Below are 144179 nucleotides of genomic sequence, written 5' to 3' on the forward strand. Positions count from 1 at the left end.
ACGGAAAAGTATGTCTGAGAAACATAGACCTAAAAAAGTGAAGGTAATTGTGATTTTCTAGTCGTTCTTTTTCTCGTTCTTGTTGCTTTCTACCCCATTTTATAAGGCGATCTGTTGTCCCTACAACGCATTTGTGAATGCGATTTCTAAAAGACGAACAAATCTTCCAGCTGCGTGTAACTATGCAGAAAGTATTTGTTGCCACCATTTCATCGTGCTTTGAAATCATAAATATCGGCGTACTAGGTACTTTCACCTGGACGTTTCATATAGTGGCAAATTTCGTTTGATTGTTTACATTCTCTCAGGTTTTCTTAGACAGGTATTTACAGCGACAGTCTAAAGCATACATCCGCAGATTTATTTTTGCGGTCCTCCTTTCTTCCTCGTAGATATTAAATTCAAGTAACAAAGGAAACGCACAAGAGTAATTGCATGGCTATTCGTTACAAATCACTTATACTGTTACTTTTCCTTGTATTTTAATATTATTGTGTCTCCTTCAAAGTGGGTTTATATTAAAGCCAGGCGGCTTTATCCATTTTCTATGACCTTCTTGCAATTTATGCGTGAAGTATGCAGCTCTTCTGAACTTGTACAGCCTCTGAAATACCACAACATTTACACAATTGTTAGACGTCGCGGATGTGGAGCGTCTTTATGGGAATAAATGCTGTAACGTTATCGCCGCTCTCTGAATAAGCACAAGTATTAGAGAATCAAGTTACCTAATTAGGTTTCGTTATTAAACAGTCTGTACTTGAAACATGGCATTCCTTGAAAAGATACTCAGCTAACTTGCCTAAGCTAGGTAATAACTCGGAAAATAAGGTATGCGAGCGGGCTAGTTGGTATGAATCAATGACGTTTGACGGCAGGTGCTTGGACAAAACACAGCAAAGGACAGTACTTCTCTCCGTTTGTCGCCTCTTTCACCGTCCTTTGTCCAAGTTGGCGATGTCAAACGTCCGAAAATAGACTTGCCAATAAAATCAGTAAAGGGTAACAGCTACAAAATACAGGTAATGTAGGGTAGCGTTTTCCATGAATCCAACCGCAAAAAGAGCCATTCAATTTGCATCAAGGAAGTTAGTCTCTGTTAGATGAACCGGAGCAGAAACATATTCGGGTTACTTATAATGAAGTCGGTAAAGCGTAATATACCAACTCTCTAAGGGCGAATGACTTATGGCGATGGCGAACCCATGAAACTGGGAGCACGACCCTACATGTATTCTGCATAACGTATGACTCGCAGTCTCGGATCACACCTAATTTTGGTTCAATGAAGATGTCACCAATTGCGTTTTGGAGGAAAATAACTGCCAGGTGTATCTGTGAAAGGCACAGGAAACAGTCGACTTTGATTTCTTTTCAGAAAGCACAATTCCATCGGTTTTCGTGCCTACGGCTAAGTGCGTATTCCATATTCATGCTGGCAATCCAGATCCATCGGGTGGTGGTCTGGTGGCCAGACACATGTGCACAAACATATGCAGAAACACTCACACTCACACAGACACACAGATATATCTGTGTGTGTGCGCGCGCGTGTGCGTGTGCGTGCGTGCGTGTGTGTGTGTGTTTGTGGGTAGGTTTGTGCACATGTTTCTGGCAGAAAAACCACCAGACGGCTCTGGATTGATCGCATGAACACGGCACACACACACACACACACACACACGTGCGTGTTTGTACCTAGAATTAGGCTTTACGGTTTTCTTAAAATTAGGCGCTTGGAGCGACGTGAAGTTCACCAATGTACATAAGTCGTTTGGCCAGGGGGACACTAGGTGAAGTGATAACAATCGCTCTGAGCTGGCCATTCAACTAAAATTGTATAACCAACTTTTTAGTGACTGGTGCAAGCGGTCTGGTTTGTACGAAAAAGTTAGAGGCCGTTTTGATTCTTCACAGCTCCACTTCACAGAATTATTCTAGCATGCCGGTGTTTCGAGATATCCGGCTGCAAATTTTTATTTTCTTTCGCATGATTGCGCATGCAAGACGGTGTGGATCCGTGCAAAGCTCCTTCCTAATGTGAAGCGGCTCTTGCATGCTCCGTTTTGTCTTAAACGCTGCGGAGGCATACGAAAAGATAACTCTTTTACCTTTCAATATCGGATAGCGTAATCGAGGAGTGACTGCGTTATGCGAACTAAGTAGTACTCATTAACATGTTAACGGCGATGACGGAAGGTAGTTTTCGGCATGTTTTTGTACGACTGAAGATGGCACCAGCCCATTATCTTGTCAACGCGTTAGCTTCGCTACCATCTACTAGTCTGCCTCAGACATACTGGCGCTCTGGAAGAACAATCAAGGAAAGCCATGTTGGGATCCACTGGTGCTAGCATAGCTGCTTCCACCGGGAGGACACCTTCTACCGTAAAAAGAATAGACGTGCTTATTGCAGCGGCTGAGATGAATGGCAATGCCTCATTAGTGATGAGGCTGTACGCGGTTGGCCACCCAGACCTTGCACTTCCAACTAAGCCAACCTCCATGGTGGACTGAGCGCACTACACGCTCAGTCCATCATCAGAAACAGTGCAAGAAGATAATTGTCCACGAAGACTTCGAAATTGACGTTCTCGAGTACGTAACGTTGATGCCAGAAATCAGTATGCGACAAATTGCCGGTGATTGCGGGCGCAGCTTCGGAACAGTCGCAAATGGGCTAAAGAAGCATAGGGTCCATCCGTACCATCTTTGCCTTCACCCGGACCTAAATGAGGCACGCTTTGAAAGGTGGCTTGGCGTCTGTAATTGGGACTTGGTCAAAATTGATGAAGAAAAAGAGCTCCTACAGAGAGCGATTTGGACATATGAGGCTCTGTTTTGCCGAAATGGCATCGCGAATGTTCACAACCCCCATTAATGGTCGCAAAATATGCATACTGCCAGCAGCAACACCAGCATCAAGTTCACTGCAGTGTGAATGTGTGGTGTGGCATATTCGCCGGCAGGATTATTCGGCATTACTTTTCTTCAGAATCATCCACGGAAAGAACTAGACGCAAGAGATACTCAGCATTGTCGTTCACAACATTGTGTCCCATCTACCCCTGAATGACCTGCGCCAAGTGTAGTTCTAGCATGACGGACCGCCACCACAGTTCTCCACCTTTGTAAAGGGATGGTTAGACAGTAACCTTCCACGACAGCGGACTGCGCGCGCAGGAGCAATGTTTTCGCCGCCGAGATCCCTTAACCTTTCTCCGCTCGGCTTTCTTATTGTCAAAGGAATTATTCTAGCAATTATTCGCCATAGCATGAAATCTTTCTTCAACTGCGAGGCTTTTCTTTCGAGGAACCCGTATGGATTTCCTTTGTAGCAATTGCTGCGAACGGGTGGATGTCTGATTTTCCCTTAATTACTTATCTCCACATTGCGTGTTTCCGCAGAACAATTACGTCAAAGTCTTGTCTTGCCTTTGCTTCGAGTTGTTGTCAAATCCGACTTCGCTCTACCATCTGCTAGCCGCCTGGTTAGCTCAGATGGTAGAACGGCTTCCCCAGAAAGGCGGGGGTCTCGGGTTCGAGTCCCGGACCAGGATGAATTCTTCAACGGCGAGGCTTTCCTTCCGACTAACCCGTATGGGTTCTCTTTGTTGCACTTGCTACGAACGGGTGGATGTCTGATTTTCCCTTTATTAATTGCTTCTTCACCTTGCGTATTTCCGCAGAACTATTACGTCAAACTCTTGCCTGTGCTTCGAGTTGTCAAATTCGACTTCGCTCTACCATATGCTAGGCGCCTGGTTAGCTCAGATGGTATAACGGCTACCTCGGAATGGCGGTGGTCCCTAGTTCGAGTCCCGGACCAGGACGATTTTTTCTTCAACTGCGAGGCTTTTTTATCCAGGAACCCCTATGGGTCTCATTTGTAACAATTGCTACGAACGGGTGGATATCTGATTTTCAACTCATTAAGCAATTATATAGACACTCGTGGTCCATTTTCGCTCTAGCCGTAATGCTCCGTATCAAGTCCAGGGGCGATAAGACCACTCACGTGTGTCGCATGCTGCATGTGCGAGTGGAAAGACGCGAGGCAAACCGACTATCGTGACTCAATCTGGTGCGCGCGGATGGAAGGAAACGTAGAACCAACCCGCCGTTTTCCACCCCGCGAAAGGTGGTGCGGCGATAGCATGGAGACTCGCCTTGGTTGCTTAGTGGCTATGGTGTTGTACTACTAAGCACGAGGCCGTGGGATAGATGTGAACGAAGGGCGAAAACACCCGTGTGCTTAGATTTAGGTGCACGTTAAAGAACCCCAAGTGGTACAAACTTCTGGAGTCCTCCGCTACAGCGTGCCTCATCATCAGAAAGTTGTTTTGGCACGTAAAAACCCATAATTTAATTATAATTGGCTGCGTTGTGCTTACGCAGCAACTCTGCATTTAGCGACAGGGCGCAGAGGGAACTGACAATCGCGGCTGAATCTAGCGCGCCTTACCTGGAGGAAAGTGGGGTTGGAGTGCTGGAGCGATGGGAGGCGGCTTGGACTCTAGCAACACGTGCGCACTTTGCACTCCCGCGCGCGTTCGCGCACACGGCGTCTCGAAAGGGATTTGCAGACGGCTCATACTTTTATGCGCGCTGTGTTCTCGCTGCTTTCCCGTTGAAGCAATAGACCGCCCGAAGGTCACTTCGCTCGCTGCTGCTGCCGCACTTGCTCCCGCCAGCGTTTTGACAGCGAGAGCCCGCGCACATCGAGATTGTGATGCGTTGATGTTTCCTTGTGCTACGGTGACACGATGCTTGTTAACTCGGTTAGTAGGCAAATGTTTCCAAGTTTATACGGCCGATAAATATGCTACGTTTACTTCGTATTTCTTTAGAGCTACGTTAAAGATCTAGTTCATGCAACAGAGCCCACTGACGTTAATGACATGAAGAACAGGATAATAGCTGCCTGTGTGGGCATCGGTCCAGAAGTACTGCGCAGAGCTATCGCGTCAACGCGAGAGTGGTTTATGCATTGCGCTTTTATGGAATGTAGGCATTTTGAACATTTTTAAAGCATATACAACTTGATGGGTGTCGTTTTTCTATGACCAGTGACATTTGTGCATTTGCACACCTGTTTTAATATAGAGGAAAGAAACTTTTTTCATCACGGCTAAAGCTATCTGTTTTTGTTGCTGTTTTAAAAAAGCTAGAATATCTAGAAATTAAGTTCACTTGAATCACCCAGACCAGGAAAATTCCCGCTCGTCTGGTCACCACTACGCATGTTCATTGCGCTCCAGCTTTTCCGCTGTGTTCCTTATGTCGACATGGCAGCTGCTGCCATCGTTCCAGGCTGCGTGGTTGCACGTTTTGCCAGTGGTTCCATATTCTTCAATTTTTTTTTTATTTTGCCAGCTGAGAGCGCAAGGGAAACAGTTATCATCTTTCGATGTGGCTCCGCCCCCTTTTCAGACCAACGCCGCACAGAAGAGCCGCGTCACATTGAGGAGGAGCTTTACGCCGATGCTGACTGTCCTGAATGCGTAATCATGGGAGCAGAAATTAAAATTTGCAGTCGGATATCTTAAAACGCGAGCATGCTATAAGAATTCTACGAAGTGGAACTGTGTAGTATTACGACTACCTCCAACTTTTCTATATAAGCATGCCCGCCTACTGCAGTCACTAAAAAGTTCATTATTCATTTTTATTGAAGCGGCCAGTAGACAGCGATATTTATCATCTCACTTTGTGTCCCTCTTGCGGCATAACTTATTTGCACAGGTGAACACCTACTCCCAACGCCTAATTTTAAGAAAACTGCAAAACTTATTATTGATTAACCTGTATAGGCACACACGCAGACGCTAATATACCTGAGCCTTAGGTTGACTTAAATTGCTCTAGCTGCATTTGCATGCAATCATTACGCGTCGAAATCTGTGCTATTATGCCTACCAGACATAATGGACAAGAAGACCAGTGCACCATGTGTTCGGTTTGCTGATAGGTAAGATGGACAAAGACATTAGACAAGGAGAAGTGCATTTTGACTTACTGTAGTCACGTCTGCAGTTCCTCAGGCATTCTTCGCATGTAGGATAACTGTTTCGCATCTTTGCCCCAGGACAGACTCCTAGTAATTCCGCTCTGCAAGTTTTGGTTTTGGGATCATAATACCAAGTTTTGTTCTGTGCTGCGCAATTTCCGCCTTTTGGTTTCTTTGAGCATCCTCCTTTGCCTCGCCGTACAAAGCCTAGAAGTAGATAATGATACAATAGATAAGAACCAGGTACTTTGGCTAGACAGTGTTCTTGAAACAAACTGCCTCGAAAAAAAAAAAATTAAATTATGGGGTTTTACGTGCCAAAACCACTTTCTGATTATGAGGCACGCCGTAGTGGAGGACTCCGGAAATTTCGACCACCTGGGGTTCTTTAACGTGCACCTAAATCTAAGAAAACGGGTGTTTTCACATTTCGCCCCCATCGAAATGCGGCCGCCGTGGCCGGGATTCGATCCCGCGACCTTGTGCTCAGCAGCCTAACACCATAGCCACTGAGCAACCACGGTGGGTAAACTGCCTCGAAGGTAACGTAGATAAATAAAGTATGGGATTCATTGCAGGTTTCTTTGATGAGCTTGCATGCAAGTATATTTTGATATTTATATGTGCAATGAAGCTTTCTCACGCTGTTTAGACAACCTAGAAATAAAATACTTCCTTGAACAAGCTAATCTGAACCTTATTTTGACCATGAATGTAGTGCACTTAAAAAAATACGGAGAAAAGTCTTGCCCATTGAAGCCGAATGATATCTTATTGTGTGCTATTTAACGGGTCTTTTGATGAACTTTGAGCGAAATTAAAAAAAAAAAATGGAGGAGTGGTAAACCTAAGGCTTCTGAGAGCAGCGACATGTTAATCCAAGTTGTCTTGCGTTAGCATACTATATCGAAGTTCGGTGAGTTGACTGCATATAGTTACGTTTAAATATGTGGCGTTATGGATATGTATATTAGGGCACATATGTCGTACGTGGCAAAATGCAGCGCACTCTCAGAAAAACTGAAGGAAGTCTATTATATTACGGCAATTGTTACAGAGTTTTTTTAAGGGCTTTGAACGGGCTTTTTTTGGAGCGGAGGGAGGCGCGGAGGTGGGGGGGAGGGGCCACGCCTTCCTCCGCTCCAAAAAAAAAAAAAAAAGTGACGGTGTCTTGCGCGTCTGAATAGCAGCTCTCTCAAGTGTGTTTTCCGAAGAATCTAAGCCCGCAAGTGCGTCCTAATACACGCTGAAGAGTGTGTTTGCAACCACGTTGATTGCCTTACTATCTCTTCATATGGCACCATGGCAGATTTCGATCGTTACACAGAAAGTGCTGATGAAGGTTGGATACTGTGGCCTATCACAATTCCTACCTCGATGGTGGTTCTCATCGAGCTTTCCCGCGTACTTCTATTGCACGAATGCAGCTGAAGTTACTTTATCACCTGACATAGTGGCACAAGTCCTGCATAGGCCTGTCCGATTGAGCGAGAGTGAATGGACCCTTCTTACTCGTTTAGCCACTTTACCAGGATTAGTGTTGTCTGCGTAGTCTTGAAATGGTATTGCGACGTTTAGCGAAGCAGGCTTAACGTTTAAAAATACCAAGGCAGGTCGCTATGTAAGTACAACTATCTCTTCATATGGCACCATGGCAGATTTCGATCGTTACACAGAAAGTGCTGATGAAGGTTGGATACTGTGGCCTATCACAATTCCTACCTCGATGGTGGTTCTCATCGAGCTTTCCCGCGTACTTCTATTGCACGAATGCAGCTGAAGTTACTTTATCACCTGACATAGTGGCACAAGTCCTGCATAGGTCTGTCCGATTGAGCGAGAGTGAATGGACCCTTCTTACTCGTTTACCCACTTTACCAGGATTAGTGTTGTCTGCGTAGTCTTGAAATGGGATTGCGACGTTTAGCGAAGCAGGCTTAACGTTTAAAAATACCAAGGCAGGTCGCTATGTAAGTACAACGTAAGGATGGTGCCAAATGTCATCGCTACAACAAAAATTGACGAAACAAGCCGCGTAGTGACAAATTGTTCCGTTCCATTGCAAAAAAAAAAAAAATCTGCATCTTTTGAGCCCTGCTTTCGCAGAAAACACGCACTCGACTTTACTTCGAATTGGCGTTGCTTCAGGCAGCATAGGCGAGTATTTACGCTTTCCACGCTGGCTGATCAATGCTGGGATGTGTCGAATCAGTTTTATAAATATTTTTTGGTATCCCTATAACATCCGAGCCCATGATCAAGCACATGCTTGTCGCACGATTTAAGAATATCTTGTAGGAGGTGCCATCTTCTGCTGCAGTACCTACAACCATGTTCTTGTAGGTGTCATGGTAGTATATGATTGTTCCTGAATCTGTTGTTCCAAAATCATTCTAGAGGATACACTTGATATCGGATCACGAAAGGTTGCACACGCTGCACACGGCATGACATTTCACAGCTGCGAATTGTGCTCGGTGAATTTTGCATAGCTTACCTTCTACCAAAATTAAGGTGACGAGGAAGAAGGCCAGAAGAACGCAGAAACGACGCTCCATGTGTAGGTTTTCGTGCTCAAACGTGCTTAAACTATAGCAATTGCTTTTCGCCTATCAACTTCGTTTTCTGCAAGATTCATTCCTCTCTGCAGCGTTGCCTTATATTATGCGCTAAATATAAAGAACAATTGATATTCATGAAGCTTGCTTTGTGAAAATACTACATCTTGTCGTAGTCACGATGAATGCGATAATGGTAACGGCCGCCCTCCAACAGTACTTTGCTTTTCTGATTGTCTGCACTTCTGACGCTGAGGTAGACTGTTAGTTTTGCGAAAACACGCAGTAAGGCGGAGACAGAAAAGGCAAGAACCTCAAGGTCAAAATGTGAGAATCAGTTTCTCGAGTCCACAGTAACAATTGAGTTTATCCACAAAATAAAAATACAATGCTTAGGATATAAGTAAAAGAGAGGGAGACAGAGAATACAAAAAAACTGAAGTTCAAAATTACACAATCCACTCCTAATATTTGTGGTAGCAAAGAAGTCTTCTCATAAAATAAAAAAGTGCTTAAGATGTTTGCTGTGCGTCCCATATCAATAGAAGAAACTTCACAAATAGGTGACCTGCCCTTTGAAACTGATAAGTGACAAAACCGGTAGTCTCCACCTACATGGATAAATATAGGCGACCTACACCGACAGTTCCTTCTATTGGAAATAGGCGAAACTACCCCTTCACCCACGTTCGCTGGAAAAACAGTTAGAGACATACAGGTACAGGCCGGGATGTGATACACAAGCACCCAGCTTTCCAAATGTTGGCTTCGTCGCCTACATCGACGAGTTGACGGTGTTCAACTGGAGCTCTTTCTTCGCTATGATGACAACCGCTGTTGAAACGCTGCGCCCGTTGAATCAAGAGAGCTCGCACGAATGTTACGAAACAGACATATTTGCCTGCTACTGCCCCAAATAGAAACAGCCCCCCCCCCCCCCCCCCCCACATAGGACGCGCAGTATACTAACATTTATAATCGCATCAAAACATTTTTCTTTACTACTAGGTTGGTCGAAACTGCATGATATATCAAGACCATCTTCCCTGATTTTATATTCAAAACTGCGACACGGTAGTGCCTTTTCTGTGGCGGCTCTAGATGGCGCAGCGTGTCCAGAGAGAAGTGCAAGAAAGCATCCTGGTGGCATACACGCCTAATGCAAGACACCGTTTGGGACGTTGAAATACGGTGCACCAATACAGTTTACCTCAAGGCGAATCGCCTTAGCGTCTACGTTTATCCTCCCCCCCCCCCCCTCCCATAATGGGTTCTGCATGATTTCATTCTCTTGACGCCTAACTCAATAAAAGAAGATCGACGAACCTGCTTTCCACAGTGAATGCTTCCAAGAAATTATGCCTAAGTATAGGTGGATTATTGCCCTAACAAAGGTCCGTAACCAAACTGCCACGTACAGCCGCAACAGTGTATATCTGAACAATGTTGATATCAAATCTTACCCTTTATTTTTCCAGTTTTCCGGACTCGTCTTCATTGAGCAATAATTATGGTGAATTCAATGTTCAATATTTTCCGAATACCTGCGATTTTCTGGAATGAATATAGTAGCAATAATAATCTCAATAGCTCACTATCGGTACCAATGAAGCAGCAGATACTGCGCATCGCAGCAGAACACGGTAAAAAACTTCATAATAAGGCATCGATCTTCTTAGATATTTCCAAGAAAGCTATCTCCTCTTTTCTTTACGTGTGCAAGCTTGCAGCGACTGCAGTTGTGTTCCTAGTCACAAAAAAAAAATTAATGTACGTCGTGAGCAGGGCTCATTGTTAGACAAGTAAAGTACTTTAGCTAGCGCGCAGGCGAGCGTCCTAGAGAAGTTAACTTGCTCTTCAAGGCAGAGGATAACGCACTTTGTTTCTTAGTACTTTTCGCTTTATTGAATAGCCTTCACTACTGTAATCATTGCGTATTGGTGGCAGAGAAGACAGAAACTTCCAAACGTACAAGACCTTCGCCGCTAACACCCTTGTTCGTTGCCTCGCCCACCCGTGTTGCCCCACCCCTCCCCTTTAGACAAACCCTATTACTTATATACGTGTACAGGGCCGAGGAAGGCATATGTCACCTTGAAAAAGACAAATCCACGTGCGAAAACTTTGGCACCGGATTTCACATTGTTATCGTTTTTCTCAAACGCTACATAAGCTACGCAATGCATCCATGTAGTATTTCGATAGCGATATTAAAATGCTATTTTTCTGTACAGGTACATATCCCTTATTGCGAAGAAATTCGCTAAGTAGACAAACTATTCGTTTAAAGCCCAAACTTTTGCTACCCTAATGAGCGCCGTTCTGGTGTCGCGAATAAGCTGTTCATTTTTACACATATACGCAAATTTGAGTAGCCGCTGAGAAACCACGAAATAAGATGCAAGTACGCACCTTTCCTTAGATTTTTTCTAGTATTCACGTCCCAATATGAAACTATTTTAGGCAGCAGTATTAGGTGTACACGCTGCTTCGTCACAGAATTGTTGGTGCAGCATCCTTTGTAGCAGTCCTAGTCCTAATATCTTGTCACTCTGGACCTCTCATCCATATAATGACGTTCAAAACGATATACTGGAGGTCAAATGCCATGATGGCAGCACTCGGAGAAGCATTCACTGATCACTATTTCTACGCGTCTTTTCTATATGTGCTTTCAAAAGCTGCTCATTTTTCTATATCCACAAGATTCAATTCCTTCGACAGGCGAGCTCAGTTTTGTTCAAACCTTACCTCGAATCAGCGCCACAATATATATTAGTTGATAAGAAATAATTACATACGGCTAACTCTCCTGCAGGACGAAAAAAATAATCGACCAACGGCTTTCTGACTTGCTCAAAATAGCACACCTATCCAGAAAAATTTTAATAAATTACATGCATTTCCTGCTTGCCACCTGCAGCGGTGCGCTTTGAACGTTAGTGTCTGTCCACGTTGCAAGTAGCTGGTCATGCAGCTTGCGACATAAGGCAAGCATCTGTCTGTGCAAGACAACGGCAACTCAACATCACGTGGTGATTCCATGAACGCAATGGCGGTGAAAATAGATTGACTACGTTGGCGCAATGCTAACATCACAGCCACAATACTCGCTGTACGACAGTGACGACGACGATGATAGTGCGATGGCTGACTTAAAGTAATCCTACAAACAAATGTTAGAACTGATTTAGCAGCAACTTACAGGAACTTTTGCTGGCACAGCTAGCAAGATGTAAGCTGTTTGCAGGAGAAGGCCCCCGAATACGGTACCGCGTGCGCAACGTCTAAGTGCTAGACATGATAACTAAGAATTTCTACACCCTGTGTAACAAAAATCGCATAAAGTCTCAAAGCCTTTGTTTGACCACAGCAAGTGATACAAGGAAATAGTGGCCTTGATCGACTCCGATTGAACTGTCCATCTTCCAGGAACGTGTTGCACTTCTTCATTATATCTCCTTTAAACATTTAGGCTTCATTGAAGATTGGTCACGTAGTGTTTCGTATAATACCCGCGTCCTGTATTTCTTTACCTTGCCCGTTAAAAGTTGCATTGGTTGCGTTGTTATTAACGATAACAGTGTGAACAATAAAAAAAACATAGAGCGCGTCTTCATGGACATGTTGTTGTTGCGGTGTAGGAATGGCTTCAGACGCCACATGTTTACTATGAGAATGAGTGCCTGCTGTGACATTTGTTATACTATATTGAGAAACTTGAATATATTGTGATCACTTGTCTATAAGCTTCTTCAGAACAGTTCCCACTGGCTAAAGCTAAAGTCAGTTCTCTGTGGTTCAACAAGCGTGCAGTTTAGCAGTCGCGAAATGCTTTGCTTTTTAATCAACTAGTATTAACTTGCCGCATTGTTTTTGAGTAATTTCCGCCTTGGCGTATAAGGTCAATAACTGTTACAGTTTCACTATATGTTACAGTTTTTGCCGTCATACTCGCCACCTTGGTCGTCCGGATTGAGAAGCGTATGTGCGATGCGCATGCAGTGTATAAGCCATCGGGCTCGCTTGTCCCCTCGCGATGTATGGAAAGTGACGTAATAGTTGCGAGGGAGAAATCATGCATGCGATGGCGAATATCAGGACGCACGGCTTTATGCATGCCGTCCAGCGGCCTGTAGCAAAATGCGGGTTCAGCCTGGCCCAGGCAATTGCAACGCCTGATCGCCTGTCACAGTGTACAGCGTCTTTAGGCGTAAACCAATCAATAAAAATTAAATATATTCGCGAATTTTAACTTGCCAAAACCACAATCCCATTGCGAGGCATCCTGTAGAGGGGCCACTGGATTAATTCTGACCACCAGCGGATATGTAACTTGCACTCAATCTACGGAACGAGGGTGTTTTACCAGTCTCTTACATGATGTCATATATATCGCTCACTTACCACCACAGGCAGGGCCAGAAAATACCACCATGCATGACTGGATTTGGGCGGCGTCTCAGCGCTAATAAGACTAGAGAAGTGTTCTGAACCCAAAGAATAGGAGACACAAGGAACCGACCGAAAAAGTCGCTTAGTTACAACTGGAGTCTGCATACTATTGCTCTTTCAAAATTAATCCCCTTCAGGCACCTCAGCGTTCGTAACAACTTTATCAGTCTGCTTTTCATTCAATTTCTAGAGAATGAACTGTGCATGTGTACCTCGATAAATGTTCTGCTATTCCATTCGTACATCAAGGCCGCACCAGTATTATAGTTAAATATAAAACGTTTAGCTTGTTCTTCATTTTTTTTTAATTTTAGGATCACATGATCTCATTATATTTAGCTAAGTGTTCACCTTTTTTTTTTTTATTTGGCGGACTTCTATGCTTCTTGAAATATATCTTTACGCTTTTCAAAAGTGTACTGGTACTTGCACTCTTGTATGCGGCATAAATGTGTAAAAAGTCATTCAATTGGTGTTCCTGCAGTTGCCTGCTATATAGCTTTCGGGCTGAAACGTCTGTGTCTAGCTGCAATGATTTCACATATGTTTCCGAGCTCGTTTCCACCGGTTGCATGATGTGTTATGAAAGGGTTTCATTCATTTGAATTCAGGGTACACAAACATACAAAACACACGTTCACACAGGAAGAGTTCACCTTTTTCTGTTAAAGTTTTATATATCTCCACTTCTTTTCTGCGTCTTGGCGTGAGTGTCCACATCTCTGAAATTTTTGGGCGCGCATTTGCAGTGTAATTTACGGAATTATTTACGGTAGCAATGCATCCACAGGAGTAAAAATAGTTTCTACAATTACTGTTTATTCAATTGCAGAAAAGTATGTGGTAAGTAAGTAAGAAGAAAGGAAGTGGGAAAATTATCAACGTGGGATGGCGTCGGTTATCCTGCGTGAACAGCAAAACTCATGTTGTTTCCCAGTGTATAACTATGTTTCGGGCGCGGAAGAAACACACCTAAGACGAAAGGGAGAAGCGATCATCCACTGGTTTTCTTCTGTTGAATTCCGCTCTTCGACTCCACGGGGCACGTCTGCTTGATCTTGGTACCTTCTGCACAGTACAAGCAAAAGCAAACGAATGTATGGTCAAAGCAATAAACACGCGAAAAAAAATGCTAAACCTTGGTTGATGTGGAGGCTACATCTTTCGAAAGGATTACCTGTCTGGGTCAGTAATTATTTAGAAATTTAAAAGCAACTCTAAGAAGAAGGGGTTGTATTAAACCTGACATTCCGAAGCCAACTCGGCCCGTTCCTCTAGATCTGCACAGCGCGACAGCCAGCAAAGGCCGGCGGTCTCTGTCGTGCCTTTCCATGCTTTGTCTGGTCTAGCACTTTGTACATCATGGATTACCAACTAACCCGGTCTCACGCCTTCATTCCGAGGGGCTGACGTTGGATGGTGGCCGAGTGCAACTTTTAAAATTATTTCATAAATGTGACAGGGGGGACAGACAATTTCATTGGGGTAGTTTCAGTGATTTGACTGGCCAGACATTGACCCATTCCCACTAAAAAAAGTCGCAGTTTTTCCCCCAGGTCGGAGCATCGATGGCGCTAGCGTATTAGTGGATAGCTAGCTATACGAAGTAAAGATAGTAGTTTTATCGCCCGCATACTAACTAAATTAACAAGCATGGCGTAACGCGCGCACTACCAAACATGAACACGTCTCACTCGATTAGCGCTGAATTTCGCTGTCAGAACGCTGCGCTGAGGAAACACGGGAGCAGCAGCGAGCGAATTCACCTTCGTGCAGCTGCTCGCATCAACGCGAACTAAATCGCGAGAACTCAGCGCAGCGCGGCCTCTGTACCCATCGCAGATGGCTTTCAAGATACAGCAGCCTGGCAGGGTGCACATGGCTACCCGGGCCGCCAAGAGTAGAACGCGCCCCCCACTTTCAGCCTCCCCACCAAATCATTCCGCATGACGGAAGGTGGCGCTCTTCACCACTTTCGTCCGTTACGTGGGCGAGATAGAGCCGCGATGGCCGGCTCACTCTCGCGCGATTTCACTTGCACACAGAGCACACGGCGCGTGGGGGCGATTTTATTGTCGTGGTACTTTATACGGAATGTCACCGTGACGTCGACGCCTGCGACTAAAATGCGCCAGTAGTAAACATATAACAGTTGTCGCAATAAAAATAAAACTTGAATTTCGCTTCGGTTCTGGCAAAGTGAGTTCTTCAGCATTTTCCCAAGAGAGTAATCAGTAATCAGTACTCATTTCAGTAATCATCGCCAACCGGAATTGCTTCAGTTTTGCTCCGACTCTGGCACCAAGTCCCTGAAGAAAACTAGCAAAATAACACGCTGCCGGGCTCCTAATAATCATTCATTCATAACTCAAGGGTTCCGATAGAACATTACATAAACATTCACTATTAAAGGAGCCGGGCAAAACATACTTCTAAAATATGTTGCCATCGCGTCTATGCGCTATTGGCAGTAGATAATGCAGTGGAACCATGGAATATGCTACTAGTAACCGAGCGCAAGAAAAAAAGGAAAATGACATCTAATGATTTCTCAGTGCTGATTTTAGTATTCTTTTTTTCAGATAACTGTAGAGCCAATTTCTCTGACAAAAAGAGCCCTATTCTCGTGGCCTCCTATGGAACTCGTAGAGATGTGTCCCATGTTGTCCGTATATCATTGGCGTCATCTTTTTACAGGGCCACATATCAACATGTAAAGTCATCAGACCTGACATAGTGTCGTATATCACGTATCATAACGTTTCAGTTCACAGAAAACTACATGTATTCAGCGCTTTACTGTACTAGCGTCACATATGACGTAGGTAACTCGTCGATACCTTACAAACTCACTATCTTCTTGGCGCCTCCGCAACGCTGGCGCGGCTGTATGTAAACTACAAGGCATGCACGCCTGACTTGCTGCGGGGAATTCCAGTTGCGTGAGTAAGCGTCGTTTGGTTTAAACGAGGACTGTACCTGTCTTGGTACACGTAGTGGATCGCATGCAGTAAGCGTTACCCAAAATGATGCTATATAAGTTTTTCCGCGGGTTTTATGTATTTTATGCTCTAGCGTGACTAATAAGCTTCCAGATGTGGATGTATGTGTTCGTCTTTATGTGTTCGGCCCGTGTTCAGTGAAATCTCTAGCATTTACTTTGAAAATACCTATTGCGTGGGCGCTTGAATGTCTGAGCACACGCCGGCTCCTGGTATAGCTCATGCCTGGTCAGTACAGTTCCCATAGTTTAGGAACTCTATCTACCTAAGGGATATACGATGTGATGAACTGCCTTCTGTGTGATCTGTTCTAATTCTACCTGAATCTTTTATTGTCTTGCTTAGTAACTAATGTTCACAAATATTCCTTAGCTGCCTAGATTGGAAAACACAAGGATTATACTGTCAGTTCGGTCTATCAGTTCTTCTGATCAAAATATCTGCGAAATAAGTCAATTTGTGGAGACATCTTGTGATCCGGTAGACTATTCCGAAGATCTTTTCCCCTATTCCTTTTCATTGCATTGAAGAAGTCAGAAAGACAGAACGAGCAATCCCCGGAATCATTCTTAAGGCGTCTAAATCATAATAAAAATGACTTGTAATGATTGAGGTTTTCATTGGCAAGATTTTGCTTTCTCATGCTTGCGCAGCTTTATTTCAGTTTCACGTTGAAGTCTTTTTTGCCTACAGCAAAAAGTGATACCCATTAGAGACGTTATATTGCAAATATTTTGCAAATGCCAGCCTCATTTTCAAGCTTGTGATCGCTGAAGCTGGCTTTGATTTAGCTCAGGGGCACATTGCATGCGGCAATAACAGCGATTCTTGTTTTTAACTGAAGCACACCATTTCCAAAGATATGTAATTTTTCTTAAACCCTTTATTCGCGTAAATCAAAGTACACAATATTCTTACACTCTTTCAAATGTCATGTATACTGGTACATTATTCTGTCCATTTTGTGTCTAAGATGATGATTGATGTCTAACTTGAATATATTGCTGGGCTAAAGCAAGCACATATTCCTTTAGTTTCGCATTTACTGGCATAATTATGGGGACCATTTTTACATTACAGCACTCTTGTCGCCTGTTTACATGCCTTAAGTAAAACTCAAGAACTTTAGAAGGCATTACATGCCTTCTAAACATATTTCGCAGTGTATGAAAAAATTATGATCCATCTTACAAATCCGCATAGTTGGGCAGGCTGCAACCATTTGGAACATCGTTTTGGTTTCTACCCTTATATTGTAGCTCAAGCATGATCTACCTAAATCGAATCATGCTACAAAGCTCAATGTGGGTGGCTTTAAATGCACCTATGCCTTTCAAAGCAAAATGTTTTGGAATGTTCAGAAGCACACAATAGTATTCCGTTTATAATTACCGCCACAGATGTAGCTACCTATAACTGGATAGTGAAAGAGCCACTATTAAGTAAAAAATTGAGATTCACAATAAATTAAGCACCTCAAATTTATTGTAATTGGGCAGCCTACCGGTCTGGAAGCTCCGCTTAAATCAACATTTGACGCTTCAGGACTATGTGCATATTCCACCCTTACTGCATTGTGGAATCTCCGGCAGCCGTTCCAGCTGCCCGACCGACGCTCTCATTTCATTTCCTTTCCATTCCGGTTGCTTAAAACTGACAAATAATTACAAGTCCTCAGTTCCCGCTCCGCAACACTGGTTGCTACCAAATTAGACACACGGGCGCTTAAACACCGCGAGGGCGTCTTGTGGGAGGACGTTAATATTACCGCCTACAACGTTTATTCCGTGCGAACGCAATGAAGTTTTTGAAGATATCCAAATGAGTGCCCGTATTTCGCAGATAGAGTTGCTCAGCTTTGCCTCTGCGTCACCATACAAGTATACATAAAATTAAATATTTGATGCAACGGTAGCGTGTAAGCGACTCTTCACTATACATAATTCAAGCGCGGAAAATGCCAAAAGAAAGCACGGATGTGAGGAGATAGCGCAATTGGACTTGTGACTACTTTGAATGTTCTCTTTTATATAGACGTGCATTAACATTGCGTTGCGGTAAAGGCCCTTGAGTTAGATGCCAAAAAAAAAATAAAGAGCCATATTTGGCCCCTATTAAATGGTCCGATTAAAGTGTCATCGGCGAGCTTCCCATTGCATTTTGGTGACATAATAAACAATGGTATGAATATGTTTTGACATACAGGGTGTCGCAGCAAAATTTAGCCATAATATAAAAATATGCCGATGCACTCCAAGACGACGCGACGAAATGCATGACTATTGTAGGGAGTAAGTGCCACTATTTTTTGTATTGTGCTTAACTGCATAATTAGTTGAGATTATAGTTAACCAACTTCGGAAGCAACAAATTTAGTTAAAAAATTCCGGTTAGCAAGTCGTAGAGCGGTTTGCAAAACGTCCAATTAAAGAAGTTCCAGCTTTCTATCTACTAAGTATTAGTGTTGTTCCGCGTGCTGCAGATGCCCACGAATTACAAAAAAAAAGAATGGCACGTGACATGCCCACTTGCATGCCGTGATTGCAGCGCTCCCAAACGTTCTGCGTACAAAGGAATACATATCACTTAGCCGGGTGTTCTGCCACTGCATCTGCTTATCGTTTTCATTATCCACCGTGTGGAAAGCACATCGCTGGCGTAAACCGCAATGTCAAGGCCTGCGTCTCTGACCTGTCGCCTTATAAGCGGCAACACACCGTGCTTCATGCAATGTTCGTTTGTGCGCGGAACGCTTGGGAGCACTGCAATGAGGTTACACAAGCGGGCATGTCACGTGGCATGTTTTTTTATTTCGCGGACATCTTCAGTGATCGTAAGAACACTAATACCTAATCGATAGAAAGTTACAAACTGCTTAATGGGACGTTTTGCAAACCGTTCTGTAACTACCTAATTGGAATTTCTTGCTTAAATTTGTTGCTTCAGGAGTTGGTTAATTAATCTTGAATTACTTAGCAATCAAGCAGAATAGAAAAAACCGTGTAACTTACTCCATACAATAGTTAGCAACGTGCATTTAGTCGCGTCGTCTTATAGTGCATCGACATATTTTTAAACTCTCGCTAAAATTAACTGGGACACCCTGTATAAGCTCTCTTGCAATGTTTCACTTGAAGGAGCAGTTTAGAAGGGTAGGAGAAACGGATTATATTTTTTTAGTCAATCTATTTCAACATTTCCTTTGTGTGACCTAATGCGACAGTTTGCGTAAATGCGAGAAGAGACTTGACGGTTTCCAAGACAATCGAATTCACTTACTTGTGGTGTTGCCGCATCTATTCAGACATTCCTGGCATGTTGGATAGTTATTGAATTTTCTGGGACAGCCTTCCTTTACTAACAGACAGCTTTTCTGTTCTTGATCAAAACGCCACCAAGGAGTTCTTGTACAATTCCCTAGTTTTGGCTTCATCGAACATCCTCCTTGGCCTTTTCCTAGAAGAGGACGCGAGCAGCCAGTTGCATTTTTACTGTACACTCCCTTCATCCTTGAATTAGAAAGGAACAGCGCCAACGAAGACGGTCACAAGTGGGGAGAACGACACAGGACAAGCGCCGATCACAAGCCCCACTTGTGATCGTCTTCGTTGGTGCTCTTCCTTTCTAATTCAAGTATGCACCATCTAGCCCAATTGAATGTTGTCCTGAACTCCCTTCATCCCTTCATGCCAAGTGTCACTTTTTTGGTGCAATGAGTATTTTTAAAGCAAGTCAGTGAAAGTAACGTTATTGTGCGAACAAACAACAGTTTATCATGAGCCTTATTAAGACGCTTTCAAGTAGCTGTCGGCACTGCTTCAGTGCTGTGGTACAAACTGGGGAAAGTTTCCTTAGGCAACTACAATACACGGAATACTAGCGTCCATATATATTGAAAGGTTTTCTTTCTGATATCAGAAATAAATTATTCAAACATTGATGCGCTAAATCATTGCTACAATTTCGCATATTACAGCTACGAACGTATTTACGTATATTTCGATATTGCGAAGACAGTCCTCAGAGGTGTTTTTGCCATAGGGAAGTCCCGTGAATATATTGAGAAAAATAGGGACAAGGCGGAACACCTAAACGCTCTGATTAAACGTTTTTCGTTGTTCTGAGAGAAAGTGTTGCTTACACTGATATTTCCTAGTGCAGTGGGAGCGATTGGATGCTACATTGTTAGGTGGAAAATAATGGAATGCCACATAATAACAACTTGATGTGCACCACGAAGCATAATATCCGATGCGTAGAAATATCTGGTACGTCTTAGCGGAGAATGAAACGGACTTGCGCCAGTATGACGCAATCAAAAGAATGTAATTCGCTGTTCTGTAATACATGTCTGTAAAGGTAGTCATAGAAGGACAGGTATAATGATGTTCCAGCCTACTACTACAAGAAGACACCTGCCTTCCGGAATGTCCCTTATTGCATAAGGAAATCCGAAGTGCAAGTCCAGCTTTGGTCTGTCGTTTTCTAATTAGGCATACACTGACTGGTACAGCTCTCCGCATTGCTTCTTGCTAAAAGGCTAAGTTTATACCTTTAGGGTACTATAATCTATGACTATAAAATTTGCTTGGACGACGACTACTATTACTTGAAAAATTAGGTGGAGAAATCTATGTGTTGAAAATTATACGTTGTCGAACCAAATACCTCACCTAACCCCTACGAGCGGTTAAATACATTGCTTGTGTGCTAAAAAGCCCTGGTAGGAAGGCTTCGGCTGGTCTGCTGGTGCCTAGTGAAAGTTCTGCAGGCTCTACGGAGTTAGTTTTTCCTTCTCTTATATCAGGTGAACACTCTAAATGGTAGTTTTGAGCCTTCAATCTCTCTAGGCTTAGACTACCGGCTTATCCTTCTGAGAACCTTTCCCTATTCACAACATAATTTAGAAGAGAACTTTCGCATTGAGAACATCTTTCAGCTTCTCGACGTCTATAAGAAGCTTTCCCACAACAAGAGGAAGCAGTCAGCTTGCAGCCTGGAGTAGTTCTATGCTGGTCGCGGTACTTAATTGGCAAGCAGGAGATGTCATGCACCCACAGTTATCTAGCCATCTGCTAGATTACCCATAGTCAGGCTTCCTTTGCTTTTCGGCTCATTGTCTGTATTTATTGTACATATCCCCGATTTTAACAAGTGAGTAGGTTTTCGTAAAACACAAACGGCATATACTTTTCAATCAACGCTGCGGTAAGTCGTGCACAACAATATTTAATTTTCTTTTCGACTTTTCGATGTCTACTCATTTTTAAGTTGAAGCAATACAATCTGTTGAACAATCCTATGTTTGCTGCATGTGTCTTATGTAACGCCGCGAAATGAACCCGTGACGTCGACCTCGTAAATATAAAGCCGTAGCCAATAAGCTAACACGGCGGTCAAGAATTTAAAGAACATGTAGCCCCTACGAGGAATTACAGGCTGAATAATAATTTTTTTTCTATGTTCAAACAAAAGAAAGTGCGCGAACCTTTATTCTAAGAACGAAACAGAAAAACACAAGAATTTCTGAGTAAGTCTGGATAGTACCTATTGAGATAAACTAACGGCTTTGAAGTATCTCGGCGTCACTTTTGTCTGAAGAAAACCAGTAACAGCGCTGAACAACGGGACGTGGTTAAGACTGACAAAGCGCTTCGTCAGTAGCAATCACGTCCCGTTGTTCACTGCTGTTTCTGGTTTTGTTCAGACATGTACCAAGTAGCCCAGTTTAGCGCATTATTGCAGTCAATTTTTTATCTAAGTTGAATTGGGCGCGCACATTAACAGTAAGTGCAATAAAGGGCACGTGAATTCTTTTCTGTGTATATTTTGGGCTCACTCAGTAGGGATTTCGTTCACACACACCTAGTCTATTCTATTCAATCCTGGGGAGCCACACATTCTCGCTACCAAAAACCACTTATCCAAATACAAAACGCCCAATAGGCGTCATAACATACTCTAAGGGTACAGATGAGAGTAAATCTGCCTGCTTGTGGAATGTTTAGCGAAAACGATTACTCGAACTTACCTGGGGCCTAATGAGGACTTTATTCCGAATAATCTTAAAGCTAATCACTGTTAGAGCGTCTTGTATAATTTCTTGCAATTTTTATAAAATGTCTTTACCCTGTATGTTGCTGCAAATGAACAATGAGCGTTTTCTTAAACAGTCCAGTCACTAGGCCGGGATGGCTATAGAGTCCCGCATTATTTTTAATGCGATTACCATTGTTTGCCTACTTCAGTTGTTTTGAGCGTGTCTATCTCCCTAGCCTCCTACGCCGACCGATTGGCACAAGTTCTCAACAGCTTGAGCCACTGGGTATGTGCTCTTGGTCGTGGTGCTATCGCTGTCTATGAATTGTCGTCATTAGATCTTCATTATCCGACTCGACATGACATCGTCGAGACGGCTTCTACACAGACACAGTAGTCGAAGTTGTCTTACAGTTTGTACCACAAGGTAAGTGCTTATGGTTGTGATGCTGGTCCTAATCATTGTATCATCGTCATCACAGCTTTGTCATCGTAATCTCGCCATGTCGTCATCATTACGCTATCGTCATCATACAGTGGTTATGTACTTGTTGTCACACTGCCGTCGTGATGCCGTCATGGCCGTTCCATAGCGTGAGCTCAGGTTGGTCATCTGACTTTCTTCATGTGGTCGGTGCGACGCCAGCGTCGCCATAAAGGCTTCGTAATGCAGTCGTCGACATGGTATTGTCATCTTACGCTCGTAGTCATGCCACTGTCCTCATGCTGTTGTCCTACCATTGTCGCCAAACAGTCGTCGTCCTGGTTTCCTTGTCTACCGTCGTCATGATGCCGTCATGGACGCTCCATCGAAATCTTTCTAACCTGGTCATCCTACTCTGGTGATGTGGTCGTCGTTGCTATTGCCATGACAAAGTCGTCATCACCCTTTTTTTCTTGTCTACATCACTGTACCGCCTTCGTCGTTTTTTCTGCATCCATCCTTCGTCATTATTGTTTAATTACCTTGTTTTCGCCGTCGTAATCCACTCGTCGTCATCATGTCATTGTCAGACCGACACTATTGTGCATCCGTTCTGATACCGTCGTTGTCATGACACCGTTGTCAATCAACCTTTGTCATCCGATTCTCGTCACGCCATCGGCACCATTCAGGCTTCTCATTACAGTCGTAGTGATGCTGTTGTCGTCACGCACTCGTCGCCATAGGCGACCTTGGCAAGTGAATGCCATGGTAAAGTTGGACGATAGGGTAGTATGTCACATGTAGCCGAAACAACGGAAGTCTCAGAATGAGCTGCGTAGATGTTAACTAAACTTGACTTTGGAAATATCGTGCATTGCTACTTCGCTGCAACGCCAGTCGCATTACCATCGACAGTTATCGTGAAATGAGTGCTGCCGCAATTCCTTTTCTTTATCGGATGACAGTTACGTCAACATCGTAGGGCGACAATTATTTCACCAGTGTCATTGCAGAAAAAATTCCCATGGGGAGCATGGTCGCATGACTAGCTGCTACGATTGGCTGACATGAAACACTTTCCTAGAAACTGTTATCTCGATGAAAGATCCTAAATGCAACAAGCGGTAAAGTTCGAAAGACAAGTTAGAAAAGAAGACAAAATACCCGTCTTGGTTCATTTCCTCACACGGAGCGCCACTTGCACAATAATGTTTTCATTTTATCGACGGAAGATTAGTATTTCCCGAATCTGCTCATATTGTCTGCAAGGAAGTCTGAACGTAACTATCCAATATTTACTCCATCTATTGCGGTTCTGCCATGCTAGAACTATAACCGACAATTTATTTGTATTGCTGCACAGCTAATTATTATTTACAGCACGAACAAATCAAACGTGGACACAAAAGAGAGACGTAACACGAGCGCTGGCTCATGACCCAAAGTTATTGATTAAAGAGAACCATATAAATAGAAGGACTCCGGTATACGTACACGCGCGCACCATTGATTCGCTCAACCAAAAGCGAAACAAGACGGAGGAGCGTTACCACAAGACAGTGAGATATTTTACTAGGTGGATAAATCTCAGAAAACGTGTTTCCTACTTGTGTAGCGCGAGTGACGCCTGGCTGAGGCACTTGTCACCACCTTTATTGATTAGGCAGACCTCTGAAATGGAGCGTGCCTTTTCATTTTTATTTGCATACTTCAATTTAACACTTCTGGCACGTTGTGACATCCCCTACGTGGGGATGACAATGCTAGCTTTCTCGTAGGTTATGAAATGTGGCGTACAACAACACCTCAAACAAACACGTCTCACTGCCTGTTCTCTGTACTATACAGACAAACAGCAGTGGTGCGGGTAAGCTAACGTTTAACATGAACTCACGGCTCTCGTATTCCACTAAACGATGAAGAAATTAACCATTCGTCGTCAACATCGTTGCTAATTATTTTCAATCAAAGCAACCAGCATACAAAGCTTGGACCACAGTTATTGCCAGTATGTGGGATGCGCATGTTTTCATTTCTCTTTTATTGAATTTCTTTAACCGTGTACGGTTCTCTTTAAAGCGAAGCCTTGCGGCATGCTGCTGCGTGCTGCTGCTATCCTGCAAATACCTCATACTAAGAAAAATGTATTACATGCCCGATGGTGTAATTGTAGTTCGGTACACTTGCCAAGCTGCCCGTCTTTGCTTAGTGGCTTTGGTGTTGCGCTGTTAAGCACGAAGTCGCCGGATTCAATACCGGCCACGGCAGCCGCATTTCGATGGGGGCGAAATGCGAAAACATCCGTGTACTTTGATTTATGTGCTCGTTATAGAACCGCAGGTGGCCGAAATTTCTGGAGTCCTCCACTACGGCGTGCCTCATAATCTAAAAGTGGTTTTAGTACGTTAAACTCTATAAATAAAAAAACATTTGTTAGTATAGCGATCACCGCAGCTGATGATCATGCATTAGGTCACAATCGCACGTACACTTCTATCGTGCCAACGCCAACGCGCGCTCAAACAATGCAAACAAGGCTGCGCATGAACAGCATGTAATGTTGATGATATGGTTGGGCGAGGGCCTTCGCTACGACCTTACATTTACACTCATTTCAAAACTCTTTATGTATTTAAGCTTTGCTACATCCACATTCTAAGAAGATATGTTGTATCTGCGGCAATTTCTTTCTTTAACATTTCTAAGAAGACTGAATTTAGTTTGTGTCCATGTCCCTTCGCGCTGCAATCTAAGATCCTGTTATTTCTTTACGCTTTCACGGTAACAGTGGCATATGTCTTCGGTTCGCATGATGTCTTAAGCAGTTGCACCTTCCGCATTAGCCTTACCAAAACCACTGTGCTTAATCGTACAATCATTAACTTAGGCACGGGTACAAATTATTAGCCGCGTGTTTTGTGTGAAATACACTGTAGATATAAAGAACAGCGTTGTGAAGGCGGAAGATGGCATCTATTTGCACGTATATCATGTAAAAAGGTTTGTAGCTGTATTATATCGGTGCGCTTACCTTCCACGAGAATTGTGTTTACGACGAAGAAGGCCAGGAAAGCAAAGTGTAAATGCCTCATCGCAAATCTTTTGTGATTCGAGCAGGGATGATTCTGCTGTTGCCGTGCTTTCTCGAAGTGGTTGCCTAGGAGCTGTATTGCATTTCACAGTTCACAATACGGTCTATTTATCTTTACATGACATTTAAAGTGCACACAGCCTTAAACACGAAGAAAGATATAAGTGTTGTCATCTGAATATTTTTTATTTCGCTACAAGTGTTTAGACTTGTCAAAGCTATAAGGCATTGGTCTCCCCTACCTTGGATAAAGCGCTTGGCCTTAGTTGCACTTCGCCTCCATAGTATGTTTCAAATGCGAATATCTAATTTGGCGGAACCACTTTGCAAGGTAATAACCCATGCAAAAGGGAGATATAGCATATGCACTTAACTTTTTGCATAATTTAACGTTCGATACGGTATTATGCGCTTTTGACCGGTAAATTAATCTATTTTGCTAACAATATGATAGATAAGTTATTTAGTAGCTGTCATAAAGTGTATCCAGTGTTTCGAATCTGCAAGAATTCATGTAACTATGCGTTTCTACTTTCACTGTAAACATGCCCGGCATCGTAGTTGCTACGCCTTGTTAGCAAGCTTATCGGTGTTGCATATTTAGACAAAGGTTACCAACGTAGAGAGAATCGCCGTATCATTCTATTGAAAACACATCTAAATATTTCATTTATACGCATATGTTATAGTTTTAGTACTAATTTCTTTCTCAAATTATATTCTCGCGAGTTGGCAATCGCGCCCACTTTCAAGAGTTCAGAGAGATAATGAGGAGAATGTGATGACATAAAGATATCACATTGATCTGGTGAATGTGTTCAAACAATTTGGGCGGTTAGGTTTATTAAAATCTAAATCATCAGCACGGATTTGATTGTGTTCGTTTGTGCATTTGTGGAACTAACAAAGGTACTGTAGTTTTGACTCTATTTTGTAAATGTGACTATAGCGCACTTCTGGAGGACTAGTAGAGGCTTAAGTAGCAGATCTATAGGTCAACCATGTACGACACTTTAGCAATATTTTAGTAGAAGCAAATGGTGTGCACGTGTTTAGCATACATTTAGAAACATCCTAATATGCTTACCAGAGGAAGGCGGTAAATAAAAACGTCTCGTAGAATGCCATGGTAAACCATAGCATTCGCAGGATAACGTGCCCATTTTGCTATTCCCCTGACACGCCGGTGGAAACAATATTGTATAAAATAAATAAAACCAAGAAATCAAGTGAACATTTTCCACTCTAGGTTTGTTTGTTCCGGTGGTTGCCTAAAAATATTGTTTATACCCAGCACCTAAATTATATTCATCTATGTAGGTTTAATTATCTGATAAATTATGTATGTGTGATTTATCTATATATGTTAATTATTTATGTATGATGTAAGTTATCTATGTATGTTTGTATCTATGTATTTATTTAATTAACCTTTTTCCCGCCTACCTGGCTCACTGGGCATTGCGTGGTCGAATGGGTAGCCCATCGGGCTCCCATGCCAGGAGCCGGAACGCGGTAAAGGGTTCGAACTCTACCGTTGTACCAAATTGGGTGTCGTAGTTTGTGGCAAAGTGTATATGTGTATTGATGCGGGACTGGGTAGGTGCTGCTGCGAGAAGAAAGTGTGAAGCCGAATTCGGTGCTGTGTTTTGTGCCACTCGGCCTCTGTTAGTCTTCAATGAACATGTTTGATCTCTAACTTTGTCGCTGTGTCGGTGCTAGCATGTGTGTGTGATCTTCTATTGATTTATTTGACGCCAACTTAGGTAGCTGTTTATGTGCCACTGTGAATGACTCTAAAGCTTCTCCGAATTCAAGTGGAATTGGAGCCACATCTCAAGAGTTCCACAAGGACACTAAAACGACGCATTAGCAGGCTGCGCAACGAATGCGTTGGGTATGCACCGCTTTCCATGAACGATTTTCACGCGAGCGCTTTAGCCATCTGCCCCATGAATGCACTTGGGATCTGCCACTTTTAAACGAACTTCCCGCCAGCTCGGCTCCCTGAGTATGTGCCACAGAGTGTGCGCATTATCGAGGAAGGAATTCTCCGCGCTCGCAGCTACTCGCGTGCCACATTTCTCGCCACACGCAGACTTCTAGGCAGTGTCATTATGGATGGCTTAGCAGGTCCAAAAATGAAGCGCGAGCGAGGATCGCGGTTGCCGCATGGCGCGTTTCTCAGCGTTCGGACGCACCGGTGCTCCATGCATTTTGGGTTCTATATGCAAGCTCTGCAGCAGTGGCACCTGATGGCATCCGCTGAATCCTGAAGTGTCAGCTGCATCGTGATGGCGCCCCGGCCATTTTCGATGCAAGCAAAAATGGCAGGGGCCCAGGATACATTTTTGGGGCCGTTACGCATATCATATTTAAAAGACCTGGTGGAATAATTCCCAAAATTACTACTGCGCTTGACGCGGTCTCATACAAAATGTGTGAGTCATCCATGCATCTTGGGTTGATTTCCATGAAGCTAGGCTTTCATGATTTAAAGCAAAGTGAACTGTTTTCTTATGCACGGCATGTCGTGGCCTCACCCTAACGCTTTGTTCGCTGACGAGTAACGCTTGAATTAGGGGCTTGGCCGACGCGGGAGTGAGCACTCCACGGTGACCTTGCAAATACAAAATTGGGTCCGGTACAGCATCAACGGCGCAACACAAGGAATCCAGGACCTCAAACTATATTTAGAACGACCGTTTGAATCTCGAGTATACTGTAAACAATGCAATAATGTATAATGTAAACAATATCATTTCATTAGAAACGTTCTAGTAATCTTGCCTTCTTAGCTATGAGAAAGTGGAGGGAAATAAAGGCCCACCATATTCAACAGTAGCAAATAAGTGATTATGAGCGCATCGTCCCGACACGAAAAGGGGCACACGAGGCGAAAAAATCGTCAATTGGGTCTTTCATGAAAGCTTTCAGAGAGGCGACGAACTGCTAGGTCATGAATTTAAGTGAAAAAAAAAAATATGTGTATGAAGGATGACCAGACCTTGGTACCACGGTAGCTTACACTCGGTAAGCGCAAGCTGCCATGCCATAAAGAGCTCCACCATCCAACATGTCGCAGCAAAAGTACTAAGTGTCAAACTTAATGAAAAAATACAACACACCTTATATACACAAATGACTTAAAGTGAATAGGAGTGCACTGAAGTCCGTGATTAGCGAACACAATAATTGCATGAAAAGTATACAATAAACTTTATAAGCACAATGAAAAGTTTTGTTTATCAACCCTCGTAAATCATTCCTACATACAACATATTCTTCTAAGCTTAGCATTCCGTATTATTTACTGATAGTTAAGCTTTAAAACACAGCATGTTAACGAAGCAGTTAAATATACAACGCTGGTGCCAGAAGTTATACATACAGCTAGATCTGAGATAACGAGCCGTTAATGACGGTTGAGCACAGAGTTCTTGCCAGATAATAGTTTTCGCTGAGAATATAAATACGACGTTGCGTTTCCAGCTTACCTATATACGTTCTTTTCTAACACTCTCTATGCTGTAACCTTTTCATATAGGTTTCGCCACACTAGAATGATGAAAATGTGGATATATACAGACCACATGAAAGCATAAATTTGATGATTTATTATAATATTAGTGTCTGTTTATTGCGGAAAATTCCAAATCGAAACACGAGGCAGTCGAAGCCATAATGTTCTGAACTTCTGAGGCGGACTTCCTTCGTCAGAGTTCCTTTTTCTGCGGATGTTTTATTTCCTGAAATCAGATAATATTGAAGCAGACGCAGTAGGAATTTCAGTCTGTCGTATTTTGGGACGTTCTGTTCTCTGACGTCCTGCTGGCTGTAGTGTGACGTCTTGTAGTCGGAAGTTCTGTAGTTCTTGATCAATATTTATTTAAAAATTTACAGAGATCTCTTTAAGGCTATGTAAATTTGTTAGTGGAAGTAAAAAAAGAACATATTATCCATACGTATTCATATATCCATTGATATCCAAAAAAAACCTTAGATATCCATATTAAATAAGAAATTCAGAAAGAGACAATGGGGACCGGGGATAGTGTTAGGGTTGATACGGCTAATTTCGACAGTTGTATCTCGCTCTTTACACTTTTGAGGGCGCATATAATTCGTGTGTTTAATGCAAAATAGCTACACAAACTTTCGCGGGTGAGGGTTCATTCTAACAGCATACTGGTTTCTCACAGCAGCGCTGTGCCAGAATAATGAGACGCGAGCGAAACTGCTTTTCACGCAACTTTGTGGAACAACCCAGAACTTCTGTTTGGCTTTGCAAATGCTTATGCAATATTTCAAGGAAAATGAGTAATGGGTCAGCGTAACGGCACATGTAAGTTCACAGGCCTCTGTGCCACATCTTACCAAATAAAACAATACGGATACGCAGCCATTCCTGCACATGGTGCGATTTCGATCAGCGGCAGATTTTGAGGAGGCCGGTAGTGCGTTGCTGGTGCCTCGTCGTCGCGGCACAATTATAACAATTGACCACGTCGATTTTAATACCGGTGTTGGTGCTATCAGCATTGCCGGCTTCAGAGAAACGCGATTGAATACCACGCAAGATAAAAGTAAAGTGTACACCACCAATGTGAAACTGAAATACAATTTTAAAGCGCCGCGACGGAAAGCGTTTTTGTAGCAGCGTCAAAACTTATGTAGCTGCGACAGAAAGTGGCACATTTCTAACGCCACAACAGAAAATGTGTAGTCGTGACAGAGAGCTCCTGCTGCGACGTCACAATCGCTGTCGTGATAGAAAGCTGTTGCCGCGACTTGAGAACTCTTGTTGTCGCGACAGAACGTTTCTGTTGCGACTTCAGAACTCTTGGTCTTTGTGACAGAATGTTTCGGTTGCGACATCAGAATTTCTGTCGTAACGTCAGAAATGTCTGTCGCAACAACAGAAACGTGGCAGGAATTTCTGTAGTTGCGACAGGAATTCCTGCTGTCTTTTTCAACTGGGGATAGCAATAGAAAGCTTAAGACCTGAAATATAGTTCATTCTACTTGAGAACTGGTTGGACATACTGGAAAGCCTTAAATGTAGCGAACGATAACAGCGTTGTATATGCAAAAAGAATCTCTATTATAGGTACTTTGCGTTCTGCTTTGTAAACTCGTCCGTTAGCGTCCGCGAACGTTCCAGGCGAAAGTTTAAAAGCCACTTTCATTCATTCAGGCAAGCGGTCAGACGACACTCTATCATTTCTCCATAAGGTTATTGCTCGTCACGTTAGTCAGGCAATATCACAGAGTTTTCAAGCCCTAAGAAAATGAAAGCCAATCAGTTAGTACATTTTTTTTCATAACTAAATATTTATGATCACATTGAAGGTACCCTTGTTATTGAGCCTGAGAGAAGACCACAATCATATTTCAAGAATACTGCTTGTTTCTATTGGGTATTGAATATTCAAAATTAACATTGCATCAATTGTGTGTGTGCCTACATTCTTAAGCAAGTTCCCGGTTAAACAGCGACTGCAGCGAACAGTCCACAGCATAGCGAATGAAGACAAAACATTGAAGCACAAAATTCGCCTGGCGAAACAGTTTTTGTTTTCGCGTTGCTCCCATGCTCCGTAATCTTACCCCTTTTAGCCTTTCTGCCGCACATGACAGCTGTTGAAAGCGCTAGTTCTATAATGCTACTCATTTAAATACATCTTTGCTATCACCAACTACATAAGCGTTTGCGACAGTTACACGAACTATATGCATAGCACACACGATCGCGGGCGTTGAACAATCGACATAAAACGATAGCCTCGGAGACACAAATGTATGTACAAATAGCTGTGTGACCTCTCTGTGTCACTGTAGTCAACTGATCCTGTGGTTAGAGTGTCTGGTTGTTGCGGGATATACCTGCGTTCGCTTCCCAGGTGCTTGGACTTAACCTTCGTTTCACGTTCGCTTTCGAGAAGAGTGCACTGGTTTTCGGATTTAGAAACACGGGGTAGCGACCACATCCCAACCTATTTGAAGATCGAAAGTTTGACTAGCTCCAAGTCCTCCAGAAACGTCCAGTGCACCGATTGGCCTAAATACAACATAATAATGGAAGACTGTTGTCGTGACGGCATCTCCTATAACCTACAGGGCGCCATAAAGGATGCCATACAAACAACCACGCATTCGCTTTCGAGGAGTTCTTCCCGCACCAATTTCGACATCGAACTAGCAAAACTTCGAGCAAGTCGCCGTCGTGCGGAGCGAAGATATAGACGCACGAAGTCCAATCATGACTTGAGATTGGCTAGACGAACACAAAAGAAAATACAGCGTCACATGAACAAGCTGGCTTCACGACAATGGGCATCCTTTTGCGAGTCCCTGGATCCGCGAAAGCCTTTGTCGCTTATATGGAGGACTGTTCGTGGCCTTCATACAACCTTTGGTCAGCGCCACCCGTTTAAATCTCTGGCACTTTATCTACAATGTAGAGATATTGATGTCGCTCAATCTTTCTGCAGAAAGATTGCTGGCGAGGCAAATTCCGATGAAACGGGTACAGGAACGCTCGACCACCCACTGTTCTCACGCGATCCCCGCATGGAATGCCCCTTTTCTATGGAAGAACTAGAAGCTGCACTGGCTTCGTGCAGGCGTTCTTCAGCGCCAGGACCTGACGGCATTACATACCGTGCCCTGTGTAACCTAGGAGATCAAGCTCGGAAGGCACTCTTGCTCCTCTACAACGACTCCTGGCATACGGGTACGGTTCCACAAGAGTGGAAGTCAACTCGCCTCATTCCACTTCTCAAAGCTGGCAAGTCGCCTTTGGACATTTCCTCATACCGCCCGATCGCACTTGCCAGCTGTGTCGGAAAAACAATGGAAAGAATGATTTTAACACGTCTAGAATGGTACTTAGAGTACTATGAAATCTATCCACATGTCATGGCCGGATTCAGACGGGGCCGTTCGTCAACAGACAGCGTTGTTGACTTGATAACATTTGTGCAACACCAAAAGGCCTGTAAGCGACTATCTGCTGCTCTGTTTCTAGACGTTCAAGGAGCTTATGATAATGTCACCCATGAAGCCATCCTTAGCACGTTAGAAGCCGTCGGACTGGGTGGTAAGGTGTATATGTGGGTGCGCAACAACTTACAGAGGAGACCATTCTACGTGCACACAGAAAATGGCCCGACGTCCGAGCATGACGGTAGCCGAGGAGTCCCTCAAGGAGGAGTGCTTAGCCCGACGCTTTTCAATCTCACCCTCAGTGGATTAGTTTACAACCTGCCAAGCACCGTACGACTTTCCATCTATGCGGACGACATCTGCATTTGGGCATCAGGTGTGACACGACTTCAGCTTCGTGCTCGGCTTCAGAAGGCAGCCACAATGACATCTTGCTACCTTCGTGAACAAGGACTTGAAATTTCATGCGGAAAGTGCGCAATGGTGGCATTCACGAGGAAGCCAATGTCTGGTTACGGCGTATCTATTAACGGACAACCTATACCATACAGCAAATGTCACAGATTATTGGGAGTCGTAATTGACAGAGACCTGTCTTGGACTCCGCATGTCAATTACGTGAAAAAGCGGCTAACTGCTATCTGTCACCTGTTCAGGTTCCTCGCAGGAAAAAGTTGGGGAGTATCTATACACGCTATGTTACAGCTGTACACGGCGTTGTTCGTTGGATTCCTGCGATAGAGCCTGCCTGCAATATTCAACACCTGCAAGACTAACCTGCGTACGATTCAGAGTATTCAAGCCCAAGCCATTAAGATATGTCTTGGCTTACCACGCAGTGCATCAACGGCTGAAACCATTGCCCTTGCGCAGGATTACCCAATCACGACGCACATTACCGTTGAGACAATGCGTATGCCTCTCAGGCATTACGCTAGGACCCCTTCCCATCACTTGGCGAGCCTCACTGCTGAAAGGCCCTGCTCGACATTTAGTGGCATTGTCAGTGCACATCGTGCGTCGTTTACTTCAGGGTACGCACCTGCGGCCAAGCCAGCATTTCCTCCGTGGTGTTTGAGCCGTCCACAAGTACGTATCATGATCCCGGGACTACAGAAGAAGACAGATCTACCGGCCCCTGCTCTAAAACAGCTGAGCTTACTTCTTCTGAATGAAAAGTACAGCAACCACGTGCACATCTATACCGATGGATCGACTACGTCGTGCAGTTCTTCTGGTGCCGTGGTTATACCAACGCGAGGAATGACACTGCGGTTCAAGACATCGCATGTCACGACCTCAACGGCGGCAGAACTAACGGCCCTGCGTCGAGCACTGGAATTCATTGATTCTGAAAGACCTAGAAAATGGGCTGTGTTCTGCGATTCTAAACCGGCATTACAGTGCACGCAGTCAGTTCTCCGACACGGATGTCATGACCAATTGACATACGAAGTCGTGAAACTTTACCATGATGTCCAACAAAAAGGTCACGAGGTCGTTTTTCAATGGGTACCTGGTCATTGTGGCATCAGTGGCAATGATTCTGCCGATAACGCTGCTCGCACAGCACATCAAGAAGAACACAGTGTTCCAATTCCGCTTTCGAGGACTGACGCTGCAAGGCAGCTTAGACACCTGGCACGCAGTCTCACACTGACCGATTGGAACTCGCCAAACTTACGACTTACGCGACTGCATCGACTAAACCCCTCCCTGCAACTCCAACCTCCACTCGGACTTCCTCGACGCGAAGCTACGCTTCCCTGTCGCCTTTGGTTAGGAGTTGCCTTCACAAAGGCATACTCTGCATTAATTGGAGTGACTGACAGTGGAGCATGCGAGGTCTGTGGCACGGAAGAAAACATCGACCACCTGCTGTGCCATTGTCCACGATACACCTCTGAGAGACAAGAACTTGCGAAAGCTTTTCAAAAACTGGACAATCAGCCGCTTTCTGTGCAAGTGCTGCTGGAACACCGCCCCCATCGCCCGTCGGCCCATGAAGCAGTGAAGGCGCTTTTGTGTTTCTTAAGGACGACGGGTTTGTGCGACCATCTGTGAGTTTTAATGCATTTTCTGTAAGACCACACGCGTCAGCGAACTCGCCGCGATTTCCTTCTTTCCTTCCCTCCTCTCTCTCCTTGTGATCTTTGTTTTCCCCTTTCCCATTCCCCCGGTGTAGGGTAGCCAACCGGACGTTATTCTGGTTAACCTCCCTGCCTTCTACTTTTCTCTTCCCTCCTCCTCCAGTGTGTCCATGTTTGTGCAATGTGCTTTACCATGTTTGTGTGATGAGCGTTACCATTTCCCATAATGTGGTTCTAAGAACTATGTATGAAACCGCTCGCAAATCGTCTCTGGGAGGCACCTGTCTATAAAATAAATAATTGTTTAATGAAGAATGCCGCTTCGGGCGCATAATCCGGAGCCGCATAATGAGTAGCCGGTTAGTAAGCCGGAAAAGATTAGATCTGAAATACAGCATAGCTATTTGGCGTTAGGCGTCCATTTTCCAAGTGGCCCTTCTCTGCAACAAATAGGGCCGTTTAAATTCTGGGCTCATGTACAAGAGCCGCATAAAATAGGCCGCATGCGCAGTAGGCCGCCTGGAGTGAGCCATTTATAAGCATTGAAATTTTTATCTACATTTAAAGTTATTCGCGTTGTTTTAAGCCGGCATTGACTAACAGTGTATAGTGCGTTTTACAGAATAAATGCATCAAAAATATTGCATGATAATATGCCGACCTAAAGGAAAGCTTTAGATCGGGGCCAACTGGGTTGCGACCTATTAAAATGCACGTAAAAAGCTTTATGAGAAAACTCCATCGCCAATTTGACCAATATTTCTCGTGTTTGAGTGAGCAAAGTATTTCTAGTGACTTGCGGAAGAAGAGTTCTAAAGTAGGGCAAGGAATATTTTGCACAATTTACTGAAAATCAGTATTTTGTAAAAAAAATACAAACACGATGTTTACAAAACCACAACTGATTTATTCTCTAAGTTGAAAGTGCTTGAGAATATATAGCGGACAATGTTCATATAATAGTTTATAGCGTATGAGAGTTTACTGTAGTGGTAAGAAGGGTTTCACGAAAGCCTACTTACATATTAAGTGTATTTTTCAATGGGACGTATAATAAAACAATTTTGGCTCTTTACGACTATCGTTAATTGCAGCTTGCACAATTGTGATATCATTTTTCAATAATGAATTACAAAGATGCAAGCTTGATAATTTTGTCTTGTTAAACTTACTGATTTCTAACATATTTTTGTATAAAAATTCAGAAACTAGGACCATAAATCAAGCAGTAAATAGCATACACCTTAGGTGAAAGCGTTCATCCCCTTTTGTCATACTAGCGACCTTTGCAATATCAAAACTACCACAAATACATGCACTATTTAACAAAGAGCGACAATTATTGTTTTCTGTATAGGACACACCTTTCTCTTTCGACATATCTGAACAGGCTAATAAAGACCACGCATATATCCTACAGATATTCTCTGCTCAGCTGTCATTTGTAAGAGTGGAGAAATTGTCAAGTTCCCTAAAACACATTCAGCGCTATGTAACGTGCTGCCACCATGCGTTCTTAGCATACGTGACGCCCCCTTACATAATTCCCTATGGGTCTGTAAGATATATCAAATGAATAAATAAATAAAATCTAGCGAAAAATTGTAATAACCACAGTCCCTTTGTAATTGAGTGTAGTGCATATTGGCCGCATTTTTCAAAACAAAAGATTTTCGTTTCGATTCGATGGTTTTCAAGGCTTTGCTAGATGCGTATCATATTTTCAAACGTACCTTTGTGCACCTTCGGCCAGTATAAATGCCAACACCTCATCAGTGTTCCCATACAGCGTAGTAAGCGTGGACTACCTGAAATTGCGACATTTTTGTTGCGCCAAATGCTGCTGATGCCTTTTCGTACTGTTATTTCATGCATGCAGCACGGCGTAGCCAGCCGTTTAGGGAAGACGAAGTATGGTGCTACTTCGCACAATGCAAGTTGTTGTGCGCGTAGATTTGTTTGCTGGCATGCATTCCATGCACCCATGTCTCTCAGATCCATACTCAACAAAACTAGGATTTTCTTGAGCTTGCACGCGTTCCCACCTGTTCATTTTTTTTCCCCTCTGAAGTTGCGTGCAGTATATGTAAACAAATGCGCGCCCACATGTGTGCACGGCGCAACGATTTAGCAAGATGTACGCTTTAGCCGAACCTTTACTTGAAGTTACTTTTTTGCACACCATATCGGTACAACAATAGCAACGCTAACGATTGTGCCGGGCACTGCGTGATGCATGGGTCGGTGCCCGAACACGCTCAGCATCGCGCCTGGTTGCAGCCTCAGCTTTTTTACGAGTATGCCAAACTTGGCGAGCAGGTGCAAATCATCGCTGTGGCTGTCTGGCGTTAAGTGTTCTCAGACAAAAAAATAAGCGTCAGATGAGTGCCAGTCCTTCCAGCCTACATTCATCTCCCAAGCTTTCCGCTTGACGGGCTCTTTCGGGAACCTCAAGTACAATGCGGGCCACTGTTGGCTCCGTTAGCCCTGGCACCCCGCAGTGCTACATAGGCGCCGAGGTGGCATTGTTTCAGCCGCTGCAAGTTGAAAAATTCCAACGGCAGGCTGAACAAAGTAGAAGTTTCGCACATGCGCGCACAGCTGGAATACCTATTCTTCGCCGAAACATACACGCTCGCTCGGCAAGCATGCAGGTTGTGACGTCAGGGCTCGCGAGCATGCAAGTGTTGCTCGACTGTTACGGCGTTCGAGTGTAATATGAAACGTTCAGTGAGAAATTACGTGCTCACTCGAATGCGCTAAAGTTTCGCCAACGTGTTCTTGAACGCGCAAGAATTACCTCGCCAAAAACAGATTATGATCGAAAATTGGGTGGCATGCTCTCTCTAAGCACCGGCTAAGCCTCGCCAACATAAAATTATTCGGCCGTTGTAGATTTCCTGGCCTCCTTTGGTCTTGCCGCCCTGGCGCCTGATAAGCAGATATTCTTTGTGATTCAATCTGAAAGCATGACTTCTGCTATGGGCTTCTGCTGCTATCTCGGTGAATAGCTCACACACAAGGCTGCACTCAAATGGAATTGGCCAACACATGTAACCCCACCTGTAGTACTCCTACACGCATGTCATGCGCCTGCTCTTTTCTCTATAGAAAATCTGACCTAAATATTTGCATTGCAACAAATGCACGCATTCACGTGAATTAGTTATTGTAGCAAACCTTTTTTTCCGGAGTGCACTCATCTACACGGTTTCTTGCCTGTTAACTCAAGCTGACCTTGGAGACAGTGTCAAAGCAAACTAGGCTGGTCCTGGAGATGGTCGAGTGAGTCGCGTTTTGCCGACTTGTCGAGCGGTCACGTATTCTTGAAGGTCCAATGCTCTGTGTAGAAAATGTATAGTTGTTCATCATGTATACCTGTAAACCCGCGTCACGAAAGCATCTCTTCATATAGATTTCAGTGCGAGGGTTCGGTCAGTATAATAATTAATTTTTCCACAAAGAATCCCTCAGCTTTATCATAAGAGATATTTTCACAACAATGCTACCACTGTTGTCGCAATGAGCGCTGTTCTAGGCACTTACCTTATTCACTCACGGCAACATGCTTACCGTAGAATTGTATTCATAACGTCATTGATATACGTGCTTGCAAGCCACCGCAAGTCCCCCGGATTGAGCACTAGATACTACGTTATGTGGAAACATTAGCCGAGGGAGTCACTGTTGCGCCAGCACCAAATAACAGCAGCAATCTAGGTTATATCCTAGCATATAATTTCCCACTCATTCAACGATTCTCTAAAACTAAAGGGTGAAAAACTATGTACATAGGCTACATCTTTTATTTACTCATTGGAGAATTCTCTTGAGTTGTTCGCATTTTCAACCTTAAAACACAATTTGTCCGCAGTTGTCACCATATATTTCCTGAGGCATCTGCACCTTCTCGCTTGAGAGTATCACCATAGCGACTCCATCCGTGCCTTCCCGTAAGCCACACCGCTTCCTAGAAATGATATCTACATGTGGCCTACAGTGAGTCATTCAAATCTCCATGCACTTCCCGCTCGCGCAGAGCTGGGCACAGAAGGTATTTGGGAAGGAAGAGCGAACGCAATTGGGGCAGGGAAACCGGCTGAGGGCGCAAGCCCGACCACCATATTGCGGGCTGCGGCTCTGCGTCGGACACCTAGTGTTGGAGGTAGCGTAATTTCAAATTTAGAAGCGGCGTTAAAGCTAGCGGCAGCACAAAGTGTTCCGTCGCCGCTGTTGCCACTCTTCAGCACGCCAGCGTTCTGCTAGCGAGTGTCCGCTTTCATCGCGTGAGATCTGTTCGTGTTTGCCTGTGCGCGTGTGACATGTTTGTAAGTAGGAAGAGAATAAATTATGCGATTTATGCGGCTTAGAAAATTACTAGAGTACGGTAGCTAGCGGGGCGAATTGTCACATCTTCATGACTATTACACACAGCGCGCACTAGAAAACACGGATGAAGAATAGGCAAACACGAACGATTACTCACGTCGAAAATTTATTGCGTTTAAACTAAACCCTTTTAAACACATCTAATCGTTAAAATTATCGGACTTCTTGCTTTATCACTGCATTGATCGCTTCGCATTTGATTTGGGGACGGTTGGTGCGCGGGTGTACGCATGTGTTAGTTTTCCTATATATATGTGCTTAAACGGAATAAATTTTAGTCGTGAGTCAGCGCTCATGTTTGTCTATTCTTCGTCCGTGTTTTTAATGCGCGCTGTGTGTAATAGTAATATAGAAAAATACCAGCCTTTTTTCTTATGTATTTCTGATGATTCTGAATTATCATCAGTGATTTCTGTTTTCAGCGAAAGTGTAGTTTGTTTTCTCTTATAGAACACATTCGTTCTGCTCCTACGCAATCGGAATGAAAATTTTGTTGCCTTAGTTTTTCGTCGGAGGCATTAGTAAGCTCGGTTTTGATTTTAGGATCAAGTTGTTTGATCAGGTCTATATATGCACAGATAGAAACACACAACGCTGTGGGTGTCTGTGCTTCTATACTTTTTTTTTCGGTCAAAATTCGTGCGTTCTTTATTTTGTACGATAGACAGTTGATGAAGTGGTCGAGCCATGTTACTAAATACACATCCTAAAGCTTTTATATAACGCTGTAATGCAGTGATTTGGGCTTGCTGGTATGACATCGTGTGGCCTATAGCGCGTGAAAAGACAGGGACGAAAGGAAGACGTGACACAGACAGCCTGCGTGTATCACGTCATCCTTTCGTCCCGGTCTTTTCACGCGCTCTAAGCCGCACGATTTTATTTAATGACTTTTCTGCTTTAAATAATCTGCTCTCCGCCTTCCGCAATGCTGGATATGTCGGCGTTTGAAGCATTCTTACTTTTTGAGGAAATACTTAATAATAATTCCTCTAACGTACTCAAGGTGTTTTCCACATTGATTAAGTAACAGGGGCAATAAAACACAAAGGTAGTAAAAAAATGGGAATTGAGGGTGCTCAGTTCTCTGTCGGCTATGTAAGTGAGTGCGAACGGTGTACTAAGCGAACGAATTGAAGCCGTGTGCGCTGCCGCTGTTACTGCTAAAGGTGATCCGCCAGATCATCGCTTACTAGCGCGATAAAGCATCAAACTGTGTCGAATGAACAAAGTAGCTTTACAGTTGCGTCTCACTCCGCATTAGTGTATTGGCATCCAATTCAGACACGGTCTCCGTGCCGATATCTCACGTAGCGCCGTCGGGCATTGTCGTTTCAATAATGTGTTCTTTACTGGATTTTTATACGTATTTGGTCAAGCTGTCGGGCTTCTTCGGTGCGCTAGAGGTAAGCAGTGACATCAAGACGTCTTTGAAACTGACATTGGGTAACACAGTCATAACAGTTGCCGCGAGTAAACAGCCTCAATGGCGCTATATGTGTGTAGTTTTTATCTTTTATTGCACTATGAAGTCCAGGCAATGTTCATGTATGCTAGCACGGCGGAAATTCAACTGTGACATGCAATGCTAGCACGTCGGCGAGGTTCTTGCTTCAGCACTCCGCAAGAGGATTCGCCCGGCTATAATTTGCGGTTTTCTGGCGCTGATTTGTCTGGTGCGACTGCGAGAATTCTACCTTCGAATGTGAGCGTAATACCATGGCCGATCTTGTCTTTCGCGTGGTAGCTTAAATGCGATCGCCTGTTTGTGTTTCAAGAGAGCCATAAGGGAAGCTATGACCTGCGTCCCCATAACGTGGAATTTTCACTGAGCTACTTCATGTTGCTTTGGTCGCCTTCTGAAATCATACTTTTTGTTCTAGGATGAAAATGCTCATCGGGCACAGCTTGGATGAATATTGAACCGCAGGAGATTACAGCTTTGAATTTTATAGAACAGCCTCCTTGTGCCCTCCACAAGCAGATATATGAAGAAACATGAAACTATTAACTTGCTAACTCTGTTGTTTTTGACTGAGCCTTGATAATGTTCAGCGGTGGTGAAGTGCAGTATATTATGGAGCATAAGAATTTCTGACTGCCACTTTATATATTCGGCTTCACCAGTGCTACTCGCATTATCGAGACGCTTATTATTATCCCAGAATCCAATTTCTCTAAATCTAGAGATGCTACCATTTGTGCACATTGTAGAAGCGTATCTTTATTGCCACAAGTTAATGTTCCAGCACTTTAAGGCATTGCCGCTGATTTGGAAGTTGTTTTCTTCCTATCCTGCCGATTACACTTAGAATGTTTCCATTTCTTGGTCTCCTTGAATACGTGCATTTACTAACTTATTGCAAGTCTATAAATAGACTTGTGTAGTTTTTTTTTATTTTAACTAGTTTTGTAGGTAACTAAATAAATTCACAGAGTGCACATGCCGGATGATGATCCAGACTTTGTAAATGCAGTCATATTGTTTACTTTTATTATTCCCGGTAAATTTTATCTCCAGGCCGATTCTTTGACACGAGGCAAGGGGCCTTCTTTGCTCCCGTCTGTTTTCTTGACATTTAGGCACGAATGATGCAGGCCTTCCTAATTTGTTGAGGCTCTGAAAATTTGACGGGTGACAATCAGTTGCGGAGAAAGGCATATAAATACTTTAGCGTTCTAATTACACTTTAGATACAATTCAAGTTATGCTCACGAATAGGGCTTTCAGACAACAAATTTGAAGTTTTCTCAAATCCCTCTCAATCAAAAAATAAAATAAAGCTGGACCAATTTGCGGAGGTACCTGTGAATTACAACACCAATAGTAAATCAGCTCCACTTGAACTATAAACGCTGTCAGCTGCATAGAAAAATCGTTTATACTACGGTCGGTTGAATGCTATAAATTGCTTCCAGTACGAGTCGTTCCACATGGAACGTGCTCCAGAACGAAGACGTGTAAGAAATTCTAATCATCTGAGTGCATATGTGTTACTGGCAGTCTTCGGAAACAGGAAGCAAGTAACGTGCGCTGAGATGTTTGCCTGAACAGCAAAGGCAAAAGTCACACGAGTGACTGCGGAGCACAGTTAAGTCAAAGCCAAAGACTGTAATCCAAAGACTCGCTCCTGCTAAGACTAACCCTGTAATCCCTGTCTGTTTTGGTTCATCCACAAACTATAGAATCAGTGCTTTAGTAAGTATTCTGAGCATCTCACAATGAAAACTTATCACGAAATCTTCCCAACTCAGTGTCTGAATATTCTGCTGATTAAGAAAGAAAGCGTAATATTTGGCACGCTGCAAATGAAAGTTTTATATCTTAAGCATACTTGTGTCGGAAGAGCTTTATTCCCTGCGGCATCAAGACAGGAAGAAATGTAGTAAATAATGCACAAGTATCGATGATCATAAGTAAAATATAAATACACATGATTCTTACAAAATAACTGGAAATCTTAGAAGCAGTGATTTGTCAACATTGACTGCTGCACCTGATTAGCATTCGCCTGATGTTGGCGGAAGTCCCGCCAGTCTACCACTATATGCGGGCTGGCGGCAACATTGGAGGAGGATTAGGCCAGCTTTGCCTACAACAAGGCAATGCTGGACCTGGTTGCATATTTGTTAAATGCAATTATTGTGCAAGCGTTAGTAGCAGCTTTTTTCTGCATTCTGTTACGTTCTCGAAACATTTTGTATGTCATTGGATAGTAAATTCCGTAACAGCGCAAGAGACTTGGCGAACAGGTGGAAATTGACAGTGCTTCGGCCGTTCCCGTCTGCCTCTCCTGACTCTTGCTTTATTACTTGAGTTACATTCTAAATGTACCAACAAAAGTTAAATTTCTGTTGCTGCCTGGAAGGTTTTGTGACATTGAAATTTCAACATTGTACTGGATCTGCGACAATTTACGTATTAGATGACAACTTCAGTTATCTCAAGGTTGCTCTACTTGCAAATAACGTGGCTGACCAACCCACGCCATTAACCACGGTGATAAAAAGCAGCTTTGTTTTAAAATTAACTGAGGTCATACCGACTTACATGCTCATTAGACTAAATTATAAGCGATGTGTTCATTTGTTTCACTAAAATCCTATGTTAATCGATTAGATGTATGGTGTGCGAAGTTAAAATAAATGTATAGATTGTTTAACTGTATCTCATCAATGTAGGAGACCAAATAGAAAATTTACTTTCGTTGATACACTATTGATGTATAACCTAATACGTGAAGATGCCAGGTCAGCAAGTTACGTCTGAGTGGCTATGGTGCTATAGAAGCAATAATATTATCAGGATTGCAATGGCACCAATATTGTCTCAAAAAACAAACCAAATTTAAATCCTGATGAAGCAGATCGTGTATTGATTTCTGGATAGGTGTGTCAAGTCACCAATTTCTGTTATGCTATATATGTCGTCACTCCAGTATTGTTTATCTCAGTATATTAAGAACCACCCCAGATCACCAAAGCAAAGCTACTGGATCAGCAGTTTTGCTTACACCGGCCCAGCTTGATGCTATACTGTCATGGGTTTTGCAGGGAAGCCATACAGCAGCCATATCAAAGAATTAGGAATGAAACGAAGAAAGAATCGCAGTAAAAAGAAGCTCGTGGCCATTGCCTCATCGTCAAGACGCATGTAACGCGTAATAAATGTGCGACTGCATTTTTTTTAATTAGGTGGACAGCTACCCAAATTTGCCACGCTTCTGAAAAAAGAAAGAAACTGACGTAACCCACATATTAGCGTCATAAAGGAAGCGGTACAGGAAAAATAGTTTTCTTGTAGACAAGAACAATCAACAGTAACAGACTTGTGAGGGTGTGCATTTTCACTTACTCAGGTTAGGAGCACATCTCTTTAGGCACGCTTCGCATGTCGTATAACTATTCATATTCTTCTGCTTATGACATATTCCTAACAATACAGCTTCGCATGTTCCTTTTGTCTGGTCATAAGACCATGTCTTAGGGCCTGCACAATTTCCAGGTTTTGGCCTTTTCGAGCAACCTCCTATACCTCGCCCTGGAAGCACACAAAGAACAGACTTTTGATTTCTGAATGAAGTTTGCGCTTTGCCCAATATAGGTTCCTCATGTAGTATAAGTCCATGGATGGGATAGGATACTCTCTTAAAATTATCCTAAACATAGAAGAAATATGGCTTAACGCAGATCATATTACGCTAAACAATATTAAGTGCCTAAAGAGTAGCATTTTTATAATAAATGTTCCCCATATGCAATAAGCAATAAAGGAAGGTAAAATTGGATTTCGCAAGAAAATCTGAAGCTTAGTTTGTCAGGACAATGAAAGTGCTAGGCATAGAAGCATCTGGTACGATATAACACATTGGGTGCAAGCGCATCCTGCATAATTGAGCGTTTTTAGGGTACGATATGTTGACAGTGATAGCAAGCATTTCATGAAGTGTGACCATTCATGCTGTATATTTGATTTTAAGGAGTGCAAAACAGAAAGCTGATCGCTATTTCAGGCACATCTATAAGTTAACATGAAGGATTACAGTCAAAACGTGAAACATATTGGACATTTTCATGTACACTACTTCCGTCACGATTCCATGACGCGGCCTTGACAGCGCTATGTCTTCGGCCATTTGCTGTCTGTTCTTTCCTATAGCAATTTCTTTTCGCGAACTTCGTGAGCACGCCTATTTAATCGCATGTTCTAATGTTTCTTTATATTTGTCCTTATGCTTTGATAACATGATCATCTCTCGATTATGCAATCCTTGATGCACTGAAATATTTAGACGTCGGTGGCCGGCTATATGCATCAATTCTTAGCTACCTGAGTGACCGCACCGTGTATATGTCGACAAATTATGGGGACGCCGGCCAGTATAATATCTATCGAGGTGTTTCACAACGAGGAGTTCTGAGACCAACTCTTTTCAATATTACATTGATTGGCCTTGCATCTGAACTCCCTAACACGGGTTAGATTAGCACATATGCGGATGACATATGCATAAGGGCCTCTGAAGCCACCCGTCCCCAAATGCGTGCCTGGCTTCAACGTGCAGTGACAATCACAGCTAAACCTCTGCGGCATCAGTGCCTCCAGCTTTCGATAGAAAAATGACCCGTGATTGCATTGACGCGGAAACGTATGACCAGCTATCCCATAACCGTTAAAGGAACAGCAATACCTGCAGTAACACACCGTAGATTCCTTGGCTTAATCATAGGCCGGGGACTATCTTGGTCAAGACACATCGCCGCTCTGAGGTCAAAGCTGAAGTCTGTTGTTCACGACTTTCACCTCGTTGCACGAACAAGATGGGGCCCCTCGGAGTGATCACAACTTCAAGTGTAACAAGTCCTATTCGTAGGGTATATACGGTGCAACATTCCGGCGTTCTCAAGCATGCGACATAGCTGTGTGCGCACGCTGGAGAGCATTCAGTTTCAAGCATTGCGCACATGTTTGGGCCTCCCACGATGCACGTCAACCAATGGAACGATAGCAGACGCTCGTGCTTGTCATATTTGTGTATACTTGCTCTGCGAGCCTCTTCGAATGTAGCTTCGCATGTTCAACCGACACGAGGCACCTTCCTCTGTCATCTCTCCCTGCCACCCAACCAGGTTCCAGCTTTTCAAGGACTCTATTGCATCATCCGAATATTCTGCCGTCAAGATTTTCTGATGGCCTGTATTCAGACACTACCCCCATGGGTTCTGGCTAAACCTTTCGTAAAACTGCGGATTCTTGGAATAATATAACAAAATGTCATCCGTTGCACCCATTGACCTCACGCAACTTACCCTGTTTCATATTTCTGCCGAATACGCAGATACTGCACACACGTATACCGATGGCTCTGTCACGCCATATGCCTTAATTGCAACCTTCGTAATCCCACATTTTATCTTCGCTCGGCGCTTTAAAATAGACCATAGTTCAACATAAAGTGCCGCAGAACATGTTGCTATCCAGGAGTCACTTGGATCTCTCTCCGAGGAGCCTCCTCACGCATGGACGATATTCTACGATTCTAAGCCCGCTCTTAAAAGAATTGACTGTGTCCTCAGACGGGGACCGTATTAAGCAATTACTGTACCATTACAGGGCATCTCGACAATCCATGTAGAAATTGCCTCAATGTTACCTTTTAGTAGATATCTTCACACTGTGGCGTACAGCGAACTAACAGGCAGACGTTGAAGCGAAAATTGCTTTAAATAATGCTTCTGAGGTACGAATGGCGCTCCCACGAATAGACACAACCACCCTACTTCATTGCGTAACACGCAACCGTATGTTGCAACACTGAACCCAACCAGATCGACGATACAAATGAGTAGATAAATGGCAACAAGAAATGAAATTTCGTATGCTTCACTAGCTCAGAAGTAGCCAAACAAGCATTCTACACCGGATTCGCTATGGTCTCGCATTGAGCAATGGTTATAAACATCGGATGGGTTGCAGTGATACTAGCCCAAACTGTGAATACTGTCAGGTACCAGAAACACTTGAACATATATTTTACGTGCGTCCCACCTACGCGCAAGAACGATAGCAACTGGTCTTTTCCATTGCAAACGTCGATAACAGGCCGCTGTCACACGGGTTTCTTTTAGGTCTATGGCCTAATGCAAACGTTGCCCTGGTAACAAGTGCCGCTATATCCTTTCTCCAAGCCACTGGGCTAGACGCAGGGCTTTATAGATTCTACAGCGATGTGAACTTCTATATACGCATCTATTCCTCAAATCATCAACATCGTCATTCATCAGCCCTTTTATTTACCATCCCTTTTCCCTAGTGTAGAGTATCAGGCCAAAGCAAGTCATAGCTCAGGCGTACCTCTCTGCCTTTCGGTCAATAAATCTCTATCTATATCTCTCTGCTTGCATTACTTTATATTGCACTTGCATTATTTCATTCGCGAATTTCTCTAATAAATACAAATTCCGAACCAAAACGCTTCACACAAAGCCGCAAAAAGCGTATATTTATGGGCAGAGCTACGGCAACGTAGACATCCGTGCATCATAATTTGTAATAGTCACACCTGGATCACACCTGTGCACTGTATCGTATACAGCACAGGCATTTCAAACGAATGTAGAATGTATACACCATTGCCTAGTTTTATGCTTCCTAAACGATGCCTCTACTACCTATAATAAACTAGATATGGCTCATGTATTCACCCTTCAGTTTACTGAACGCAAACTTTTGAGTTTACAGTACTCACTCAGGTGTCATGGGGCTCATAAGGCAAGTTCGCTCCACACATCTATACTCCGTTACACAGGCTCACGTAGCTCTACCTTATTCGTGTGTGATTCTGGAACCGCAACTCCGAGTGGCAGTTTCTTAGAGTCACTCAGAATCCAACCTAGGTAGGTAAAATAGGTGTGGTGCCACTGACTAGTGAATTGATGCCTCTGTTACTACAGATAATGCAAAGAGCATTGTACTATGCCGACATCATCTGCTGTGCTTTGTAACCACCATGTACAAAGCTACAGATTTTAAAGGATGATTCTCACTCTGAAAATGATGTGTTTTGGTTTCGTATATTGCCTACGAGGAAATATTGTCTCTTGTGCTACTTATAATGTTATCTATATGAATTGCATGAACATAAAATATTACATGCATTGTGCGATAAATACCAGCGATGCATTTTCGCTATGTGTGAGACACACAATTGAGGTACCCCCCCCCCCCCCCCCCCTAGCGACACACAACTTATACAGCGGATGAATTACAGGTGTTAACTATGGCGTGAAATAGCCGCCAGAACTTACCTTCCACAAAATTAAGGCCAGCGAGCAAGCAGATAAGAAAGACGTAGAGGCAGATTTTCATTGCGCGTTTTAAAATCCAAGGCGGCGTTCAATGCGACAAAGCAAGATCTGCATTCTCTACTTGCTTTCCTGCAAACGGCACCACAGTTTGCATATTTTGCCATCTGTTCCTCATAGAAATTTAACAATTAAAACATGAATGTATTTTTATGAGCTATACCACTGTTTGCTTACTTTCTTTCTATTCTTCGTGCATCAATAATAAATAAAATGTAAATGTATTTTTGCAAGCGCCTATGCTTCCCAGCTGGTGTTGGAGATTTCAATGCGATGATGTATATGATTGCGCATGTGGTAGCTAGCAAACATTTCTCACTTTTTCTTGCACTTTGTTTATTTGCGCTTCTTTTTTTTCTAAGGATCAGAAAGAATAACCTTCACAAGGGCCTTACAAGAGCAAACACAGAAAGACTAAAGAATTGCGCAAGCTTGGGAGGTAAACATGAACAGAAAATCAGGTTTTCATTGGAGATTGAGGAAGGAAGAGGCCGGGATTTGAGATTATAAAAAAAATATTTCGGGGAGATGGCACCTACACATAGGAAGAAAACTGTCGTGCATACCATGATGCAACAGTTGGCAATAAAATAGCTTGCGCAATTATGGCCCATGAGAAGCATACGTGCTTGAGTCATTCACATTCATTGTAAGTGAAGTTGGCGTTCTAAAACGGTCGTATCACAAATCGATCCGGAATCAACGAAGGCTAATTCCGACGGGAGCAATTGCCTCAAGAAACAAAGACAGTAACACAAAGTTAGTTATAGTGTCTTGCTTAGCTGGGGATCCATAGAGGTAGTGGTAATTATTATGTACTGGAGAAAAACGAACAGTAGGCACTGCTTCGAGGAAGACGACGACGACCAGTTTAGTTGAAGCCGTGTGCCTGGATCGCCTGAGCTGTGTGACCTCTCGCTGCGAGCTGTGTAACCCTATGAAAGCTTCATTAGTTACTCCCGGAGATCTCTGGATAATTTGGTGGAGGTTCTGGGCCCTTTACAGACCTGGAACTCTGCATCCGAACGCTCCCTCCCGTTTGTACCATGCCCGAAGAAGCTGGTAGCATGACCCTCCCCAGGCATCGCTTATCGTCTGGTCCGGTCGTCGACCTGCTCCGGTTCTCCATCTCCGGCCAACGAGATCCTCTTGTCTTCAGCGGCACGAATAATCACGTCGTGGGGGACTGGCTCTCGTCATACGACCACGTGAGTGCTCATAACAAATGGTATATGACACAGCTAAACTGACTAACGCCATCATCTATATTCCTAGAGTCGCTAATCTCTGGTTCTGGCATCATGAATCGTCCCTTTCCTCCTGGACTACATTTACGCGTTCTTTCAAAGTCCTTGGTCGCCCTGCTGGATGCAAGCTTCACGCGGAACAATGCTTGCAGTCGCGCTAAGCAAAAGTGAAAACTCCACCGACTACATTGAAGATGTAGTTAACCTTTGGCGGCACACTAATCCCGCTATCCCCGAAGCTGAAAAGATACAGAATGTCCTAAAAGGCATAGAGGATGACGCTTCGCAAATGCTCTTGGTGCAAAATCCTCAAACGCTTGACGACGTCATTACGCAGTGCCAAAGCTACGACAAGCTCCGCAAACGACGCCTTACTACGTGCCGTGCTGTCGCGCCGGACTACGTGATTTCGGCTCTGCTGGACAGTTCCAGGGCTGCTCCCGTCCACTTCTCGTTCCTCGATCAAACGAAACAATTCGTTTGCGCCAACTGTCACTTCTGCCTGTTGCCTAGTCGTCTGAGTCCTTTTTGTCTCCGGAAATACGACGGGTCATAAACTAATAAGTCAGCCACTCACAACCTCTCGCGAATATGCCACCTCCAGCGCCTGTTCCACTCACGTACGTTGCCGTACTCGCCTGTCCAACCCCTCCGCCTGCAGATGCGCACTAGAAGCCCACAAGCGGCTTCTATGCATCGCGTTCGGCAGCTGTGAGCTACATGTCCTGAAGCGGCTTCCGCACCTCCATGACCCCTACGCACGGCTGAGCTTTGGGCACCCCAGTCTGGGCCCCCTGTTTACAATCCATGGCCTAACCAACACAACCGGTCCATCTGCTTAGCGTGCCGATACTGCGGGACCACAAGAGAATGTTCCGCACTCCCCGTCCGGCTTTGATCCCACAGCACTGCTCTCCTCTTCCCCGAAGCTTCAGCACTCGTTGGCCACCACGTCCCCATCGACGTTCACTGTCCTTCATTATCCGCCGCGCTTCTGCTGAAGAGGAAAATTAGGAGGCGCAGTTCCGGAGGCAAGAACTGCGATTTCATCTAACTCCTCAAGTCCTCGTTTAATGTTTGCGAACGTCAACCAAGTCTACGACGAAGGTATCGTCGTCCCCACGCTTGTGGACATGGCTGCCGCAGTTTTCAGTGATTGCCAACCAGCTTCGCCATACGCTCCTAAAAGTTGCGACGCCATTTTCGGCTGTTTCCTACCTACAAGTGTGGAGCCAAATGGCCTTTAGGAACAGGCATCGTCTGTGTCGCCATTTACGACAATTTCTACCAGATTCAGTTTGTTATTCCTCGCTACTCTCATGGCCTCATTCTAGGATGGGACTTCCTCTAATGTCATCACACACCTATTGAGTGTGCCTGTGCAGACCTAGCACTGACTCCATTTTGCGGCAGTACTTCTGAAGGTTTGTGTCTATGTTTTGGTCTGGTGTTCGTCGCCACCGCCACCAATATTCCTCCTTTCCCTTCTGTCTTTGTGCCCATTTCACGTGCTGCCCATTTAGTGCTGCATGCAATATTATATGAGTAGCGGGGTGCCAAAGGTGGAACGTAGAATGGTTTAGGGCTTAGGTACCCATAGGGAGCCACATCGAGTAAAGGCAGCATAAGCTCGTCTGTACACTATCGCGGACTGCCAGTCTTCCGCGCGAACACTTCCTTTGGTATACTCCGGCAAATGCGGGCCCTAGCAACCACTTTTTTTCAGCTTCGATCGCCGCAACGCCTGGAGGTCCTGCACCATTTGTTTCATCATAACCCCAGTTGCACCCTTGAGGCCTCCGTTCGCTTGCAGTATCTTTATTTTCGCATGCTACGCAAATCCCAACGCAGGCATGGTGAAGAACCAGCGAATATTCCCGTTGTATGTGCGGGGCATATTTTCTTTGCGTAGCTTCATTTTCCAACGCGTACCTGCACGGCGATTGTGTGCTTCGCGCCCCTTCCGCGATGACGACGGCGCTGTCGCCAGCTTGTATTGTTTTGTCAACAGATTGATATATTGGCTACCTACTGCGCAGCAGCAGTTGTCACGCGGTTTTCGTTGTGCCTGCGAATTCTCAGAGCACCGTCCAAGAATCTGAAGGAAACGTAAAGCATTGCTATCAGGTGCGAAGTGGTTCTTGTGCACCAATTTTGTATGGCATGTCGTATAATCGCCGCAATAGCTGAAAACAAAAATATAAATGCAGTACCTTCACTATATCAAAGATTTTTCCTGATAAGCTATCAAAACCTTACATAAGAGTATGCATATATTTTGTTGACTGGTATCATAGATAACAAGGCGCGGGAGTGTAGCTAATGCTCTGTCGTTTATGCGAATGTCAGTACACATAGCAGAAGAGCACTTGAAGCTGAAAACGTTGCTTGTATAATGCAGACAATTCTAGAAAGTGTTGCTGCATTTGTCTGGATGTACTTCTCTCGTGTGATGTGCTAAAGCAGGAAAGAGAATATGTACATTTAAGTATCGTTAAAATGCTAGGAATTTTCCTCTGATATCGGTTGAGTCAATCATAGAGCTTCATAGGTTAACAATGGCCTTCCTTTTTGCAATAACAAATAGAAATATTAAAGATGTTATTTCTTTTTGACCCGGTATCGCGAAATGAGAATTTCGAAATTATAAAAAAGTGATTTTTAAGATAACTTGTTTCAGCAACCGCAACCGGCAGCAAATTTTCTTTTTCAATTCCACACGTGTGTCTCAGATACCCCTTCCCTAGCTTCACTTCATTCCCTCCCTTCGGATATACCGTATAAATGCCTTTTTGAAAGTAGTGCATTGTCTAATGTTGAGGAACGGTCAGGTTATGGTTCATTGGCTCAAATATTTCTAAGGTAAGTTGTGTTTAGGTATATGTCAGATTTCTCAGTTTTACAACCTGTTTTCATTATTAAATTAAGATCGCTGTTTCTAGCAACCACGCAAAAACAAAAGCAACCTTCTTTTTCGTTTTCTGTGCTGTTGAAACTATTTTCTGTGATCGTTGGTACATCTACGATTGTGTCAAAAGGGCACATACACTTGCAATTCTGTGAAAACCATTGTTAATGAATGCGAGGACAAAATACGAAGATAGGTAGATTACTTTGATGGCGACTTTGAAGCGAAGACGATGTATTGACAAAATAAACGTCATCATGGCGACAATGGTAGGCAGAACAAGTCGGCGCTACGTCAGGAACGGCATACAGACGATCATAGCACGAAAGTGACGATGGTGTATAAAAGATAGCCAAAGCCTTCACGATCATGAGAACGTCGCCATGACAGCGATGAGAAGATTTAGGTGATACCTCCCCTAAAAGAAAGAAAAAGAAGAAAAGTATTTAAAAGTGAGTTCCGTTCCACTCAGCGAAAAAGGATGACCGGCGAATTTAATGGCGAACTGCATTTCCGCCGGTGGTCGGCCCAGTATTGCACTACCTTCGTGATCGGCTCATGTATGAGGAGTGTTTAACGCCTGCTCAAGCTCTGCCCCGAGTCGGCCTGGTATTGCACTATCTTTGGGATTTTGTGGCTGCACACAGAGAGGATCCTCGGGGAACTAGCCCTTAAGGGCTTGGTTGTAAAAAAAATATACTTCATGTGGTATATGTGACTCATACGAATTAAGCAACACACGAGCCGCAACAGCAGAACTACGCACGCTCCTGTGTAATTCAATGATTCGATAGAATACACTATGATACCTTTGAGTTCTCCGGGGCGATGGTATTACTATTCAATTTATAATAACTATATTTAGTGCGACGTTGGTCCAGGAATGTAGCACGTGCTACTCCTCTTTTGTGAAACAGTAATTGTGATCAAAGATGTCCAAAGCCGATGAGATGCTTAGAAAAAAGAAATACATAGAGACGATTTCTTCGAAATTTACTTACGAATTAAATATTCTGGAAAGCTAACGAAAATGTTCGTGGGCAGTTTATATTCACGTCGCTTTTGAGGTCCACGTGTTCTCTAGAAAACTGACAAACGTGGATGTAGTAGTTACGGAAACACGAAGGCAAAACAAAACACGTTAACAATAGCAATAATAGCAATAATATGTGCCATTTCAGAAAAACAAGAACAAGAAGGCGTAAAATACTGGTCTTGTTTAATTTACCCAGAGGCGATGAATTAAACTCCCCTTCTTTGAACAAGTGCCTGGTGTTCCCATGGTTCCAACACGCTGGGATTTCTATGCAGCTACCCAGTGCACGAAACATAAAATCGCAATCAATCTCCGTGGCACGGCAGTCGGAACGCGCATAAGACGTGTTGTCTTATTTCGTGTATTAATTACAGTTGTATTATAATCAAGTTAAAATTATTCTTAATTGTCTATTTTATGACCAAAGAATTTGTGTGAAAAATGTGTTACACACTTGTTTCATCCTCTTCTGTGTATATAATCCTTTGTATTCTGCTCACCCTGCTTGGACTTCTTGTCCGCAGTATATTATAAACAAACAAACAAACAAACAAACAAACAAATAAATGAATAAATAAATAAATAAATAAATAAAATGCGTTTCCATTAGTATTCTACTGGCTAGGCTAATTGGCACACTATTTTTCAGGCCAATGCTTTTCAAAAGCAGGATATGATTTTTTGGGTCATTGTTAGAATTTTGCGAGATCTTTTAGTGCAACCGCAGTGCAAAAATAGCGCGTTAGGCAGCGTGTTAGGCAGTGTTAGACAGCATTTTCAGTGCTGTAATCATGCCTCTATCGTGTAGTGCTGCCATCCCATTTTCTTTGCTAAGCCACATCTTTTCCATCAACTTTTCCTTCCTGGTTAGGCGAAGAAAAACATTCTTTATAACTAGTCATAGGTTTAACCGCACACCTGCGATTAAGATTGGCCTGAAAACAGCTCTCTAGCGGGTTCACTTCTTGATTGGGCTAGCTCACTAGGTTTCGCTTAAAAAAGAGTACGCCGCAATATTAAATAATATACCACTAAAAACAACAGAGACAAGTGCGAGTTTACTGTTTCTTTGGGATAAAGATAAGAGACGTCGGGAAATACGGTCTTTATTCAAGACGCATCGGAAGGAACAGCATAGAAAAGAGGAAGGGGAAGCACAAAGAAAAACAATAGAAAGGATGGAAGTGGGCAGGTATGAAATGTTAAAACATCTGTAGATCATGTAGAGAAGCTAGTGACTAAGACAAAATTCTTTAATTGTTCGCTTGTAAAGCACTTTCGTGTATGCGAGGAGGTGAAACACACCACCGTTAGTCAGAGAGCAGTCAAAATGCAATTCCAGGCTGCGTGGACCGAGCCGTGCTTAGGTACGCCGTAGTGGAGGAATCCTGAAATTTTGACCACCTGGGGTTATTTAACGTGCACCTAAACCTAAGTACACTGGTGTTTTTGAATTTCGCCCCCATCGAAATGCGGCCGCCGTGGCCGGGATTCGATCCCACGGCCTCGTGCTGAGCAGCCCAACACCAGAGCCACTGAGGGTACTTTCGATAAGCAGTGCTTTCATAACAACATATAAAATGCTCATTGGCATAATTTTTTAGTGAGTAATCGTGCAGAAAGTATATTCAAGAAATATTTAACCCCATACGGCGCGGCTTGATGTTGTAGACTTCACGCTGCATTTTCTCAAACTAGGTAGGCGCGTGTTGCGCTTTTCGATAACCGGATAACCGTAATAATTCGGTCAAAAGCGTTAACCGCCAAACCAATGAAACGTTGTGCCCATAACATTGCATTCTACTTTGAAAATCATCATTCCGTTCCTGTAGTTATATGAAACAGAAGTAGATTTAACAAGTAAATTAAAAAATACAAGGCAAACAAAAGATCAAACTGTTGCAGAGTTCCTAAGCTTTAAAATTTGCTTGAAGGTGCACTTCGTGGACGAATTCCAGCCATGTGGGGCACGCCTGTGACGATGATGTACCGTCAGGCAGGTCGTCATAATCCTGTGCACTACATTATATTTATATTCAAAGTCAAAAACGGATGTATGTTCTCAAGATTTTTTTAGGTTTTCACAAAATTTGCTGCATATAACTAAAGCCATTCCTGTGTGATAACAATGCCAAAGCCTGCAATTTATTACATATTCAGGCTTAGTTTCCGAGAAGTGCACTTCAAACTGTAACGAAAGTTCTAGATGGTTTATATAAATTGTGAGCCCATTTGAACCTAAACTCCATCTTACATGTGGTGTATTCAGACTACTATAAATGATTTCCGATATGCTTTATTATTGGTTTATTACCAGGAATAGGTCCCTTGTAATTGGCACATATGTTAGCAGGATGCGAAAAAGAGAATATTCGAATCATGATTCCTGTTTTTTTTTTTATTATTGTTCCAGTTTTCTTGCAAACGTAGGTGAAGTACGTAGCTGTGGCAAGCGTTTCCTTCAGAAGTCCACGTTTAGGATTTTTTCGGACAGGCCTTCTTTATCCATTTCACCTTTTCCGCGCCCTTTTTATCTTCTAAAAGAAAAAAGAAACGTTGAATCACAAACATCCTTCGGCAGACAATTACAATGTTATCATGTCCTGCCTAATTCGACGCAAGTTTCGCAGGTATGGGGCATACACTAAGTGAAGACAACTTTGCGAATGATGCGATAAGACTATTTGTTGCGCTTGCGTAAACAGTTTGATATGCATGACAGCTTACTTGTGGTGGTACGCATGAATTTAATTTGCTTCGCTAGTGGTAAAATTATTTGACCGCTAGCTGCATATTACTCCATACGATGGTGTTGTGACCCTGAAAAAAACCGCATTGTCGTTTCATGCAGCTGCTTGTATTATTTTGATATTGCCTGTCGGTGTGCCTGTTTATATTCGGCGTCTTGTTCCTTTTTATTGTTGCATTGTGAATACCTAGAGCGCCATTTTATCTTGTGCGACTTCAGTACCTTGTACTGCTCCTGATCAGCATTTACTTCCTGAAGCAGGCAGAATTCAACAAAGGTGGTCCATGAGCGTTGCGTTAGTGTTACGTCGTTGAAGAACCGGTGGTGTCTTTGTTCTGCCAGTAAAAAAAAACTGCTAAAATCACGGTACTGTTTACTATTATGTACCTTGTATTGGCACCCAACAACTTCATTTCTTTAGCATGCGCCATGCTGATGATAAATGCTTCCAGGGCTCCTGTTCTGTAAAAATCCACAAGCCGGCGGAATGTTCCCGCGGACAAAGGATCCCTACCAATACATGTTTTCTTCTTGTTCTTCCAACTTCCACATTCCTGTTGAAGTTATTTGTTGTATTAGATGCCTCCGTTTTTTATTGAGGAGTACTTCTGCCCTTGCTCCGTCGCGATAAAATGTTCAATACCTTGTAGAAAATGGCTCCCTTTTTCGTGCTGTTATTATGCACGAATAAAACGCTTACAATGGTACCCATTACAAGACGCAGCCTCAACGAGATTTTGATGACAGGCCTTGCTTTTGATCTCTAAGCGCACTGACACAAAACCTATATTCACTGTTTTCTTTTTTTTTTTGCTGCAATCGCCCATGCAATCGCATAATATTTAATTTGAATAATGATTAACCAAACCAGGTTTCATTTTATCACAATAAAGTACCATTTGGTTTCGTTTAAAAATTAACTTGACTATGTAGATCAACAAAATACAACGCCGCATTCGCTTTTGCAACAATGTGCAGAATTACTCGCGAGTTATGTACTCGCAATTAAAATCCGTCACTGGAGCAGCCTACTTACTTTGAGACTTACTAAAAAAAACCTTTGTTTTCTAAGTTAAGTGCCTAGCAGGAACATGATATAGAAAAATATAAATATACCATGACCAAATGTAGAGTGCGTGAACAATAAAAGACTAATGACAATATTGTTTCGAAACCTTTTTAATGACAATAATCTATTCTGAAACTAATGAACTGCAATGTATTACCTAGCATTGGAAGGAGTACACAAAATTCGAAGTTTTCCATCTGACCGCAAAATTCGTGGAATATGCCTTGGTTCAGAGTCGTTGACGAATTTTCTCCTAAGGGCTCGATATAAACTGTAAATCGCGTGGTCTTGAGGAGTGTTGTCTAAATAGTAAAATTGGAACTTTCCTGATGCACCTCATACTTATACATGGGTGATAAATTACGGAATACAAAGGGAACTTAAGGCGCCTCCGGTTACTGTGTACACGGCTTTGTTGTTTTATTAGCGCGAAGTTTTGTTTCAAAATTATCACATGGTTTTGCCTGGGCTTGTAGATTTGTCGGTCACCGATTTGGCTATCGCCAATTATGTTCCTCCTGACTATTAAATAAAGAATGTGCGTCTCATGCCGCGATTCGAGTCTCACCCATCTAGTGGAGCAAACCGATGCTATAACCAATAGGCCACAATACTTTTCTCCTGCCACCACCAACTACTTCTTTTTTAAATGATCGCGGCGAGTTGATGATTACAATTTACACACCATGGCAACATACCCACGACGGGTAATCTACCAAGAAGCGTGTCCGTCTGCTGATCATGATGATGATATCAATAGTGTAGCACGTAACCACAACGGATGTCTGGCCAAGAAATGGGAGGGAGGTATTGTGCTCCCGCCAACTAAACCCTTCATCACTGCATGTTGATGATTGTTTTCCATATTATGGCACATACTCTAAACGGGAGAACAACCAAGACGTATGTCGGCCTGTATAATTTGATGACGATTCTCACACTATGGCACACACCCAGAACGATCGACTGGCCTTGATGTGGTCGCTACATATTTGCCAACAGCTAGCTCTTTGCGATTTTCACCAAGTGTTGATGCTCATTATGATTTAAATACTATGAAGCACATCCACAGCCAAAAGAGTGTCCTGATATTGATTAGGATAATGATTTACATACCTTGCGACGCACCCATAAGAAGGGAACGGTCAAAAGGCCTATATCCGCGTGTTGATTATCGACCGTTTATTATCGATAATTGACCTATCCCACAGCCTGGGATGAAACAGTAATCGGGTGGTACATATCGTGCCAATGCCAGCAAGGCGTTTGAGATGATCGCCGGGTGTTTAGGGGGAGCCTATTCAGCTTAGCTATGGGCCAAACCCACAACGGGTAATCGGTGAAAGAGTGGCAGTACATTTAAAATAAGAAAGAATGATGAAAGTCACGCCAATATAAGTTACAATATTTTCCGTGTTGGATAGTATGGGTGAACTAAAAAACATGCGCACGCAAGTTTACGCCATATACAGAAGAATCAAATGGGCAGATTTCTAGCATTTGATTAAACTCTTCAAGAAAGCTTTGCTTCGCGTAGACTTTGACATGTGCTTTCAACCTGATCGCGAAAGGACACGACGTCGTGTTTCAGTGGCTGCCTGGTCATCGCGGTATCTCCGGCAACGACCTCGCTGACGAAGCTGCTAGAAAAGCTCACGAGGGAGCAACCCTTGTTTCAATACCTTTATCGCGGACCGACGCAGCCCAACACTTAGGTAAGCTAGCGCACTCTTTGACATTGGAGAAGTGGCGCACACCTGATTCGCTCACCATCGCTTGCATTCCCTCGATCCCTCTATGCAACTGCGGCTGTTACCAGGTCTTCCGCGAAATGAGGAAACAGTGCTGTGCCGCTTACGTTTGGGCGTCGCATTCACAAATGCTTATGCATTTCTGATTGGAATGGCTGATAGCGCCGAGTGCAATGCCTGCGGTGTCGAGGAAACCATAGAACACCTACTGTGCTACTGCCCATCTTATGAAAATGAAAGGCAAGACCTCTGCACAGCTCTCAATCAGCTAGATGGAAAGCCGTTCACCTTGAACAAGATCTCGGGATCATGGCCTCGCATATCACAGCTACAAAAGGCCACAAAAGCGCTGCTGCGATATTTGAAAGCGACCGGATTGAGTCAGCGTCTGTGATCCGGACTGAGTGACCGACTGATATCTCCAGTGGACTTTCTCTTTTCCTTTTTTTTAATCTTTCCGTCCCCCTTTCCCTTTCCCCAGTGTAGGGTAGCCAACCGGGCTCAGTCCTGGTTAACCTCCCTACCTTTCATTTATCATTTTCTTTCTCTCTCAACCTGCATAACTTCATTTTGTGTGTGTGTTATTGGCACGCGCAGGTTCTTCTTTTTCCATCGAGACCAATGTTCGCTTGTATGTAATTACATCGCTCTCGACCAAGACATGCGTGCTGTAAAGGTGCTCATACATGCCGCAAAGCCGGAAGTTTGGTGGCCGTAGGGAGCCAAAGAAAAAGCACTTACTCATAGACAAGGATATATAATTTTGCGGCACTTTTAAGACAAAGACAAGTTTCAAGAATGAACGGGTACTTACTTAGGCATCGCTGCATACACAACTTGCAAGTTGAAAACGCGGCAGATTTGCTTTTACATACTGGAAATTGGAATGACTCGCACGTTTGTGTTTGTGGGTTAAACCACCACCTGAGAAGAGAACGAGAACCAGCGCAGTTCGTCTGTTGCGGCCGAAATGAGCATCTCGAAGGTCGTAATCTCCAACCTGAAACAAAGAACATGCAGATTTAAAACTTCCTTATTCTTACACAAATATATCTGGAGTTTTTCAACTAGTTTCATCATAACATAATATGACAGATGTTATTGGGAAGGTTGAGATTCGGTGTTGCACATTCACAAATGTGAGCCTGCAGGCGTGATCACTTCACTAGAGTGTACTCTACGGTTATGTATGAACTCATGTAAATAAAAAAACATGTAGGTATCTTCATTCTTAGTGCATTTCCCCCTGTATTTCTTCTAGTCAGTCGTAATGTCTTTGAGCATTTCTCCTTGTGTAGTAAATATTTTTTGACAGCATATCTATTTCATCAGGTTTCGACATATGCATTTCAGAGGCAATGGGCAATGCGATAAATATAATAATGAGAAATAGAAACATTTAGAGAAGGTTCTGCGATGGCACTTAAGAAAAGTAGAATGAAATAAAAGATTACACAATATAAACATGAAACATTCAGAAAAAAAATGTAGTATTATGCAAAAACTAAGCAACGAATGAGTTAGTTACAGCGTTTTCGAAGAGACGAGGATCTAATTTACTGATACACAAAAAGGTCATGTTCTAAAAACGTGTATCTATCATGTTGATTTTTCTGTTTGAATCTATTTTTCTGAAAGGGATGGCTACGAAGCTAGGATGGAAATACCTGTTGCAAAATGCAGGGAGAGGAGGCGAGGGTGGCAATATTATGAAGGATAAGAAAGGAAATAGGCAGTGCCCAATCTTCATTAGTCATATCATAATAAGCCAACAAACATTGATACTAAGGCCAGCATAGGCAAATTATCTGCACTCCTTAATTTAATTAACGACGTGATCAATGAGTGGAAATAAAATTGAGTGAAATGAACTCACCGCAGGTGGAATAATCCTTCTGACGTGTAGGATGCTCTTAATAACTGAGCTACCGCGGCTTTGTTTTCCCATCCAATTTCTAGCGTATTAAGGTTTATCTACTAGAACAAATCTTGGAATTATTAGCGATCACCGCCACTCATGGCCGTGGCAGACGATGTGGAACTACCTTTTTGCCGCTGGCGTGATTTCTACGTGACATTTTTGGCTGTAGGTAACTGATCCATAAGGCCACACATGCTATCTGAAGGCATGAAAGGTGCCGGATTCGAGAGCCTCGCTATGTAAGAAACTAGAAGAAAGAATACCGAGTTATACCGATCTTTATTACTCATTTTGTCATTCCATTTATTATCAAAAGCCAACAATCAAAGACACGGAATGCATAGGAGAAATTACCGGCAGTTTTGATTAAAAGGAACTTATAAATAATTGGAAATGACCTGCGGCCAGTTGCTTTCTATTCATCCACTCTCACTTCCACTTAGTTATTTAAATTAAAAACTACAAGTAGTTTCGATTGCGCACTCCTTAGTTTCTTATGACTGTGCATATATATATATATATATATATATATATATGCACACGCTCAGAGATGTATCTAGGCGTGCACAATATTTTACAAGGAAGCTGTAGAACGGCAGGGAATTTCCGTCGTCCGTGAACTAGCTCCATGGCGCTCCTCGGCGTAACCGCGGGAAAGCGCTGGCGCCACCGCTCACGCGTTCGTCGTCATAATCTCCTTTCACAGCTGGCTTCGTTGCCGTTGATTGCTTAAAGGGGTATAGGCCATTCGTTGGCAAATGGAAACTATATTTATCAGCAGTATCATCGTAATCAAAAGTCATCATTAGCAACGGCTAGATTATCGTCGTCGTCTTCTACACCTAGCTTGTTTGCGCCCTCGGTGCAACCGCTCGCACGCTCGTGCCTTTGCTCGCACGTTCGTCGTTGTCGTCTTCTTCCACAGCTTGCTCCGTTGCCGCTCATTAGTTCAGCGTAGAGTGAGTGAGTTAAATAACTTTATTTCGAGATTAAAACGATTCGCGTCCGGCGAGTTAGTGGGCTTGGGCCCCCGCCAAGGTTACGGCCAAGAGTTCTTGCCTCCCGGCGGCTTCTTTGGCCCGCTGGACGGCCCATAGTTGGTCTGCCGGGCTCAAGCTGAGCAGCGCGGCCCGCCATCGCGCGCGGAGGTTGTCGATGGAGGCTTCCCTCTCATTGTCCTGTATTAGTTCCTGGCATTGCCATAGTACGTGTTCTAGTGTGGCTCTGGTGCCACGCTACTTGCATCTATCTGTTGCATATATGTCTGAATAAATAGCGTGCAGTAGTATCGGACTCACGCACGATTTGCTTTGTAGTTGTCGTCGCTGGACAGCTTGCGATCTACTGGGTTGTAGATGGGGTGGTGGATAAGTGCATCTTTGCATCTTGTAATGGTTTTTGATGTCGTTGAACTTGGTCATTCTGTCTTGCCATTCTCATACCTCGAAGGGCTCGGTCGAGGGGTCTACATTCGTAGCAGCTCGGAAAGTGAGTACTCGAGCTACACTGTGTGGCGCCGCGTTAGGGTTGTCCTCTCCCATTGAGTCGGAGGTGTGGGCTGGTATCCACAGGATTTGGACGCATCTGTCTTCACTTGTTTTCTTTTTCTGCGTATGTTTAGCCCCTCGGCTGAGATCTGGCCTTATCCGAAGTTGCGTACTGCCGTCTGGGAATCGCGGGTTATATAGTACGCGTTGGTTTTTGCTAGGGCTAACGCTACAGCCGCTTCTTCAGTCGTTTCGATGCGTGTCGAGTTTATAGTCAAGGTTTTGCAGCATTGTGTGTTGTGGTTGAGTACTGGTGGGACAAAGCTGCGCTTGTGTTTGTAACTTGCTGCGTGTACAAAGACCGCGTCCATGTTTCTTCCGTAGTTCTTCGCCAGGTTCTTTACCCTGCTTTTTCTCCTGCCTTCGTGGTGTACAGGATGCATATTCTTGGCTAATGGAGGTACCGTGAGTTTGGCCCTTATTTCCTTGGGTATGTCCCGTTTGTCTCCTTGTTGTGTGTGGTAGCGGATCCCTAAATTATCTAAGATGTGTCTGCCCGCAGTCGTCTTGGAGAGGCGTCTATACGTTGCGTTTCTATTAGCTCCTCTAGCGTGTTATGCCGTCCCAGCTCTAGGAGTTTCGCCGTGTCAGAGCTTAGCTGAGTCCAATCGCTTCTTTATATAACTTTCTAATAAGGCATTTTCTTCTCAGGCCTTCTTTTCAGCGGTGTACCATCAGTGGCATGGTGCCACATACGTAATCTGGCTTATAATGAACGCCTTGATGATTCTCAAGACGCTTGATTCTTTCATTCCCTCGTGCATGTTGGTGATTCCCTTGATCAATCGCATCGTCTGAGAAACTTTGGCTTTGATTTTCCGAATGGTTTCTGCGTTGGTGCTCTTGGCTTCTATTATCATTCCCAACACCCTTATCTTCTCGACCTTGAGTATGGGTTATCGATTTTGGGTCATGGGTTGTATGTCTATGCAGGTTTGTGTGTTGTGGTTCTTGGGAGGTCTCCCCTTTAGAGTTGGTCTGTACAGCAACTGCTTGGACTTTTCGGCCGAGCATGTAATACCGGTGCCTTCTAGGTATTTATCGAATGTATCAACTGCTTCTTTTAGTCTCTCTTCAATCGGTCCATCGCTGCCATCGTTTATCCATAGCGTGATGTCGTCTGCATAGATTGTGTGCTTGAGTCCTTCGATTCTTTTTAATTTTCTAGGAAGATCAATCGGAGCCAGGTTAAAGAGCATAGACAATATAACCGATCCCTGCGGTATGCGTGTGCACTACAAACAGGCACTTTTTCGGACGTCAGATCTCAAGCCGTGATTTTTGCATTCTTGTCCGTTCAGAAGATACGTATATAGTTGTAAGTCCGCTCGCCCAAGCCGAGGTTGCTGATTTGGTGCAGTATGCTTAGCTGTGCCACATCTCTGAATACCTTCTTGAGATCTAGGCCGAGGATGGCTCGAGTCGATCTCCCTGGTACGTCTATAACTCGTTGCTTCAGCTGCAGCATGATGTCTTGTGTAGACAGGTTTCTTCGGAATCATATCATCGTGTTTGAGAGGAAGTCATTGCGTTTTGTGTAGTTGGTGAGCCTCGCGAGGAAGGCATGCTTCATTAGTTTGCCCACGCAGGAAGTAACGATATGGGTCTAAGATTGCCGAGTTGTAGTTGTTAGCCAGGCATTGATATAAGGATGACTTGTGCCGTCTTCCGTTGCTGCGGTATCTTTCGTTGTTTCCAGCACTCGTTGATATATTCTGTTAGTTTGCCAATGGACGCGTCGTCTAGGTTTCTGAGTGTCTTGTTAATAAGGACGTCTGGGCCCAGTGCCGATTTGGTGCAGAGTTTGTGCAGGACAGCTGTTATTTCTGCCTCGCTAAACTGTTGATCGAGATCCGAGTTCTGTTTCCCCTCGTATTCGGGAGGAATACAGGTTGATGCCTCCCATATGTATGAGTTCGACCTCTTTTAAGAATTCGTGCTCGGTTCTTTTACACGCGTATAGGAACTTGTGTATGTTTTGTCTGTGCACCGTTTTTGTTTCCTCAGGGTTAAGGATATATTTGAGCAACCTCCACGTCTTGCTCGTGCTCAATTGCTCATCCATCTCCATACATAGTTCCTCCCATTGTCGCCTTTGGTATTGTTGTGCATATTGTTCTATTTATTTGTTTAGTAAGGCTATGTTTTTACTTAATGTGATGTTATGGTTCTTCGGTTTCCATCGTTTCTGCAGCCCTGGTTTGGCCTCCCACATGTGCAAAAGCCTGCTGCCTATCGCTTCTAGCTAAGCTCTTGCGGGATCACCTGCGTTGATTTGGAGATATCTTCCTTTAGATTGGCTCTCCACTGATCAATGTCTGTAATGGTTTGTATGTTCCTTTCTTCCCTTATTTTCCTGAATTTCACCCAGTCAATTCACCAAATCAATCAAGTGGAAAGCTTCTACGAAGACGTGGAATCGGCGATGGGTAAAGTTAAAACAAAATACACTATACTGATGGGTCACCTCATTGCCAGGGTACGCAACAAGCAGGCTGGAGATAAATCAGTGGGGGAATATGGCATATGCTATGGAATAGCAGGGGTGAATTATTAGTAGAGTTTGCAGAACAGAATAATATGCGGATAATGAATACCTTCTTCTGCAAGCGGGATAGCCGATAGTGGACGTGGAGGAGCCCGAATGGCGAGACTAGCAATGAAATATGCTTTATACTCTGCGCTAACCCTGGCATCATACAAGATGTGGACGTGCTCGGCAAGGTGCGCTGCAGTGACCATAGGATGGTAAGAAATTGAATTAGGCTAGACTTGAGGAGGGAACGGAAGAAACTGGTACATAAGCAGCCGATGAATGAGTTAACGGTAAGAGGGAAAATAAAGGAATTCCGGATCAAGCTACAGAACAGGTATTCGGCCTTAACTCAGGAAGAGGACCTTAGTGTTGAAGATATGAACGACAGCCGTATGCGCATCATTAAAGAATGTGGAATAGAAGTCGGTGGTAACTCCCTTAGACAGGATGCTAGTAAGCTATCGCAGGAGACGAAAGATCTGATCAAGAAACGCCAATGTGTGAAAGCCTCTATCCCCACAGCTAGAATAGAACTGGCAGAATTTTCCAAGTTAATCAGCAAGCGTAAGGCAGCTGACACAAGGAAGTATAATATGGATAGAATCGAACAAGCTCTTAGGGACGGAGGAAGCCCAAAAGCAGTGAAGAAGAAACTAGGAATAGGCAAGAATCAGATGTATGCGTTAAGAAACAAAACCGGCAATATCATTACTAATATGGATAAGATCGTTCAAGTGGCTGAGGAGTTCTATAGAGATTTATACAGTACCAGTAGCACCCATGATGATAATGGAAGAGAGAATAGTCTAGAGGAATTTGAAATCCCACAAGTAACATCGGAAGAAGTAAAGAAAGCATTGGGAGCTGTGCGAAGGGGGAAGGCAGCTGGGGAGTATCAGGTAACAGCAGATTTGTTGAAGGATGGTGGGAAGATTGTTCTAGATAACTGGCCACCCTGTATGCGCAATGCATCATGACTTCGAGCGTACCGGAATCTTGGAAGAACGCTAACATAATCCTAATCCATAAGATAGGGGACGTTAAAGACTTGAAAAATTATAGTCCGAGCAGCTTACTGTGCATTGCCTACAAAGTATTCACTAAGGTAATTGCAAACAAATCAAGAACACCTTAGAATTCCGTCAACCAAAGGACCAGACAGGATTCCGTAAAGGATACTCAACAATAGACCATATTCACACTATGAATCAGGTGATAGACGAATGTGCGGAATATAACCAACCCTTATATATAGCTTTCATTGATTACGAGAAAGCGTTTAATTCAGTCGAAACCTCAGCAGTCATGGAGGTATTACGGAATCAGGGTGTAGACGAGCCGTATGTAAAAATACTGAAAGATATCTATATCGGCTTCACAGCCACCGTAGTCCTCCATAAGGAAAGCAACAAAATCCCAATAAAGAAAGGCGTCAGGCAGGGAGATACGATCTCTCTAATGCTATTCACAGCGTGTTTACAGGAGGTATTCAGAGACCTGCATTCGGAAGAATGGGGGCTAAGAGATAATGGAGAATACCTTAGTAACTTGCAATTCGCTGATGATATTGTCTTGCTTAGTAACTCAGAGAACCAACTGCAATGCATGCTCACTGACCTGGAGAGGCAAAGCAGATTGATGGTTCTAAAAATTTATCTGCCGAAAAATAAAGTAAAGTTTAACAGTCTCGGAAGAGAACAGCAGTTTACATTAGGTAGCAAGGCATTGGAATTGATAAGGGAATATATTTACTTAGGACAGGTTGTGACCGCGGATCCGGATCATGAGACGGAAATAATCAAAGAATAAGAATGGGCTAGGGTGCGTTTGGCAGACATTCCCATATCATGAACAGCATGTTGCCATTATCCCTCAAGAGAAAAGTGTATAATAGCTGTGTCTGACCAGTACTCACCTATGGGGCAGAATCCTGTAGGCTTACGAAAAGGGTTCTACTTAAATTGAGGACGACGCAATGAGCTATGGAAAGAAGAATGATGTGTGTAACGTTATAGGATAAGAAAAGAGCAGATTGGGTGAGGGAACAAACGCGAGTTAATGACATCTTAGTTGAAACCAAGAAAAAGAAATGGGCATGGGCAGGACATGTAATGAGGAGGAAGATAACCGATGGTCATTAAGGGTTACGGACTGGATTCCAAGGGAAGGGAAGCGTATCAGGGGGCGGCAGAAAGTTAGGTGGGCGGATGAGATTAAGAAGTTTGCAGGGACAACATAGCCAAAATTAGTACATGACCGGGGTAGTTGGAGAAGTATGGGAGGGGCCTTTGCCCTACAGTGGGCGTAACCAGGATGATGATGATGATGATGATGATGACCCCCGCGTTTGTCGGGGCCACCATTGAGCTGGATTCCGTTTATGAACTGGTCGCTCCCCAGTCTTCCTATGCGTTTAGCCATCTTATTGATTGTATATTTTTATCGAACGTGAGACGTGGTGTGCAGTTGTCACAGACGCTGTTGTCGTGCCTTGTGGGTGTTGCTAGGTCCGTGACGAGGGTAAGACCTTCCTGTTGGGAGTCAAGGCATAGATGTTTGTCTTTGGTGTGGACATACTTGTACCTCCATGTGGTGTGGGCGGCGTTAAAGCCTCCTATTATCACCTTCCGATCACCGGCTTTGTTGAGCGTGTGTTTGAATAGTGTTAGTAATATGTGTATCTTGAAATTTGCACTGCTGTATATGTTTAGAACAAATATGGTAACATTTGTCTTGCTTGATGGTATAATTTCAAGTAGTATGTTGTCTATATCTCTGACTCGTGTGTCATGTTGTACAACCGTATAATCTCTTCTGACTGGGGTGGTAACGGCATTGGTTTCTCCTACATCATTGCCTATAGTATAGTACCCTGATTGTCTGGCGAGACATATCGTTTCTTGTAGAATTATAACATCTGGCTTTTCTTAATTGTTTAGGTATTGATACAGATTCACCTTCTTATTTCGGGAACTTCTGCAATTATATTGCCATATGGTATATCTATTTTGCTTTGCTTGGCCGTGGTTATGCTGTGATGTTAGATGCCGTCGGGTATAGTATCGACGGCTTGAGCAGTATGGAATACTTGGGTGTTGCCTGGACTGTTTCAATTTCTTTTGCAGGGGTTACAGCTTCCATTCTTTCTTCTAACCTCGTTATCCTTGCGTTTATATTCTCAAGATGTTGCTCTTCGGGTTGTAGTTGTTCTGCGACTATGCCGACCATGGCCGCCTTAATTGATTCTTCCATCCGGCTCTTGCGCTCTTCTATATTTTCTCAAGTTTGGGTTGAAACTTTTCTAGACGTTCCATTCTGATGCTTGCGGTTTTAGTTTTCTTGGGTTTGCTCCTGTTGTTTTCAGTAATCTCTGCCGTCTTGCGCTTAAACTGAAGAGTATTGCTGTTTTCTTCCACGTCCATATTCTCGCTCACCGTCGTGTTTGTTGTGTCTTCGCTCGGTTTTCGTTTTTCAACTTGGTGTTTGTGAACTTCTTCCTTTAACCTCTTATTCTCTTCAATCAATACTATTCATTTGTTGTTTCATTGTGGTAACGACTTGTTTAAGCTGTGCCAGCTCTTCCTCTAATTTATTATTACCTACAGCCTCCACCTCGGAACGCTTCCCCTTGACCACACTTGCACAGCTCACCGTTGGTGTTGCCGTGGTGCCTTTAGCACTCTGGGGTTCCTTGGCCTTGGACCTGGCCCTGCTTCTGGACCTAAATCTGCTCGACCTGGCTCCTGACCTCGATCTGCCTCTCCTGCTGGACCTGGACCTGCTAGGCCCTTCTTTCGAAGGTTTTGAAGGGGGTTCCGGTCAATTCTTCAAGATGCTTAGGTCTTGTGGCTCATCTCGCGTCGTATAGTTTTCTTTTCTTTGTCTCTTTCTTGTTTAATCCTTTCCTAGCGGCGTTCTTCGCCAAGAAGGGGATCTTGTATCTTTCCTAGCGTTCTCCATCTGTTGTAGCATGATCCGTCTTGCATAGCTGACACTTAGCCTTGCATTCATGGTTTTCCGGAGGGTCCGCCGACCCGCGTCTTCGGCAAATCTTGTCGTCTGGGTTGGTACACACGTCTACTCTCTGTGGCAATCATGCACATTGGTAGCACATGTCCAGTTGTTTCTTTTATACACACCGCAACAAGGCCGCACCGTATCTCACGTAGCTTGGGACCGTGTATCCGTCGAACAGTAAAATCACGTTTGTTGTGTTGCCCATTCACTTGGCGGCGATTGCTGCAGCATTTTTTGGAGTTATTACTTTTCTCATGATGTCTTGTGCGCTGTCTTCCAGTCCTATGCGTAGAAGTTAATTTGTGTTCTGTCGTCGTAATGGGGAGGCCGCATTAATTTTTTTATATACAACGATATCAACCATTGCTTAAGGCGGTAAAAGCCATTTATTGTCTTACGCCATGAATGCATCTAATAGCAGAAATGATACGAGAATGTATTGCATACCTGTCGTCACGATGCCTACCGACGAGGTGTGCTCAACAACTTCGCCGGTCAACCACCTCCACAAAATGGAATTGCTTATCACTTTTTTTACTTGAGAATGGCTTTTATTTTACATTGCTTGCTATACTATATTAGTTAAAATGAAAGAATTCGGCGTAGCAATCTTGCACTGCCTCTAATTTATTCATTTCTGTAGTGTGGGAAGAGTCCCACACCGTTATTGCGTATTATATTTACGAGCGTACGTAAGAAATGTAGAGCTGTTAGCTTCGCCGAGATGGTGCAATTGTAAATTTTCTTAGAAAACGCCGGAGAATTCGAATCATGAGTAGTTTGTTTGAATTTGTTGTTTCCAACCAAAAATGTTGACGCCTACTTCGCTGTCGCTATCACTTTCACGTTTGCGCCTGAACCGTGACTTTTTTGTACGTCTCTTCACCGGTGCTGTGAGGGTTCACATTGAAGCCAGATCAGAAAGGTACGCAACTCCTTTGTTTGAATCACAAGAAACAGTGACATGAATTCTGTTCATTCGCAGGAGTACAACTGCTTTTAGACGCGATTGTTTCTGTGGGCACTTACCCTTATTGTGTTGCTGCTTTGCACCAGCAGTGCCATTCGCACCGGCTTGCTCGGGATGGTGTTCTCCTGTTTGGGTGTTAAAGAAAAAGCGTGTTTCCTTTAGCATTTGTGATATACAAGTAGCATCAGGGGGCGCGAGAAGCAGGCATTAATTATAAATCCACGTATTATTCAGGGTTTTCCTGTTTTTTGTTTCTGAAGTACACAGCACGCTTATCAAGTAAGATATTTTGAGTGCACTTTTTTAACGCGTTCCTAAAAAAAACATGGTTGGTCGTTTTGTTAAGCTATATTTTATTTTTTTCGCTGAAATATTGACAGGTGCACAATGCCAGTTCCCGTAAAATAAAAGCTAAACGGCCGTAGTAACTGAGCAATGGGTGCTGCAATACGAAGTAAATCGAAGCTTCCTTCGCATATTATCCCGTAATTTCACCTATATTAGTCGGTCGGGTTCTCGCAAAATAGATTCTTTCTCCCGGTTTAAAAGAAAAGATGTGTGTCGAGATGTTTTAATTAGTAGGCCACAGTCACTTTTTGTACGGGCATAAAAAAAACAGCAACAGTAGATTGTGGAAGCAATCAGACGTATACTTTTCATGCACAAACACCAACTAGTTCATAGAGATGATGGCTGCTTGTTGACGATTATGATTCCCACACACGGAACATACCCACAACAGGGGATTGCCTAAGGAGCGTGTCAACCAGCTTTTTTTCCCTTTTTTCTTGTTTCTTAAAATATTTTTTTGTCAAGACTGAAGAGGGTTCTACTTGGCGACAAGCCGATCAGCGACAAACCGATTGACTGACTCAGGTCAAACCATGAAATAATAGGCAAATAAAGGTTCACTTTGAAACGAAAAAGAGTGGATTTGCTTGTTTATTTTTTGTACCTGTTGTTTCTATTTGTGATTTTTTTCCATTGTTGCTGCTAAGTCGAGACAGTGGAGATAGCCTTCCTATCTCATTGATTACAATTGATTGCCACGGAGCTTGCTGAATTCCTGTTGCTTTATTGTGCTTCGAGATAGCGGTAGAGTATATATGTGCTGACTAAAAGAATAAAGACAGTTGATTGTTAGTCAGCATTGTGGTCGGCGTCCCTTTCTTCTTCCTGTCGTCTTGCGCTGTTTGTATGCTGGTAATCATCCAAGTACTCCGCGTCGCAGCAAAGAAGTCCATAAACTGTCATTGATAAGCTAAACGCGAGTTATTATATTCAATTCCTCAGTTCGCTCGTAATTTCACTGCTGATTTGGAAACATTTTACTGCGAATATTGTGTACGTGGTCGGCAACAAGGAAGGTTCGAGAGGAACATTGATGGGGGTTACCACGTCACCGTCACTTTTTTTTGCGGAAGAAGCACGAATAAGAAACTGTTATTTAGGATGTTTCAACCTACAAACATTTATGCAAAGCTTGACAATACTAAGCCTGTGTATATGAAGTATAACCATCACCGAAGCACGAAATGACATACTAGCGCGTACTATAGGGGGCACACGAAGTACGTGACAGTGGTTTAGCACGCCTCGTAGCTATTGCTGTACTCCAAGTTGATCTTCAGCAACATTATTGGAATATGTTTATACAACCACCACGAGCTGTTGCTATCCTAGATGTCATTGTGAGCGAGGGCCTTGCTTTATGTTTCTGCCACAAATAAAGCTGGCGAAACGCCACTAGCGCAAGTCGTACGAAGCTGGATCATACGGTCTAACTACACCCGCCATAAAAACATATTCGAATTAAATGTAAATATGATATGAAGTATGTTCGAATAGGTGTTTATTAATCGGAAGTAGGCAAATTTAGTATCATATATCTTCAATAAAGCTGAATAATTTCTAGGAGGCGATTTACCTGAACACAATTTTTGAAAACTTGATGATCCACTATTTTTTCCAACTTAAGCTCAGAATTCCAACATCTTCTCCATCCTACCACTGATGTCTCTAGTGATACAAATGGGGAGCCTTCCATAACTAATGTACGAAGTGGTGACGCCCTGGGCTGTGTTCTTTCTTTATATTGGCTGAAGTATGGCGGTATACAGAGGCACTTGGAAGGAGCTCTTACCATTAGTTCCTTGTGGCTTAGGCGACTCGGTAGGATTCTCCTTGGCAGGATCGGCCGCAGGATTGGCCGCAAGATTGGGCCCGTTTTGAGGCATCGCATTTAAAGAGCCGCCATCTTCCCCCTCATTTTGTTCTTCTTCGTCTATAATGAAGACAAGACCACATGTTGTACCTGCTGTTTGTTATTCTGAAGAGCAAGATGCCAGCCCCTCAGGCAAAAACGCGTGGTCTAAGCTGAAGGATTCTCTACTTATCGCACTTCTTGTGCCTAAAGCCAGTGATGGAAAATAGTCATTATTGAAGCTTTGTAAATTTTCAAATAAAGTAAAATATATTTATCTTCACGTATTATCGATAGCCTATTACAATTCGTTGTATTTTAGGTATTTACTAGCATTTTTTGCTCGGACAAACTTCACCTGCTGTTATTGTGATAGCGTACGGTAAGGACCCCCAGGTTGCCCAAATGTGCTGAATCCCCCACTACGGCAAGCTTCATAATGCCATCGTAGCTTAGACGCGCAAAACCCATGAAATGATTTTTTATGTTCAGTAGTGGAACGTTGTCGACGGACGCGTGTTAAATTCCACTTGCGACGGCTGCTTCAGTCGTCGACGGGCGCCCTCAAGGGACATTGGATGTAATAATTAGGCTGGGTGTGGTCCGCGCCACTCTCTTGCATATCCCAAAAGATCCTTCATCCAGTTTCACTACTGATCAGGAACTGTTGATTTCGACCCAAGTATTCTGAATTTATTCCTGAGGTCCTAAAGAAAAAGGTGCTTTAACAGAACGACTTTATTTATTGCTTGTGTACATTGCATCTTTGGCTGCGAAGAATCGACAAAACAATTTTCACCTGTTGGGGCTTACTTTGTTGCCAAGAAATGATAATCATATATATCGCGTGCTTTGCTTGTCTTCAAAAGGAGTGCCATCTTTGTACGTGCGCATATAGCGTTCTTCACAGGAAAGCCGGGAGAAAAATGCTTTCAGGAAAGTAAGGGTAAGCAACAGAGATGCCTTATTTCACTTGGGTAAATCGTGCGCCTAAGAGTGTGTAAATATTTGGTTATAAATATTATTAGAGCACATGACTTGTGTATATCACGCTTCAAAATAAATATATCTACTGAAATAGTGTGTGAACTCTTTGTTGCGTCATTCCATACAAACTGTCTCGAGGACGCCAATTAAATGGGCAGCAAAACTTACGCAAAGAAAAAAGACATTCGTCTGCACTTTCATTAAAACTTGTGAGCTCTCCTGCATCATATGTAAATCTGAAAGTGTTGTTCGCGCAAACTACAGCTCCACGAAAAACAGCTTGATAATTTTGCATTTTTTGTAAAGCGTTATTTTTTATAAAAATACAAGTAATGAATATATATTGCTTTGCCGCTATATGAAAAATGAAGGAATAGCTCAGGAACAATCAGTACAATTATATGTTTAATGTCTCTCTTCAATGCACAAAGAAAAATAAATTATCAGTTTTTATTCAAGCAGCATGGTTTTTGGCAAACTTATTATTTACGCTTTCGTTCGTGCCATGAAAAAAACTTTGAGGAAAGCTTCAGCCGGCGTAAAGCTCTTCTTTTCATCAGGAGGAATATTTCAAAATGTCATGTCATGTTTTTCGGAACGCCTCAATTATTGCATGACACGGCAAATAACCTAAAGCACAGGCTCATACAGTTGGCATGCACTGAAGACATCAAATTCTCAAGGATCCAAAGCTGTATGACGCTTAAGTAACACTACCAAATCAATCGTAATTTTAAATTGGACCAGGAAGATATAACCAGGAAAAGTTCGAAAACAGGTTAAACAAAACCAATGCTTACAGCAAAAATGACACTAATTATTGACTGAAATTTCAATCACGGTGATGCTATGGTAAAGGAATATAAATATATCGAGATGTTAGGTTCATAATGTTTGCGTTCTTTACTTTACCTATAAAGCCTATAAGCTTGCAGAGATACAAATATCGTCGAATAGCTTTACTAATCCAGCGATAACGACACCAAAGTCTAGGTGTAAATTTTTCGTTCCTTTTTTGTAGCTGTTTTATTAAACGAGTCCTCTAGCTAACATTTTTATCTACGTCATTCCACTACATAAGAAAAAGAAATGAAGAGCCCTGGCCGATGAGATAAATTTTAAAGAGCTCAAACATTTATTTATTCACACCTAATTCAAGAGAGTTTCCCCGTACGCATGTCTGCGACTGTAACATTTATTGAAAAATTTGTAGCTTCATGCTACATACAAAATAATGGTGAAACCTTACCCTCCTCGGCAATTACGCAGTAGATGAAGCAGGCAAGGAGAGCATATTGGAAAAATCTCATTCTCGTCAGCCTTGGACCCGGAATAAGCTGTTTCAAAGACGAGTGGTTTCTTAGAACTTTATACTTATCGCGAACCACGCTTCAAACACGCGCATTTATCTGCGTGCAATATGTTACAGTTATCTGCCAGCTCAACCTAAGGAGCGCCGGTGACAGGTGAATAACTCCATTCATGCAGACATCTGAAGGTCCTTGAAGAGGGTGCAAGCGTAAGTATTCTCAGAAAACACTGATGGATGCGACGGTACACGTAGTGCACTGGCTTTCTGGTTATGGCTTTCTGTACAAAGTTTTTTTTTTTGTGGTGCGCATGATGCAAGTGTCAGTGTTATGGCACCCCAATAACCTATCAGACGACCTTCAGTTCAAAGGCAAAAGTGGAGGCCCGAAGTGCCTGTACTATATTTATTACCACAAGCGCCCTACGACAATGATGCTGACGGGGATATGTACCTTAACGCGCAAGCCTTTCTGGTAGCATAGGCACGTAGGCACGTAGAGATTTCATCATGGATTTATGTTAAAGCTAAAGCATATTACATGATGGATATCCTTCCTTTACAACAAGTACTAGAATTCGAATTTAAGCCAAGCGTTCAATTTTGTTGACAGTATATTGTTTCTTCTAAAGGCCTTTATCATGTCTTTATTATGAGTACCTCCAGTCTGGAAAATGTGTCATTCTGCAGGAGGACAATACAGCACACAGTTTCATGGTGGCGTACGAAGTTTGTTATGCAAGAGTGAAGCCTAGATTTATAAGTCTATAGGAGTGACCATGTTGCCATGGGTTTCTAAAAGGGCTTTGTTCAATCCACGTAGGTATGACGTGATATCCCTTTTTTTTTTTGCGAAGCGTTGTCGCAAGAATTCGGCGATTTTCTGTGTTGTAAAATCGAACATACTCAAGATCTTCAGTTTTTCCTGCTTCCAGCGAACATTGATAGCATCACAGAGAGCATATAATGCAACAGTTTCAGTTTCTTGGAGGGTTACGCGAATAGGAGGACATTCCTTACACAAACAATAGCGACATACAGGTCAGCAAAAAATTATTGATTATTCTATGGAATTGTTCACTTTACGGCTTATGCGGAAATCGCTCATTAAAGTGTCGAATAGTAATTTCATGTCTGCTAGCAAGAATCCAGATTAGTCATAATCTTAACACAGCCGTTCCAAAAGTTATCTGAATCTGGTTCCAATCGCCCCAAGCAGCTGTAGCGATGTACCTGGAACCAAAGGTATGTCTCCGCATTTCAGGAACATCCTACAGTATTAAACCGAAAATTGTAGTCCTAGATTACGGACCTTACATTTGCAAGTCTAGATTGATAGATATTTTATTAGAGCCCAACTAATCAAATAGCAAAACTAAATAATCTTATATCAAAATTCAGGCAGAACACACGTAACGATGAATGCAGGCGGTAATGTCAATAACAAAGAAGCAAAATAGCTGTACATCATATTGCGAGCTTCTATTTCTCACTTTCCTTCGGAGACGATGCTCTATTTTCTTTTGACACATAGGCTAGCTTCTGGAATGTGGAGCCCTGTAACGTAAAACAATTCCAATATGTTTTTATTCATATCTCCTGAAATCAAATTTGCGTAATCGCCAACGCAAGCATCGGGTGGTAACTCGCAGGGTTGTCTGAAGAGACCAATCAAACGCTATCCTCATTTATAGGAGGTCACTTAAGTTTCCTTCAAAAACGTATACGATTGCCTACGCTGAGCAGCTTGTCTTATCTAATTAGCTGACAACAGGCTAGGCGCACGCTCAAGCGGAGAGAGATTCAATGGAGCCGAGCCAGTGCACTGAGAATCGATAACCGTATAACTGGATAACTGCCAGCGTTTGCCATTGGTCCGCTTTCTCTTAATTAGCTTGAGGTGGCTGGTTGCAAATTGCTGCGGCATGAAGCGGAAGGCTAAGAATGCGGCTGAAACGGATCCTCAGCAAAGAACAATTGGTAGAGTTAGGTTGTAAACGTGCCGAAAGTGCTCGAAAACGTTACACGGCCACGCAGAAAGTTTTATTGTACACAAATAAACGCATGTTCTTCGGCAGGTGCCAGTAGCCAGTGCTTGAGCGATCAGCAGCAGCCATCATTTTTCCCTTTCGCAACGGGGCAGCCTGTGGCTATTGACAACAAAAATTCAGCTGCATTCATGCATCTTTAACGCGTACACGTCACTGTGACGCGGTGAGTTTTCGCGGTTGCCTTTCACGTCGCCTGACAGGCAGGTGAAGTGGATGCAGGCCTATAACTTCGGCCAGTAGCCGAGGTCTCATGAAAAAAGGCGCCGAATCCGAAATAACTATTCTTCTTTCGTTAGGTCCAATCTTTCATTATCAGTGTTCACGTCATATCAAATGGGAGCTATCGCGGTTTTCATGATGTTGCGCGACAGACAAGCGAATTGGGAGTGGTCCAAAAAGTTTTTGACCAAATGCGGAGGGCTGATTGCAGAATTGGAATAAAAAAGTTTGAAATAGGTTTAGGTTATAGCACCCCTGATGTAAAAAACTTACGAATGGAAGCACACGGGCTGGATAAATGGCTGTAACTTTCGCATGAAACGAAGTGAAAACAAATTGTTTTAGCTAAACGATGGTGTTGTGCACAGCACCCACACGATATCTTGATGTGGGACTTCACCGCAGCTCACCCACATCACAATGTATCCACTCCTCTTATAATCCAAGCATTAAGTCCTTGGAATTTCTAAAGCCGGAAGCACCGCCCACATGAAATGTTGCTAGCCACCTTCCTCTAGCAAAAAAAAAAAAAAAGTCCGTATTTAAAAAATTTGGCCCATTTTTTAGAAAAATAAATGGTCAATAATAATACCTTACTACTGCTGCGATTTTGGATGCTACGAATGAAAAGCTTTGCGTCATTTTACCAAATTAGAGAGGCAGTGCCAAGATGTGCTTGCGGTTTTCTTGACGGTCGTATTAAAACATTTTTGCTCTACCTTACGCTGAAGCAGCTATTGATCGACGCAATGATCATTTTGCAGTTTCGTCGCGGATACAAATTTTCGCCTCGTTAAGCAGCTTCGTGTGTTATCTAAAACTGGTGCAGCGCAACATAGAAAGGAAGAAACAAGCCGAGCCGGTCAGATAAAGGAACATAGCGCTGACTTCCAACTGGTCCTTTATCTGGCCGGCTCGGCTTGTTCCTTCTTTTCTATGTTGCGCTGTACCCGCTTTTGAATGCAATACCTACTCGCGCAATCCTCAACCCTAGTGAACTAGTGTGGTAATTCCTTGTCAGATCTGCAGGAATGTGCGGTGGCCCTTTTTGTCGTGAGCCACGCCCTACGTCTTAAAATTGATTAAAATGATAGCGTGAAGACGCTCCTTATCAAATGATGAAGAAGAGGTATGATAAATTTGTTGCTCATGGGCCTACACTTGTTTGACGGCAAAATTATTTTGTTTTCGGCTATATCCTCCTTGAAAAAAAGGTTGTAGCTACTGTATAGGAAAGTTTTTATTTTGTTGAGTTGCCATATACGTCTGTGTTTAAGTGAATCATATTCCATCTTTTTACTGTTGCACTGTTTTCCCTGGCATTACATTTCAGTTTATCAATTAAATTTCGTGAACGGCGTGGCATTGAAACTTTCTTTGATATCCAATTATTACAACTAATGAACTAAGGCATTTTGCTTCGCAGACCTACTTCTTTCGCGATCGATTTGACTAGGATATTATTAGTGCCTCCTACTCAATAATTTTTGGTAGTAAATTTCATTTTACGCTATTGTTGAGTGGGACAATCAGCTGTACAACATCTTCATCTACCATGACTGGCGCACATTACTGGGCAATACACACCACATCCCATCGAAAGCGAGATGTATTTGGCGTGACGCTGTCATGCACACATCGAATTTTGGACGACTGTAATTGCAAGCGCATAGTAACTGTGTGGCAAGTACCTTGGTACTTCGTGTTTACCAGGTAGCCGTGCTGTTCACACAGCACCGCCACTCGTCAGGTAAAGGCGGGATTGCCATAGAAGCGACAACAGTTGTCACATAGTTGCGACATGTGTCGTGTTCACTTTCGCCTTTTGAGGCTGCGCATTCAAATTCCGCGATACCGTAGGATTCATTCAAACAATGGGAAACTTCTCTATAAGTATAAGATTGCGCGCGAGATTTCCAGATGTGTTCATTACTTACAAGTCCGCTGACATGCGCGTTTCCAGGTCATCCGTGATGCTGTAAATGTTCGAGATTGATTATTTAGCCGTAAGTTCTTGTGCGTGCTATGTTATGTGCGTTTGTGGTATGTTACACATGTCTGTTTATGACAACAAAACGTAGTTGCTTTCCTGTGCTCCTGTCGTGTTTTCTTCTGGTGCCTTGGTTTTCCCGCCTTTCCTCATGAGACAAAGTTGACGCGTGCTGAAGAATACCACGCGAAATCTAACTTTGACTACTACCACTCAGCTCGATCTCTTCTGAACATTCGTCGGCTTAGCGTACGCCGCTTCTTACGCGGAGGTTTTAATTTGCTTCTGCTATGAACAGCGCACCCAGATCGTGAAGGAGCTTTTTCAACGTGGCGGTTGAGTGATATGGCGCTACAAAACGAGGGCTTAACTACGGACAGACAATTCCGTGAAAGGCTTTCAATCTATTTGGCTTGATAACGGCGTCATCTGTATTTGCTAACTAAGACAATAAAAATTAGTAGCTTAGGCTTGCTAGCACTCGAAATAAGTAGTTGAAGTGTTTAAGAAATGCGGACACGATAGGGGATCACAAACTGTTATAAAAAGAATGCGCCATGGCTGTTTCAAAAATTGCTTAATCAGCAGTTTTCTTCTGGGTCAATAAGATAATTTTATTCTCACGTTGACAAAGTTATGCCTTACAAAAATACTTGTGCTTGCTAAAGTGCCTCGAACGTATTATTATGTTACTCGGGGCTAACTCTAAATTATTACTTTGAAAAGTGATTAGGATATTTTTTGCAGGAAAAGAGTGTAAAGGAGGCTTGACGATTGCGACACCTAACAAAGCGTTTACAAACAAGCAGTAGTTCGAGAGTAATGGCTTGCCGATGAAATTATTCGTTCATTTTCGTCAGCAATATTGTTGAATATGTAGCACGAAGTCAATCAAATAATCAAATTAAGTCGGGATTTTCTCTTCTAATAGAGCGACATTTATTAGGTGCGGAATTACGCGAATGAGTCTCAAATCTTTCTTCCGTTCTAAAGCACTAGAGACTCTCGCCAATTTGCTTAGCCATCCATAAAACCGTAGCTTCGAAGCTCGCTGTTTTGTGGAACACAGAATAAACCTCTAAGGTATATTGGCTTCAAAATGGTACTATTGTTAAAATCATTCCCAGACGCAACAGGCATGTCAGCAACAGTAGCACAGGTCGGAACTTCAGTAATTGAGCCTAAAACAAGCGTAAGTCGATCGACAAAACATAAGAAGCTGAAGTTAAATTAAAACTCCACGATAGGGGGAGGGGGGAAGGGGTAGCAAACCGGACGTCCGTCTGGCTAACTTTCCTAGCTTTCCTCTCTTCTGTCTCTTTTTTCTCTCTCTCTCTACGATAGGGGGTAGCAGTCTTAAGAACATAATTACGCGGGTTAATGTAGTGGAGCTGTCGCTGGTAGCAGATTGAACCTCCTCTTCCAGCCGATTAGCCAAAAACCACAACTGATAGCTCAGGCTTGTGGATGCTTTCATCTTAGTCGCGTGTTCTGGTTGGTTATCTCAAATTGTTCTTGAACGGTTTTCACGCAGAATTGTTTCTGTCCTACGCTGCTGTGACAGTATAGATCCGCCAAGGAAGCACAACCTCACGGGTCGAAGTGCACCGCCGTTGGCCAAGCGTCCCAACGCGCTCGCGTGCCCGCAAGGAGTTCAAAGTTTGAAGGACCGCTAAGTGGCATTCAATTGGACATAAGTCCTTTCGCATTCACAACTTATAAGAAGTGCTTAGATGGGCTCGGATTTGTTTTTGTAAGTTATGTGTTCTGAACACTTGTATTTTTTTCTAGCTGAAGCTTTTCTGTGCTTATGGGGCTAGGAGGAGTATTTTTGCCGACGCTTCTCATGCATTGCTTTTTCATTCGAGACAAAAGAACGACGAAACGGCCGAACGTTTTTAATGATCAGTATTGGTTGCTGTTGAAGAATTCTCTGTCCTCTTGATTGTTGTTAGCCTTATCCTTCTATTATCTTGCTGATCGTTTCATTTCAGTACTAAAACGCAACACCGTAGTGTATGCACCCGCTGTATTGCCCATCCTGCAGCCCGCAGTGCACCAGCATACGATGGATGGCAATCGAATGATACACACAAAATGGGACATCATTATGATAACATATGAAAATCGTTCTTGACAACTAAAATCACATGCCACCACAGATTACGAAATAAAGTGGACTGATAGAGCAAGGCTGATGCTGTGACATAAAATATACCTTATCAATGAAACGAATAATCGTCGCATGAGCCCTCTTGTAGTCAACCATGTTACAAAAAAACTTATGAATACGTGTTTGTGCGGGTAACTTTTGAGCAAATAGCACTTCTCGGTAGGGTCGACTCTAATGAAGTACAACGATCCATGTTACCGTGAAGCGTCATGTAATAGATGCATGTAATAAAGTAAGGCTAACGTAATGAAGCGACCTTAAATCCAATATAGATAATGTGACATGACGCCTGCCTTTCATTGATCCAATCTGCTGACGAGCCGTTCGGTTTCAAAACGTTAGCATCCAGTTAAGTACCAAATCACATCGATGCACTCGTCTGAGTCTTCCGGATACCTATATTATTTTTCTATGTACAGTAACTAGGCGACGGGCTCGATAGCGCATTCCTGGGAACTTTGGCGCGCGCGCGCGCGCGCGCCAAACGCACACACACACACACACACACACACACACACACACACACACACACGCTCCGTAACAGAATAACAGATAGCCATGGAATGAGCATACGACATGAGAAAAGCGTTTGGACAAAACTACGACGTTTCTTTGTGGCGTAAGTGCATCTGCTATTGTTTGTAAGGCTGCCCTGATTGCAGCATTCGGGTTATAACTCAAGAATTCTGTCATTTATGTGAAACGGGCCGACGAGATACGCACCGTGGAAGAACAGTCGCACGCCAAGCGAGCGGCCGGCTGAGCAGGCCGACCCGACTAAGCGGCAGGTGGTGGAAGAACCACCACTTGCGGGAAGCATACGTGAATACGTGCACCTTCAAAGTCATCCTGTAGCAGATGAATTTTATGCAACGTTATAAATAGTTTCTTTATCTGGGCTGCTGTAGGCAATGCCATGTAATTTTTGTTTCATTGTTTCTTACGATAGAACTCTTATAACAAAATAGATCAAATCAGACAGAACTCATGTAAGATAGTATTTTCATTTTATTTTTTATCTTCTTTATTAGTTTTTTAAGCTTTCCGGGACAGGGATTCTTCTTCCGAGCATCTTCTGAAAATTTGATACAGAACACACAAGACATATCAGAGCCAAGATCGCCAACTTCGAAAAAGTATCGACGAAAGTCAGCGATAGTGACACTCTCCCTAGAGAAGATGATGACGCCCACAAACATCGTGCTCTCTGAATTACGTAGTATGCTCCAAAGACACATTTCTTGCGTGCAGCTGTGGGAACTCCTGTACCTTGCCGAATCGTTCATTAATTACATTTTGGTTAGCAGTGGCTCTCTTCCAAGACATGTTAGTCTTACAACAGGTAAGCTTTGAACTCACCTTCATTAATTGTGTGAAGTGGGGTCGTTTGCTGTATGTTCATTAATATCTGTTGTATATATATATACACTAGTTTTGCGCTTGACCCTCATCAGAGATCACATGTCGTACTTTAAATAGCGCTGGCCTGTACGCTAATGACCTCATCTTATATGCATGCTTCTGATTAATTTTTTAGTTATACACTGTGGCTTCAGTGTTAAACTATGAGCAATGATACAAATGCGTAGGCTATATCTGAGACCTTTCTTAAACACTAATTTACACAGTTTAGCACAGACGTTTATGCCTACAAGCAGGGTCAGTAGATCGGTAGTTATAAGATTGATTTCAAAGGTAACTGCGCCATTGTTGCGAATAAAAATTCCAGGGTATTCCTGGCCAAAAAGGTGATGTGATTATGATGCACGCCGTAACAAGGGACTCAAAAATTGCATTGACCATCAGAGGTTGTTGAAAAGGATGCTTTATGTAAGAATGGGAGCATTTTTGCGCTTCACCGTTATCAAGATGTGGGCGCCACAGCTGAGGTCAAACGTAAGACCTGAAGCTTTGATGCACAACGCCTAATCCAGTGAGTATTTAGGCGGATTTACCTTAGATTCACAATTCGATTGAGAACTTGAAAGCAATAAACTTTTTTGATTATTTCTAGACAGCCTATGTTCCAAGATATACACTAATAAATCTGGTTCTCACTAGGATAATTTTGCATTCAGAGGCGGCAGCCTTAGACAAAACATGCACAACAAATTTGACGTAGCTGATTCTTTGCAGCACCCAGTCCAGAAGCGAGGCTCTCTGGCTATATTGCGCTAAAAACAATAATTTTTCAACTTTCCAATTTAAGAAACTATGTCACATGCGATGTTTCTTTTATTGCGATAGAAATTATATGGACAGTCGAGGCAGATTGCTGCCGTCGTCGTCACCCGCGATGCTTCGAATAAAGCCCAAAGGCGACAGCATCGTCGCCGCGCACCGTACGCTGCATGCGCGAGCGAAAGTGTGATATGAATGAAAGTGTGAAAGTGTGTGGCTCAATCTTGCGCGCAAAATGGAGGAAGTACGCTATCTTCCGTCATGTGCAAGGCACTGGTAGTTGAAGAAGAAGGCGGGTTTCTACTCCGGCAGCGGTTGCTTGAAAGCGATCTGCAATATCTTGAAAGCGATCTGCAACGTGGACAGAGTGCATCGAGTGACGATAGCTTCATGTGTGCTGGGTTCTCGCTGCTCAGCTCACGTTGAAGTGAGAGGCAGCGTGAATGTCAATTTACTCGCTACTGCAGCCGCGGCTTCTCACTCCTGCATTTTGACAGCTCGTTTGGACGGTCATCGAGTAAGATGTGTTCACGTCTGCTCCTGTGGACACGATATCAAGCTTGTTATCTTGTAAATGTCTATTGTAAATGTCTATTGTAAATGTCTATTGTAAATGCCTATTAGGCGAACGTTTACAGGTTTATACGACATATAAGAATGCTATCCTTACTTCGGATAGCTGTCAACTAATTTGATATCGCAATCAATGCATTGCCTTTCGGGAGAAATTTCTTCAGCCAATTAGACGGGCCGGCATCAGAATTTTTGTTAGGGATGCTTCCGGAAGAAATAGTTTTTAATATCTTGAGGTGAACTTGATTATTTAGTTATAAAAAGTACAGCTTTTCCAGCATCGTATTTTATGTCGACTGAACTCGGAAGTAACAGAAGTAGTGGTGCCTTGTCTAGTATAGGTACGCACTTCTGTATTTCGCGCACACACACAAAATAAAGTAGGAAGAAACTTTGTAGACATCGCACGAGACGAGCTTAAAGACATGGCGCCACAGCCCACATGATGAGAATTGTTGAAGTATAGTTGGACTTACGTATCTGGTTCATGCACACTTCTGCGCATACGTCACATGAGCGGTAATAGTTATGCTTCCTGGGACATCCTTCCGTTACACGCTCACACGCCTGTGTTTCTCGGTTGAAGTACCACCAAGGATTACTTGTACAATTTCCCTCTTTCGGTCTCAATGAGCAACCTCCTTTTCCTCGCCCTTGAACAACGACCAACAAGCAGAGTTTCTTACAAATGGCGCATGAAATAAAGCTTCAACTTTTCGTCTCAGTGAATAGAAATACCATTAACCCTGAAATATTTTGCCGCAAGCACAAATATTGACGAGAAAAACATACTGTTAGTCGTAAGACTACTAGCACAAGTAGAAGACCAGGACAAGAAAGCCACAGAACGGCCCTTATCAAGCTGCCTATTTTGTCCTTGTCTTTTACATAAGCAGTTAACCTGTTATCGTCAGTGGTTCACTGTCCCAATTTAACACTTTGCTAGGGTATAAGCATCATTGAGATTCCCAATGCGAGCTGCATACAGCTAAATTGATATTACTGTACTGCATCCTCAGTTCGACCACTTGAAGAACAAAGAGTTATGTAGTGCCTACGAAAAGTATCATTATTATTCACCCGACTGTAGGCCGCACACTCAAAGGAAACCCAAAAAGGATTTTTTTTAGAGCACAAGCTTCACAGCTGAATATTCGTTGTCCTTTCGGGGTCAAAACCAAGACGAATGAATATATAAGCCTTGAAAGAAGAAACCTACATATGTGTCTTTTCTCTGATTCTACAGTAGGGCGAATGACAATTTTCCCTTTCACGAACGTTCCTATGTCTTGCCGGCTTCTGCAGAACAGATTTGCCGTGTTTTGTGTCCCTGTTTCGGTCCTCCGTGTATTCTTTGCTAGCCCAGTTAGCTGAGATGCTATAGCGACCGCCCCAAAAAGAGTTATTCTCGAGTTTTGTTCTTTGATCAGGACAAAGTTTTCCGCAACAGCGAAGCTTTCTTTTTCGTGAGACACGTGTGTGTGTGTGCTTGTTTTTACCTTCGTGCTACACCGAAGTGAATGTCAACTTTCCCCTTTTTTTAACCATCCGCCTGCTTGCATACTTCCACACAATAATTTTTTCCTACTGATTTTTGTATGCGCACAAATTCTTGCCAACTGGAGACCGCATTGATGCACCCCATATTGAGAAGCGCATTCTGAAGGGGGCTCGAGTATCTGAACTAAGGCATGTTGTTGGGCTAGTAAGTTCATAGATTCAGCAAAATTTTAAACTGCGCGATGAAAACGGGGCATGAACAGAAAAAAATTAAATTCTGGGGTTTTACGTGCCAAAACCACTTTATGATTATGAGGCACGCCGTAGTGGAGGACTCCAGAAATTTCGACCACCTGGGGCTCTTTAACGTGCACCTAAATCTAAGTACACGGGTGTTTTCACGTTTCGCCCCCATCGAAATGCGGCCGCTGTGGCCAGGATTCGATCCCGCGACCTAGTGCTCAGCAGCCCAACACCATAACCACTGAGCAACCACGGCGGGTCGGCCATGAACAGAAACATAGGCGCAATCACAAAGCGCAGTGTGTTTGCGCCTATGTTTCTGTTCGTGTCCGATCTTTTTCGCGCAGTTTAAAATTGTACGAATATCCACTGTAGGTTCAAATAAAAACTTCAGCTTGTAGCTGCGTTATATACTTCAACTTACCTTCCACAAATGCTGTGTGGACGAAAAAGCTGGCCAAAAATACATAATGCAGGAGGCTCATCGCATGTCTGTCTTCTACAACAGCACATGTGCCCGTGTCATTTCATTTCTTGCGTTCCTTTTCTTTTATTGTTTTCCGGTAAACTATGCTGCTTTCTGCATTTAACATCACCAATGCCTCTGGAGCACGACAAACGCTTACAAGACTCGCAAAAAGCATCTGCTGTTCACATGTGGAGCTCTTTGATTTTGGTTCCATTGTTCAGTGTGACTTGTCAGAGCTATAACGCAAGTGCGGCTTTCTCAAGTAGCTAAAACCGGGTACTCTTCTTCTCAAGCATTTTTTTTTTCCTGTGGGGTCTGCAACTTGAAGTCCATAAAGCGTTCTGCAGGAAACCCTGTGGAACGGTTCAGCGGCAGTGAAGAGAAGACAAGACGTGCTGAATTTACAAGCGCTACACAGGGAAAGGTTGAGCAAACTATCGAGTTACTTACGCATACGTTACTTTTATGCTAACATTGAGTTCAGAAACTCATGTTTGTATAAAAATATTACAGTTTGATTCTCAACCTGTGGCGGCTCATAACAATTTCATCTGAACTCTTCACAATGCAGTGATCTACACTGAACCAGCTGCATACTCCTTTTATGTACACTATGCTATTATTTATACAGAAACGTTCACCTTTGTTTCTAACGTGAAAACATGCCATAAAGAAATTTTGTACCTAAGGTATACTCAGAAAATCTGCAGCATATTTAGGCTAGAAGCGTAAACTTTACCATGTCGAGCGAGAAAATGGGACCACAATGCCACCTACTTGCATGCTGTGGGGCACAGCCAGACTTGTAATGGCGAATGCGGCTGCAGAGGCTCACGTACCCAGACAAACGCGAATCCCTTTATGGGAGGGTATAAACTGAACACTATTGCTCAGACGCTTTCAAACTATATACGACTTGTCCTCAGTGACACATGCCCAGTTACTTAGGATGGCGTGAAAGGCTCTCAATGAATAGGGCACATACTTCTTGGCTAATTCCCAGTAACCCAAGTTGCGATGACAAAGTTCGTTGAAGACGAGCACAGACCGAGTGGCACACAGCGATTGCTCTAAATTGGCGTCAAAAATTTCTTCCAGCAGTAATGTCTACCTAGTCCCGTATTTTCTGTGACCCATGTCGCCATGAAAGAGGTTCTTTGAAGAGTGGCAGATATATCACTTTGCCACATGCTCAGCGACTGAACTTGTTCCGTTCGTTTTGATCATTTTCCCTGAGCACAGCAGCCCGATTCGCTACCCATTCGACCACGAAACCATGCGACGAAGCTGGACAAGAAAACAGTTAGATACAAATATACCTAGATAGAAAGATATATAGAAAAATGCATACATACTTGGTCCTCGGAAAGTGCATGAAGTACCCTAAGAGCGCTAATGCGTTAATACACAAACTGCAATTCCCGTAAAAAGTTAGGTTACTACGAAGTTGATATGTGCTGCAGCTTATGGCCTTACAATATTGAAGGTAATGTGTTAAGAATCAGTTAAAAAGTCGCAGGCCTGCGTGGTACACTCAGCACAGTCAAAGCCTAAGCCGAAGGAGCGTCTCCACATGAGGTTCATTTTTGGCAGCATGCACTAGCGGCTCTTCGCGGCGACGTCTCTTTTCGTCCCTTTGATGACAACAATCTCAACTGTCCGTCCAGTATCGACAGCAAGCTACGGCTTGTGCTGCTGCCTTCTGCGCAGTTGTTTGCTGAGCCCGACGCTGTGCGGTTGTAGCCGCGCGCGTAGCTCTATAATTTACGTCTTCAGCAGCGGTTGGTACCTTGCCAGGAGGCGCCGTGAAGGGTACCGAACAGTAAACACTACGCGGCGCCCATGTCGCATCCCTTGACCCATGGACGATACGATACTGTTGTTGATGATGATTTATTGGCATCCCCTTTTGATGCAGTTCACTGACAAATAGTCACCAAGCCTGCTTGAGTTAACCAGCTACAACTACTTCCAATATGTACCTGGTATATATCAAGACACCTGGTGGAATGCAACGCAACTGCAATGCAAAGTTTGCACGTATCTATTCCACGCGGTGCGCATGTCACATCCCGTGACAAGTGGCACTAGTCATTGCTGATGATGCTGATGCTGCTGATTATGATTTATTGTCATCCTCTTTGAAATGGGGCAGTGACAAACAGCGACCTGGTCGGCATGATCTAATCACGTATGCAATACATGTTATTCACTCTAGCATATATGTATACATCTCCTTAACCCTTTGTTGCATGAAGGAAAGTTATGCATGCAAACTCTGGTTACTTTTACTTTTCTATCAATGAGCGTCCAGAAAAAGCCAAGAAAACGTTTTCTGTGCTTTCGACTTTTTATTTCACAAGGTAAAGAATGTTCCCTACAGTGCACGACATGCGCACCAGCTCAAGTGAGTGTACGTGCCAGCAGTTTTTGTTCCGACAAGCAAGGTTCCTACCACCAGAATAACAAATTGAAGATTAAATGCAAAAGTTTAGATGCAGGGCACATTACTGTGCATTATGAAATAAGAAAAAAAAACAGTCACTTTTGCCGGTAATGCGCAAGTATACATTGCAGAGACATAGCCAGGAAATGGGGGGCAGGGCTGAACCAACTTCACTGGGGAAGGGGTGGCTGTGCAGGCGAGTGTTCTCCTCACACGTCGCTTTATGCCACGTGTCCTTATACGCAGAAAATCGGGGAAGCCCCCCCCCCCCCCCCCCCCCTGCGCCCTGGCTACTATGCCTGTGATAATTTGCATTTCGCTCAATTATATGTTGCTTTGCACTGCCAAGGGACAATTGAAATATTTGTACTGTACATTATCTCTGACAGAAAAAACGTTTGACGTTGCCACTATGCACGCGGTGGCAACTAAAATTACTTGATCATGTGGCCTTTCATTTTCTGCAGCAGGAGCTGCGGGTAACTCATTGAATTGTTCCTTCCTGTAAGCTCGCTTGATAATATAAAGCACAAACTGTTACTATATGAAAATATGAAGCAAATAACAAAATTAGGTTGAAAGGACATGCTACCATGCAAGTTTCGTTGTTTCTGTCATGCATGGTGTCCACTGTAGTGAACGTTTTAGATAATGGGTTGAGTAGAAACAACTATGATTCACTCTGCCCCAAAATTTACAGGTCTTGCCTGCGAAGACTTCTCGATCCCATCTGGACAATTATATGTACCAAACCGCCATGTCACAAGAGTTATAGAGTAAATGTGTGAGCATATTGTGTCTTGTTGCCGCGGCTTACCCGCGGCAACAAGACACTAATTCGAAGCGCAGTTGGGTGGGGGGGGGGGGGTAAATGGTGGTTGTTGGCACCTTCTAGAGCAGCTATAGAAAACTTCTGTTGTCCGCTGAAGTTGACGCTATATATGCACAATAGCTTCTCGGAAGTACTAAGCTTGCTCTAAATGCCACTGAAATTGGTCCACTGTAGTGGACAACATACAATAAAAGGTTAATTGTATTTGTTTTCCTCAAGAGAAACCATCCATTCCTTGAACAAAACCCCATACGTAATTTTCCCTATGCTGTCCTTGGTGGCTTTGCTTGTTGACTCCTTATGATCTGATTAATAAAAATTTGGCTCAAACAGTTCAGATTAAAGACCAGGCTATGGTTCCCATGAGCTTTTCGGAAAACTATTCATGTACTGCCCTACATGCACAACAATCGGGCCAATGGGAGAACATAAAGGCTACTATGTACCCATTTTCGGAGAATTACTACTCAGAAGACAACAGTATTTGATCACTCAAATAATTTGCTACAATATAGGAGTGCTTAACGCAGAGTTGTGTCTGTTTCTACTTTTTGAAATGAAGTTCTCAATATTTCAAGTGTTGCTGACCCAGACATAGAGATATGTACCATGTTTGCAATGGTGCTTCACTGCACTATAACACCAAGAAAAACATAATTTAACTCAGATGCCCTAGAATTTTTGTTCTTCTGGAAACTGAGTGGAATTGTTTGGCGACTTCTTAGGAAAAGAGCGCGTGCGACTCATATGAGGCAATCATCAAGCAATTGGCAGCAAGGTCTTTCAGTGAGTGCCGGTATTAAAAAAAGAAAACAAAAAGACATATTCAACCTCAGGTAGCCTTAAATTTTTTATTAGAAAGCTTAGCGGAATCGTTTGGCGAATTATGAAAAGAGCGGTTGCGGCAGAGACGGAGGAACCATCAAGTAGTTGACATCACGGTTTAGTCTGCAAGGAGCCCAAACAGGTCGCATACTTGCACCTCACTGTGTGTTCGTCTTGACTCAAATTATTAATCAAGGATCATGCTTTTGTGGATACTGGAGAGGAAATACTGAGAAATGTAATGGAAACTCTCTGCAAGATTTGAAGCTTTCATTTATCCACTGTACGTTGACATGCTATCATTTTCGGCCGTGCATAGGTGCGACCTTCTGTGCGATGCTTACGAGGTAATTATTCGCAAAGGTGTTACAGGTTTTAAGGTCGTCTCGACAAAGGCCTTCTTGAGAAACGCCAATAAAGTTCGGGTTACCTGCGACCACTGCTACAGCTAGCCGGAACTGGCTGGCAACACTCCGCCATTGACCGTGTATGCTCAAAATACTAACATTCGGCTACTACGGGCAACCTGCTTCCACAATCATATGTAAACCGACGCTCTTCTCGTTGACTTATTTATTTATTTACCTATTTATTTATGATACCCTTAAGGTACAGTTGTACATTGCAGAGGAGAAGGGAAAACATAGATACGGAGGCAAAATACATGTGCCTGATTATAGATACAAAATAAAAAAAACTGAATAAAAAGGTCAAAATCAAACACGTGGAAGTCAATAAATAATAAACGAAAAACGGGGAAGAATGAGAGAAAGAAGAGAAGGTAAGAAAGTAGAAAAAAAAAACAAAAATAATTATATTATCAAAACGATGAGCATATAAAAGCTGCGGCATTTCCGGTGTGTGCGTACCATGAGTGGAAGAACGATTCCGGAGACACGCTGAGTACGAACGTGGTCATTTACCTTGAAAACTTCTTTCCTTGCCCTATCCTGCAAAAGTGTTTGCTTACACTCTCAGAAATAAATGTTGAATACTATAGATAACAACCGCTTCAGCTTTAAAAATTTAGCTTGGATATCTTGAAATTGTAATCGGCGTCAAAATATTAAAGGTTATGTTAGTTTTTGTAATACTAGGTACATTTGTGTGCACATTTTCTTGTTTTCGAGCCACGAAATGGTTCTGGTTCCTTGTTTCAAATATACCCGTAGGCGAAATGTAACGAAGTAAAATTTGTATGTACCAGAAAATTCAATTAAAGATTCCAATTTTGCTGGCTTTCAATTTTTCCTGGCTGGTGCACACACATAAAAATTGAATCCAGACTCATACAGCGAATTTCATCTGAAGAAACGATGCGTTATCAATCATGTGAGAAATCTTAAGATTCAGATAAAAGGAACTAAAGCATCAAAAGTTTATTTTCACTCAGATGTTTTTACCGCAACCATAAATACAATATAGTGTCCAGAAACGAACGAAGTTTTTTCAGCGGGAAGTGCACATTTTGAACGGAAGTCGCGAACGAAAATCAAGCGCCTCGGTTTTCCTTCTTGTTTATTTATAGCGACTATATCGAATCAGGCCATCTTAATGCCAATAGGCAGCTCACGAGGGATTATTATCCACGAGCCTGCTCTTACGTTTATGTGCCACCTGACGTAACTGCGCAAAAAAAAGGTTGTTCGACATCCTCCTGCCATGGGCCAGATTGGCGCTGATGAACACAGCTAGCGCTCTAGTGAACATAAATAGCCAAGATAGGGGCTCTGTCGATGGTCGTAGCACTTAGCACAAGCGGTAGGGCAATGAAAGGGTAATGGGGAGGTTGTGGGTTCGGCTGCCTGCGGCAGCAAACCACCTTTTCGTCCACTCTCATTTTTCTTCTTTTCTTAAAACAATTTCTACACATGGTTTCAAACACAGCTGCTTACCATTATGCTTTCTTTAGCTTCATGGGAGGTTGGATTTACATGGTCATAATGGAGGAAAATTGACGCACATAGATGAGCAATAAAACAGACAATAATGTTATATATGGATAAAAACATTTTTTAATATTTTAAATTTTTTTATGTTATAATATATATTTTATTTTATTATGTTGATAATACTTTATTACCTTATTTCTGTAGAAAAGAGGCGTAAATTTTCAAGTACGAGTACTTTCAGCTTCTTTCTTCTCCGGTTTTCCATCGTCATTCATATGGCGGGCAAACACCCTCGTAATTTTCATTCTTTGGAGGTTTCGTTCCTATAGAATGTAAAGATTTATTGATAAATGTTTGTGCAGTTCTCTAAAAAATGCTCTAGCCGATAACTGCGATACTATCTTTAGTAGCGCTGCATCGATATTCCTCGATTATAATTGATTCTTCAAAGAATCTTATTCATGATAATGTACAAGCAAATAATACATTTTATCAAACCTAACTAGTGTACGTTTCATTTGCCCCACATGTCTAAACTATTGTTATAAGTTTGTGCCTGAATACAGTATTTCTAAAAGCTGGACGTCCAAGCAGTGTGATTTACCAAAACGGAGATCAGCTTACCTTTTGCAATCTGGCCTTTTGAAGGTTTTTCTGCAAAAGAAAATGTGTAGAAATCTGCATTTATTACGAATAAAAGGTTTATTGCAATAGCAATTATATGAACACTCCAGACGCATCTCCGCTGTCGTCACCGTTGGCATCAGCATCACGGTCATTTTCAGCAATAAAGCCAAAAGCCACAACATTGTGGCCACGCGCGGTATCCTTTGGGTGCAGCTGAAAGTGTGCGAGGGTAAGTCCAGACGGTGGCTCCATTTCGTTGCCGCAACGGAAGAAGACAGGGAGGAAGTACACCGTCTTCCACCACGCGAGGAACCGGGCTGAGCACGGCTGCACGGGCCCTATTTTGAAAGCCATCCGCGATGGGTACCGAGTCTAGGTGCACCGATGGCTGATAGCTTCGAGTACACTGTGTTCTCACCGTATAATTTACGCTCAAGCAGCGAGCGACAGTTCGCAGCTCAATTGGCTCGCTGTTGATGCCGCTCTTTCTCACGCCAGTGTTTTGACAGCGAGTAACGGCGGTTATCGAGTAAGATGTTTTTATGCTTCTCTGTGTGCTTTTGGCACTATGCGCGTTAATTAGGTTAGTAAGCAAATCTTTAAACGTTTATGAGACTCATAAAGCTAAGCTGTGTACATCACATAGCTGTTTATTATTGTTCTGTTAAAATGGAGACTTCGACTTTCGGACGCGATTGCGACTTTTTTTGGATTAGTGCGAAAATTTCGGTAACACTTTTCCGCTATAGTGTAGATTCATACCTACACAATAGAGATCGTTCCTTCTAAAATGTTTAACTTGCGTAATCTTCTGTTGGCGTAAAGAAAGTTCTCAACGCTAAACCATATTTAAAAATAAAATGCATTTGGTGATCGTACTTTATAGGTAGGGTGATGACAGAAATTCTAACATACCAGTAAGCTAGAGGTTAAATAATTGTTCTCGATGTTTTCCAGCGCCTTAAGAATGGCTGTGCATCAATACATTAAACACTGATGACTTTTTATCTTTCCTACAGCCATAAATTGTACAGGCATGTCGAGTAGTAGAAAGTTTTGAATGGCAAACAAGCCTTGCAGGCTGAATGCTATTAACACAAAAAAAGACCCCCCCCCTTTCTTTGTGTGTCTTGGTGCCGCCCTGGCTCCCCCCCCCCTTTCTTTTTTTTCTTTTTTTTCTGCTTCTATTTCTTTTCTTTTCTCCCCGCGTGCCCACTCTCACGCTCTTGTCCCCTCGTCTTGGGAATGAAGCTCACAGACGTCGGACGACAGCGCTTGTTTCCTCTGGTAATTTCTCTCTTTAAAACCAGCTGCCAGCGACAACACCCGCACGTGACGTCACTGCACTAACCCTTTAAAACTAACACGCCGAGGATGACGAAGCCGCCTTAGACGAAGATAGGTCCTCCTATCGAAACGTTGGCCAGCCTTTCTGAGGCACCTTATCCCTGTTTACAAACTTTATACCACAGTGTGCTATTCCATCTGTCAGCCCCTTTCTTGTTTTTGGAAAAGAGTAGAAAGACAGTTTGGGATCTGCGAAGCGAATGGCACCCATTTGAATAACTATTGGAAGATAGCAAAGTGATATGCGGGATTGTCGAACTAGTTATTCTCCACATTTCAAGTTTTATAAAGTGTTTGGAACACTTTTCTCGCCTAAATAGAGGTATAAAAGTAGGCCACCTGACGGGAAATGTACATTCAATTTGTTGCATAAATGTTGATGCATTCTACTAACCACTCACAGTTTCACTAGAATTGATTGCTTCGTCATAATTTTTCGCCGGCCCCAAATTGAAATAAATAAAGAAAACCTTGACTGCCACATCTACAAGGGGCAGAATTATTTTTTTTTATAAAGCAGGTGCGCCCCACTGTTATCTGTGGCACGTCCAGGTAGGAGTTTGTGTCGTGATTGAGCGAGAGCCCGTGTTTCTGGCATAATCTGCGGTGCCTTCAAGCAGTTATACTTCCTGTATATAACCTTCGTTATATTTCGCGGGCGCGCTGCTATTCTTCGCCGCTTGCTGGAGCTTCGAATTCGGACATTGCTCGCCGTTTTCAAACACCATGAAAGGTGCCATCACCGCGCAGACAGGGCCCAGGCCGCAAGTCCCTGTCATTTGTGAACGCGTTCCTGGTCAGCGGGAACCAGCTATATGACGTGGAAGATTGGATCTCGTCGTATTTTCGGGCCCATAGCAAAGGGGCCACAAAGTGAAATTGAGAAACGTGATATTTTAGCATCTTGAAAGGGCAGCGCAAGATGTTCAACCAGTAGCCACTTGCCCAAATGTCAATTCTTCTACAGTGATATTTTAGACGGCTAACTTCGCCCGCTTTTCATTGAAAATCATAAATCTGTTATGAGCTTGTATATTTTCAAGATCCTTGTTATTTGTGTGGCTGCCCAGCTCACTCTACGAAAGCCCTGCACCGAACAACGTCCATCCTGAGTGAGCGTACCTGCTTGGCGAGACATTTGCAACGTACATTTAAAATGTGATTCAACTCTACAACCATGTTAATCCCACCACGACAGAAGAGAAGACGATCAGGATCACGCCCAAAGCTGTCTATGACAGTTCATTCTATATCTCGCTGGCCAGTGTCACCGTGCTCATCCACCCTTGTAAGGGCGATGATGAACTCATTATGCAACAAAGAAGTGAGGCGTGAAGACAGGACACAAGAGCAGAGAAGGGGACAACACGAACGCCGACTATCAACTGAAGGGAGTACTGAGGCGAAAAAAGAAATAAAACACAAAACTCATCTGCGCAAGCTCAGGAATGGTATCACCACGTGTCAGTCGGGTACATGTGCCGGTCTACGTGAGAGATAACTGTTAAAGCACTTAATCTCTTCTTTATGTAAAGTAATCGAATACTTACTCCCGCACGCACTTCCACCATTATAGATGTGTCATGCCTCTACCATAAGACGCGTATCTTAATTCTTATACCTGTACAATATCATTCATTCACCTAACTCTGTCGTGCAGTTACAATCTTGGCAATGAAGGGAAAGATTAAAGGCATATCTGAAATAGTGAAAGTGCGTGAGTCATCCTTCGAGTACTTTCCATAAGGAAGAGATTAAGTGTCTTAACTGTTATCTCTCACGTAGATGGGCACATATACCCGACTGACACTGGTGATACCATTCCTGAGCTTGCGCAGATGAGTATTGTATCCTTTCTTTCTTCGCCTCAGTGCTCCCTTCCGTTGATAGTCGGGGCTCGTGTTGTCCACTTCTCTACTCTTGTATCCGGTCCGCACGCCTCACCTCTTTTTTGCATAATGAATCCTTACCAACTAGTTCAGCTTTCTGTCGTTCTAAGCGATGATGAACTGCACCCTCAACGAATCATCGCTTTCCAACCCCAGGCTGATTCTCTCAAGGACATTGCTATTGCTACCGGCCGTCCCAACCATTCGTCGCTATTTCATTGCATAAAAAATATTTAGATGTGAGGTGGCCCGTCAGCTTTCGTTGCTGCCTCAATAGCTGGAAGCCTGCTGAACCGTTGTCTCCAGCCCTACAACAAGCCAACGTACTTAGACATTAGAGGCTCTTTCTTTCGTACCCACCGTTCGTTCACCCACTACTTTGACTGTATCGCTTTCCTATACCGACTACCCTCTTCATCTCCCACCTCCGCTGATCCCCTATACTACAATGGTGTCACCTATGTAGAAAACTACTTCAATGCGCAAAATTGCTTTTTTGCGAGATTCAGACATAAATTAGGCGCCAGTGCGTTCCTAATAAAACATAGCTCAGTAATAGTGATGCAGCTCATTGTACGCATCAACGCCTTTGCTTGTGACGATAAATAATATATTAGGTCAATTTTGTTTCAAGGCTGAAAAAATAATGCAATTACACACCTAGTCTCATCGGTGTATGCACAGCCATCGTGCATTTCTGACGGATATTATGTGGGACAAATGTATATACTCCGGCTTTTTGTCAAGAGAATGTGCACTGTGTCACTTTACATCAAGTTAAATAAATTGTAATTTTTGTATTTTTATCAATTGCCTACTGATGATTTTTGGTCATCGGGGTATTAGGTAGTTGAACACAGCTTTCACGATGAAAAGAAGCCGATGACCTTCTTCAAGTTGTCGGAATGGGATCTGTACGTCAGTATTTGCTGCATCCGTTAGCTGCAACTTTGCGTGTGCGCAATCCAGGGGCAAATGATTTCATATGGGCAATTGAAGCTTTACCTGTAAATTTCTTTGTGCGTAGACTAGTGACTTGCCGAAATTATTATAAATTGACTAGAGAGGGAACCACCTCGGATGCTCAACACAGTGTATTGCCGACATTACGCGTTGACGAAACATCGCGTGATCACAGTCACGTTTGAAAGAGGTAGGCCATGGTGACCCGGAGTGTCGGTGGTTCAGGTCATTGCGAAACTCGTAATCGGCTTACTTACTGCTTACACAAAGTAACGAATAAGCGTCGTGCTGAATATCTCATGTCTGATAACTATACTGTCCTGACTACTTAATGGAAGCAGCGGTGGTTTACTTCCATCACAGAAAGATATTATTGTGAAATACTGTTGCGACTACAACGAAATTTGAAAAGCATAAATCAATAATCCAATGGTATTTACTGCGCATAAAACCGCAATCACCGGCGTATCACGGACCTAAGTGGCGAAGAATTCAATCGTGGCAGGTATGCGTTCTGCATTGGAGACAGATTCGTAGTGCCTACCAGTAAGAATGATTATCAATTTCAAAACATTTTCTCGCACCCAAATGAATTTATCCAATGTGAAATTTCTAGATCAAACGAGATGAGATTGGTGTGCTTGAGCCGTTTCTAGTATATGTATTTGGAGGACGTCGATGCATAATTTTTGTCTGAATGTAGTGAAAATTCATTTTCTGGCAAATAGGGAAGCTTGGTAATATACCTTTTACAGTTACTCAACATTTTTAACATAAGTGGTCGCAACAGAAAAAAAATTAAAAACATTTATGGAGGTTCAAACGCTAGCGACGTTTGTGCAAAATATCTCTGAAAAATCCATATTTATTTTTGCTTCTTTACTGTCCCAAATTAACGAGAAATGTTCTTACAAGTGTTCACTTATGCCATCAGATGAAAGAAATAAGTGGGATATTCTAAAATAACATTTTCCGTCGTACCTACTAGATTTTTCTAGTTCACTTAAAGCGAACTTTTGCTTCTTCTCACCACTACTCTTATCATCATCATCCATCCCAGTACTTTCACTCCCCTTCCCTCTTCCCCAGTGCAGAGTAGCAGACTAGAGCGCACTAGCTCAGGTCAACCTCTGTGTCTTTCATATCAATAAACCCAATTCAATTCAAAATTTGCTTCTTCGCGGAAATTTTCAAGAGAGTTTAGGTTAGCAAAACAATCGCGAGTTAAATAACTTTGGTTAAACCTCACATATGCAATTGCCAACTGTCCTCACTCCATTTGTTTTACGGACAGCGTGTGCGTCACAAGCAAAGTGCGATTATATAGGTGCGGGACCCGCGAAATAGATGCCGTTGTTCAGCGCTGCGGTTCTACGCTACAGTTCCATAATAATGACGTCCAGCTACACTAAACAGCTGCGATGCATGTGTTTTCTTTTTCACGCGCAGCGACTGACAATCGTGTTTGATGAACAATGGTGCGATCAACAAATAAGCGTGAGAAAGGCCTAAACCACCGTCTACTTACTATGATCCTTGCTGGCGAGAATTGCATGGTTTTCGTCTACCTCCATGCTAGCTGCTATTAGATGTTCTGCCAGATCCCCTGATTCTAAGTATCTACGAAATTCGCAACACTTATGAGTAAATTTCATGACTGAGACTGTGTTTCTCTGGCCTACGCGTTCACCCGCATTGCCATTCCTTATGAAGCGAGAAGACAACGCTAGCGCATTAGGTCCATCACTTCTTTTTTGTGATTTATTGACCTATAGCATAGTATAAAGTATTACATACACCCAGCTTACTGCGTGTTGGAACTGGCTGCATCTTACCACATCTGTCTATCGTATTAAACTTGTTATATTGGCAAAATGCTTTCCATGCGCAGCTTGTGTCATTCTATAATTCTAAGGCTCTTCACCAGATATCGAAAACTCACCTAATGGCATGCAAATTTCACTTAAAAATAGTAATAATAACTTCTCATGACGACTTCAGGCACCCAACGGCAAAGGTTGCTACCGCTTTCGTGGCACTAGGCCGCAAACAGGGTGCGCCCTCTCGACAAGCTGAGCTGCTAGCAATGTGGATAGGTTTTTGGAACCTGAACACCCAAGTTATGGCAGAAATAATGCCTGTACGGATAACAAAGTTAAGGAGATGAATTTTACTGCTAGGCGAAAGCGTAAGCCAATGCTTCAAGTTACAACTCCTACTAAACAACCACTTTCGTCGCTCTCCACCAAGTTTGGCAAGATGGTGCGTTCAAAACTCCTTAAAAGCAAAACAAAAATTTTGAAGGGCGCTGCACACCATGTGCACATTTAATTGCAGATCCACTTTCATAATATGAAACCTGAGCAACATGAACTGTGAAAAATATAAAGCGATTTCCATTGCTAACACAAAATTCGTCGTGATCACAACGCTTCTCTGTTCTCGCGCATGTCGTGGTTTATTTTTCACATCAATGCAGGTAAATGTTTGCTTACTTTGGCACGTCTTCATGCAGGTCCTACACGTGTGAAATCCCTTTTTGCGGTTACAGTCACCAACATGAAAAGGTTTGCATATCTCTTTTGTCTTGTCGTACTGCCACCTTACTTCATCACCTACACAATTTGATGGTCTTACCATACGTAAACACATCCTCTTGTTGTTTTTTTGACCTGAAACATAACATAACATTTTACCTTATGCCAAGACCATTTACACAATTCTGAACTTGGTGTATGCTGAGAAAGTATGTAATGAAAAAGTGTACAGATGAGAATGGACTGTTCTGTGTAGGATTAGAACTCATGACCTTGCGTTGCGATACTGGTGATGTAACTGCGCAATCCGAAGTCAGGTTGAAGGGGACGGAGTAGGGGCATGAGAATATGAAGCTCAGCTCGCGTGCTATGTCATTGTGAGATGGCGCATTATTGCGTACTTCACGGCACTCTAGAACTTTAGAGACGCTAACAAGGAAACCGTATGTTATACATTTAAACAAAGAATAATTTTATACGCAGCACCTTCTTTTCATGCTTTGCAAATGCGAGCCTCGATTACCAGGCGTTCGGATGCTTTCATGTGATGGTGTTTTCTTTTCTCAGCAGCCAGATCATCCGTGCAAAATAAGGACACGTGGACTTGTTTACCTTTTTCGGGTGAGCGCTTTTCATCGTCTAACAAATGTTATCGCTCAGCAAGGGACACGTCTGCATATATCGGAAGTTTCTCGAATGTTACCGTTGGTTTTGTTGTCACTGAAGCTTCTGTAATCTGCATGTGCGACGCGAATTGTGTAGAAATTTCTGGAAGACCCGCGGGCACCCTCGATTACAATGGAACGTTCGGTGAGTCGTGTATAAAAGTGGACGCGCTTGAGCAGCAGATGAGATTTTCCGACGATCGTGAACTGTGTTCGTCGCTATCATTGTGCTTTGAGTGCAACCTGCTTTTGAGGGCACAGGTTCGGCAAAAAAAAACACTTGTTTCGCCATGGACAGCTTTGCTGCTTTCCTCCGCCTCACAGTCAGTAAGCAATCGTCAAAGCAATCGACAAAGCAACCGTCAAAGCAGTCGTCGAGAGAGGTGCAGCGATTGCTTGGAGATCTCGAGGTGCAACCACAATCACCGCAGCCCCAGCCGGAAGCGATGACCTACGCCGCCGTCACCCGCCGTCAAGGGCCCCCTCCACGACCGTTCCAGCGCCCTGTAACGCCGCAGTTCCGTCGTCCGCCGCCGCCACCGCCCGCAAGCCCACCCGTCGCCCAGCACACCTACGCGAGGAAGACGGACATTTGGCGAGCCCCCGACCACCGCCCGTTCTGCAATCACTGCGGAAAAGCCGGCCATGTGTACCACAGATGCCTATACCACGACTTCGGACTGAGAGGGTTCGCCGTCAAATTGTCGCGTCCACAGCTTGAAGAGCGCTCTCGTGACATCACCGTGTACCTCGCCGCCACTCAGTGGAGTTCTCGCCGACCGTCCCGTTGACCCTCACCAGGCCGCTACCTGTCGCCACGACGCCGCCCATACACTGGCCCAGCCTATGGCTTGTCTGCGAGCCCGCATCCGGAAAACCAAAAGCAGCAACAAATAGAGGCATGGTTGCTGCTCGTCGAACTCACGAAGATCCTCCGCTGGCAACGAAGATGCCGAAAATCCTGCATGAACGACATATCAACGAGACACCGCCATCTCGATGAAGTCTGGAAGCAAAAATACGCTGATAAAAGACGACCTCATGGCGCCACACACCAGCCAAAGGTCAAGGCGATGCAGGCGTGATCCGACTCCAAGACCTAACTGCAACGCAAGGCAAAGAGCGTCATACCTCTACGTGATTCTCCATGTCCACGCAGAAAGTGCCTTATTTGAAACAAGAGTCGACCATTCCTTCACAAGCGGACCCATTGCTGCCCAGTTGAAGCAAGGTAAGACAATATGGGAAGGGGATCAAATTTGAACCACTGTAGGACATCTCATAAATCCGACTGAAATCTGCGTGGCAAAAATTAGCGCGCATGACCGGACTTACCTGCCATCTTTATTATCTTTGAAAATTGTTCACAAGACGTCATTCTCACCAAGGAGTTCCTGAACCAACACGGTGTGATCATCAATATGAAGTTGAAGTCGATAACGCTGTCGGAAGATCAAGCGATGCAGCGAGAGAGCTGTCGTAACACCGTACCTTGAGTGTGCCTGAAGGTCAAGTCAGCATCCTGCCCCGCTTCAGCATTGTCATTTAAATCGGCACCAAAACACCCGCAGACGTAGAAGGCATCATCGAGGGTGACCAACGTCTACTACTAGACCGTGAAATTTGTGTTGCAAGAGGGATCGCTAGAATGCAGGGACGAAAAACGAAAGTGTGGCTGACAAACTTCAGCCAGGAGTTCAAGCACATCAACAAGGGCACGACAATTGCGTACATCGAGGAAATTGTGGAAACTAGCAACGCGCTTCCCCTGTCACTTTCTGCCACATGTACCCCGGTGGCCATTGTTCCCGAACCAGACTTCGACATAAAAACAAGTCTGCCCATGATTAAGCAGTGTAATGAAGCAGACACGCCTCGTGTTTACAATAGCAGCTCGGAGATGATGGCGACAACGGCCCGTACTGTGATTAGCAAGAGCTCGGGGCTGTTTGCTGCTGCTAGGCTGCTGTTTATCTGCTGATCCCCACCTTTAATTCAACATAATTACATTTGGTGGTGTTTCCTGGAATTTGGCGGTGTTTCCTGGGTTGTGTTTCCTAATACGAAAAGAAATGGCACCATTCGGTTTTGTATCGATAATTGCCGCCTCAACAGGATTACAGGAAAAGACGTCTACCCACTTCCATGGATCAACGATGCTCTAAGCTGTCTACAAGGTGCCGAATACTTCTCTTCTTTGGATCCGCGCTCTGGTTAATGGCAGGTTCCCATGGGTGAGGCTGACCACACCCAAATACCGCTTCCATCACTCCCAATGGCCTGTACGAGTTCAGCGTTATGCCTTTCGGGCTCTGCAGTGCTCCAGCTTCCTACAAGCGCATGATTGATACCATTCTTTACGACATACGACATGCTTTACGACATACGACACGCTGCAGCGCAGCGTCAGTCAGCCCTCTCAAAGCCCTTGCTCGTCACCTGTCGTTCTATTGCGAAAGGAAATGACACCATTCGGTTTTGTGTCGATTATTGCCGCCTCAACAGGATTACAAGAAAAGACATCTACCCACTGCCATGGACCGACGATGCTCTTCACTGTCTACAAGGCGCCGAATACTTCTCGTATTTCGATCTGCGCTCTGGCTAATGGCAGGTTCCCATGGCTGAGGCTGACCGCCCAAATACCGCTTTCATCACTCCCGATGGCCTCTACGAGTTTAGCGTTATGCCTTTCGGGCTCTGCAGTGCTCCCGCTTCCTTCAAACGCATGATGGACACCATTCTTCGCGGACACAAGTGGAAGACTTGTTTATGTTACCTGGATTACATAGTTGTTTTCTAACAGGATTTTCAGACACATCTCACCCGTCTGCATGACATCCTGGCCTGCCTCACTTCAGCTGGCCTACAGCTCAACCTTAAGAAGTGCAGTTTCGCTGCCCGAACACTAACTGTCTTAGGTCACATTGTCTTAGGTTATAGAGGGATCGCTCGACATTCATGCACGTTCTATCATGTTCGATCATGCACCACCTGCTAACAAAGCAATACTTTTCCACTGCAGCCTACTGGTCCTCTATAGCCGCTACCGTGCCCTGCTCGACCGTTAGACCGCGTAGCCGTCGACCTCTATGGTCCGCTCCTATACACCGCATGTGGATACCGCTTGATGATTGTTGGTGTCGACTACCTGACGCGCTACGCCAACGCCGTGCGCGACGTTGCGATGTTCATTCTTCGAAACTTCGTCCTTCGCCACGGTGCTCCTCGAGAACTACTCAGCGGCAGCGGTAGTGTCTTCTTGTCACAAGCGATACAATCCCTCGTTCGTGAGTGCCAGATCATTCACCGGAAGTGGACCGCGTGTCATTCCCAAACGAACGGTCTCAAGCAGCGCTTCAACCAAAGACTGGGCGACATGTTGAGGATGTACGCCTCGTCGGACCCCACCAATGGGGACACCATACTGCCGTTGGCTACTTTCGCTTATAACACAGTGATATAAAAGACCACCGCTTTTTCATCATTATTTCTCTTGTATGGGCATGAGCCTTCGTGTCCTCTGGATACTATCCTGCCCTACCGACCTGACGCTTCTGAGTGCACAACTATTTCAGAAGTCGCCCGATTCGTTGAAGATTTCCGCCAGCTTGCTCGTTCGTTGACCATCGAGGATCAGGCGTGTCAGAATACAAGACGCGACAGTCATCAGGCCAGGCCCACCTTCTCTGCTAGATGCCTTGTGTGGCTAGGGATACCGCCTCACATGCCCTGGCCTTTCTTTGAAACTACTTGAGCTATACCACGGTCCGTACCGGATCATCCACGCCTCCTCCCCTGTGAACTATATCGTTCAGCCCGTCCCACCATCGTCGGTCCTTCGTTATCGAGGTCGGGAGATAGTGCATGTTAGCCAGCTGATGCCTTATTGCGACCCCCTCATCTTCACTGCTCCCTGAGTCACCAGAATGGCTCCGTTTCACACCCGGGGCCAATGTCATGAAGCTGACGCTCCTCGTGTTTCCGATAGCAGCTCTAAGATGACGACGACTGCCCGTGCTGTGATTAGCGAGAGAACTCGGCTGTTCGCTGCTGCTAGGCTGCTGTTTGTCTGCTGCTCCTCACCTTCAATTAAGCATAATTAGAGCAGCAAGAGCTCAGAAGTCGGCTCCCACCATACAAAGACTGCTTTTCAACGTCATGGAGGATTCGACAAACAAAAGTTGAAAAGCATCGCATAATGACTGCGCCAGAGCCCTTAACGAGTTTCGACTTGAGAACTTGGAGCTATAAGGCAACAAGTTGACGAAATGCTGCGCGATGACATCATCGAGTCGTCGGAAATCCCGTGGACATGCCTGGTTGTCTTGGTGAAAAAAAAAGAACGGTACCCTACGTTTGTGAGTGGAATATCGTCCACTGAACAAGATCCCTAAGCAGGACGTATATCCCCTCCCACGGATAGACGACGCTTTGGATCGGCTCTGCAAGACTAAATACTTCCCATCGACGGATCTCGTCTGGCTACTGGTAAATAGAAGTCTACAAGGCAGATCGCAAAAATTCCGCTTTCATCACGCCAGACAGCCTACATGAGTTCAAGGTAATGCCATTCGGACTGCTTCGACGTGCTCAACTTTCCAACCCGTCATGGACACGTTGTCAGCAGGATTGAAGTGGCAGACCTGTTTTATTACTTAGATGGCGGCGTCGTCTTCGCCGAAAACTTCGACGCCAACGTGAAGCGGCTTGTGACAGTACTAGAGGTAATCAAGTAATCAGGTCGAACACTGAAGCCGGAAATGTGCCGCTCCGCTTACGATGAGCTACTGTTCCTGAGCCACATCATCAGGAAATCTCGAGTCCGCCTGGACCCGCAGCAGACAGCTGTCATCGCAAAGTTCCAGCATCCCATTGAAAAGAAGCCAGTGTGTAGATTCCTTGGCACGTGTGCCTACTAAGGGTGTCAATGACATTTCGCTCATCGCTGAGCCGCTTACACTTGTAACTAAATGTGATCTCGAGTTCAAGCGGTAAACGCCGCATACCGACGCATTTCAAGAACTCAAACGACGCATGCAGTCGCTAACGGTACTTTCGCAGTTGGACGAGGACGCCGATACAGAAATCCACGCCGTCCTAGTCCAGAGGAAAGACGTACCTGAACGGGTGATAGCTTACTCTAACCGGTCGCTGTCAAAAGTGGAAGGCAAGTATTCTACGACCGAAAAGGAATGCCTCACCATTGTTTGAGCTACGGCAAGATTTCGCCCTCACCTATACGGCAGGCCATTCAAAGTCGTCAGCGACCATCACGCATTGTGTTGCCTAGCTAACTTAAGGGACCCTTCAGGACAGCTGGCACGGTGAAGCTTCAGACTGCAAGAATATGACATCACAGTAACCTACAAGTCCAGGCGAAAACACTCTGATGCTGATTGCTTATCACGCGCCCCAATTGGCCCGCCACCTCCAGATAACGAGGATGACTACACCTTCCTTGAAATAATTAGCGCGGAAGACTTGGCTGAGTAGCTACGAGCAGACCCGGAGCTAACGAACCTCGCCGAATACTTGTAAGGGCACACCGACGTTGTTCTTAGGGCATTTAGGCGAGAATTATCTTCATTCTCGCTTCAAAACATCCCACTCGTAGACCAGTACTCACCAGTACACGCACGCTACCTTCTTGCTGTTCCCTCAGCGCTCCGTCCAGAAGTACTGCATGCCCTACATGACGATCCGACCGCTGGGCTCCTCGAATTTTCCCGGACGCTATCGAGGATACTGAAAAAGTATTACTGGCCGCGCCTGACCGCCGACGTCGCGCCATACGTCAAGACATGACGAAACTGTCAGGGACGCATGACGCCACCGACAAGGCCGGCGGGATTACTACAGTCGATCGAGCCTCCCTGCCGACCATTTCTGCAGCTTGGGATAGACTTGTTGGGACCCTTTCTGACGTCAACGCTTGGAAATAATGGGATCGTCGTAGTGATGAACTACCACACCCGCATCGCTGAAACGAAAGCGCTGCCGAAGGGTAGAGCAGTCAAATTGGCGAAATTCGTCGTCGAGAAGATCCTGCTGCGACATGGCGCCCCAGAAGTCCTCACCACAGACAGAGGAATGGCCTTTACAGCGGAGATCAACCAAGCCATTCTTCAATACAATCAGACAAGCCACAGTAGGACAACTACGTACCACCCGCAGACGAAGGGTCTTACGGAGCGCCTGAAAAGACCCTCGCCGACTTGCTAGCAATGTACGTCGACGTCGAACTCAAGACCCTGGGATGCCGTCCTGCCATACGTAACTTTCGCTTCCAACACGGCGGTGTAAGAAAGAACACAGATCATGCCGTTTAAGCTGGTTTACGGCAGGAACCTGACGACGACTTTCGACGTCATGCTGCCGCAGGTCACCGACGAAGAGAATCTTGACGTCGCGACCTATCTATAGCGTGCCGAAGAAGCCCGACACCTCCCCCACGTTTGAATCTACAACCAGCGGAGGACCAACAGCCGACACTACAACCTTCGACGACGCTACGTCGAGTACCAGCCCGGTACCCGTGCTTGGGTTTGGACCCGAATACGCTGACGACGACTTATCTACAAACTTTGCAAGCTCAACCCTGCAAGATCATCCGGTGCATTGGCGCTCTCGACTATGAGGTCGTTTCAGACGCTATTTTGCTATCACAGCGGCGCTGCTCCCGACCTGAAATAGTTCACGCTCTGCGACTTAAGCTACTCCATCAGCGTCAATGATCTCTGGGACTTTCCGTAGCTGAACTTTGGATGTTCTTTTTTTGGATTGTTACTTTGTTTCTTTGATAACTGTCCTTTTTTTGTTTCGCTCTCCTATCATGCTTGTAGTATGGGGACGATGCTTTTTGAGTGGCGAGCATTGACACGTACACTTGTTCATCGTTTTCGAGCGAGCGCTTTTCACCGTCTAACAATTGTTATCGCTCAGCGCAGGACGCTCCCACATCTATCGGATGTTTCTCGAATGTATTCGTTGGTTCTGGTCTCACCGACCCTTGTGTGATCTGATTGCATGTGCGTGGCGAATTGTGCAGAAATTTCTGGAAGACACGCGAGCGCCCTCGATTACTCTTCAACCTTTGATGATTCGTGTGTAAAAACCGACGTGGTTGACCGGTGGACCTGATTTTCGACACCGCCGACTGTGTTTGCCGCTATCATTGTGCTTTCAGTGCAGCCTGTTTGCCCAATAAAACACTTGTTCCATCATTCAAAGTTTTGCTGCTTTCTTCACCGTCATTACCACGTGACAATATATTAAATTTATAATGCTTGCTAGAGCAAGTTGCTCAACAGTTGCTAGAGCAAGATTGCTCAACAGGTCGAAACTCCAATGTGTCCTAGAATTTTAACAGGTTTATTTTGTGCGCAGTATAATGACGTCGGTGGCCCAAGCCTTCTGCTAGTGTTTGTTATATGCCGTCGCAAGCTTTTAAAAAAATGAAGACAATCAACAAATGGCTTTAGAAGAATAAAGTATCATTTTATAACGTTATTACTATATAGAGTACTTCCCGAAGTGTATTGGAATAAGGAAAATCTAACATCCCAATTATTACAGAATAATGTTCCCATTCAAATAATACGAAAGTTAATAAATTTATGTCGTTACAAAATACGTCATGAATGGTTGTTTATTATACGTAAGAATGGAGCATTATGAGCAAAGAAGTCACAGGACTCTTTGCATGTTCAAGGATATTCAGCGAGTATGAGTGATCACTGTATCTCCTATAAAGTATCATTGCCTAAGTGACCCAGCCTGCTCTTCTGCTCTATTTCTCACATTTTATATATACAGTTTATAAATGCCCGCCGGAATGAATATGCACCGAACTATTGCTATAATTTAACTTTATTTGGACGCAAAGTCGTAGATGACGTTTTGAAGAATTCGAAACGTATTCCGGTAAAACTATCATTTATGAATAGTGCACTTGATTTGAAGCCCAAATGGAATAGGATACTATTCGATTCGTCATTCGACAGTTCCGAGTAATCTCACACCACTATGTTTTTGGTGAACAAAGTTCGGACATTAGCAGACAAAATACTAGCCAAAGTTTCAGTTTTAAACTATCGCGCCAAAAGACCAACGCTATTACCTGGGAGCCACATCCAGAACTAAATGTATTCTTTTTAATCATGGCCGTTGTGTTTGATAAATTATTAGGCTTTAATAGTTGCGTTTTCTGTGCTTTGATATACAATGTAATTTTTTACCTGCAAAATAAGAGTTATTCCGAAAAAGATGTATTCAATAAACACAGCTTCACGTAGAACTGCTGCGTGATCGGTAGAGCAGCATTGCCTCTTGTTATGTTTTTTGCAAGCAAAGCCTTCTCACATGGTGATTGTTGCCCTTTTCATAGCTCCAGGGTGATTTAATACTGCAGCTCATAATATTGGTCTCTTTAGCGTTCCATCAAGGCATGTATATAAAGGCGTGGGTAAGTCCATTGCGCTGAAACTCAAAAAATGTTACCCCAATATATTGAATGTGATAGCTTAATACAGATCGTACAACCTTCTGCGGCGTATGGAAGGGTGTCATTGACGCAGCAATGAGCAGGGTGAAAGCAAATGCACGAAGAAAGTGAATCAGAGCGCTCTCACGTACGGAGATGCGTTACTAGAGCTCTGGCGCTAGTACAGCATAGGTGTGCAGCGAGCGTGGTGGATTGAGCAATGCTGTTTACCACTTTGCTTTGAGGTTGTTCAAACAAAGAGGGCCATAAATAATAATTTAATCATAGTAAGTCAAGACGCGACACTATGCAGGAGCACACAGAGTGGTGATTGATAGGTTGCGATCAGGTGACTTAGGATATGCGTGGGAGTATGAAATTTATTTGGCGTCTGTAGGGTCACGAAATAACACTGCCAATTGACCCCAGCTGATCCCGTGGGCATGGATTGGCGTTCGAAGAACGGAAAAGCTATCGAAGCAGGATTCCCACATACGTGTTTGCGGCCAGTCAAGCAAATTTCAAGCTCTCATTCACTCAATCACTGCCCGCTTATCTTATGATAACACTAGAGCCACTTAAGGGTATATAGGATTATTCCCCAATTTCTTTCATAGATTTGTAATGCCTGTTTATTTTGAAAATAGGAACACAGATAAACCCTACCAAGGCAACTGTGTGCTATATATTTTCACTGATCACGAATTCATCTATTGTTAAACGTCCTATAAAACCACAATGTTTCCCGTTTCAAACATATTCACAGCTACTAGACTGCTGCAGAAATCATCTCACTACTAGACTTTCACAACCATGCGATTTCCTTTCAACTTGTAATTGTGAAGGGCAAAAATTAGCACTATGAGCACTTGGCTAATATACATGTAACGTTGTCCACATATGCGAATCTTAAGGTAGCCTTTACACGGTAATGAGAGCTTAGGAGCTCGAAATGTTTCTAGCAGGCTTTTTGATTCTAAACAGCCAGTTTAGATTCAATCGCTTAGTCAGGTGGGACTTGTAAGTAGAAATTCCCCTCATCTTTGCAAAATTATACCGAACTTCATTGCATTATTCGAAGTTATGTGTCACGTACCAGGTTTAATTTCCACTTCCTATCAGTTTTCGCATTTTAATGCTACATGGAGGCATTCCACCACTGCAACCAAATGATAATGCACTGCATGAAACCCAAGAGACAGCTTACATTCAATGGTTTCAAACAGTTAGCGCTTGACTGCTAGCCATTTCAACATGCCTAAGCATTTCCTCATGTTTAATTCATTTTTTCTGACTTGGTACGGATAATTAGGTCTGCTAAAAAACTTCGTCTAAAATTACCTTAATTTATATATATTTTTTTTATTTTCATCCACTACCAAACTTTGCACCTGCTCTGCAGCATGTAAAGGAGATCAACCCGATGAAAAGCATTAACAGTAAGTAGAAAAATAAACCTTATGTTCATATGGAAAATGTTGCACAGACTCGATGTTGCACAAAGTACAAATGTTTATTGAGTCCCACCATTCAGATGCATTGATATTTACAATAAAGGGAGGAAACATAAATCCTTCTTGGAGGCTTGAAGTTTCTGCCTAATTGGAGGAGCTGTCGAACGTATGCGTATGCGAAAAATATTGGACCAGACTAACTCACGTATTGTATTTTTTTAAAAAGGCCTTATTACTGAGTTATTACTATGACTGTGCTTCCGCTAACACACCCAGTAAACATAAAAACTTGCCTTTCGTGCTATTTTGATGTACACTAAATATAGCTTGACCACATGATGTCCACAATCTCTTTTCACCATATTCGTGATTATTTTCTTTTGTGCAATAACGAGTCCAGTAACACGACCTAATCTCGTCTCTCTCAAAAATATCCACGGCAACGTAACGCTTGAAATTACCAAATTCAGAAGCATTAGGTTCTCTTTAAAATAGAAGAATGTGCATGAATTGAAATGTACGCACGAAAGTGCAAATTTCGCTCTATTTTGATTGTGGTTTCCTACATAAAGCTCATTCACTCAGTTTTCTTTTGGGCGCGTGCGCTCCTTTATTCGGTGTACTATAAGGTAGGTTGTTAATCCAAACTATATTGTCACCTTTATGTTAAATAAATTTGACACAAATGCTGTCCAATCTTATTTCCACTACGACGATGACGCTATTGTACCTACTATAAAAAGCGATGAAACTTCTATTTAATTAATGAACGTGGTGAAAATATAGCAAATGCGCTTAGTGTATGCTACCAATCACCCATCAATATGCAAAACTTCGTCACTTAGCTGAGCGATTGTTTTGTCTACTGCGTCATTTCTTACGCACTGGAAAGAAAATTGGCTTGAATGAAGCACTTGCGATTATGTTATAGTACATTAATTCTTGAGAATATTTCGCAGGCGTAAATGAAAAAAGAAGGTTGTAATATGTTTCAGGGAGTGATAAAACATGAGCTACGTGAGGTAATAGAATTTGTGCTTGTGCACATGAAAAGGTGGGGCTTACCTTCGGTAGGAACAAGGCAGAGAAGAATATAGGCCACAAGACTGCAAAGCAGAATCCTCATTTTCTGTCTTTTGCCTTAAGGAATCGTCTTGAGAGTGGCCACATTATCTGGGTTTCATGTTCCTTTGTATTTGCGCAGCTGCACGCGCATTTCTATGCTATCGGTCTTGCACAATGAGTTCTTGAGCTTCGTGATATATGAGCATTTTATTCTACTTTAAAAGTTGACAGACGGTACAGCTAGAGCTTCTTCAAACATGTGCAAAGGGCAGCGTTCGTAAGTATCCACTATTGCGTGTTCTACTTGAAAGCAAGTGCAGATTGTTTGCTGAGCCAACTTTTAAAACATTGAAAGAGTTGCTCAGGAACAAAGGGCAGATAATATTTTTAATAACAACATTTATTTTTGAAAATGTCGCCAACATAAGGGAATTTTTCTACACGAAAAATATGCTGGCACACGTTTTTAGGCTATGGTCGTCGCACCTCCGTAAGTATGTGAATTCCCACCACGATGCTATGCATAGGTCCGCTCAGGAATTTATTATATGGTTGTGTCTTGGCAACACTAGTTGCCATTTTCAACGAATCCAACGGCAAACATTAACTGCCAAAACATAAAGCCAGTTTCATGTAGTGAGCGCTGTCAAAACAGCGGAGCTGGTGGTCGTTTTTTCAAGTTTGAACTCATGTTATGCGCTATTTTCATGAGCTTTTTTTGTCTCGCTGTCGTCGTTTTGCTAGATTCGTACTTCGGTTCTGGATTGCGCCCATTCTTCAGTTTCGTGAGGTTGCGCTGAATGCACAGTATATCAGACACCTTGCAGTGGTGGCAGCACTCACGGACGACGAATTCTCTCTTGAACCATCCATCAGCACGTTCAGTGGCAGGACTCTATCTGTGTCGACATCTCTGCTCGGCCTCCTACTCTCGAAGTTGGGGGTTAGCCTGCCTCTGCTGGCGCGTGGCTTGCGCTTCCCGTTCTCCATCCTCGGTGGTAGTGGGTTCCCTCCGCTGGCGATTTGCTTGCGTTTCTCGCTCACGAAGCTCGATATTTGCGGGACGTCGGTGTTGCCACTCGCGTGTGAGCTCCCGCTGCCGACGTAGCCAAGCGTAATCCATGGGACCAATGGACGTGCGCTGGCGAAACACCTGCTCCTGTAGACGAGACGTTCATTTGAGGGATCGCCAGCAATTTGTGCGCAGGCGCGAGTAAGAGCGGGCGCGAGAGAGAAAACCTGGGGGCTTTCGCTACTTGAATATACGACTCTGCCTAGGCACTTGAGGAGGTTTCCTAGCGCGTGTTGTAGGCGTTTGTCCCTAGGCGTGCCGGCATTGCGTAGTGGGGTCCAGTTTGTTTACTCTCGGACGCTGGCGGCCGGCGCTGTAAAATAGGTGCAAGCAGCGGGCACTGACGCCCGATTTGGTGGCAGCTGTGTCGGACAGACTGCCTCGCACCGGCTTCGCTCGTGCTAAGTCAGTCGTGGCGGATCATACCTTTCTCGCGCCGACGGCGATGTACCTTGTAAATAACATCACAGTTGTTTATGTTGGAGCAGTAGCGACCGTAGCATAGCGCGGGCCGCATATATTGAAAAAAGCCGTGGGGCACGCTAGTGCTGAACTTAGCGTCACAAGTTGGCGGCGGGACGGAATTATACTTATTCAATCGTGTTTTTACTAATTGAAACAACGTGTCATTATTTCGCATTATTGGCGGCGCCTCCGGGAGACCAAAGCGCCAACGGGGACGCCAAAGCTAGAAACCAAACTGGTCCCTAGAATGGAGCTCACCGAGGCCTGCGCGTGCCAGGGGTGTATAAGATCGGCTATCCGCGACAGCGGACAGCCAACTTTTTTGATGCGAACACCCCCTGGCACGCGTCGGCCTCTGCGGCCTCAACCGACGGGCCGCCCTGCTTCCATCATCGATCCCCCCATTACCCCTTGGGTGCACTGGAGATCTTGCGCCGCCTGCTTTATTATAACCTCAGGTGCTCTCCTGATGCCTCCGTCTGCTGGTTACATGTACCCTCTTCGAGCAGTGCTTGTAAAATCCAATCTATCTTCGCGACGACAAACGCGACCCGCGACTTATAAAACACCAGTCAGAACATTGCCCCTTCAGACACAGTGATCACCAAGGGGCCTCCGCGCCCACTGCCCACTGCTCCGGACATGATCTTACGTTTAGTGTGTCCAAATTGGTGTGAACACGAGAACAGCTGTTATTATTGATACTGACGAACTACGTGGCGAGTAAACTGCGCGCATTTTCACATCCGTCTATTACCCATAGCGCTTATGTAACTACAATGTACAACAAAAGGTGTGGGAGGGCAGCTAAAATTATTGCTGCACCAGCGGTAGTTGCTTAGTGGTTCCAGCGTTATGCTGCTAAATAGGAGGTCGTGGGATAAATCCTGGCCACTTCAGCTACTTTTTGACGGGGGAGAAATCCAAAAATACATGTGCCATGAAAGGGTGCAGTTAGAAAATCCCAGGTGGGGAAAATTATTTCGGTGTCCCCCAATACGGCGGTACTCACAATGAGACTTTGCTTTTGGACTGTAGAACCACAGGAATCACTTTAAAGAAATGATCCAGCTAAACTGATGTGCTCACCCACAGGGAACGAAAACTGTTGCTATGCGACTTGAAGCACACCCCAAACACCTCAGCGCAATAGCTTCCACGTGAGGAGAGTAAAAGATGATATTTCTCAATAGGCATGTGCCTACGCTCAGTTGAACAGTGCCCGAAAATTTTGCTCTAGGGCACACTGCTACTAACCTACTATTGCGCATAAAAATTTTTAAAGGTCTCCAAGCCAGATGGATCCATCCTAGCCATCTACCATCGGTACCTAGCGATCTACCAAATGTACTGGGCCCAAACGTGTCCAGCACCTACCTCTATACGTCAAGCCAACCAGGTAGCGTTACTCGTTGCTGGCTTCCTCTGGAGCATCCCGGCGGCCGCCGCTCCCACGGTCTACACAAGGGCGACGCCGACTGTACATGCCGGCCTATCTGCCTAAAGAAACGTGCCTCATAAAAGAAAGAGAAGCCTTGCTAGAAAATTCACCAAGATGGCATTGTTAAGTTTGCTTTACCCCATTTGCACGTTGCTTTGTGATAAAACCAAAAAAGGGTATGCTGAATAATTCTGTGCTGCATTCCTGAATAATTATTCTTTATATCAGTCCGTGCATGGGAACTTTATGTTCTTGAAAGTAATAGGCGTGTGAAACATAAACGCACGATATATTTTATAGGCAGGAAGGTGAAACTCACATAGACTGCTTGAACTGTTCCCATGTTTCCTCAAATAAGTGTTTAGGCAGCGCCCTATCTCATCTTTTAAGTATGGCCAAGGATTATGCAAATTGGTTATCGAATGCGGCTTACAGATGGAACAGATTTTCTAAGATGAATAATGAATAATAGAGGGAGATTTTTCTAAAGGATGCTTGTAGGTTTTTCGGTAGCTTTCTTTTGCTTCACTCACAACGCAAGCATTTCGAAGTCCGCCTTGCTTTACTGAAGATCGCTTGCATACGTATGCAAGAACCTGTGAATTTCTAGATCATGCGAGACTTTATGACGGCTTCGGATGAGGGCAATGTTTCATTCAATGCTCTTCATTTCATGATAGTAAGTCAGCCTCTAGAGTCTGTGCATCAGTGTTGGTATCTATGTCAATTACTTACAGGGAGAAGTGGCAATGTGAGGCGAAGTAGAGAATAATACAATGAGTTGCAGTGCATACGGCAGCATTACCAAATCCTGACTGGGTGATTACCATTGTCCATTGAAAAGTTTGCTATCACGGCATTCAACCGCTGCTAACATATGGGGAAGTTCAGGACCGCGCAACGAGGTTAGAACGAAACGGTTAGGAACGATAATTATTAAGTGTAACTTTAGGACACAGGAAGAGAGCGATATGGATTAGAGAGCCAACCGTCATAGCCAATGTTGTATTCAGCATTCATAGAAAAAAAACTTCAATTGGGAAGGCAATGTATTTAATGCGTAGGGCAGATAATTGATGGAACATTGCAGTTTCAGAACGGGTTCCAAAGATAGGGAAGACATGTCCTGGACAGAAAAAAGTTATGTGGGGTAATGAAATTAAGAAAATTCTCGGCGGAATTTGGAATCAGCTAGCACAAGACGGGGATAAATGGAAATCGCTGTGGGAGGCCTTCGCACTGCACTAAGCAATATATAGTTATGACAATGATTGTGATGATTTCATCCCGTAAACCCAACTTCAAAGGCATCTCAAGAAACAACACTGAAGAATTGAAAAAGAAACACTCAGGCGAATTGCCTGTCTTCATCAAAAAAGCAGTTTGACAGCATGTTTCCATTTTTTTATATGCGCGGACTTCACATAGCACATTATGATCCCGTGTATATAGTTTTTGAGTGTGCAGATGCGGAGTACAAGGCCGTGTTTTTAGGACCTAAGGTCGTACGCGTGCCGTTGTTACGAGCCCACAAACAGCAAGCCCAGGGCCAGCGTTTTTTTAATGAGAATTAAAAACAGGAGCGATTGGCCCGAACCCAATTTTCTAAAAACATTGATGTTGACTTTCCGAATAATTTTATTGATTGAAAGCCGGTGATCTTTGTTTCGGAGTATCTGCGCCTGTGCATGTCGTTGTCATCATTTTCTATAAAGGGAGCAAAGTAGCTCAGGTGAATGTCACAGACATTAGTCGCGATCCACAAACGTAGGTGCCCTACCCTCATTACGTAATACGTAATACGTAGGTGCCAACTCGACAAATTTCAACCGTCCTACTTGTTTCCTGCACTTTACCATAATCGATCCTCTGTGAGACGGCCTTTTTCACTGTGTGTGAGGGAGCTTAGCGTGGAAATGAATGTCTCACTCTTCGACCATCGCTTAATGCCTCCAGCGAAGCAGCTACCTCCATGGGAGTGGCAGGTGATTGAATGTACTATACATTTTGTAATACTCACAAAATATGCGCCAAAGCTCAAAATTCGGATGCATTTCCATGAACTCCAATAAAAGTACTCTTGTTCTCAATTATACACCGAAGCTTGGAAATCGCATGTTGGCGTGTTGGCGAATCAGGTGTATTGAACCCCCATACAATTACCTTTACCGCAAAAGCCAATGCAGTACGGTCTGCGGTTAAACACATAAAGAAATTAAGACTAGAAAAAGCAATTATATTCAGGGGCTCATTAAGTGTTGTAAAAGCACTGCTGTCCTTAAGAAAACAATAAAAGCCTGTTCTTATTCAGCTTTACTCGTACTTGTGCAATATTTATTCATCTCGTAGTATGTGATAACACGCTGGATTCCTGGCCATAGATGCATCGAGGGTAATGTTCTAGCAGACCAAATGGCCACATCAATTACATCGCAAACTATCAATCCTACCACTGCTATTCTTACCACAAATATCAAGCCTTTTTGGGAACGAAATTGTGAAGCCAGTGGCAATGCGTGTGGGACAACGAAACAAATAATAAACTACACCTCATTAGGTCAAAGTTGGGTTTCTGCCCCTCCGTTACAATATCACGAAGAACTTACGTCCTATTCTGTCGACTCAGAATAGGACGCACATATGATACAATTTTTTATTGACTGGCAATGAGCCTCCAACCTGTGGTAGATGTGGTGAGAAACTCACCATCCTCCACGTCCTTGTGGAGTGTCAGGAAGCCGAAAAGGAAAGAAGGAAACATTTTACTCTAGCATACCGCTATTGTCGCCCTCTTCATACTGCTACGTTATTGGTAGAGAACCCCTTTTTACCGTCAAAGCTGTTCTAGGTTACTTCAAACATGTGGTCTTGCATGTTAATAGCCCAAAGGTTTCGTAGTGCAGCCTCTCTCCAGAAGACACTGCTGTGACAGTAGTCCTTGTATAGCGCGCGCCTTCAGGTCCTTGCGCTTCCAGGGCTGCGTTACGGCAGTAGTGCTTCCTAGAATTTTTTGCCTGTGACCAATTTTAGCACAATTGTAATTCTTTCAAGATGTATCTTTCGCATCTTTGGCATGCTTCATAGTCATTGTCATAGTTTTATTCACATTAAACACATTGACATTGACCTGGCGCTCTTTGGTCATACTTGGTCCTTGCGCCACAATACACTATACTCATCATCTGCTACTTGTCTCGAACGTTTCTTTACCCAAAGGCTTTGTGCGAAGTTGCTGCGATTAAAATAGCGTCATGCAATTTATTGTGTGTTAACTTTACCTTTAGCTTGCCTCCTAGTCTTTGTATTCTTCCATGCGCCGGTTTGGCCACTACTTTTTAATTAACAACTGCAACTCTTGTGCTGGTCGTCCTCAATACCTCACAGCGCACACCCCAATGCCTCGTCATGAGATCGGGCTATTATTTTCACTCAACTTTCGTCGATGCTCGTAACTTCGATCCTTAACTTTCAAAGAAATTGTTCCAGGTCGCATACTATGAGCAAATATTTTCATCAGCTGCCTTACAAGGCAAATTTGTTCTGACTGACCTGGCGCTCTTTGGTCATAATTGGCCCTTGCGCCATAGAACAACAAATTCATTCAAATTTGTTCTGACCCTCACGAGAAGCTCACGACTCAAATAAAAAACTCAACAACGGCTACGTGAACACAGCTGGTGTCCTTGAGAATTGCAATTGTTTCAGTGTCCTCTTTTCAGTGCCATCAGATTTGCAGACCATCTGGAACATGACAGACTACTAACATGTCACCGCTAGCCGCCAGGCACTGTCGTTGGAAAGCGAGGCTTGTGTAGCTGTCAATGTGCGGAGTAAATTGTCCCAAGAGACAGTTGTTAGACAAACTGAGGAATATTGGGAAAACCACACAGAAGTGAAAGCACGGTGACACTGAAAGTGCACTAAAGGAGAAATAGCTTATAACAGAAATGAATATATAAACAGGCGGGCAACGGCCTCAACAAATTGTGACGTAGAAATATCCCTTAAGAGGGGACGTCCGTCCGCATTTTCTTTGATCTAGGTAAAGTAAGAACCAGAAGGCGAGATAAAAGTTCGCCATCAGCCAAATACAAAGACAAAAATGAGCAAGACATCGAAGCCATAATGCGTTTTGTACATTATCAGTAGTAGTTCACTACCTGCAGTAGACACGCATACAAAAATAGGATCTATCTTAATCCTCTGTAATATCTTAAGTGGAATCAGCATTTATCCTGCAACAAAGAATAAGCACGAGCTATAATTTGCATATTTATAACTAATTAAAAACGCTCTATCCAAAAATAAATTATTGGCTTCGCCGATTATCGAATACACGCTCTTTAGTGTGATGCGCAAAAAAAAAGACCGCTTTCTGACGTCGCATAATCTGCTCTCTTACATTATTTTGCGTGAATGCTAGAACAATCTAGTTCGTTGACACTCCAGCCTTTAATACTTTTTCAATATTGAACTACATCTGGCTGTTGCGCGAATGTTAAAACAATTGTAATTATTTCAATTTGTCGCAAGGCCTAGAAAAGTCACCCTCTGGCGGATTCCAGCAAAACCACATTAAAGTCTACGTCGCTTCCAGAAGCGCATGGCCGGTGTTGCGATCTTTGAGGCCACGTTGTCGGTTGCTTTTTGTGTCGTCAGGTAGCCAAGAGTAGTGTCGTGCATGTGATGCGTGACGGACGTTTTCAATTAGCATATCTTGCAGACTCTTTTTCTTGTTATCATGGGCATCGTATAAGCATTTCTGGCTTTAATCCATTTCTTGCTATAACCATTTTTTACGCTAAAATCGAATCCGTGATCCCTCTTCCCCAACGCCACCTGTATTATTGGTCGCACACTTTGTTGCCCAAAGCTGTTTTTGTTATTCAAAGAGACGTATATTTACATGACCGTCATTACTACTTCATAAATAAGCGCCTCTAGCTGTGCAGCACGTATTTTGAAGGACGGGGTCACGATAGACTTGAAGAAGTAAGATTTAGGGACGCTGTAAAAAATGTGTGTTCGAATATGATACGTGATTACTGGTTGTAGCAGATGTATTGACATGTCTCGTTCTTTTTGTCAGGAATATTCAACTAAACCTAATTGTTATTGTATATCTATCTATATATATATATATATATATATATATATATATATATACCTGACGCAGTTAGTTTTTTATTAAAGCCTCCTTTCTTTTTTCATTACCTTGTTTGTGTAAAGTTTGATTTGACCCGGGAATCGGAATATCACCAAAGTCAAAGTAAACGCACTAAAAAGGAGGATAATTGTATATTTGAGCACGCGTTCCTGTCGTGTAACAGTCCATTCTCTTTCCTTGTATTCCTAAGAGGGTTTCCTGCTTTTCCTGTAAAAAATTTGACGGTGGAGGACGATCTCTTCGGATTTCACCACATTAAACACCTCTCGCTGGTATAAATTGGCCCGAACCACTAACAGCGAAAGGCCATCGTGTAAACAAACGTGTAAGTGAAGCTAGCATAAACTCATATTTACACTAATAGAACGATGCATCTGCCACCTGTAGCTCGATCTTGAGGGTAATGCATTAAAGCTCTGTTTATTAAAAATTTTTTTGTCAGTCGCACGCATCTGTAGCTAAATTTTAATGTTAAAAGTTATGGGTTTTTACGTGCCAAAACGACGATGTGAGTATGAGGCACGCCGTAGTGGGGGACTCCGGAATAATTTGGACCACCTGGCGTTGTCTAACGTGTGCCTAAATCTGAGTGCACGGGTGCTTTCGCATTTCACCCCCATCGAAATGCGGCCATCGTGGCCGGTGTTCGATCCCACGACCTCGTGTTTAAGTAATTTCAATGTTGTCTTCCTGTGCAGGACATATTGTGTTGTCTCACTTTAGCAATATATTTGTTGTAGGTTTTGCTTCTTTCCACTAGTCGTCGTTTTAGCAGCGTCTGATGTTAGTTTTTGTAGTGTGTTTCTGTAATTGATACTATGCTGGCTCCTGCAAGCAGCTTTCCGCACGGAAGGCGCCAATGGGTAAATAAAAAAGGTTCAGTAACTTTAGCATAATTTAAAGTGGATGAAGTCGAAACGCTGGGCGCACATGACATTACATTTCTCGAAATGCTTATTCAAATGTGGCGTTCTCTCTTATTGCTTCTTTTTGCCTACCAGAGGTCCTGGGTTAGAGTGGCTTAACTAACTCCACCTTTAATAACTGTGCCTTAACTACCTTCTTAATTAGCAACAAAGGTCGTACGTTCGACCAGCAAAGGCGGCACCATTAAGTTTGGTGACATTTAATTTTGGTCCCACCGAAAGTGGAGGCTCCGACCATAGGTCGTGGGTTCAAGTGTCTTAATTACCTTCATCTCAACTCTAAAGGTCGTGCGTTGGAGTGCCTTGATTACCTCTATTTGAATTAACTATGCCTTAAATTACACCAAAGGTCGTGGGTTCGACTCTTATCAATTTTGGCGCCATTGAATGTTGGAGAGTAAGAAACAGTGGTGGGTCTCCAGTTTCAGGCAAGCTGACACATTGTGCACCTGGCCATCGCAGCTTTAGGCAGCTGCTACCGTAGTGCTGGGGCGCAATATAGAACTTCACTGTAAAAGAACACAAAGTAGACACAAAATCAACGTATGGTTAGCCTGCCCAGTCGGAAAATAATACAGGAATTCTGAGAATTGTCTGCTAATCCGTAATGGACGAGAAGAAAGAGGGTTAACCGATGGGCCCGATTTGTATTAATCATCTCATAAGAAGCCAACAAGCAGACACCAAGGACAACACAGGAGAAATTACTTGTAGTTACTAACTGAAATAAAGAAATTGTAAATTAATGGAATTGAAAGTAGATGAAAAATTAACTTGCCGCACATGGGGAAGTATCCCACATCCTTCGAATTACGCGTTCGATACTCTACCAATTGGGCTACCGCGCGCCGTCTTCCCATCCAATTTCTGGGGTATTTATGTGTTACTGCAAGAAATAACCCTGGGAGCGTTAGCCAGTGCCACCATTCGCAAACCTTGGCAGCGGATGTGGAACCTCCTTTCTACCGCAGGCTTCACGAGTAGGTGATCTTTTTGGGTGAAGGGAACTAGTCCATAAGCTCACACGTGCTACCTGAAGGCAGCCATGTCTCGGGAAAAGGGTATCCTGGGTGTTTAGCCTATGCTGGGTATTCGGATCTTTAAGGCCCCCCCGCCGGGGGTAACACACCTCTTTGGCCTCTGTTTCACAAAGACGGCACGTGCAGTCTGGAGGGAATCGGCAGTTGCCTTTTCCTGTCTCTGTCTTCAATCTTTTGCTTTCACTCTCGATGTTTCTTCTTTCCCCGTCTTCTTTTCACTTCTCCCTTCAAAATTTCCTGGCGGCAAGGGTTAACCTAGTAAAGTTATTCAATCCTGGGTATCTTTTATTACTCTATAGCGGCGATGCATGGCTGGCGTCTGCGGGTATTCTAGCAAAATTGTAGTGCCCCCTTGTTGGGCTCGGTGGTGCGTGGCTACCATCACCTCAGAAGTTCCTATTTCATATGGCAAATGCTCCCCTTCTACCTGATTGCTCCCCGAAGAGGGGGCGCACCGATGAAACATCCAGTTGTTTCATGCAACCGAAACATTCCTTGCCGAAGTGCCACGTTGTACACAGCAACCACGAAACTAAGAGAGTCCGAATGATCTCACTATTTCTTGCATCCAAATCCCTCACGGAAGAAGACCCAGGTATAAAGTAACGAAGATGAGAAGTAGCGATCTCTTTCTCGAAGTTCGCGAGAAACCGCAGTATGACAAACTCTCCAAACTCGTACCACTGGGAGATATTCCAGTTTCCGTGGACCCGAACAGGTCGATGAACACAGTCCGTGGTGTCATCTCGGAAGATGACCTTCTCGCACACCATGAAAGTGAATTACTTAAAGCATGGCAAGACCAGAACCTTGTTAAGGTACTCTCTAAACCTATCTTCCTCAGAGGAAAGATAGGTTTAGATAGGTATCTCGGAAATCAGTCTAGTCCTCCCTACACCGGTGTAACACGCCGGGACCAGCGGCACGTACTTCGGCGGCCGCTTAAGGCAGGAACAGCAAGCTCTGCTCGGCCACTAGCCAAGAACGAGCAGCAGACCTCCGGGCCTGCATGTCCCAGGGCTATTGCCTCGGCAGACAAGTCCGGAAAGTACCCTAGTGTTCCATTCGAGGGGCAATTCTGCACCTCTGAAGAAACGATGGATGCACGCAGCACAACTCCGCCGTCTCACACGCCGAAGGAATGGCGCAGCTCCATGGAGTGCGCGAAGCAAAAACGAAAATCCCGTGTCACGGGGCCTGGAAAAGTCTCGTGAGCTAACTTAACGAATCTTTCTTGACACACAGCACAAAACACTTTCAATATGGCTACACAGATAATACATTGTAGTCTCAGACGTATACTCTACAATCTCGATGATATAAAGGAACTACTACATAAGTTTATTCCAAGGGTACTGTTCTTGCAAGAAACACACCTCAATTCTAGGCTCAGAAACTTCCTTATGCAATGTGCGATTTACCGCAAAGACCACAATGATTCTCTCGCCTCATCTATCGGTGTGGCCATAGTAGTAGGTAAGGGTGTCGCCTAGCCACATTTGCAGTTACAAACTCCCCATGAAGTATTTACATTCACAGCCGCGCAGTTTGATAAGATAGTAACAATTAGCTTTCTCTACATCCCTCCCAGCTGTTAACTTTCCAAAACAGAATTCCAGAGTTTTATCACGGAACCCCCCGAACTTTTCTATATAGCAGGCATTTAAATTCACATAGCATCATCTGGGGAGATTTACGTTGTGATGCGAGAGGGCGCTTAAAAGAAAACATCATCTCCACAAATGTATGATTACTTAATGAGAAAGAGCCCACATTCTACAGCGTGGCGAACAAAACGTTCTCATCTAAAGATTTAAGCATCGCATCTAGTACTCTCGTGCCATACTTGGAGTGGAAGGGGATAAAAATCTATATGGAAGTGGTCATTTCCCACTAGTCTTAAAACTCACAAAAGCCGATGAGCATCCTACACATCTGCCCTGTTTGAAAGTCGACTGTGCCGAATGGAAATGGTACAGAGAGCTGACACATTCTCTGACTTAGGATGACATGTTTACTCTCCCTCTCGATGACGCAGTGTCATATTTGACGTTGTTCATAGCTGTTGCTGCGTCAATACGTTTCCCCGTAACTAATGCATCGCCCTTTTAACGGCTCATTCCCTGGTGACATGAGGAGTTTAAGGAAGTTCGCAAAAAAATAAAAAAACAAGGCTTGGAGTCACCTTTGCGACTCTCCAAGTACTGAGAACTTGATAAGCTTCAAGAAAATAAAGACAGAAGGTAGAAGAACGCGCCGATGTTCGAAAAGAAGCATCTGGTAAAAAATACATCTCTGGCATTAATCCTTATACAGACGAACGAAAAGCCTGGAACAGGGTAAACAAAATAAAAGGCCGGGAAACTTATCCTCTACCACTAGTAAACACACAAGCAGATACACTGATCGACCAAGCTGATTCTCTAGGGTAACATCTTGAAAAGATTTGTAGTTCAGCCCACTACTCAGATTCGTCTCTAAGATACCAGGAACAAGTCAAACGACTGCCCAGGACTGGAAAGAAAATAGAAACAAATCTTACCACCGTCGATTCAACAAAGCGTAATTTCAGGCTGCACTAAATGGTGGTAACTAATCCGCTCCAGGAATCGACAGAATACTGTACGAAAGGATCTAACACCCACACCCTGAAACCCACAAAACACTACTGTCACAATTTAACTCCGTGTTCTCTGCCGGTAGCATTTCGTCCGCCAAGAAAGAACAAATAATCATTCCAATACTTGAAGACGGGAAAGACCCGATTTCGGTCAGCAGTTATAGGCCCATAGGCTTGACAAGTTGCCTATGTAAATTATTCGAAAAAGTGAGGAACTAGTGCCTCCTTCATTTCGTTGGAAGTAACAAACTATTAGACCCCCTGCAGTCTGATTTCAGGGAAGATAGATCTAGAACTGATCACCTTGTCCGCATAGAAACGAATATTTGTTATGCTTTTGTGCATACGCCGTTCTTGTCAGTATATATTGATATGGAAAATGCATATGACATCACGTGGTGCTTCGAAATTCTCCGCGACCTGGCAGAAGTGGAAATCCAAGGCAATTTGCTGAATGTCACGGAAAGTTACCTGTCTGAGCACACCTTCCGTGTTAGAGTTGGTGATGTGCTGTCTCGTCTATATACACATAAAACAGGTGTACCACAAGGTGGTGTGCTTAGCTGCACGCTATTCGTTGACAAAATCAACTCGCTCCGTGCTATCGTGCCACGTACAATGTTGTATTGTTTTTATGTGGGTGACGTGCCGTTAGGTTTTAAATCATTTAGTATTTGGATCTGTGAGCGAGATATACAATTTGGGCTAAACAATTTGTTAAGGGGCTGAAGAGAACGGGTTTGAATTAAATCCGCACAAAAATACATTCGTTCTCTTCTCGAACAAGAGATGTATATTGCCTGACTACGCTATTTACGTTAATCAACAACAGCTCCCATGTGAGCTATGAACATAAATTTTTGGGCCTAATCTTGTAATCTTGTACTCGTGTATAACAGCTGTGTCTTACCAGTACTCACGTACGGGGCAGAAACCTGGAGGCTTACGAAAAGGGTTCTACTTAAATTGAGGACGACGCAACGAGCTATGGAAAGAAAAATGATAGGTGTAACGTTAAGGGATAAGAAAAGAGAAGATTGGGTGAGTGAACAAACGCGCGTTAATGACATCTTAGTTGAAATCAAGAAAAAGAAATGGGCATGGGCAGGACATGTAATGAGGAGGGAAGATAACCGATGGTCATTAAGGGTTACGGACTGGATTCCGAGGGAAGGGAAGCGTAGCAGGGGGCGACAGAAAGTTAGGTGGGCAGATGAGATTAGGAAGTTTGGAGGGTCAACATGGCCACAATTAGTACATGACCGGGGTAGTTGGAGAAGTATGGGAGAGGCCTTTGCCCTGCAGTGGGCGTAATCAGGCTGATGATGATGATGATGATGATGAATCTTGTACTCTTAATGAACATTTATCTCCTGCTTGAAATATCGTAAAGTGAAGTACATGAAGACAATGAATATACTGAAAATAGTCGACCGCCGATACCTTCCGACTGCAAAGTGGCATTCCAGGTCGCTAACGTACACTTACTTCATTGATTTCCTGAAAGAGTGCGAGAAATCGACAGCTGATGCTTTCTTCGCAGTGAAGAGGCAGAAATAGCAGTATGTTTTGTGTCACCATGCGTGACTTGTGGCACATTCTAAAGTGAGGTATTGCAGGGTTCCGCGCTGCAGGACATCATCGAGTAGACGGCGTCAGCATTGCCACCATGTAAATCGTTTCCGTCTGAAGCGATACTCATCTAACGTATTCGAGCGGAAATGTCCGTGGCATAAGATTGACTATGGTTTGGTGAACTTTTCGGGGCACTGTCGTCCCTAATACTCCGGTACAGGACAGCGGTGAACCAGTCACACCCGGGGGTATCTCGGACAAAGAAGATGCTTCGCGGACAATTGTGATTGCCGGGGTTCACAAAGAAAGTTGTAGAAATGATTACAGACTCTTCTATTCGGAACTCCGTAGAAAAGTCTGCAAAGCCTGTTGCGCCGTCGTCACAACCTGTGAAGTTTGTTTCTGCATATTTGAAAACGTGGGGCTTTGATGCAGTCGATTTATCTACGAAAGCACAATCGTAGTGTTAAAACAACTTTTTGATATGCTACCGTAAACTGTATTTTATGTACAAGACTTAGTAAAATTAACATCTTGCCTCGGGAGTGTGCTCAGCCGTTAAGACTCTGCAGATCAACTAGCCAGTAACCATAGACAGCATTTCACATCCACCTTGTAGAACATTTTACAAGACTGGGGTAACAGGTACACCTTTCCCACTCAGTCTCATGCATAGAAAACCTCACAATTAAAAACATTGAACAGAGTGCTAAAAATATATGTAAGTGTGGCTCTAAGGATTGTGACCCTCGCAGAACGGCATTATGAAATATATGGGGGTGTACAGCTGTACCCCCCGTGTGATGACTGGTCAGAATTATGCGGTACTCCTCTACTGCTGCCATCCAAGGAGAAATCTGTACATGAAGGGGGCGGGGGACTGCTAGGTCTTTGAAAAAATTTGGCACGGAAATGCGGGTGTTCTGCCAGAGGAAGGCCGCGCAAACGCAAAAGCAAGGCACACACCGACCAATGAGCAGCTGCCAACATTGCGCCGTTGGCCGCTAATAAGTGGCAAGCTACCCGCTCATGGAACAAGGGCACCTTCGGTTGCTCACGCCCATTTTCCGTCGTCAATTGCCGCTGTCAACACAGGTATGAACCAAACAATAACCGTACTGGCAATCGCGAGCAGTTGGTGATATAGACCGCGACTCCTGAGTCAGGCTCTCATCTCGCCGACGCAGATAATAATCTGGGCAGGGCAGTTCGTTCCTTCCTGAGCCGCAGCAGAGAGAACGTCTCGATGTACAGGAAAACTGTGATGTGCCTTCAGCCCCCTTACAAACGCCAGGTAATCAAAAGATCCAGCCGTAACAGTGCCCGACAAAAGGCCACTATCTACGCGGAAGTCCTAACGTGAAACCAGCTCCTGCAAAACACGAACCTGGGGCTCAAAAACGTAAAACTATTCCAATGTCTTTTTATTCCAATCTCCTGACGTGAAATTTGCATAAGCACTGACGCAAGCATCGGGCGGTCACCGGCAGGGTTGTCTGAACAAACCAATCAAAAGCTCCCGTGGTTCATAGGAGGTCACTTTGGTTTGCTTGAAAAACGAATAACATTGCCTGCACTGAGCGGCTTGTCTTATCTAATTGGCTCATAAGAGGCTAGGAGCATGCTCAAGTGGAAAAAGGTTCAATGGGATGGAGCCACTGCACTGAATATCGATAACCGGATGAAGAGGGTGGTGCCGGCGTCTGCGATTGGTCCGCTTTCTCTTACTTAGCTTGCGGTGGCTCGTCCACAATCGCGGCGGCATACAACTGAAGCTTAAGAATCATGCTAAAATGAATCGTCAGCAAAGAAGAGTTGGCAGAACGAGGTCGTAAACGTGCCGAAAGTTCTCGAAAACGTTACAGGGCTACGCAAGAAGATTTATTACACGCAAATAAACCCATGCTCTCCGGCATGGGCGAGTAGCTAGTACCGGAGCGATCAACGGCAGCCATCTTTTATTTCTTTAGGAACGGGGCAGTCTGCGGCTATTCAGAAGAAAATTCCGTTTTGTTCGGTATATTAATGCATCTTTAACGCGTACGCGTCACCATGACCTGGCAAGTTCTTGCGGTTTTGTGACGTCGCGTTAGAGGCAGGTGAAGTGGGTGCAGCCCGAAAACTTTTCGCCAATAGTCGAGGGCTAACGGCAAAGAGGCGTCGAATCAGAAGTAACTATTTTTGTTTTGTTCCGTCAAATTATGCATAATCAGTGTGTACACGTCCTATCAGATTCCCGGGGAGCTATCGCGGTTTTCGTGACGTCGCATGACAGACAGGTTAAGAGGGTGGGGGGGTGCAAAAAGTTTTCGACCAATTGCTGTGGGCTGATTGCAGAATTGGAATAGAAAAGTTTGGAATAGTTTTACGTTATAGCGACCCTGTTTCAGTTGTCTCACCAGTGCGACACCTTCTACATAGTCGAAGCTCACCGTCTACTGCAAGTAACTTACGGGAAGTATTAAAGACCATTAGCATGAAGCAGGTTTCTAATGAAAAAGTTTTCGGCCATATTGTTACCACACCACTTTGTGTTATTTCTGACCCAATTCTTCAGAAGCATTGGGGAAAAGATCATTAGGAATGTGATATTGAAAACCATAATTGCGGCTAGCATTAAAAAAATTTGCATTCAAAAGTCTTTTATGTAGGTTTCCCAGAACCCTGCAGCTCCTTTACTATCAGAGGCCTCAAATAAATCTCGCACTCTTCGGTAAGTTGCTTGCACTATACCTGGGTCAAGCCAGAATAGAGCTAGTCTATCTTGGATGCAAGAAATATAACAAAATAAGCCTGACACATCTTCACCTTTGAAAGCCATGACACCCACTTCTGATTTTATAGGCAGCATGGCCAGTAGTATCGTGAAGCGATGTGACCTTTCTTCACCCATTGCTTCTGGAGACTCCTGTCTTTTATAGATACCCCAATAAAACCGTACTAATACGTTTCTGGCATTTTCTCTTGTTATTCTAGGATTTCACACCCTAAATTTGAGGAGGCATAATAAATGACTTTTTTTGGAGTTGCGCTCGTAATGCATTTACATATGTTTAAGTTGCATAGTGGGACAAGACGTTTTATGCAGTGCAGTCGGCGATGTGTATGTGTTCACTTATCCAATAACGCTAAGAGCAGCCGCACGCCCTCTCCTCCACAGTTGGGAACAACATAAGTATATCGAGGACTTCTCACGGGTACATTTTGCGTGCACTTTTATGAATTTTCCACTAATGAAACCGAATGGCTATGGGATAAATATCTTCCACACAGAGGAGAATGATTATTCACTGTATCCCCCAAACATCCAGTGCTTTCTTTTATGACTTGACGTATTTCACAATAATACTAGCTTTGCAGATATTAATATTTTCAGATAACGAGGAAGAGTCACCAACGCAAATAGCCATAACAGAGAGACAGCTATTTGCAGGGTGGAGATATTGCGACGATATCACAGCGTTCTCATTGTGTGACAAGAATTCTTGTTGGTCAAGGGACCCACACAAAATATTTTTTCTTGGATATTTCAGCGCGTTGATCCGACGCTTTTTCTGTCTGCGTCTCCCCTCTCTTAAATCATAGATGGACTTGACGAGTTCTGCACGACGCCGAACTGCATGGAGCCGCTCCAATTGGTCTTCGAAATTATAAAACTTAGGATTAGATTTAGAAATGCTTGTGGATTTTTCAACAGCCTCGTTAATAAGCTCGTCTGCGTTTGTGTAGGCAGTATTTCATTCTTTTTACAGATGTTTTCTATCAGCGGCGCGTGTTTCGGCCCGTGAATGAGTTGAAGAACTTTGATAGGGTGTAAGTTGCTTATTCCTTCAATCTATGCCTTTCGTTGTCCGGGAACCACCTCACACTATTAGTGAGGTATATTGAAGCAAAAGTTAAGTCCTGGCAGCTTCTGCATGTCAATCCTTGCAAAAACAAGAGACTGTCATCTTTAGGCATCAGGGTTCATGATCTGACGCTAAAGATAGTACACGTCTTACAATCTTTCAGCCTCCCCATACCGGATCATGCGCATTGAAATCACCGGTAATAGTAAATGGTCCAAGTGTGGCCGATAAATCTGCACTTTGTAATGCTTTGTTATATCTGCGTGAAGGTGAAATGTAGGTACGCACGAACGTAAGTGCGACGTTCTTGCATTTTGCAGTCAAGCATACGTACTAATTGCTACCATCAGGCGGAACTAGGAGGAGGAGGAAAGAACTTTTTTAGTGCACAGCAGATTTGAGACCTAGGCCTCCCTACTTAGACGACGGCCTCGAGCCCTTGGACCCTGGCGGCATCTTCGGCCTGCTGGATTGCCTTGAGTTGGTCTTCCGGTGCACTGCTGAGCAACGCGGTCTCGCACTGCTTTCTCGTCTTGTTTATTTTATTCTGTGTGGCTGTCCGAGGACAAGCCCAAACCATATGTTGTAGGTCCGCCCTTTCTTGACAGAATCTACATCTATCAGTGTAAAGGTGCGTGAAATTGTCTCTGACGTGGACGATAACTTTGCTGTGGTAGCTACAGGTAGCAGACATGAAAGCTTCATAACCTGAGAGGCAGATGGCGTTCCTCATCTTCGGCGCGCGAATGACGATAATTGCTAATTTGTTCTAAATAAAGAGAAGAAAGTTCGGAATGAGGGATTTAAGGCCTCAGATACTTCATCGAAAGATAGATGCTTCCTTTTTTTTTACGCATCCTGTGTAGAGGAGCAGCTGTGGGGCTTCTCAAGATTGCACAGTACCGCATTCAGCGCATAGAGTATATGAAGCACACCTCGAGCCTCCAAATATGCATGGAAGCCAGCAGTACTCGAAGCATGTTCCTTGTTGCCGTTGGCAATGCGTGGCCCAGAGTGATCTTGGGTAATCATCATCATCATCATCATCAGCCTGGTTACGACCACTGCAGGGCAAAGGCCTCTCCCATACTTCACCCACAACCCCGGTCATGTACTAATGATGGCCATGTCGTCCCTGCGAACTTAATCTCATCCGCCCACCTAACTTTCTGCCACCCCCTGCTACGCTTCCCTTCCCTCGGAATCCGGTACGTTACCCTTAATGACCATCGGTTATCTTCCCTCCTCATTACATGTCCCGCCCATGCCCATTTCTTTCTCTTGATTTCAACTAAGATGTCATTAACTCGCGTTTGTTCCCTCACCCAATCTGCTCTTTTCTTATCCCTCAAAGTTACACCAATCATTCTTCTTTCCATAGCTCGTTGCGTCGTCCTCAATTTAAGTAGAACCCTTTTCGTAAGCCTCCAGGTTTCTTCCCCGTAGGTGAGTACTGGTAAGACACAGCTATTATACACTTTTCTCTTGAGGGATAATGGCAACCTGCTGTTCATGATCTGAGAATGCCTGCCAAAGGCACCCCAGCCCATTCTTATTCTCCTGATTATTTCCGTCTCATGATCCGGATCCGCCGTCACTACCTGCCCTAAGTAGATGTGTTCCCTTACCAGTTCCAGGGTCTCGCTACCTATTGTAAATTGCTGTTCTCTTCCGAGATTGTTAACCATTACTTTAGTTTTCTGCAGATTAATTTTTAGACCCGCTCTTTTGCTTTCTTGGGTAACTGAGGTATAATATAAGTGAAACTAAGTGAAACTGCGCGCTTCCTTATTAAGGTTCTTCCATACGTTCCGCAACGAAAATTCTTTCCCATTCTCTCTATTTTCTTTTTTATTAACCACATGCAGGAAATGTGCGTAAAGGCCCGATATCAAGAGCAAGCGAAACTAAACTGAAAGAAGCTAAACTTGTGACAGTGAGCACTCAAGGACCCCATATGTGGTTGCAGGGAGACCGTTCATTCGGTCATGCGTCTGGCCTTGTAATTCCAAAGGCAAGCACAGTGGTCTGTGTTTTTTTAAAGATTTTACTAGCTCAAGTGAGTACAATGATTTGGACAAACCCTAAAAAAATTATAGTCAGAATGTTTTGAAAGACAATTTTAAATCATCATTGAATAACAAAGTTGCCGTACTTGAGCGTGGCTTGCGAAGTTCTGTGCTGACGAGGGTAAAAATATTTACCTTAAGTTTCTGATAACTTTTACGGCAACAGGCCAAGGAAACTTGAAAATCGTATTATTTATAAGTTGAGAGAAAAGAACGTACCTATGCCTAATAATGTGCATGGTTTCCTTCTTACAATTTTTTCTGCATTTCATAGTAGCAATGCTCCGTGGTAACTAGTTAGAAAATATTGCTTGCGCTCACAGTGTAGCAACTTATAATTTAGTACCGTAGCTACAACTCTTCTCTCTTTGACAGCTAACCCCATTTCGGATTCATAATAATATTGAAAAAGGCGTATGTGATGACTGACCCAGCTATAAATCTTCATAACGACATTTTTACGCTAGCCCAAGAATGATGTTGCCTCGGATACTACGGCAGAAAAATATAAATGTTCTACTTAAACTGAAAATTGTCCCCGGAAATGCCCGGCAGAATCTATGCGAACACACGCTTTTATTTTCTGCGGAGCCCCAAACACAAATGAATGACCAGGTACCCGTGAAATGCTTCGCATAACCTGAATTCTTGCAGGTATGGGTATCTGCATAGCTTTCGTTTTGCCCATGCTGGTTCATTTCTTTCCGGCTTCCTCTAGTGGAAAGTGCACTAATGCGTATGCACGATGATTTTCAATCGACATAGTCAACAAGTAAGACGGGCTCTCAGGAGAATAGCGGGGGTCTCGTCAATAGCACTTGTTGACCTATTGAGCCCCGTGATTGTCTGGCCGGAAAGTAGGAGACGCGGTCAGCATTTGAACTACCTTCTAACTGAAATATTTCTACATTTATTACCTGGATACATACACAAAAATGCTTCCCTATGGCTCTATCTTTTCACAGCACTACGCCATCAGCTGAATCAAAATTTCTTTCAAACAGTCGATAGTTTTCGTTGGTCGATTCAGTAGGCTCAAAGTCTGAAGTATAAAGAGTAACACCAACAGGGACTTTCTAGACTTTCAAAAGGTTTCTGTTATCATTAAAATGTGTAGAATTGTATAGCTCTGTAGACAGTTTTCAGAAACAAATACCACACGTAAAAGCTGTTGTAGCAGGAACAAGAAAAGCAAACTTCAAAAGTTTGATGAAACGCCTTATCAAGCAACGCTTTCTTCGCCTTTTCACCCGACTTTCCTGGCGCTGCTACTGCTGCTTATGTGGTCTTACTAGCGTGCGCCGCTGGGTTTCTTGCAACACCGTCAGGTGGTAGTCGCCTCCGCGCATCTCGGCAGGCGCCGACGCGGCAGCGTTTCACAGTTGGAGTGCATGGTACGGGTTACGCTTAATTTCCTATGCGATAGTAGTGCAGGTGCTAGGCTGCGGAAGATGCCTGCTGGGCTGTGATAATGTAAACATTACAATCATCGATAGCCTGAAGAGAGCGCTTTGAGCTGGCGTCTCAATAGCGTGCTGGCCAAGTTTGCAGTTGGAGCCCGTGAACACACGCCAGCAAAAGTGGCCCCAAAGCGTGCCCTCAGCGTCGAAGGCACTCACGCCGGAAAGAAGCGTCGCGCGGAACAGGGGCGTCTTCGCTATGTGAAACGAGTTTCAGACCGCGAATGTATGTGTATAATGAGTATATGTAATTTTGGTAATTGTTTTATCACATACAGCCTCAAATTATAATTAAGGCTTAACACTTCTGTCACAATGCGATGCGCCATGTGAGGCAGTGATAATGCTCAACCTTTTCAGACATTATGAACATTGACGCACAAGAACGCCTCAAGCAAACACGTCTCCCTGTGTGTTGTGTGACTACGAAGACAAACGGCAGTGGTGTACGCAAACTACCGTTTAACATCAACTTGGGATTCTCGTATTGGACTTTCGTGTGGACAAAACTAGGCATGCGCTGGCGCCTCGTATCCAAAAATTATATTTCAACAGGGTCCACTCAATCAGGCGGGAGCGTCACCAAGCGCCACTGGCCTTCGATTTTGCAACCGCCGATTCCACTGCTGTCTCAATGTCGGCGTTAGGGGCGTGTCGTCGTCTTTTTTTTTGGTCGGACACGGTGGCACGTACTAGCTCACTATAGGGTCCGCTTTCCGGCAAGGAAACCTTGAGCTGGTTGATAGGCGAAGAGTGAATGGTGGTTAAAAAAGTAGCTAAAACCTTAGAGTCAAAGCAAGCAAACCTCACATGGTTCGCGGAGACCGTATGTTTCCGTCCGTTGATGAGCCATAGAAAGTATTTAGGTGCATGCTTGAGTACCTTGAGCGGACTATTATACAGAGGCTTAAGAGAGGACGCACAGCGTCGTGGCGCACGAAGACGTGCGTCCCGTTATGAAGGCCATAGCTGGCGTATACACGACGGCGTGAACATCATTGGCAAGGGGGAACGACTGTACGCGTCGCTCTGCGCAGGTGGTACTCTGCAGGAGAATCTAAGACCAGGGCTTATTGAATGGGAGGCGGATTGCGAAGAGAGCTGGGATCGAACTCCTGGTGGTGGTAGGCCCAGTAAAACGGCTGACGCAAATGTAGGGCAGGAGATGATAGCGATAAGTCGAAGTGCATAGACATCAATTTATGTGTGAGGAAACGCCAGACAGATTCTGGTGCCTGGTTCCCACAAATTATATGTTAATAGGGCCCACTCAATCAGGCGGGAACGGGAGCAAGTCTTGTTTGCCTTCGATTTTGCAACCACCGATTCCACTGCTCGTGCATCGTCGGCGTGCTGGGCGTGTCATCGTCTTTTTTCTTTTTTTGATCGGGTCACATCAGTATGTAGTAGGACGCTCCCGACTAAACGCTCAGGAAGTTACACAATCGCCACCAATGTCCCCGCTAATTACCGTCAATCAAAGCAACCAGCCTACAACGCTTCGCTTACATTGGTTCCCGCAGTGTCTGGGATCAGCAATTCTTTATTTCTTGATTTACAAAATGAGCCCCCAATGAAAATAAATTTCAGTACCAGTAACAACTTCCTCAAAAACGCTTTGTAGCAAAGGCGATGACCAATCCCAGGGAATTATACATTTCTTCGATATTTGAAGTCTAGTCTGCTTGTGGACAGACGCGTCTGATGCGTCTTGGAGGCCCTGGAAGTAAATAACAATGTAATAAAATAATTGCATAACACAGCGTTCACATAACGTCTTTCCGGCATAATAAAATAATTTGTTAATAGAATGGTTTGACGGTAATATATTGCCGCCATAACATATTGCCGCCATAATGAGTTGCCTCAAGGCGCCCAAAACGTGCAAAGAACTCGTACTTCACTGGCATACTTAAATAATTGGCTGCCCCATGGCACCCAATTACGGGATTACCCAACATTTGATTATTTCCTGTTTAGGCGATATTCCTCAACTGTGTTTTGTAGAAAGAGGAGCTTTTGAATGAATCGTAGAGCCGATTGTCTGGCAGTGCGCCGGGCTTGGTATACCATATCGGAATGATGAAAAATAATACGTCTTATGGACCCCGACCGGTCGATGCGTTCGTCGCAAACACTCCCTATATTACTGCACTCCGCGACTCTTCATCCACGCTGTCCAGATGCTACGCGTCCGTGCACACCAACCACAACACACACACTTCGTGCCATCCTCTTCATCCTTCTACTGTCGCCACCGCACTCGCACCAACTGGTTCTTTCCCTGTCAACTACAGTAAACCGTGCGCCCGCCACCTCCAAGGAGCGCCTCTTGCCTAGCTTCACCTGCAGCTCTTGGTACGCTTATGCCGACACTTTTTTCTCTCAAATATAACACTCAGTGTGCGCCATAACTACAAGATGCATACGCAAACGCACTATGACACGGAATGTATGAACAAATAACTATATCAGTGAGATAAGTCCACCTGTGGAAGGTAGATGTGCGTTGCTGTACCCACAGGCAGCGCTTGCCCTTTAGCGATGTACGTAACACAGCTAAGGGTTCGACAGTCCGTGTTATATATTCGATGCAGATACTAGGGCTATCTTAAGTGTGACTTTCATTCTTAGAGTACGCAGCACATTCTCTGATGTCTGACTGTCTAAATCGCATTTAGCGTAAAATAGCGATGAGCCTGGACCAATGCATGCATTCCAGCGAAACGCTCCTTCCATCCATGCTTCACAGCTAGCAAAACTGCAATTAAAACCAACAGTGCGCTATAACTTAGATCATCGATAAAAAGCAGAGGCCCGTTCATTGTGTTCCTCACTATATGTTGAGAACTGAGACAGTGATAACTACATATCGACGGCATCATTTTCTCACTATATGAGAAACTATACGGGCTTGTCGGAGTAGTCTAAGGTTCCTAGATATTTTTTTCGTTTCTTTTTACAAGAGCACAAAATACAGGGGCTTTAGAGTCGTCCGGTTCGTTATTCGGGCATTTTTTGACGGACCCCTTGCTTCCACTTTACTTCGGTGTTCGTCGAATCCGCGTGGTACGGCGGAGTTTGGAAGAACGATGTCACTCTAGGATTAAAGGTAAGGTTTTCCGAAGTTTATGGGTGATAGCAGGGCTTTTCAAAAGAGCCGCTGCGATAATAATCGCACATGGCGCATTGATAAGAGTGGTATTAGAGGATGAGGTCGAATGTGGTACACGGCGAGAGCCGCCACTTCGATGGATGCCGCTATGTTCGTAGACGCAAAACATCTGTGTCGAGTTTCCGTTGCTACACTATTTTGGTAAAATTGGCTTTTGCGTCGCCGATGCAAAACCCAATTTCCGTCTCGCGCATGCACAGTGGCGTTAACGCTATTCTTTAAGGAAAGCTTTGCGGCCGCTATTCAAAAAATTCCTAAATTGCATGGCATGTCATGAGTATGTGTAGGCGCGAGCACTTGATTGGTGCCGTCATGCGCCTTTCCCAGAAGCCGGGACTCTCGCACTGCGTTGCATCCTGGGTTAATAAATACGCGTTTGCTGACGATCTGTCCATGGTGCCTTGTCTGCGCCGTATCGACGAACCCGGTCGTAGGCCCCTGCGTGCGTCACGGTGTGGAGGAGCGTCGGCTCCTTTCTTGAGTGTTCTTGCAAGGTTAGCCTGGCACAAACCAATCTCCACAACACGCCAACTATATAACAGTTAAAATGTGCATCGTGTATGTTAAGCATATGTGCGTTAGACTCTGCGCCCAACTGTGAAATGGCTGTTCCACTAAGAACGTTCCTCCTTTTTTGCCAACTTGGGTGCCTGGGTGAGCATGTTGCACTTGTAAATGAACCTCTTGAACTACAACTTGAGCCACTGTGTAACTGCCACTGGAAATGTGCCGCTCTTCAATGGTAAGAAATAATTTGAATTTTTGCGGAGTTAGAAGAACCTCCGTCTGATATCGTAGGTTCACTGCCTGTTCGAAGAAGCCAACTTAACTCCGACCGCAAAAACTTATTGCCCTGGTGTCCTCGTGATGTCCTTCTAATTATACCTTCTTAAAAAATTCATAATATTCCGCTTCAGTAAAGAAAAATTGTTTTGTTTATTCTGTAATTAACCTTGGAAATATTTTATCCAGCTTTTCGATGAGTGATCATTGCTTGAAGTAATACCAGGTTCTGACCTTAAAGAGAGAAATCATATTGCACATAATATGCAAAAGCTAATGTACGGTATATATAAGAATAGTTGAGCACGTCACTATTTTACCGCGTCCACCTTGTTTGAAATATACTTCCTCTTCATTCATAGCTATCCTAATTACTGCATCTCACCATGCAAAACACTTATGCAACTCGCCTGATGCCACTACAATACGTACAGAACCAAGCTATTAGAATACTAACATTCAATACATGCCGTTATAATGTTTCACATCTACTCCAAAGCTTAACAATGCTCTCTGTTTACCAGTTTCATGGCAATCCCGTAGGCGCTGCCACGTTTGATCACGTGGTGACGCGTCCATTGGTTGCCTTAACTCCCTCCGCTGCCGCCGCGTTTACAATGCGTGTGCATGATGCCGGTGCGGCTTAGTAAACCTCTGTTCGGAAGATATCGTAAACGGTTATTGGGTGGACGACAGGAAGCTTCGGCCACAGTTTGAGAGAACATGCAAATGCTCATTGGAAGCTGATTAAGCTATGTCCAAACCACGCGAACAGCGTATACAGCGCTTGCTTTAAAAGCGAGGCTACATATGTATTCCAAGCTATAAAAACTTTTAGCTCATTAATTGAATCAGGATTAGCGTATTTTGCTCCTGGTTATTTATTCGGCAAATATTTTGAAGGAGTGGCTTGTCACATTTCTCACTCAATAAATTTATTGGTGCCGTCACTCTCTGATAACTGGTGCCTATTCACCAACAGGTGTGCTCAGTTCTGATTTATTTGTTCTTACTGTGCGCAAGGCTTGAAACGTAGACGTTTTCTAATGTTATAGTTTGTAGAAAATAGGTATTATCACTAGTAAGTGGCTTACGCTTGTGGATCATCATGAAATATTCAGCTTCGAACGTTCGTGCGCTATACAGGGTGTTTCAGCGAACGCTTTCAAAAATCTTTAAAAGTTGGCTGTGGCAGGTATCATAATTCTAGTGCATAAGCTAATCTACTCGAAGTGGCGGACAATAGTTGTGCCATATATTCAGATCCGAAATCAACTAAATATTAAAAGTTCACTAATTAGGTGTTTAACTAAATACATTAAGGCCCATATTGCAATTACACAATTTTAGCTGTTGAGTTCGCAAGGCGGATCCACTTGAAACAAATTTTCAAGATGTCACCAGTTTCGAGGTTTTAATTCCCGAAGTTTGCGTAAAAATGCATTGGCGTTCCAGTTAACTTGTTAAGAACAGCTCGTTTCATGCACTGAAGCACACAAGTAATTAGAACGCCAATGCATTTCTCTGCAAAGTTCGGGAAGTTATGTCTCGAAACGGGTGTCGTCATGATAATTCATTCCAAGTGGATCTGCCTTGCAAAGTGCACTGTTAGAATTTGTAAATTGCAATATGGGTCAAAAGCTAATCAGCTAAGAAGTTAATTAGTGAATTCTCGTTATTTAGACAATTTAGCATCTTAATTTTTGTGCGAGTAGTGTCCGCTGCTTCAAGTAGAGCGACTCATAAAGTAGAATTGAGCTATCGCAACAGGCAACCTCTAGAAATTTTGAAAGCGTTCGCTGAAATACCGTCTATGTATAGACCCTCTTTTACTGCGTGTATGTGGTGCGAAAACTTTTCCCCAATAACGGGGAGCTAATGGCGAAAAGACGTGAATGGGAAATATTTATTTTCCTTTTGTTCAGCCTAATCATGCATAATCAGTCTGTACAGATCATATAGGATTTGGAATTTTCGCCGTTTTCTTGACAAAGTGTCGCAACCCAAAATTATTTTGAGCAATCATGGAGATGTGATTGCAGAGACGGAATAGAAATTTCTTCACAATATAGCACCCCGCACACACTGCGTAGCTGAGAGCGAGCACGCCACCTACACGAATTCTCTTTTAGGTGAGATTGCTTAGGTGACGGTGTTGGGATTCACGCCGTCGAGTTGTCTCAGTCTCCTCCACGTACTTGCGCCTCAACAAAAATAAAAATTCAATATCGCAATGACACATGCTTGTATTTTACATCTATTTGGCGGGTACACTGCCTTGAACATGTACGCAGAGTGAACAGCCCCGGGTGGCATACAATCTAAGGGCCGGTTTTCTGGGAAAGCCCGCAGTTGCACTCTGCACTGGATACAGTATGGACGGCAACCGTTTCACTCCACCAGATTTCATACATCAATGGCTTACGCGAATAACAACAATGCCCGCACTTACTTCTTATTTGTATATGTACGATGCATCTACAAGTTTTGTATAATGCACATTCACCAGCAAATTTCTGCACTTGCTCTTTTTTGTGGTCTCCATAATTCCCGAATTAAGCAAAGAAACCTGTAGCGTTGTGTTACATGCCTCGTCAAATTTGTGGGAGTTGCAACATCGCGCTTTCAACATAGGACCTACAGCAGCAAGGAAATTGACCTTCGTGCTGCCTTTCGCTTCAACGCGAAATAAGCGGCGAGAACACAGCATACACGAAAGTCTCACCACTGGGCGCACTCTCTCCTCATCACAGATCGCTTTCAAGATAGGGCCCGCGCCTCTCGCTTCAACGTGAACTAAAGGACGACAACTCAGCGCATCAATTCACCTTGCGCCACCGTCCGCAGCCGTTCGTGCCGCCGCAGCACTGTCGTTTTTACCGGTCGTATCAAGCTTCATAAGATTGATAATTCCACCAGGAAACATGGAGATAAGCAATTGGCACAATACTTATACATGCTTAGATGACTTCCAGCGGAGTTCATGCGTGGTATTATTTCTGCTATTTCTTCTAATGACATAATTGGCCTGTCAAGCACCGCTATCGGCGAGTTGGCACTGATACAAAAAGTTGGGTAAGATAAGAGGGATAATAGCCGAACCTAGAATATCCTCTGTAATTTGTTCGTCTTTTGCCTTAGCGCTATGCGAAAATACTTAATGCCTGGTGTAGTGTTCTGCCAATATCTTTCACTTTGCCATGCATGCACAAAATAGGGACTATGTCGTAAGTGCTTGTTTTTTATAAGGCAAAATAAATACTTTCGTTTATCACAAAGCGTCTCACATCTGTTTTCTGTAACCTCATCGTGGACAGGGGGGAGTTTCGATGATGACTTGTAAAGAGCACCCGCAATCGTATATATTTTCTAATTTTAGTAAAAAAAAAAAAGCAGTTTCGCCCAAAACGCGGAAAATTGATAGCGATAGCCACTTAGAACGCAGTTATACGAATCAAGGATAGTAGTTATCTACAGTAAACACTTTGAAACATTTGCTTAATAACTGAATTAACAAGCACGACGTCAGCATGCAGAAGCAAGCATGAACACATCATACTGGATTAGTGCGGACAGTTGCTGTCAAAACGCGTCTATGAGCAGGCGCGGCATCAACAGCCGGCTAACCCACCTTCGTGCGGTCTTTCGCTTCAACGCAGGAGCGGAGAGAACACAGCGCACACAAGGTATGAGCCGTTTGCAGATAGCCTCGAAGATACGGTGCGCGAAACCGCGTGCGTCCTTGCAAACTGGTAATTGTTGGCGGAGTCGAATCCGTTTCCCCTCTCTCCCACGCTGTCTCGCCGCTTACGTTCATATATGGACCGGGAGATTGCGCCGCGATCGTCAGTTGCCCTTGCGCCCGCCGGACTCTGTAAATGTCGCCGAAGGCTTTCAAGACAGCGGTCTGGGCGAGCGCGCGCGGCCGACCGCGACTTTCCGAGTACAACTAATGCCCCTTAAACTTCGTAAAGTAGTGCCACGCTTTGAAGAATGCCGCCTCCTAGTCGCGCGCTCTGGCCGAGGCCAACGCCGCGTCGCTAATGACCTAATCGCATCACTACGGCCTTCGGGCCGGCTTCGTTTGTTTAGAGTCGCGCTTCAGCGCCATTTTCGCGTGAGCGTCTACGGAGTGGCAAGGAGCGCATGATGACGCCGTCGCTGTTCCGTGTTGTTTTGGTTTGCGAACGCCTTCAGCTAAGTTTTGTGACAATTTCGACGTCGCTTGACGGTATTTTCTATCATCGTAATCTGCTGAGTCTTCGCATGCCAAAATAGTTTCAGCAAAGGCAAGAAGCTGCTCTCAATAGCCTCCGGTAAGCGCTACGGGTTAAGAAGAAAGGCACGCACCCATCGAATTGGAAGGAAGAACTCCTGACCAACATCCTCCACACGATTATACGATGTAGTTGCGAGTCTCTCATAGTAGAGTATGTGTCAGGCTTGCGTAATTTATTGCGGGACACAACGTAGTAAGTATTGTACAGTTCAGTGAGGATGTTGCCATTTGTCTGCAAGCTTTAACATGATTCCGACGCAGCGTGTACTTTGCTTATTTAAGCACTACGTGGTTGTATTTGGTGCGCTTAATCATATTGTACACCAACAGGCTTGAATTCGTGGGCTCGCGAGGCTGCGTGCGAAATGGTGATTATGAAACCTTTAGGATTCACTGCATTTCTTTTGACAAAATTTGAGGCTCGAGCTTGAACACACATGTTGGAAAATAACTCTCTGCGTTCTGGGGTTACTGACTAGCCTTCTTTAGAGCGAATATATTTGTTTGTCTCTTTTGTTCGCATTCGTCAACCACGGTCGCCCGGTGGATTTGGGTTACAAAGGAAAAGTGCGTGCTCCCCCTAACCGTGTTCGTCGCGGAACGTCAGCCTCACAAGTCTTTGAGACGTACGTATTAATCCGTGTCAGCTTTAAAGTGTGTATACATTAAGATGCAACGGTGGAGCACTCGCAAAAAAAAAATAAAAACATGCGGTCGCCCGCTCGTTCACTGGCTGGTTTAGTCATTTGCTTACTCGTTCGTTCAACTATTAGCTCGTTCGGCTACTATGTCTCTGAGACACACGTGATGGGACTACAAATGGTTTCTCAATGCTAACGACTGCATCATTTCACTTACCGCAATCTCAGCCGCTTAATAACGCGCCAATTCTTCGTGCAGTCATCACTTCACTAAAGTCATATCTCGCAAATTTTATTTCGGAGCGAGCGCAACCGTCCTCAATGCATGCACCTTGCTGCAACTCGGTTCGCTACAAGTGCCTCACTTCGTGAACGGACGAGCTAACGCAAGATCAAATGTTATTCGTGATGAGTCAGTAGGCTGAAAAAATAATGCACTTGTTTGTGCCTAAATGAAGCGCTGTTCCCGCATTCCTGTTTCGCAAGCGAATACTAAAAAAATTATTTCATTTTCTATACACGCAGAATCCGGACTCGATTATCGGTCGCGCATATTTCTGTCGACTTTGAGGCACGAGAGACTTAATAGCATCAGCGCCCACCTCTTAGCCTTTGCGCGGGCTTAGAAGATTTAAAGGCACGCCCGCTGGCGGCACTGTAGTATGCAATGCTGTTTTCAACCTTCAGAGCAGCATTTGTTCGTGCCCTCTGTCGGCCTTTGTACGTCATAGCTAATACGCGCCGAGAATTCACATGCTAAGGGCGGTGTGGATTATTTAGGCTACCAAGGACTTTATGGAGGTCAGGAGGTTGATTTTTGATCATACATGTGTTATTTACAGCCATTATCAACAAGGTCTTGAGAAACACACTTGACAAATTTCGCGTACCTAATTGTACCGCACGCATTACACTAGGAGTCGTCATGGCACAGCGTTAGCGCTCGTTCAGATATTTTTTTTTTAAATAGCATCAAAACAGGAAAAAATAGCTGCCGTCACTTAATTTGAATAACCGTCCGTATAGAAATTCTATGCTGTACACGAAGTTACTCAGAGCTAGGAAGCCAACGCAAACGCTCAAAACGCATAGCAAGGCGGTGCGCTTTGTTATGCGTGCATTCACTCTGAAAAAGTCGCCTGGTGCGCTCGAGCGGTGTAGGTGGCGCCACGGTCCAAGACTGAGCGTGAAAGAGAGGATAAACGAGGAGGAGTGAAGGTGGATGAGGAGTATGACTACTTTACGAAGTTTAAAAGTCTTTAAGTAGAACGCGTCCCCTCTCTACCCTCCCCCAGGAGTCTTGCGAACGACGGAGACGGAGCACTTCCTCTCTTTCGAGTGTGAGATTAAGCCGTGATCGCCTGCTTCACCCTCGCGCTTTTTCAATCTCACATACAGTATACGTCGCTTCGTCTCTTTCATGCGAGAGATTGAGGCGCGATCGCCCGCTCACCCTCGCACGTTTTCCTTGGCTGATACAGTATACGGCGCGCGTCGACAATTTTATTGCACTTGGACTTCATACAGAACTTCACGAGGACAGCGACGGCGGCATCAGAAATGCGCTTGGCGTGTCTATATAATTGCTATCGCAATATTAAAAAAAATGTCGGGTACTTAGAGAGCTCATGACTGTAAATAGGTGAACTACGCACTAGCGTACACATTGCGCGCGCCACATACCAAAAGGGCAAGTTGAGTTCTGTTGCTTCTTGCAGCCGATTACTGCGCTATGCTCTATTGGGGCAGTGGGTTCTATAATAATGTCCTTTCTTTCACTTCATTTTTTTTTATTTGCTGTGGAACGGCTTATTACGCATGCTCTGGCAATCAGTGGGCGTCACCTTGATTTGAGGCCGCAATAATTTCACTCGCAAAATAAAGCAGAGCACACCAGAGAACACTTATGGCGTGATTGTTCCAGTTCCAAGCACTTCAGTATGGATGAAAAGTAACGAATGGTTAGCGAAAGCCAAACACGAGCGCGGTTCTTCTTTCTCTAGCCCTTTGTTCTTGCTTTTCTTTCGCGCTGCAGAAATCATGCCAGGAATTTAGACCAACTTACCAAAATTGCTATTCCTACCCATTGAAAGCTTGCAGAAGCTATCTCAAGCTAATCACCAAAGAGACGCGGAAGCTATTACGCATTTCCGGCTTGTGCAATGGCTTCTTGAAGTTGCAGTACAGGAAAGCATGGCCTTCGATATTAACTTTAGTTCCTTCAATGATAACGATGCTGATGGCATGTCTAATTTCTTCCTCTGTTAGTGCTGCCAGACTGCGGCACGGTGCAAGTGTGATAGCAGTTTTTTTTTTTTTCAGAAGGAATCGGATACTTCATTCAAGCTCCACAATTTGGTATCATTGCCCATTTAAGGAAGGGCGCGGTTGGCAGCGTATAATTTTTGCGGTTAGGATATCTAAGTAGCGTTTGTTGTTTACTGCGTAATGACGGAGAGAACAGTCCCATTGACCAGCGCCATCTGTATCTCTAGTTCAGATTGCTATACGTAAATGCTAAAACATTGTAGTGTGGTGTTTTTCGATCTAAATCTTTCACCGCGCGTCGAGTTTTTGCCGTGTTCAGCCATACCAGCGACAGATGGCGCCATTATAATGTCACCGTGTCGATTATGAACCACCTCTGCATGACCAAGGTCCCGTCCTTCATTCTTCAATATCGAGAAGCAATCTTTTGATCACCGAGATAACGCTTTACCTGCGCTGACGATGTGACATAAAGCGCTGGTAAAATCCATATTATTCACTTTAGGCAAAATGGTTTATTCAGGTTAGAAAATTCTGCCTGCTCTTCCTGAAGTGGGCAGGCCGATGTGCCATTATGTCAGGCAATGGCGTTATTTCGAGTTTATCCCTGCACTAGTATTTGGCGGGTAACCTCGAAAAAGGGCGCTTCTGTGCTAAAACATTGTTATACATTGCACGTTTTCTAGGGACGACAATTCCGTGTACTTTCTCTAAATATTCCATGTATAAAAAATAATATCTGGCATGTTATTTCTTTATTGTAAACTATATTTTCTTTTATCTCGCATCCGCCTGCAGAT

General features: G+C 43.8%; 1 protein-coding gene and 3 long non-coding RNA genes across 4 annotated transcripts; all 4 read right to left on the reverse strand.

Moving 5' to 3' along the window:
• Nucleotides 1-340: 340 nt before the first annotated feature.
• On the reverse strand, nucleotides 341-8657 carry LOC126533944 (uncharacterized). Its single transcript, XR_007600143.3, has 3 exons — nucleotides 8508-8657; nucleotides 6020-6217; nucleotides 341-604 (listed from the first exon to the last, which is right to left on the reverse strand). It is a non-coding gene; the product is annotated as an uncharacterized lncRNA (long non-coding RNA).
• A 5178-nt stretch (nucleotides 8658-13835) lies between these two features.
• On the reverse strand, nucleotides 13836-25610 carry LOC129380063 (uncharacterized). The gene is made up of 3 exons (XR_011895516.1): nucleotides 25523-25610; nucleotides 19305-19481; nucleotides 13836-14091 (listed from the first exon to the last, which is right to left on the reverse strand). It is a non-coding gene; the product is annotated as an uncharacterized lncRNA (long non-coding RNA).
• A 29845-nt stretch (nucleotides 25611-55455) lies between these two features.
• LOC140219322 (uncharacterized) lies at nucleotides 55456-74715 on the reverse strand. Its single transcript, XM_072289106.1, has 5 exons — nucleotides 74065-74715; nucleotides 71769-71909; nucleotides 69685-69750; nucleotides 59449-59634; nucleotides 55456-55602 (listed from the first exon to the last, which is right to left on the reverse strand). Exons 1-5 carry the CDS (start codon nucleotides 74123-74125, stop codon nucleotides 55541-55543), a joined length of 516 nt encoding a protein of 171 aa, XP_072145207.1. The 5' UTR covers nucleotides 74126-74715; the 3' UTR covers nucleotides 55456-55540.
• Nucleotides 74716-91618: 16903 nt separating this feature from the next.
• LOC140219323 (uncharacterized) lies at nucleotides 91619-110686 on the reverse strand. Its single transcript, XR_011895517.1, has 4 exons — nucleotides 110551-110686; nucleotides 98840-99016; nucleotides 92143-92172; nucleotides 91619-91841 (listed from the first exon to the last, which is right to left on the reverse strand). It is a non-coding gene; the product is annotated as an uncharacterized lncRNA (long non-coding RNA).
• Nucleotides 110687-144179: the final 33493 nt, after the last annotated feature.

This window comes from Dermacentor andersoni, chromosome 7 (genome assembly GCF_023375885.2).
Source record: "Dermacentor andersoni chromosome 7, qqDerAnde1_hic_scaffold, whole genome shotgun sequence".
In the NCBI taxonomy this organism is placed as follows: Eukaryota; Metazoa; Arthropoda; class Arachnida; order Ixodida; family Ixodidae; genus Dermacentor; species Dermacentor andersoni.

Coding starts and splice junctions, on each gene's coding strand:
- LOC140219322 (XM_072289106.1), bottom strand. CDS start 74,125: ATGAGATTTTTCCAATATGCTCTCCTTGCCTGCTTCATCTACTGCGTA. Junction 69,751..71,768: donor TAAGCCACAAGGAACTAATG/GTAAGAGCTCCT, acceptor ACACCCAAACAG/GAGAACACCATCCCGAGCAA. Junction 59,635..69,684: donor AAAGCAGCAACACAATAAGG/GTAAGTGCCCAC, acceptor TCTTTGTTTCAG/GTTGGAGATTACGACCTTCG.